The sequence below is a fragment of the Pseudophryne corroboree genome, chromosome 6 (genome assembly GCF_028390025.1).
Source record: "Pseudophryne corroboree isolate aPseCor3 chromosome 6, aPseCor3.hap2, whole genome shotgun sequence".
NCBI lineage: Eukaryota > Metazoa > Chordata > Amphibia > Anura > Myobatrachidae > Pseudophryne > Pseudophryne corroboree.
Genome location: NC_086449.1, coordinates 173,917,905 through 174,062,083, shown reverse-complemented (window position 1 = coordinate 174,062,083; position 144,179 = coordinate 173,917,905).

Here is a 144,179-nt window from a genome sequence, read left to right as displayed (position 1 = left end):
CTCACCGAATTTTTTTTGTCGGATTCGGGTGTGTTTTGGATTCGGGTGTTTTTTTCAAAAAACCCTAAAAAACAGCTTAAATCATAGAATTTGGGGGTCATTTTGATCCCAAAGTATTATTAACCTCAATAACCATAATTTCCACTCATTTTCAGTCTATTCTGAACACCTCACACCTCACAATATTATTTTTAGTCCTAAAATTTGCACCGAGGTCGCTGGATGACTAAGCTCAGCGACCCAAGTGGCCGACACAAACACCTGGCCCATCTAGGAGTGGCACTGCAGTGTCACGCAGGATGGCCCTTCCAAAAAACACTCCCCAAACAGCACATGACGCAAAGAAAAAAAGAGGCGCAATGAGGTAGCTGTGTGACTAAGCTCAGTGACCCTAGTGGCCGACACAAACACCTGGCCCATCTAGGAGTGGCACTGCAGTGTCACGCAGGATGGCCCTTCCAAAAAACACTCCCCAAACAGCACATGACGCAAAGAAAAAAAGAGGCGCAATGAGGTAGCTGTGTGACTAAGCTCAGCGACCCAAGTGGCCGACACAAACACCTGGCCCATCTAGGAGTGGCACTGCAGTGTCACGCAGGATGGCCCTTCCAAAAAACACTCCCCAAACAGCACATGACGCAAAGAAAAATGAAAGAAAAAAGAGGTGCAAGATGGAATTGTCCTTGGGCCCTCCCACCCACCCTTATGTTGTATAAACAGGACATGCACACTTTAACCAACCCATCATTTCAGTGACAGGGTCTGCCACACGACTGTGACTGAAATGACGGGTTGGTTTGGACCCCCACCAAAAAAGAAGCAATTAATCTCTCCTTGCACAAACTGGCTCTACAGAGGCAAGATGTCCACCTCATCATCATCCTCCGATTCATCACCGTGTACATCCCCCTCCTCACAGATTATCAATTCGTCCCCACTGGAATCCACCATCACAGCTCCCTGTGTACTTTGTGGAGGCAATTGCTGCTGGTGAATGTCTCCATGGAGGAATTGATTATAATTCATTTTAATGAACATCATCTTCTCCACATTTTCTGGAAGTAACCTCGTACGCCGATTGCTGACAAGGTGAGCGGCGGCACTAAACACTCTTTCGGAGTACACACTTGTGGGAGGGCAACTTAGGTAGAATAAAGCCAGTTTGTGCAAGGGCCTCCAAATTGCCTCTTTTTCCTGCCAGTATACGTACGGACTGTCTGACGTGCCTACTTGGATGCGGTCACACATATAATCGTCCACCATTCTTTCAATGGGGAGAGAATCATATGCAGTGACAGTAGACGACATGTCCGTAATCGTTGGCAGGTCCTTCAGTCCGGACCAGATGTCAGCATCAGCAGTCGCTCCAGACTGCCCTGCATCACCGCCAGTGGGTGGGCTCAGAATTCTGAGCCTTTTCCTCGCACCCCCAGTTGTGGGAGAATGTGAAGGAGGAGATGTTGACAGGTCGCGTTCCGCTTGACTTGACAATTTTCTTACCAGCAGTTCTTTGAACCCCTGCAGACTTGTGTCTGCCGGAAAGAGAGATCCAAGGTAGGTTTTAAATCTAGGATCGAGCACGGTGGCCAAAATGTAGTGCTCTGATTTCAACAGATTGACCACCCGTGAATCCTTGTTAAGCGAATTAAGGGCTCCATCCACAAGTCCCACATGCCTAGCGGAATCGCTCTGTGTTAGCTCCTCCTTCAATGTCTCCAGCTTCTTCTGCAAAAGCCTGATGAGGGGAATGACCTGACTCAGGCTGGCAGTGTCTGAACTGACTTCACGTGTGGCAAGTTCAAAAGGTTGCAGAACCTTGCACAACGTTGAAATCATTTTCCACTGCGCTTGAGACAGGTGCATTCCACCTCCTATATCGTGCTCAGTTGTATAGGCTTGAATGGCCTTTTGCTGCTCCTCCAACCTCTGAAGCATATAGAGGGTTGAATTCCACCTCGTTACCACTTCTTGCTTCAGATGATGGCAGGGCAGGTTCAGGCGTTTTTGGTGTTGCTCCAGTCTTCTGTACGTGGTGCCTGTACGCCGAAAGTGTCCCGCAATTCTTCTGGCCACAGACAGCATCTCTTGCACGCCCCTCTCGTTTTTTAAATAATTCTGCACCACCAAATTCAAGGTATGTGCAAAACATGGGACATGCTGGAATTTGCCCATATTTAATGCACACACAATATTGCTGGCGTTGTCCAATGCCACAAATCCACAGGAGAGTCCAATTGGGGTAAGCCATTCTGCGATGATCTTCCTCAGTTGCCGTAAGAGGTTTTTAGCTGTGTGCGTATTCTGGAAAGCGGTGATACAAAGCGTAGCCTGCCTAGGAAAGAGTTGGCATTTGCGAGATGCTGCTACTGGTGCCGCCGCTGCTGTTCTTGCGGCGGGAGTCCATACATCTACCCAGTGGGCTGTCACCGTCATATAGTCCTGAGTCTGCCCTGCTCCACTTGTCCACATGTCCGTGGTTAAGTGGACATTGGGTACAACTGCATTTTTTAGGACACTGGTGACTCTTTTTCTGAGGTCTGTGTACATTTTCGGTATCGCCTGCCTAGAGAAATGGAACCTAGATGGTATTTGGTACCGGGGACACAGTACCTCCAACAAGTCTCTAGTTGCCTCTGCAGTAATGATGGATACCGGAACCACGTTTCTCACCGCCCAGGATGCCAAGGCCTCAGTTATCCGCTTTGCAGCAGGATGACTGCTGTGATATTTCATCTTCCTCGCAAAGGACTGTTGGACAGTCAATTGCTTGGTGGAAGTAGTAAAAGTGGTCTTACGACTTCCTCTCTGGGATGACCATCGACTCCCAGCAGCAACAACAGCAGCGCCAGCAGCAGTAGGCGTTACACGCAAGGATGCATCGGAGGAATCCCAGGCAGGAGAGGACTCGTCAGAATTGCCAGTGACATGGCCTGCAGGACTATTGGCATTCCTGGGGAAGGAGGAAATTGACACTGAGGGAGTTGGTGGGGTGGTTTGCATGAGCTTGGTTACAAGAGGAAGGGATTTACTGGTCAGTGGACTGCTTCCGCTGTCGCCCAAAGTTTTTGAACTTGTCACTGACTTATGATGAATGCGCTGCAGGTGACATATAAGGGAGGATGTTCCGAGGTGGTTAACGTCCTTACCCCTACTTATTACAGCTTGACAAAGGCCACACACGGCTTGACAAATGTTGTCCGCATTTCTGTTGAAATACTTCCACACTGAAGAGCTGATTTTTTTTTGTATTTTCACCAGGCATGTCAATGGCCATATTCCTCCCATGGACAACAGGTGTCTCCCCGGGTGCCTGACTTAAACAAACCACCTCACCATCAGAATCCTCCTGGTCAATTTCCTCCCCAGCGCCAGCAACACCCATATCCTCCTCATCCTGGTGTACTTCAACACTGACATCTTCAATCTGACTATCAGGAACTGGACTGCGGGTGCTCCTTCCAGCACTTGCAGGGGGCGTGCAAATGGTGGAAGGCGCATGCTCTTCACGTCCAGTGTTGGGAAGGTCAGGCATCGCAACCGACACAATTGGACTCTCCTTGTGGATTTGTGATTTCGAAGAACGCACAGTTCTTTGCTGTGCTTTTGCCAGCTTAAGTCTTTTCATTTTTCTAGCGAGAGGCTGAGTGCTTCCATCCTCATGTGAAGCTGAACCACTAGCCATGAACATAGGCCAGGGCCTCAGCCGTTCCTTGCCACTCCGTGTGGTAAATGGCATATTGGCAAGTTTACACTTCTCCTCCGACGATTTTATTTTAGATTTTTGAGTCCTTTTTTTACTGATATTTGGTGTTTTGGATTTTACATGCTCTGTACTATGACATTGGGCATCGGCCTTGGCAGACGACGTTGATGGCATTTCATCATCTCGGCCATGACTAGTGGCAGCAGCTTCAGCACGAGGTGGAAGTGGATCTTGATCTTTCCCTACTTTTGGAACCTCATCATTTTTGTTCTCCATATTTTAATAGGCACAACTAAAAGGCACCTCAGGTAAACAATGGAGATGGATGGATACTAGTATACTTATGGATGGACGAGCGACTGCCGACACAGAGGTAGCTACAGCCGTGGACTACCATACTGCGTCTGCTAGTATAGACTGGATGATAATGATATAAAAAATATATATATCACTACTGCAGGACAGGTATATATTGTATAATGACGGACCTGCTGGACACTGTCAGCACTGCAGACTCCTAAACTACTAGTATGAAGAAGATAGAAAAAAAAAACCCACCACAGGTAGGTATACAATTATGGACGAGCGACTGCCGACACAGAGGTAGCTACAGCCGTGGACTACCGTACTGCGTCTGCTAGTATAGACTGGATGATAATGATATAAAAAATATATATATATCACTACTGCAGGACAGGTATATATTGTATAATGACGGACCTGCTGGACACTGTCAGCACTGCAGACTCCTAAACTACTAGTATGAAGAAGATAGAAAAAAAAAACCCACCACAGGTAGGTATACAATTATGGACGAGCGACTGCCGACACAGAGGTAGCTACAGCCGTGGACTACCGTACTGCGTCTGCTAGTATAGACTGGATGATAATGATATAAAAAATATATATATATCACTACTGCAGGACAGGTATATATTGTATAATGACGGACCTGCTGGACACTGTCAGCACTGCAGACTCCTAAACTACTAGTATGAAGAAGATAAGAAATATAATGAATGACGGACCTGCTGGACACTGTCAGCAGAATGCGTTTATAGAATAAAAAAAAAAAACACCACACGAGTGTTTAACTTTTTCAGGCAGACAATATACTGGTGGTCACTGCTGGTCAGTCACACTGGCACTCTGGCAGCAAAAGTGTGCACTGTTAAATATGTACTCCTGCTATAACTGGCATTAACTGCTCCCCAGTCTCCCCCACAATTAAGCTGTGTGAGCAGTGAGCACTACTCGGCACAGTCAGATATACATAGATGATATTATCATGCAGCACACTGAGGCTGAGCACAGATATGGTATGTGACTGTGTATCGTTTTTTTTCAGGCAGAGAACGGATTATATTAAATGATAAATAAAACTGGTGGTCACCACTAGTATAACTATCAGCAAAACTCTGCACTCTCTGAGTACTCCTAATGCTCCAGTAAATCAAGTGTCTCTGTCTCACTCTCTATCTAAACGGAGAGGACGCCAGCCACGTCCTCTCCCTATCAATCTCAATGCACGTGTGAAAATGGCGGCGACACGCGGCTCCTTATATAGAATCCGAGTCTCGCGATAGAATACGAGCCTCGCGAGAATCCGACAGCGGGATGATGACGTTCGGGCGCGCTCGGGTTAGCCGAGCAAGGCGGGAAGATCCGAGTCTGCCTCGGACCCGTGTAAAAAGCGTGAAGTTCGGGGGGGTTCGGTTTCCGAGGAACCGAACCCGCTCATCTCTAAGTAGTACTATAGAATATGTAGTCCATTGTCAATGCATTCTGCTCTGTCGTGTGCTTGCAGTAGACGTTCAGGTGGACAAACATGACACAGGGGATTGTGTGTAGCCAAACGCAGAATGATGCAAATATTCAGGGGACCAGAGTTGAACATTTTGGTCATCGCCACCTAAAGCCGTTTACTGTGATGGTGGTTCTATGTGTCCAATAAAAGCCATGGTTCATAGAAGAAGTTTACAGACCCCTGATTTTATTAGTGCTATACTGAATTGTTTTTGTTTTTACAGCGTGCATATATTATACCTTCTATATATATATAACTGTGAGCCCTGGTTGTAGTCTACAACAAACTCTTTTCTTTCCTCCAGTATCCCTGTATAACGAGCTGTCATTGTCTGGTAAATAAAGTGCTGCTGATTTTCATTCTATTCTATACAAATGTTAGTCCAGTATATACAAATATCCCATCACATACCTCTAAACAATTATAAATTCCAAATCGGGACAACATAAAACTGACTTCTGGTCAACGTCCCCCTAATCGTTATTTTCCCGGAGGTACTGTATGCCATCATGCCCTGCCATGTCAGATAGGGGTGTGCATGTTTGGAGCTTAAGAGGCACTGGGCCACCCCAATATCCCTCTCCTAATAAGACCTTTGAGATGTTTGCAGCTACTGCTCATCAAGTTATCTGAGTGGCACATACCAGCTGCAAAGGACTGAAAGGTGGCTCATATCAGGACTGCAGGACATGCCCTATATCGGAACAATTGGAATGTGTACCTCATATGTTTATAATTGTGCTCCCACATGTTCCCTGCCCACAATACCACCCTCCATGCTTAAAAATTAAATGAATACAAACCTTTTATATGTTGCCCCTGAATATTATTACTGTATGCCTGTGCATTCTGAGACAATATTGTACATTTAGCCCAGATTCTAAATAGAATACAGAATTCTAATGAAAAGTTGCAACTAGAACGGAGTGAGGTAAATGTGTGATTTTTCTACATCTGAGGCATCAAATATTCTGAATAAAAGTTCAATTGCCTGTAAGACCTGTGAGCGTTCATTCCTAAATCCTCCAGTTTCATTAGGGAAAATCCGCTGTCTCCGCAGTTTGGCGATAAACCCACACAAGTAAACAGACACAGTGAGTAATTTTCATTTGCAAGTAAACTGAATTGTTTATCATTTGTTCCATCTCTAACACTCAGCCAGCATCAACATACAATTATCGGTTCCTGTAAGCCCCATTGTTTAAAGCCCGTTAACTATACCATATTTTTGTTTGCTTCATAAACAAGGCTCTCTTCTCAGTTTATCATGCTAATTGGGTATAGGCTCAGCAGAACTTTTCAGCTGGGTAATGGCCTTATGAAAAGGCTTTAAATAGCACTCTGTGTCTGTGAGTGTTCATGCCAGTCAGTAAATGGGCAAAGTGTTTGTTAGTTTCAACGCCCAGGTGATAATATGTACTCCTAAACTGAAGTGTTTCTGGAATAGAAATTTAAGTTAATGGCAGTTAATAGTGCCTTTGGTAGCATTCATCAGGCAGTGTGCTGCTGCCATCTAGTGGATATATCGCTTGATTACAAGCAAAGAGAATGGCATAGGTGGAAACCAAACCAACAGAGATCCATTTTAGATTTTTTATTTATTTATTTTTTATTTAGGGCAATGACTGATAGCCCAACAGGTTATTATAATGTACAGAAATGAGACCTGCCACTGTATAGCATGTCAATAAAATTCTATCTGTAAGTAAGTACCTGTTGGATTTATAGATTGTTTTGTCAATGATGTGAGGTTGAAGCCACGCCAGGTTTAGCAGTGGAGAAGAGCGACATGGGGAGAGCACAGCAGAGCACGTTAAGTGTTATAATCTGAGGTGCGGCACACAATCTTGTGTTTATCTCGGTGAAACATAGCTTGTTTTAGAAAAAGGGGTCAAAGAAAAGAGCAAGCAGTTTAATGAAATGATGTGATTCATGATAAGCAAACAGGCTTCCTCATCTCATACACTCTCTGAAAAAGACAAAATAATACAGATTACTGATATACACATTGAATTGAGTTAATATGATCTATTTTCCCCCGCAGCAAACACTGAACCCTGGAAGGGATTTGTTTCCTGATATCATTTCACTGCTCCTACAAAGTGAAGCCAGAAATATTGTTTAATAGAAGTAAACGCACCATACAAGAACTCTTCTCCCATTAGGTGACATATCTGTATCATGAACAGAAGTTTTGTTTTTATTCGCTCTCTCAAGCATGGCCAGTGCAAGCCTACAATTAATTTCTATCTGAAGCCTATATACCTACAGTTCTGCTCATAAGTTTACATACCATGCAGAATTTGTGATTTACTGGCGATTTGTCAGAGAATATGAATGATAACTCACAAACTTTTCTTTCACTCATGGTTAGTGGTTGGGTGAAGCCATTTATTGACAAACAACTGTGTTTACTCTTTTTAAATCATAATGACAACAGAAACTACCCAAATGACCCTGATCAAAAGTTTACATACCCCAGTTCTTAATACCGTGTATTGCCCCCTTTAACATCAATGCTAATACCGTGTATTGCCCCCTTTAACATCAATGATAGCTTGAAGTCTTTTGTGGTAGTTGTGGATGAGGCTTGACAATGCTAAATTCCTTTGTCGTATAAACAACCCTTTATGAAGCTAAGAACACTGTACGCTGTTTACTTAAGAAGTACCGTAATGGTACGCTATCTGCGTAGCGATCGCTCAGCCGTAGGCGAGACGCTCAAGCGTCACGTTCGCTCACGGCCCAGTGATCACAGGACACGTTATTGGTTATGTCTAGGGGAATGATTCGCTGTAGCGTAGCATACGCTCGAGACCACGAGGAGGTCACCAGCGATGCAGACGCTTACAACACTATACCTTTATGTTAAAACCTTATACCAATGAAATACACTGAATACCTTAATGTGAGTACAGGGTGTAAGTGCAACCTTGTGTAACCTGACTATCTACAAAGCTGCTTGAGCGTCACCGACGCTCAAGTGAACACTTATCACTATAGAAAATACACAGATACTGGTTTAGGTTCCAAGGCCTATTAACTGTATTATGTCTAATATACTTGTAAAAGGGGATAACAGTACATATGATACACTACAATATAACAGAGACTTCCTAACCACAGATCTAAACAATAAATACAAAAAGACAATACTATACTAACCTGAATGCTATACAATACAATGCTATAATACTATGAGAGATATAAGAGTAAAGAAGAGAGAGAGAGATGGAGAGAGAGAGAGAGGAATTGGCTCACAGAAAGACAATGATTACGGAGAGAAACTTACGCACAAAGGGTAACGATCGCAAGCGCCTCTGGACAGCCAGCTTCCCGATTATCAGCAATGATAACAGTTTGAAGAGAAGTAAAGGCTGGATGTCACAGGCCCGTCTTTTATGCTACTCACACAATGCAATCTATTGGTCCCTACAGTCTCACTGTCCATTGGACGCAGGAACTCGGCTTCGCATTATAACAAAGGTCACAAGTTGATTCATATCAGTGGCCCTGGTTATGCAAAACAATGGGTGATAACTAACACATTCCTGTCTTCTGGAGGGGGTATTGTTTGGCGAATACAAAACAGAATCCTGTCTGGGTTCTGTTCTATATTCATGATGTCCACTTTCAGTTGAGACAATGACATCTCAGCCCTCATTCTCCTGTATACAAATCCAGCCCCATTTGTAAACACAGGTGTTGACCCTCCTCATTGAGTCTCAAAAGCTCAGTGTAATTAAAGACTATTGTACTCCGTCTGCGGGAAAGATACTGATTTGGAGTACAATTGATCTTCAATTACTATTCCTGTGTTTACCTTATGCATGTGTAGATATGAGGCCCTCTTAACATGCAAACTATTGTTTGGGGGATCTCTGAGGTCAAAGAGACATTTGAGACCTACTGATGCCTGTCTCCAACTGTTCAGATGCATGACTAAGTAAGGACAAATAATAATAAATAAATGGACATAACTTCTTATGTCCATAACTATTCGCACGAGCAATTAATCTGCTCCAAACCAACACCGGAATATTGCTATTTAAATACTCTTCCGATAGGTACCAAACACCACTGTCTGACTCCTGTTAGACCCTTCGCACAATACAAAGAGGGATTCCTCCGTTCAGGGACATTCTATATTAACCAAACTTTCAGAATCTATCAAAGGGACCATAATCTATAAACTACATTAATTGTGAAAATATGTAACGAATGAGTCGCACGCTACGACTACGTAAACTCTACCGTAAATACGCATACCGCGCCTGTGAGTGCACGCTATTGCGGGTATGCGCCTCCACGGGAGAGCGCACGCACGCGCAGCGCGGACCAGTGTGCGGTGCAAATATGGCAACGTGCATAGAGACATTTTTCTGACTTCGACAGTCCACCCTTTGGCAGTCAATAATAACTGCCACAAAACATTTAAGGAGAAAAATGTAAGTCAGGGGTTAATTGATTTCCATGGTGGGGTAAGGAAGAAGAGAGGAGTAGGTGTGAAAAGGGTATGACCTAGTGAGAAAGTAGAAGCATGTGTGTATGAGTCCATGTTTGGGGGGTCATGTATCATCGTGCCGTACGTGTGGTAAATCAAGCTTCGAGGTATTGCGAAGTATACATTTGAATTCCTTCTTATCCCGTACTAAGGGTCTGTGGATGGGCTGTCAAACTCTACCGAGCTCATTTCGGCTGTGGAAGTAACAAAATGGGGATGCACATTTTAATTGATGATACATGAATGGGGGAGGTATGTGGTTGCTGATATCTGTGCCTGTATTCCCTATCGTCTATGTGTGTTATTACCTGAGGGTTGTAGAGATGAAGATAAAGAACACTTATGGAGAATGCAATGATATTCTATGTCAGGGAAATGTACATCTGTCGTTGAGGTTGTGTTCGGTATCTGTTGAGAGTCGTCTTCTTTGCGCTGTATTGCTCCTTAGGCATGAGCAAATAGCTTTGTCTGAGCCATCAGATTTACAAAAAAATGTTGGGCTAGCGTGAGTTTAAAAGTACTAGGGAAACTGGGGATCCATGGCAAAGTTCATCAAGTGTCCATTTCTCAAGTGGTCAAAAGCTGCATCTTTGGTCTTGTCTGTTGTCTTGTCTGTATACCGTCTCGTCAACTTCCTCGTCCAAGGGGTCTTTGTATCTTGGAGAAAAGCAGAAAAACAGGTGAAAGAAACGGACCGCATAATCGCATTTTTCATCACATTCTGGTTTCTATCATTGGGTCATAAATCAAATCCAGGTTAATTACAGTTTCCTCACTCCTCAAGCTCATCACTTTTGTACTTTGTTTGCACCTCATTAAAGCCTGCCCGCATCTAAATATCAATCCAATCGATATAATGACACCCAAGATACATAGTAGAAACTTTCCAACATCCATTATGACTCCTTGAGCCCAGTCTCCCAAACCGGAGAACCAATTTCGCGGGTTCAACCATGACACCCAACCAGTCAGCTCATTACCTACAGCAGCAAGGGTGAGATTGTGTTTTCGACGAAATTCCCACTTTAATTGCAGAATATCATCCATCTTTTGGTCTATGACCTCTACCGGATCCTCGGTGCTATTTGTGATATACGTGCAACACTTTATGCCGTACTGTGTTGCCAATGTAACACAATATCCGCCTGTTACTGCTGTAAGGTAATTAAGAACCATCCTATGCTGAACTAGTTCTGTTTTGTAAGCTTGAAGTTCTCTTCCAGTGTATCTAAACGTGTCATCATACATTTCAGTGATATTATCTAACAAATTGGCGAGTGCGGAAATGTATTTATAATTCATCACTCCTCGAGCGGTACGAGTGAAATCTAACGCTACCAGAACCTGAATCCCGGTGGATTCATGGATAAGATCAGAGGCCGGATGCTCTAACCTTTCTGACAGTTGTCTTTTAACCCGGTGCTCGTAGTGAGTGTGAGTATAAGGAGCTTGGGCACCACGGTGTATGTCCTTCATTTTGTCATGTGTAACAGTCATCACTTCAGGCAATACTTTTCCAATATAACACAATCCTTCAGAGTTTGGGGCTAGCCACTTGTACGCCTTTCTCCCGCATATGAAATATGCGTCATCGGGGAGAACATAAGGGACGGAGAAGGACATGACCATGTTACAAACCTTCCAGGTGAAATCTCCTGACCCTAATTCTTCCATCTGCCTAATGCACGTATCAGTTTGTATGACATGTGCACAGTATCCTGGTGATACCTCTCCAACTCTAGTAATCCTATTTCCTAAGGTATATCGATACCGAAAAGATTTTCCTCTACTGGCTATGTGGCGTACCAGCTCTGTATCTGTAGGCATTCTATCTGCTCTGTGTGAAAAGGTCATGGTAAGGTTGCTCCATGACACTTCCCAATTTCCCGGTTTTCTGGGATTGGAGATGTTAAAACATATGAGGGACCTATCCACATGGTATTGGTGGAGCTTCAAACTAGGAGGGCTGGAGATATTAAACCTCCGGTCCACCGGTCTCCCACCACTTAGCTCAAGTACCTCCCCTAACGTTAAAGGAAATGGTACTAGCCCTGATTTGCTGTGTCCCTGAGGTACTTGAGAGCATACCCAACAATCGGTCTTATTTAACACATTACCCACTAAGGAGTGATAGTCACTCAATGGATGCCGGTCCATATGGATATTAAAACTGGATTGGCATTTCTTTGTTACAGAGCCTACAGATACAACTTTCTTTTTGAACTAACATTCCTTCACAGTTGTTTACAAATAACATGGTTGTTAGATCGTGCCCGGTACTCGCCTTTGCTTGGTGATTGGGTTGCTATTGGAAATTTACACCTCCGTCTCAGTCATCAGGACCTTTCTGGATCCTTTCCCGACCTCACTGGTACTCTCACCGAAACAGACTGCTCTGGTCAACATCATGGTTAACGGGAAAATCCATGTCACAGTCTCTTGGGGCAAGTCCATCTTACAGGAGGAGAAAAGAAGAAATTTGTAAAGGGGGTATAAGAAAATCAGTTTGAGGGGGAGAGAACTCGTTACGATAATAAGTTCTCTCGTTTTGTTGTTCTTTTTGTTCTGCTGTCCTCTCAAAAGGTGCTGTCTCTTCAGTCTTCCGAATGAACCTTCTGGTGATGTAATCTTTCTTCCTAACTAGCGATCTTTCTGTGTGGAGCAAAAATCTGGCATTACCATTGGTTAACACTTAGGGGTGACATACCATCTTTAAATCATGGAAACATGAGTGAGGAGAGAGAGAAAATAAAAAACAAAAGAGATAGAGAACAATTCATGTGCATATATACATTACATAACCCGACAATAACCACCAATAAGAGAAGAGAAACAAAGCATTTTTAAACGTTGTCAACATTAAGAAAACATTGTCAGACTATTAGGCTGTCGTATCTACGTGTCTAATGGTTTCCTTGAGCAGTCCCTCCCCACCAGCACTTGCATTATTCCACTGTCTGTATCTGGCCAGAATACATTGTGGTGGATAGGTCATGCTGGGGTTTGGTAGACTTCTGCAAGGACCAAGCGAATATGCAATGTTTGAATTCTTACCAATAATCGTCAGAGATGGGGATAGAGAGAGAAAGAAAAAACATTTTTCACAAATACATTTACAACGTTTAACCTGGTCATTCCTGTGTCTTCAGTGAATGACCTCCCAATTTACTAACCGTTACCTCAGGCTTACCATCAGTCCTAATGATCACCTTTCCTAACTATATATTATGGGTGTGGCCCAAAATTCTTCCTATATGATCCCTGCTTGTAATTTGGTGTGTCATAACTTTTGCTCATTTTCATGTCTAGGGGGTCTGATTTTATGTGGGCTGTTGCAGTTACTGGCATAATGCCCTTCTCTTTTGCACAGATCACAAATCCTTAAGTTCCTCCATGTGCCAATGGCCTGGGGTTTTGGTTGATTTGATGCCTCCTCAAACGCTCGGATGTTCATCATCATCAATCGTTTCCCCTGTACTTCCCTGATTCTTTGGTTTTTATGATTATGGTGTTGTTTTTCTCTTGACCTACAATCTCTTGCAATGTGTCCCTTTTTATGACAACTGTAACAGACTTTCATATCTGGATTTCTCGCAGGGGTGTGTGGCTTTTGTTGGGGTGGTCTTGTGGTTTGGGCCTGAATATTTGCTGCCATTAACTTATCTTTTAGTGACTCTCTGTACCTGGTGCTATTCTGATCATGATTAATGACGGCCTCTCTTAGTGCGGCCACCGAGATCTCTCTCCAGTTTGGGTTGGTGGTCTGTACCCTTGTTTTTAATTCATCCTTTAAACCATCCATTAATACCTTAACCGCTATTCCTTTATGTTGTGCATTTGTCTTGATGTCTGCGATCCCAGTGTTCCTAGCCATTATTTGCAGTGCTCGATTGAAATAATTAGAAACATTTTCCTTTTCGTTTTGCCTTATGGAGAAAATTTCACTCCACTTGACAGTGGTTGGGAAATATATTCCTAACTGTCGGTTAATCTGCCTAATACATTCCTGATTGTGTTCCTCCATACAGGGTACCTCCATGTTTAATTTACAATCAGCAATGAATTTTTCAGGGTCAACCCTGGAGGGCAAACATGCCCTCAGCACTGTCCGCCACTCTTTGTTGGTGGGTTCTGTGGCGTTTCCTAGTTCTTTAATAAACCTTTGGCATTTGGCTAGATTTTTCCCAGGATCAGGAAATTCGGACATAATTGATCTCAATTCGGTCCGGGACAAGAGACAGCGCATTGCACTGTCCTTGACGGGAATGATTCCCTGATCGTCAGTCTTCCCATTGGGGACTGAGATCACCCTGGCCAGATCGAGCTCAGTTACATCATCTTGTGTTGGTCTTACAATATGGGGTACCTCTGTTTGTGCGTGATATGAAACATTGTACGTACCTGTGGACACGACCTCACCTGACCCTCCGTTAGGGGGTTCGATTATTGCCTTTACCAATTTGGTCGTGTCCACCTGGATGGCTTTTGTGATGGTTGCTGGAAGAGGTGCTGACATCGTTCTGGGCTCACTGTCTTGTTTGTATTCCTGAGGGAGGTTTGACATGGGGGGCAACTTGCACAGGTTAATAGTTGTACATTCAACAGTATTACAATAATCATAGTTACATTTATTACACTTATTCTTATAATCTATATTACAGTTGCTAAGAGCGTTTTTATTGTTCCACTTTTGTGCTTTTCTCTCCGCAATCAACTCCTCTCCTGCTGCCATGTCTCTCCCCTCAAGATAAGAGTCAGAAAAGTCAATAGACTCTTTTTGTAATTCACTTTCCTGTTGCCATAACTGTAAATATTCATAATGTTTATTTTGTCTCTTCGTTGGTTCAACGAGACTTATCCTCCTCCTTAAATTTTGTAACACTACTGGACTGAAGCTACCTATTCTTGGGAATTTGTCCCTGTCTTGTACAGTCATTCTCTCCCATTCATCACATAAAACTTCAGCGTGATTTCCATATTTCTTACACATCACATATCGTGCCGACCCGATGGATCGGTTCTCTGAATCAACCCGAACCGAGGTTGATCGCCCCCTACCTGAACAAATGGCCCCCATAATCTGCAGGCGTTGCCTATTCCTCCTTGAATATCAAGGCTTTCAGCGAACCCTTACAAACAAACCAAGATGTCCTTGGGCAGGCCGGCGGTGGTGGTTTATCAAGTACCCCACTTACTTCTCGCCCACGTTGGCCTGTGCTGCAATCACTGTAGCCAGAGCTGCTGTACCCAACCTAGGGCCCCTGTGAACCTTTATTTACTGGGGCGCTTTCCCCAGCAAGTATCGGTTGTTGGATAGTTCCTGAGTGACCAGCGAACTTCCCTTCCCAAAAAATAAAAAATTACACAAATCACGTCAGAATGTACAAATAGCGTTTGTGACCACTTTACTCTGATGGTATTAGGTCAGATTACTAACTACTGCACACAATTACGTGCGGTCCAATCGTTCAGTACACGAGCACTACTTGTCATGTACTGAAAGATCAATGGAATCGATGTTTCCGGCCGCGATTCCTTCAGCGAGAGCTTGTATGGCCTATATGGGTTCTGCACCAACACCCCAGGCGTTGTGCCACTGGACTTTTATAGCGGACCTCTTTGTCTATTTTACCTGTTACCTTATGACCTCCTGGTCTGTTACCTTATGACCTCCTGGTCTTGTTACCTTATGACCTCCTGGTCTTGTTACCTTATGACCTCCTGGTCTTGTTACCTTATGGTCCGCTATACTCTAATGCTCAAATATTATTTAACCAGAGATGCCTCCCTAGCCACCGTATATGTCACTTACACGTATGTCCCTCGACGAGTACTCGGCTTTTCCTTTTGGTTCCACCTTTTAAATTGTATAAACACACTCACTCAACACATGTACACTTTGTTTCTATGTCTATTTCTGCGCAGAAATTGTCTTCAGGCCAAGAGTGTTACCAATTAGGAGCAGGATCTGTTAAACTAAATTTCAGATTTTCTAAAAATAGATTTGCGTTATTTACCGCGTCGCGTTATCTACCGCTGTGCGTTAATTATCGCCTTTGCGTTACTTCACTTTATCACAACTTGAGCTACGTGGGCGTAACCGGACGCTACGTTGCGTAATGAACGCTGCGTGCGTCTGCCTTTTGGATTGCGTACGCTAGTCTTTGTTAGCGACACGTGTACGCAATGCAAAGGATCCACCGTAACACAATATATTTATTTATCAATGTAGGTGATCCCTGATCATCTACCGCAATCCACACTGACTGCCTTGTATCTTCAGACAAACCGTGTGTTGTTCTATACTTTAACTATTACCTCTACTATTAAATAACAGCAAATCTCCTTTTAGCACTTTCTATCAACTATAAAATTTGGCAAACAGGAATAGTGATATACGAAAAATGAAATACACAAGTGAAAAGAAATGCAGGTATGTATGCGTACGCAAGACAAAAGAAAAATAAACAGTTTTAAAAAGACACAAGCGTTTTGTTCTTACTTCCGGTTACCGGGTTCCTTCAGCACTCTTTATCTAAGCGAAGCAGACGCTTATCCCGCCAGCACTATGAGACAATCTCCCACCCTTTGCTGGGGGATAATGTCTGCTGATCTACCTAGTGCAGATGTGAGAAGTATAGGACGAGTCCCCAATTGACAATGCTAAATTCCTTTGTCGTATAAACAACCCTTTATGAAGCTAAGAACACTGTACGCTGTTTACTTAAGAAGTACCGTAATGGTACGCTATCTGCGTAGCGATCGCTCAGCCGTAGGCGAGACGCTCAAGCGTCACGTTCGCTCACGGCCCAGTGATCACAGGACACGTTATTGGTTATGTCTAGGGGAATGATTCGCTGTAGCGTAGCATACGCTCGAGACCACGAGGAGGTCACCAGCGATGCAGACGCTTACAACACTATACCTTTATGTTAAAACCTTATACCAATGAAATACACTGAATACCTTAATGTGAGTACAGGGTGTAAGTGCAACCTTGTGTAACCTGACTATCTACAAAGCTGCTTGAGCGTCACCGACGCTCAAGTGAACACTTATCACTATAGAAAATACACAGATACTGGTTTAGGTTCCAAGGCCTATTAACTGTATTATGTCTAATATACTTGTAAAAGGGGATAACAGTACATATGATACACTACAATATAACAGAGACTTCCTAACCACAGATCTAAACAATAAATACAAAAAGACAATACTATACTAACCTGAATGCTATACAATACAATGCTATAATACTATGAGAGATATAAGAGTAAAGAAGAGAGAGAGAGATGGAGAGAGAGAGAGAGGAATTGGCTCACAGAAAGACAATGATTACGGAGAGAAACTTACGCACAAAGGGTAACGATCGCAAGCGCCTCTGGACAGCCAGCTTCCCGATTATCAGCAATGATAACAGTTTGAAGAGAAGTAAAGGCTGGATGTCACAGGCCCGTCTTTTATGCTACTCACACAATGCAATCTATTGGTCCCTACAGTCTCACTGTCCATTGGACGCAGGAACTCGGCTTCGCATTATAACAAAGGTCACAAGTTGATTCATATCAGTGGCCCTGGTTATGCAAAACAATGGGTGATAACTAACACATTCCTGTCTTCTGGAGGGGGTATTGTTTGGCGAATACAAAACAGAATCCTGTCTGGGTTCTGTTCTATATTCATGATGTCCACTTTCAGTTGAGACAATGACATCTCAGCCCTCATTCTCCTGTATACAAATCCAGCCCCATTTGTAAACACAGGTGTTGACCCTCCTCATTGAGTCTCAAAAGCTCAGTGTAATTAAAGACTATTGTACTCCGTCTGCGGGAAAGATACTGATTTGGAGTACAATTGATCTTCAATTACTATTCCTGTGTTTACCTTATGCATGTGTAGATATGAGGCCCTCTTAACATGCAAACTATTGTTTGGGGGATCTCTGAGGTCAAAGAGACATTTGAGACCTACTGATGCCTGTCTCCAACTGTTCAGATGCATGACTAAGTAAGGACAAATAATAATAAATAAATGGACATAACTTCTTATGTCCATAACTATTCGCACGAGCAATTAATCTGCTCCAAACCAACACCGGAATATTGCTATTTAAATACTCTTCCGATAGGTACCAAACACCACTGTCTGACTCCTGTTAGACCCTTCGCACAATACAAAGAGGGATTCCTCCGTTCAGGGACATTCTATATTAACCAAACTTTCAGAATCTATCAAAGGGACCATAATCTATAAACTACATTAATTGTGAAAATATGTAACGAATGAGTCGCACGCTACGACTACGTAAACTCTACCGTAAATACGCATACCGCGCCTGTGAGTGCACGCTATTGCGGGTATGCGCCTCCACGGGAGAGCGCACGCACGCGCAGCGCGGACCAGTGTGCGGTGCAAATATGGCAACGTGCATAGAGACATTTTTCTGACTTCGACAGGCTCTTTATTTTCTCAGATGGTAAAGCTGCCCATTCTTCCTGGCAAAAAGCCTCCAGTTCCTGTAAATTCTTGGGCTGTCTTGCATGAACTGCACGTTTGAGATCTCCCCAGAGTGGCTCAATGATATTGAGGTCAGGAGACTGAGATGGCCACTCCAGAACCTTCATTTTATTCTGCTGTAACCAATGACAGGTCGACTTGGCCTTGTGTTTTGGATCATTGTCATGTTGGAACGTCCAAGTACGTCCCATGCGCAGCTTCCGGGCTGATGAGTGCAAATTTTCCTCCAGAATTTTCTGATAACATGCTGCATTCATCTTGCCATCAATTTTGACCAAGTTTCCAGTGCCTTTGTAGCTCACACATCCCCAAAACATCAGCAATTCACCTCCGTGTCTCACAGTAGGAATGGTGTACCTTTCATCATAGGCTTTGTTGACTCCTCTCCAAATGTAACGTTTATGGTTGTGGCCAAAAAGTTCAATTTTGGTCTCATCACTCCAAATGATTTTGTTCCAGAAGTTTTGAGGCTTGTCTGTGTGCTGTCTGGAGTATTGTAAGCAGGATGCTTTGTGGCATTTGCGTAGTAATGGCTTTCTTCTGGCGACTCGACCATGCAGCCCATTTTTCTTCAAATGCCTCCTTATTGTGCATCTTGAAACAACCACTCCATTTTTTTTCAGAGAGTCCTGTATTTCAGCTGAAGTTATTTGTGGATTTTTCTTTGCATCCCGAACAATTTTCTTGGCAGTTGTGGCTGAAATTTTTGTTGGTCTACCTGACCGTGATTTGGTTTCCACAGAATCCCTCATTTTCCACTTCTTAATTAGTTTGAACACTGCTGATTGGCATTCTCAATTGATTGGATATCTTTGTATATCCCTTTTCTGTTTTATACAGTTCAATTTACCTTTTCCCCGCAGATCTTTTGACAATTCTTTTGCTTTCCCCATGACTCAGAATCCAGACACATCAGTGCAGCACTGGATGAAAGATGCTAGGGTCTTTCAGGAGTCCAGAAACTCACTGACCTTTTATACACACACACTGATTACAAGCAAACAGATCACAGGTGAGGATGGTTACCTTTAGTAGCCATTCAAACCCATTTGTGTCAACTTGTGTGCATGTTATCAAACCTAAATCTCCAGGGTATGTAAACTTTTGATCAGGGTCATTTGGGTAGTTTCTGTTGTCATTATGATTTAAAAAGAGTAAACACAGTTGATTTACAATAAATGGCTTCACCCAACCACTAACCATGAGTGAAAGAAAAGTTTGTTAGTTATCATTCATATTCTCTGACAAATGGCCAGAAAATCACAAATTCTGCTAGGGTCTGTAAACTTATAAGCACAACTGTATTTTCAAGGTCTCTTCTGCGGGAGAAGCCCGGAGACGAGATGCTACTGACTACTGTGGGGGGTGGGGCTGGGCTGTTACATCATTAGGCCCCACTCTCACCATGAGAAAATGCTGTGGTTCGCGGTTGGAAAAGAAATGGCCAAGGATAAATGACGTTTTATAACATATGGCCCTGCCCCCTCCATTCCGATCCACAAATCTCCTTATTCTGCCTGCTTCACTAGGATGTGGGCGGGATGTGGGAGACCTTGACACTCTTTCAGGGTTGCAGGCAGGAGCGGCTCTTGCCATGGGCAAGCAGGCTTTTTGCCCAGGGTGCCGCAGTCCTGAGGGTGCTGGCGCTGCCTGACCCTCCCACATGCTGCCGTGCACTGCACGGCATTGTGGGAGCGTCCGCAAATGCTAGAGGTCAACACTGACCTCTAGGGTCTGTGCAGCACTATGGGAGAGACGTCATGACGTCTCTCCAATAGATCCGAGGAGCAGCGGCCGGAGACGGAGGACAGCAGCAGCGGTCGGGAAGCAGGGGCGGGGCTGGTGAGTATTCATTTTTTTTAGCTTTTTTTTTAAGCACCGCTACTAGGGTCACATCTACAGGGGGGCACATCTACTGAGGACAAAACTACTGGGGGCACAGCTACTGAGGGCACAGCTACTGCAGGCAAAACTACTGGGGGCACAGCTACTGGGGGCAAAACTACTGAGGGCACAGCTGCAGGCGGCAAAACTACTGAGGGCACAGCTACAGGGGGCACAGCTACTGGGGGCAAAACTACTGAGGGCACAGCTACAAGGGGAAAAACTACTTGGAGCACAGCTACAGGGGGGAAAACTACTGGGGGCAAAACTTCTGGGGGCACAGCTACTGGGGGCAAAACTACTGAGGGCACAGCTACAGGGGGCACAACTACTGAGGGCACAACTACTGAGGGCACAGCTACTGACGGCACAGCTACTGGGGGTAAAACTACTGAGGGCACAGTTACAGGGGGCAAGACTACTGATGGCACAGCTACAGGGTGCAAAACTACAGGGGGCAAAATTACTGAGGTCACAGCTACAGGTGCCACAACTACTGAGGGCACAGCTACTGGGGGCAAAACTACAGGGGGCATAACCACATGGGCAAAACTACTGGGGGCATAGCTACTGGGGGCACAGCTACAGGGGGCAAAACTACTGAGGGCACAGCTACTGGGGGCAAAACTACAGGGGGCATAACCACATGGGCAAAACTACTGGGGGCACAGCTATAGGGGGCAAAACTACTGAGGGCACAGCTACAGGGGGCACAACTACTGAGGGCACAGCTACAGGCGGCAAAACTACTGGGGGCACAGCTACTGGGGGCAAAACTACTGAGGGCACAGCTACAGGGGAAAATACTACTTGGAGCACAGCTACTGGGGGCAAAACTACTGAGAGCACAGCTACAGGGGGCACAACTACTGAGGGCACAGCTACAGGGGGCACAAATACTGAGGGCACAACTACTGAGGGCACAGCTACCGCGGGCACAGCTACTGGGGGCAAAACTACTGGGGCAAGACTACTGAGGGCACAGCTACAGGGTGCAAAACTACTGGGGGCAAAACTACAGGGGGCAAAATTACTGAGGTCACAGCTACAGGTGCCACAACTACTGAGGGCACAGCTACTGGGGGCAAAACTACAGGGGGCATAACCACATGGGCAAAACTACAGGGGGCACAGCTACTGGGAGCAAAACTACAGGTGGCACAATTACTGAGGGCATAGCTACAGGGGGCACAACTCTACTGGGGGCACAACTACAGGGGGCATAACTGTGGCCATGCCCCTTCACTATGAAGCCACGCCCCTATTTTTGACACGCGCCTACGGCGCGCACAAACCCTGGTTTCTTTGGGGCGGGGGGTTGCGCCAAAGGAAACTCTCACCCTGGGCGCCACAAGGTGTAGAACCGGCCCTGGTTGCGGGGTACTACATAAAAAATCGTGAGTGTCCCTCAACTTCCGGGTGAGTAGACAAGTATTTTTTTAAGATATTGCAGGAATAGTGTAAATTAATGCATTAGAGATTCATATATATTTCAGGCTGATCATAGTCACGAGTTTGGGACTGGTTATTTTTTCAATACTACATTGCTTATCACACAATATCACTACCAACTAAACACCATGAGATCTGTGGGGGTCATTCCGACCCATTCGCACGCAGTGGTTTATCGTTGCGGTGCGAACGGGTACAGAATACGCATGTGCGGCGGCCTCAGTGCGCGACATTGCCCGGCGAGTTACATCGCGTCTACCGAAGAAGACTGACAGGAAGAAGGCGTTCCAGAGCGGATTCGGACCGTTGGCTGCCGTTTTCGGGGAGTGGTAAGGAAAACGCAGGCATGTCCAGAAGAACAGAGGGCGGATGTCTGACGTCAGAGGCGGCTTCAGCATCGCAGGGATCGTCGCGCAGGGTAAGTAGGTATAGGGCTGGTCAACTTCTGCTTGAAATTTTTTTAGCTTAGCAGGGCTGCACAAGCGATCGCAGCCCTGCTAAGCTAAAATACACTCCCCCATACAGAGCCGGCCATAGGCATAGGCAAACTAGGCAATTGCCTAGGGCATTTGATATGCCTAGGGGCATCATCAGCTTCTTTTGATTAAAATGATATGCGGCATGCCTATATTCTGTATGTAGCATTTCATATGCAGGTGCATGTGAGTGGGTTGGTTGTGCAGTAGTGTTCAGAATATGTGTAAGGAGCATTATGTGTGTCATGTAAAAATGCATTAATAATGTGCAACATATGTGTAAAGGGCCACTATGCATGTCATTATGTGTATAAGGGCATTAATAATGTGCGGCATATGTGTAACAGGGTACTACTGTATGTGTGTCATTATGTGTATAGGGGCACTAATAATGTGCAGCAAATGTGTAGGGGGCACTATGTGTGTCACTATGTGTATAAGGGCATTAATAATGTGCGGCATATGTGTAAGGGACATTATGTGTAAAAGGGCATTAATAAAGGTTGTCATAATGTGTAAGGTGCATTATGTGTCTCATATGTGTAAGGGGCATTACTGTGTGGAATTGTGTATAAATGCATTACTAATGTGTGGCATTATGTGTATAAGGTGCTCTACTATGTGGCATTGCAAATAGAAAGGGCACTACTGTGTCGTCTAATGTGAATAAAGAGCAATAAGGTGTGGTGTAATGTGAATAAGGAGCAATTCAGTGTGATGTAATGTGAATAAGGGGCTCTACTGTGAGGAGTAACATTTATAAGGTAAAGCAATACTACTGTGGGATGTAATATGAATTATGGACACTATCGCAAGATAAAATGTAAATAAAGTTGCAGTACTGTGTGGCGTAATTGGAATTGGGGTTACTATTGTGTGGCCATGCCCCTTCCCAGCAAGAAGATGCCCCTTTTTGGGCTGTGCGTCAAATGTGCAAACTGTTCCTATTTAAAATATAGGGGGTACAAGGACTGCTATGGGTGAGGGGTGATGGTGCTGGGAAAGAGGTGCAAGGTCAGAGGCAGAACCAGCGGTGGTGCTAGGGGGCATCAGCCAAAATCTTGCCTAGGGCATCATATTGGTTAGGGCCGGCTCTGCCCCCATAGGTGTGTACTAGTTGATCGCAGCAGCAGCAAAAAGTTGCTGGCTGCGATCAACTCGGAATGACCACCTGTGTCCTCACAGGATGAGATTGTGAATGAAAGATCTGTTCCCACATCTAAAATGTAAAAGTGGTGATGTAGAAATGTTACTAGCAGAACCTTATCTGTTGTTTGCCCATCCTTCTTCCTATGTCTTTTCATTGTTTGTCAAACCTCTGCCTCCTTCTTATACCTTGAAACCTGCTATGGTGCCTCTGAATTACAGCGCCTCTCTAACGTTAGTCTGCAAAGCACCTCCACTTTGTCAGTGTTGCTGGACTGACTGAGAACACTATGCTGTGTGGCTGCCTTTCTCCCCCACGTAGCTCCTCCTCCGTTGATTGACTGTTGATAGATAAATTATGCAGTATAGTGCTGTCTAATGCTGTATGAATTTAATAAAACTTTCCTGAAACAACATAAAATGTCTATCATAGACTGTTCTTCATTCATACGCATACACCAACATCCATAAAAGAAATAACTGACACTGACACCAGAATAATGTTTGCCAATAAAATTGTCAGCTTTTATTAAACAAATGATATGGTGGCAATGAGTGACGGCCTATTTAAATAAAGTCCCTATTTATTCTAACCTTTTAAAACCTTTTAACTGTGGCTGACCAAAACACAAGGGCCCAACTTCAGCCCGGCCTCCATCGCATAACAAGGGGCTTTAAGGGCCCAATTTCAGCCCAGCCCTCATCACATCACAAGGGGAGGCTTTAAAGGGCCCAATTTCAGCCCAGCCCCCCTCACATCACAAGGGGCCATAATGGGCCATTTGCCACCCCTTGTGTTACTTGCTCTTTACCGGGAATACCGTGGCCAACTCTCCACTCAAGATGTTCCCCAACTCCAAACCAAAAGGTGCTCAGGTGTGTACCAACTCCACCGGAGACCGAAGCCCACCTGGTCCGATGGAACTCCGGCCCCGTAATGTATCAAACTCCACCACCTTCACATCTCCTGAGCACCTATAAAACTCTTTAAATTACAGCCACAATTTCAGGCCGTCCCAACCCGCCACAGTTTCAACGAAACCCCCGCCACCATACCTCAACCTTAAAACTCCTACTACTCCTAAACTCCTCCTACCTATCAATAAAATTCCTGACTACATACAGCGAACAGATCCTCCATAAAAATTTTCATACCCATCAAATTCAGATGGACACCATCGGCCATGTAAAGATGAGGGGCAGAAACTAAAATTTAGGGATGTGGGACCACAAACCCCCAATTTTCACTAACAGCCCTGCCCACAACAGAATTGATCCGTCGCCGGACCAACTCTATGGCAGCCGGTCTGTCCGCATCTCTCCAAACCAAACGTGGGATAATGTCCGACCATCCCACACTCAGAAAAGACAACCTGTTCTGCAAGCTAACTAAGTCCCTGACTATAGTTTTGCGAAGATCCAGACCCGTCCTTCTGGTCAAATCATTTCCACCAGCATGGAACACCACCCTCAGCGGGTATCCTGACCACTCCGACTGTTGCCAAAATAGGGGCATGACTTGCTCCCAGCGAAGTCCCCTCATACCGATCCATCTGATAAGATTAGCTTCAGGGGACTGAAGGCACTCCACACCAGACCTCTCACCATGGTAAACATATGAGTACCCAATAATCCATATCGGACACTCATCCAAGCGCAAATCTGAAAGTACAAAAAACCATATTCACAGAACCTTAACATGCAAAAAACCCCTAACACAAAATTCTTGAAATATTACCCAAAAAACATCCCATTATAACCTTACTAAAATAGCTTTTTTTGTTTTGTTTTTTATACTACTTTAATTTGGCCTCTAAGGTGAGAAATTTTTTGAAGCGAGGATGAGAAGGGGGATGGGTATGTGGGATCAGACTTGACGAGAGGCGAAAAACACACCTGCCAAGCGGGTATGAACCCCAAGGCTTAAGGCACTTGACAGGATAAAAAATTCCTCAAAACCCCCAAATATGGCGAGTGGCTGAAACTAGAGATAAGCGGGTTCGGTTTCTCTGAATCCGAACCCGCCAGAACTTCATGTTTTTTTTCACGGGTCCGAGCGACTCGGATCTTCCCGCCTTGCTCGGTTAACCCGAGCGCGCCCGAACGTCATCATGACGCTGTCGGATTCTCGCGAGGCTCGGATTCTATCGCGAGACTCGGATTCTATATAAGGAGCCGCGCGTCGCATCCATTTTCACACGTGCATTGAGATTGATAGGGAGAGGACGTGGCTGGCGTCCTCTCCATTTAGATTATAAGAGACTGAGAGAGATTTACTGGAGCTGACTAGGAGGAGTACTGTTACTGTAGAAGTGTAGAGACTGAGTGGAGAGAGTTTACTAGTGAGGACAGTGCAGTTTACTTTATAATCCGTTCTCTGCCTGAAAAAAGCGATACACAGCACACAGTGACTCAGTCACATACCATATCTGTGTGCACTGCTCAGGCTCAGGCCAGTGTGCTGCATCATCTATTATCTATATATAATATTATATATATCTGTCTGACTGCTCAGCTCACACAGCTTATAATTGTGGGGGAGACTGGGGAGCACTACTGCAGTGCCAGTTATAGGTTATAGCAGGAGCCAGGAGTACATAATATATTATATAGTGAGTGACCACCAGACACACAGTGCAGTTTATTTAATATATCCGTTCTCTGCCTGAAAAAAGCGATACACACAGTGACTCAGTCAGTCACATACCATATCTGTGTGCACTGCTCAGGCTCAGGCCAGTGTGCTGCATCATCTATATATATTATATATCTGTCTGACTGCTCAGCTCACACAGCTTATAATTGTGGGGGAGACTGGGGAGCACTACTGCAGTGCCAGTTATAGGTTATAGCAGGAGCCAGGAGTACATAATATTATATTAAAATTAAACAGTGCACACTTTTGCTGCAGGAGTGCCACTGCCAGTGTGACTAGTGACCAGTGACCTGACCACCAGTATATATAATATTAGTAGTATACTATCTCTTTATCAACCAGTCTATATTAGCAGCAGACACAGTACAGTGCGGTAGTTCACGGCTGTGGCTACCTCTGTGTCGGCACTCGGCAGCCCGTCCATAATTGTATATACCACCTAACCGTGGTTTTTTTTTCTTTCTTTATAGTCATACTAGTTACGAGTATACTATCTCTTTATCAACCAGTCTATATTAGCAGCAGACACAGTACAGTGCGGTAGTTCACGGCTGTGGCTACCTCTGTGTCGGCACTCGGCAGCCCGTCCATAATTGTATATACCACCTAACCGTGGTTTTTTTTTCTTTCTTTATACATACATACTAGTTACGAGTATACTATCTCTTTATCAACCAGTCTATATTAGCAGCAGACACAGTACAGTGCGGTAGTTCACGGCTGTGGCTACCTCTGTGTCGGCACTCGGCAGCCCGTCCATAATTGTATATACCACCTAACCGTGGTTTTTTTTTCTTTCTTTATACATACATACTAGTTACGAGTATACTATCTCTTTATCAACCAGTCTATATATTAGCAGCAGACACAGTACAGTGCGGTAGTTCACGGCTGTGGCTACCTCTGTGTCGGCACTCGGCAGCCCGTCCATAATTGTATATACCACCTAACCGTGGTTTTTTTTTCTTTCTTTATACATACATACTAGTTACGAGTATACTATCTCTTTATCAACCAGTCTATATATTAGCAGCAGACACAGTACAGTGCGGTAGTTCACGGCTGTGGCTACCTCTGTGTCGGCACTCGGCAGCCCGTCCATAATTGTATATACCACCTAACCGTGGTTTTTTTTTCTTTCTTTATACATACATACTAGTTACGAGTATACTATCTCTTTATCAACCAGTCTATATTAGCAGCAGACACAGTACAGTGCGGTAGTTCACGGCTGTGGCTACCTCTGTGTCGGCACTCGGCAGCCCGTCCATAATTGTATATACCACCTAACCGTGGTTTTTTTTTCTTTCTTTATACATACATACTAGTTACGAGTATACTATCTCTTTATCAACCAGTCTATATATTAGCAGCAGACGCAGTACAGTGCGGTAGTTCACGGCTGTGGCTACCTCTGTGTCGGCACTCGGCAGCCCGTCCATAATTGTATATACCACCTAACCGTGGTTTTTTTTTCTTTCTTTATACATACATACTAGTTACGAGTATACTATCTCTTTATCAACCAGTCTATATATTAGCAGCAGACACAGTACAGTGCGGTAGTTCACGGCTGTGGCTACCTCTGTGTCGGCACTCGGCAGCCCGTCCATAATTGTATATACCACCTAACCGTGTTTTTTTTTCTTTCTTTATACATACATACTAGTTACGAGTATACTATCTCTTTATCAACCAGTCTATATATTAGCAGCAGACACAGTACAGTGCGGTAGTTCACGGCTGTGGCTACCTCTGTGTCGGCACTCGGCAGCCCGTCCATAATTGTATATACCACCTAACCGTGGTTTTTTTTTCTTTCTTTATACATACATACTAGTTACGAGTATACTATCTCTTTATCAACCAGTCTATATATTAGCAGCAGACACAGTACAGTGCGGTAGTTCACGGCTGTGGCTACCTCTGTGTCGGCACTCGGCAGCCCGTCCATAATTGTATACTAGTATCCAATCCATCCATCTCCATTGTTTACCTGAGGTGCCTTTTAGTTGTGCCTATTAAAATATGGAGAACAAAAATGTTGAGGTTCCAAAATTAGGGAAAGATCAAGATCCACTTCCACCTCGTGCTGAAGCTGCTGCCACTAGTCATGGCCGAGACGATGAAATGCCAGCAACGTCGTCTGCCAAGGCCGATGCCCAATGTCATAGTACAGAGCATGTCAAATCCAAAACACCAAATATCAGTAAAAAAAGGACTCCAAAACCTAAAATAAAATTGTCGTCGGAGAAGCGTAAACTTGCCAATATGCCATTTACCACACGGAGTGGCAAGGAACGGCTGAGGCCCTGGCCTATGTTCATGGCTAGTGGTTCAGCTTCACATGAGGATGGAAGCACTCAGCCTCTCGCTAGAAAAATGAAAAGACTCAAGCTGGCAAAAGCAGCACAGCAAAGAACTGTGCATTCTTCGAAATCCCAAATCCACAAGGAGAGTCCAATTGTGTCGGTTGCGATGCCTGACCTTCCCAACACTGGACGTGAAGAGCATGCGCCTTCCACCATTTGCACGCCCCCTGCAAGTGCTGGAAGGAGCACCCGCAGTCCAGTTCCTGATAGTCAGATTGAAGATGTCAGTGTTGAAGTACACCAGGATGAGGAGGATATGGGTGTTGCTGGCGCTGGGGAGGAAATTGACCAGGAGGATTCTGATGGTGAGGTGGTTTGTTTAAGTCAGGCACCCGGGGAGACACCTGTTGTCCGTGGGAGGAATATGGCCGTTGACATGCCAGGTGAAAATACCAAAAAAATCAGCTCTTCGGTGTGGAGGTATTTCACCAGAAATGCGGACAACAGGTGTCAAGCCGTGTGTTCCCTTTGTCAAGCTGTAATAAGTAGGGGTAAGGACGTTAACCACCTCGGAACATCCTCCCTTATACGTCACCTGCAGCGCATTCATAATAAGTCAGTGACAAGTTCAAAAACTTTGGGTGACAGCGGAAGCAGTCCACTGACCAGTAAATCCCTTCCTCTTGTAACCAAGCTCACGCAAACCACCCCACCAACTCCCTCAGTGTCAATTTCCTCCTTCCCCAGGAATGCCAATAGTCCTGCAGGCCATGTCACTGGCAATTCTGACGAGTCCTCTCCTGCCTGGGATTCCTCCGATGCATCCTTGCGTGTAACGCCTACTGCTGCTGGCGCTGCTGTTGTTGCCGCTGGGAGTCGATGGTCATCCCAGAGGGGAAGTCGTAAGCCCACTTGTACTACTTCCAGTAAGCAATTGACTGTTCAACAGTCCTTTGCGAGGAAGATGAAATATCACAGCAGTCATCCTACTGCAAAGCGGATAACTGAGGCCTTGGCATCCTGGGTGGTGAGAAACGTGGTTCCGGTATCCATCATTACTGCAGAGCCAACTAGAGACTTGTTGGAGGTACTGTGTCCCCGGTACCAAATACCATCTAGGTTCCATTTCTCTAGGCAGGCGATACCGAAAATGTACACAGACCTCAGAAAAAGAGTCACCAGTGTCCTAAAAAATGCAGCTGTACCCAATGTCCACTTAACCACGGACATGTGGACAAGTGGAGCAGGGCAGGGTCAGGACTATATGACTGTGACAGCCCACTGGGTAGATGTATGGACTCCCGCCGCAAGAACAGCAGCGGCGGCACCAGTAGCAGCATCTCGCAAACGCCAACTCTTTCCTAGGCAGGCTACGCTTTGTATCACCGGTTTCCAGAATACGCACACAGCTGAAAACCTCTTACGGCAACTGAGGAAGATCATCGCGGAATGGCTTACCCCAATTGGACTCTCCTGTGGATTTGTGGCATCGGACAACGCCAGCAATATTGTGTGTGCATTAAATATGGGCAAATTCCAGCACGTCCCATGTTTTGCACATACCTTGAATTTGGTGGTGCAGAATTTTTTAAAAAACGACAGGGGCGTGCAAGAGATGCTGTCGGTGGCCAGAAAAATTGCGGGACACTTTCGGCGTACAGGCACCACGTACAGAAGACTGGAGCACCACCAAAAACTACTGAACCTGCCCTGCCATCATCTGAAGCAAGAAGTGGTAACGAGGTGGAATTCAACCCTCTATATGCTTCAGAGGTTGGAGGAGCAGCAAAAGACCATTCAAGCCTATACAATTGAGCACGATATAGGAGGTGGAATGCACCTGTCTCAAGTGCAGTGGAGAATGATTTCAACGTTGTGCAAGGTTCTGATGCCCTTTGAACTTGCCACACGTGAAGTCAGTTCAGACACTGCCAGCCTGAGTCAGGTCATTCCCCTCATCAGGCTTTTGCAGAAGAAGCTGGAGGCATTGAAGAAGGAGCTAAAAGGGAGCGATTCCGCTAGGCATGTGGGACTTGTGGAAGCAGCCCTTAATTCGCTTAACAAGGATTCACGGGTGGTCAATCTGTTGAAATCAGAGCACTACATTTTGGCCACCGTGCTCGATCCTAGATTTAAAGCCTACCTTGGATCTCTCTTTCCGGCAGACACAAGTCTGCTGGGGTGCAAAGACCTGCTGGTGACAAAATTGTCAAGTCAAGCGGAACGCGACCTGTCAACATCTCCTCCTTCACATTCTCCCGCAACTGGGGGTGCGAGGAAAAGGCTCAGAATTCCGAGCCCACCCGCTGGCGGTGATGCAGGGCAGTCTGGAGCGACTGCTGATGCTGACATCTGGTCCGGACTGAAGGACCTGACAACGATTACGGACATGTCGTCTACTGTCACTGCATATGATTCTCTCAACATTGATAGAATGGTGGAGGATTATATGAGTGACCGCATCCAAGTAGGCACGTCACACAGTCCGTACTTATACTGGCAGGAAAAAGAGGCAATTTGGAGGCCCTTGCACAAACTGGCTTTATTCTACCTAAGTTGCCCTCCCACAAGTGTGCACTCCGAAAGAGTGTTTAGTGCCGCCGCTCACCTTGTCAGCAATCGGCGTACGAGGTTACATCCAGAAAATGTGGAGAAGATGATGTTCATTAAAATGAATTATAATCAATTCCTCCGCGGAGACATTGACCAGCAGCAATTGCCTCCACAAAGTACACAGGGAGCTGAGATGGTGGATTCCAGTGGGGACGAATTGATAATCTGTGAGGAGGGGGATGTACACGGTGATATATCGGAGGGTGAAGATGAGGTGGACATCTTGCCTCTGTAGAGCCAGTTTGTGCAAGGAGAGATTAATTGCTTCTTTTTTGGGGGGGGTCCAAACCAACCCGTCATATCAGTCACAGTCGTGTGGCAGACCCTGTCACTGAAATGATGGGTTGGTTAAAGTGTGCATGTCCTGTTTTGTTTATACAACATAAGGGTGGGTGGGAGGGCCCAAGGACAATTCCATCTTGCACCTCTTTTTTCTTTTCTTTTTCTTTGCATCATGTGCTGATTGGGGAGGGTTTTTTGGAAGGGACATCCTGCGTGACACTGCAGTGCCACTCCTAGATGGGCCCGGTGTTTGTGTCGGCCACTAGGGTCGCTAATCTTACTCACACAGTCAGCTACCTCATTGCGCCTCTTTTTTTCTTTGCGTCATGTGCTGTTTGGGGAGGGTTTTTTGGAAGGGACATCCTGCGTGACACTGCAGTGCCACTCCTAGATGGGCCCGGTGTTTGTGTCGGCCACTAGGGTCGCTAATCTTACTCACACAGCTACCTCATTGCGCCTCTTTTTTTCTTTGCGTCATGTGCTGTTTGGGGAGGGTTTTTTGGAAGGGCCATCCTGCGTGACACTGCAGTGCCACTCCTAGATGGGCCCGGTGTTTGTGTCGGCCACTAGGGTCGCTAATCTTACTCACACAGCTACCTCATTGCGCCTCTTTTTTTCTTTGCGTCATGTGCTGTTTGGGGAGGGTTTTTTGGAAGGGACATCCTGCGTGACACTGCAGTGCCACTCCTAGATGGGCCCGGTGTTTGTGTCGGCCACTAGGGTCGCTTATCTTACTCACACAGCGACCTCGGTGCAAATTTTAGGACTAAAAATAATATTGTGAGGTGTGAGGTATTCAGAATAGACTGAAAATGAGTGTAAATTATGGTTTTTGAGGTTAATAATACTTTGGGATCAAAATGACCCCCAAATTCTATGATTTAAGCTGTTTTTTAGTGTTTTTTGAAAAAAACACCCGAATCCAAAACACACCCGAATCCGACAAAAAAAATTCGGTGAGGTTTTGCCAAAACGCGTTCGAACCCAAAACACGGCCGCGGAACCGAACCCAAAACCAAAACACAAAACCCGAAAAATTTCAGGCGCTCATCTCTAGCTGAAACCTCAAGTCTGATTTTTATCCACCAGGTGAAAACCTGATATATTTCCGAAATACATCAGACTTCCACCTCCCCAGAGCTCTAATTTGCCCGCTCGAACAGCCTTCAGCGGCTGCTGTTGTCACCGCACCTATACAAAACGAATGGGTACCGTATCTCGATACCGGCAAACCCATCGTGCAAATACAACATTCCAGCACCCATCTAAATTGAAATTGAGTAACCGGTATACCATCCATATGCTGCAACCATGGACCTGGCATATCAGCCCTTGTTCTCAAATAAACCTTCGCCAAGGACACTGGACAAATCTCCTTGTCGTCCACACATCTCAAAACAACCCAACAACCTTTACCTAATTGGTCCGTTTTGGAACATTGTACTTTGCACCATAAGCCTCCATCTTCCAGTGACAGATGTTCACGAAGCATAGGTGACAATGCTGTTTTCGAAGCTGACACCAGTTCACTGACTCTAAAGGCCCCGAAAAGGCCATGGCGAAACACAATTTAAATAAGAGTGCTTCGTAATCAGATGCACAGACCTCATGCAACGTGACCGCCATGCGCCGCAATATTGAAATGGTTATTGGCCTTCGTGCATCTTGTACAGGGGGCATCACTCGAGCCCATCCTTTAAGAATCCTTGCTAAAAGGAAAGATTTAGTAAAATCATGCCGGCCTTCAAGTCTCAAGAAATAAGAAAGAGCAGACAGTAAACGTGTTACAAACCCTCTTGATCTGCCTGCCCTAAAACATTCCCAAACATAATTCAATAACATTGAATAATCAGTCTTACCTTGGTCCTGATGTAAACGGACAGATCTGTCCCACTCTCCCATAGCGGTTCTGTACCCTCGAAGGGTAGAAGGTGCCAAGGATCGTAAAGCTAAGCCCTCCAATCCAGGCGTATCACCTGGCAGGCATAAGACGGGCAAGGGTCACCAGATACATTCGCATCCGGAGCTAGCACCCTAAACCTGCACAACTCGAAACGCGAAAGCGCATCTGCCACACCGTTTTCAATGCCTGGAACATGCCTAGCGCGAAAACTTATATTCGATTGAAGGCAATGCAAAACAATCTGACCCAACAATCGCCGCACAGGAAGGCCAGCTATTAATCGCATGAACCACACCCAAATTGTCACACCAAAAAACTACTGACAGATTGGCCAAGACCTCATGCCATAACTCCAGAGCTACCATGATAGGGAATAATTCTAATAATAACATATTACTAGTAAGTCCCTCATCAAACCAGGTTTTAGGCCATGGGGAAGCACACCACCTACCCTCCAGGTATGCTCCAAAACCCGTGGAACCTGCCGCATCAGTGAATAATTGCAACTCTACATTGGATCTGGGTATAGACTGCCAAATGCGAACACCATTAAAAGTAGCCAAAAACTCATCCCAAATGTGCAGATCCCTACGAATTTCTTTGGATAATCTTATAAAATTACTAAGTTTTTTAACACCCGCTGTAGCTCTCTCCAACTTCCTGCTGAAGACCTTACCCATAGGTATAACTCGGCAAGCAAAATTGAGAGACCCCAAATATGATTGAGCTTGTCTCAACATCAACTTGCCATTTGCCAATGCCACGATTATCTCTCCTTTTAATTTATCTAATTTTTCCATGGGTAAACGACAGCAACCCTCAATAGTATCAATTTCGATTCCCCAAAAAGTCAACACCGATATAGGACCTACCATCTTCTCCTCAGCTACTGGGACACCCAAATTCCTTAAACAATGACAAGGCATTTGATAAAATATTGCCACACATGTCAGATCCGGCTGGACCCATGAACAAAAAATCATCTAAATAATGAACAATTCTGGACTGACCTGAATTTTCAGAAACACACCAATGCAAAAAACTGCTAAATTTTTCAAAATCTGAACAAGATATAGAGCAACCCATTGGAAGACATCTATCAACATAAAAACCGTCATTCAGGCGGAAACCTAAATAACGAAAAAATTCTGGATCAATGGGCAAAAGCCGAAAAGCCGACTCTATATCAATTTTACTCATCAACGCCCCTCTACCGAATGATCTAACTTTAGCCAACGCATCCTCAAAAGACTGATAAATTACCATGGACAAATACTCAGGAATTGTATCATTAACTGAAGACCCTTTTGGAAAGGATAAGTGCTGAATTAATCTGAATTTACCCGGAGTCTTTTTTGGAACAACCCCCACTGGGGACAAAATTAAATTAGACACTGGGGGACAACGGAAAGGCCCTACCATCCTACCCAAAGCAACCTCCTTATCGACTTTTTCTTTCAAAATTACTGGAAACTCCTCAGCGGAGCGTAAATTACAAACCGAACCACAGTTTACTTGGCCTTTAATAGGCAACGGAAAACCTTTTGAAAAACCTAACCTTATCAACTCCGCGTCATCTCTATTTGGATAATAATCCAACCAATACAATAATTTGTCCAATTTCACTGGAGTAGGGGCCCTACTTAGCTCCAGCAGCTGTCGGGACTCGTTGCTGCTGCTTGTGCAAATCCCCTCTACCACCGGCAGTCTGCTGGCAGTTTTTGATGGGGTGGGATCCCTCACAGCAGATACAAACATGCCAAAAACGAAACCTGAACCCTAGGGTACATTGACTATTATTAAAGGCATAGCATCTGCCTGATCTATTCTTAACCGCCATCCATCTGTTACTGGTATTGACTCGTTTCTCAGCCAAACCCTCTGAACCACTTTTTAGAGGTTGAGTAACATCTACAAAAATCTCTACATCTTTTTTACCAAAATCTATGATTTCCTTGCCATTCTGTTTCTACAAAATTCCTCATCATAGGACCTACATGCTGTTCCGCTCCCAGATCTGGCCAATTCGTGAAGCAAATACATATATTTAATTATATTCATGTGCTCCTGAGGTCTAGATTCCGAATAACAAGCCGCAAAGATAAGCATGCCCTTCTGCCAATTAGAGTAAGACTTATAAGCCTCCTCACCTATACCAGATTTCTTTCTAGCCGCCACTAATGCTTTTTTCGCTTTACTAGTTAAAGCAAACATATTCACAAATTTGCCCTGTCGAATACGCTCCCTAATTCTGGGCCGTACCCCTCTCAAAACAGCAGTATTAGCACATTGCAAAGAATCCTCGGGACCCTCCTCTGAGGACATGCTAGAGCTGCTGTGTCTGCGCCTTCTTTTATGTCTTTTCTTGCAACCACTGCAGCTGCTGTCAACGGAAGATGAGGACTCAGAGGAAGAAGTGGATGAACCCCTGTAACTTCTGCGCCTATGCTTACGTTTTTGCGAAGCTTTTTTCTTGCATGATTTTTCCTTAACTGGGCCCATATTGCCTGAGCTGACCACTGCATCCTTTTGACGTGCTACATGGTGCACATCCGACTCACCGTAAAGACCTCCCTCGTCCAGGGCGGACTCCACCACAGCCGCATAGTCCCCAGAATCCTCCTGTAATTCAGGGGCTACCAAGGACTCTGTTGGAGAAATGCAAGGAGAAACATCCACCAGACACTCATTAGGATTCATATTGCCCCTATTCCTTCTACTTGTTCTGGCCCGTGAAACAGCGGCTGCTAAATCACTTACGCCATCCCCATTCAAACTGGAGGAATTCTGCTCACCCAAAAAATTCCCTTCATTATGATTAGCAGTCAGCACCGGGACCAGTGCTGATATAACTGAAGTGCATATAGACGCTACCTCAGACGAGTTCCAGCCAGCGCCATTACACCCAAAACGCACAGCATCAGCGTATGACCTCCCTGTCACTGTGCCCCTCATACTATGTACCTCAGGCACCCCTTTTTTACCCCTAATATTCACACTGGCGAGCCTTCCCTGCTGCCTTTCAGCATTTCTCATGCCCGAGGTACCCACGCGCTGGCCCACTACATCCGTGTCTGCCCCGGTATCCCTTGATCTGACTAGACCCCTGTTAATTCCTCTGTTAGGTGCTCCCACTCCTTGCACCAACAATTGTTCCCTTGCTCCTCTTTCAATTTGCTCACCTCTAGAAAGAACAGTGCTACGACGACCACCTCTGGCAGCCACGGTCCCCCGCGGGCCCACGGGGCGACCGCGGCGTACCTCCGGCACATGCACTCCTGAGGTAACTCCCCGAGAGGTTACCGCTCTCCTCAACACCCTGCTCCGCGACTCCACCATAGCACCAACGCTTCGAGAAATTGCACTATCGGTAATTAGTTCCGTAGAATCAATTCCCACAGCACGAATTGAACCAACAGCTCGTGACACAGACAAGCTGCTGACCCGGCCTCTGCGTGACGCAGCTTTGCCCACCAAAAGCCTCTCAGGCGGTCGAGCCCGACCCCTGGCGGCGGCATTACCCACATTACTCCTGGCTTGACCCCGTCCTTGTACTGACAAATGCTGTCCCCTACCTGACACTAACACAGCAGCGTCCCTGTCACCGCTTTCAATCAAACGGATAGGGGGACGCACAGCACGACTGGGCCTCGGCATGTTAGAAGGTAGAAAAGATAGATAAACAAAGATCAAAGAACAAAGGGGGTGAAAAGATTAAAGATTAGTAAAGATTGAAAAGAAATAAGAAGAAAAATACCACAAAATCACAATTAATACACAGTTCAGTACAACACAAACACAGAGCACTTCACTGTTCAATTTTCTCTAAAGGAAAAGAGGGAGAACCTAGTCAGTCCTCCCCTTATAAGGGCTAAGCCCCTCCCATCACCAGATTCCTCAGTCAACTCATAGGCCCACTGTTACCATGGACACCTCCACCTGTCACAGCTGCTTCATTCAGCCTGCTATTCAGAATTTTTTGTCACTACAGCCATATAAAATGTCCTCTGTTCTCTTATGCATATAATGTATACTGGGCTGGATTAACTTTTTAGGGGGCATGGGGCATTTAAAATAGGGAGGCTTCCCCTCTTGTGAGGACCCCTCCCCTCCATCCTCTATGAGTAATTCCTCTTAGCTGCCGCTCTGGGGCCCTCTGTTCTTCTGGTCCCGCCATTATCCTTCCTCCTGTTTCCACATACTCCTCCTCTGTACCAGGCATGGTATGACCTGTGTGAGGAAGCAGGGGATGACTGGGATCTACCCATCTCAGCCTTCCTCTGCTTCCAGGGATGTGGCTTCAAAACCCCACAACCACGTTGCAAAGGAGAACGATGTCTTCCTCAGCAACTGCCCTGCACTGCTGCTGAGAGAGCTGCACCTGGCAGATGAGGCTGGGTCAGAGCAGAGGAGGAGACTGTGCAGGAACACTCTCCCATCTAACAGTATGTACTGGAGCAATGCATCAGGAGTTACAAACCCTTACAATAAAAATAAAAATAAATATGTCAGCATTAAAGCTATTTTATCTCACACTTTGTGATGCACATTTTTCTGACATACCCAGAAAACGCTGGCTTCCTGTCAGTCAAACCTGCGGCTGCATTGTGATTATGATCTGTACGCATTTTCTGTTGCTAATACCGCATGCGCAATGCGAACGCTATGCATGCGCAGTCATTCGATAATCAATCCATTTGTGGTTTCTCTATTTAGCGATCCATGCTGAATTAGGCCCCATACCACCAGAAGAAATGGCAGAAAGGCTATGGCAGGAGTTTATGCACTTTATGAAAGGGTTAATAATACTGGAGAAACTAGAGTGTTATCTAACCTTAACTTATTTACCAGCATTTAGCACTTTCCCAGTAGAGCTCTATGGGGAGTGAGGTACAGTATTAAGCAATTTGCTTTTTGCCATAAAGTAACACTGTCCCAGGAGGGATGCAGTTAAGTTCCCGACAGTCGGGATCCCGGCGGTCGAAATACCGATGCCGGAATCCTGACAGCAGTCAAAATGGGAGTTGCTTGCATCTTATGTGGGATCCAGTGCAGCCTCTTCAGCTTTGCTGGATCCTTTGCCAGTTTCCTAGCACAATACATACCTCCCAACTGTCCTGATTCCAATGGGACAGTCCTGCTAATCAGACACTGTCCCGTTGTCCCACCCGCTGGCTGCAGTGTCCAGCGTGCGATAAGGGGAAGTTGGGAGAATCTGTGATCATCCGCTACGTGCATGCGCACGGCATCTATTCAGTGCTGGTAGATGAGCAGAAGGCTGCCCTAGCTGCTCTCAGAGTTCTGGGCACGCCCCAAAAATGCTCAACACAGGGTCGTGCCACGAGGGCATGTCCACTCAGCTAAGGGGGGTCATTCCGAGTTGATCGCTCGCTAGCTGTTTTTAGCAGCCGTGCAAACGCTATGCCGCCTCCCACTGGGAGTGTATTTTAGCTTAGCAGAAGTGCCAATGAAAAGATCGCAGAGCGGCAGCATCATTTTTTTGTGCAGTTTTAGAGTAGGTCAATACCTACTCAGCGCTTGCGATCACTTCAGACTGTTCAGTTCCTGTTTTTATGTCATGAACACGCCCTGCGTTCGCCTCGCCACGCCTGCGTTTTTCCTGGCACACCTGCATTTTTTTGAACACTCCCTGAAAACGGTCAGTTGACACCCAGAAACGCCCACTTTCTGTCAATCACTCTGCGGCCAGCAGTGCGACTGAAAAGCTTTGCTAGACCTTGTGTTAAACTACATTGTTCGTTGTAATAGTACGTCGCACGTCCACATTGCGCCGCATGCGCAGAAGTGCCGTTTTTTTGACAGATCGCTGCACAGCGAACGAATGCAGCTAGCGATCAACTTGGAATGACCACCTAAACCATGCTGCTTCAACTTGAGATCACGAGCATTTTTCTGACTACAGCACGCGGGGGTCCCGATCCAAGAAAACAATAACAATAATAATTTATACGCAATGGCCGATGTTCACGCAATGAAGCGATTATCAGCTGACTGCACATGTGCTGCGATCGATATGCGTGTGTATCAACCTGCGGCTGCGATCTTGCTTGCAATGAGGATTTCACAGTGAAGTGATTGACAGGAATTGGCCATTTGGAGGTGTTAATGGGGAGTGGTTGGAAAAACGCAGGTGTGTAATGGCCATTTTCAGGGCATGTGTCTGCCTTTAATCTGCGAGCTTGTACTGTACTTGCAAAAACATGGTGCATGTGTCACTACTGCTGTGTCCAGTCTGCATAGCCATAGGCATACCCTTACCTAGGGGTCACAGATCATTATAATTTTATGCCACACGTTTGTGCATACAGTACTAGCCATTTCTGTAAGTGAGCAGATAGTTGTTAATGTAAACTGAAATATGACTTTGCGGTCAGAGGGGATTTTTGGTGCCCAGGGTAAGATGAAAAACAGTGCTCCGCCCTCCCCCAAAATAAATAAAATAATACAAAAAATCTATAAAAGCATGTTAGCAGTCTTATATAGATTCATAAACTAGTATTCCCACTAGAATGGGGGTCAGGCAGGGCGCCTAGGTGTGGGCAGGGCTCCTGAAAAAGGGGGAGTGGCCAACCTGCCCCCTTCTTCATTCTAGGGGCATGCCCAGCACTTACGGACATGCTGGGTTGCCCCTATGCTCTCCCCTCACCCCCCATAAGTGATTGGTAATGGTAACCACAACTTTTCCCACCCATGGGACACTGCGACCCGCAAGTGGAGAAAGCACAGGACAGGCTGCTTTAGCTAGGTGCCGTGATAAGGGGAATGCACATTTTGCAATTTTAAAATCAGGCAGGGCGCCGCAGGCAGCTAAAACAGCCTAGTGAGAACACTACATAAACGGTTTTAATTGCTGTAAAAATGAATACAGAATGAAATAGAAAAAAAAAGATTTACAAATATAAAACATTGTTGCCTGGGGCTCTTATTTAATAAATAAGCAAGGGCTTGGGCTATAAGCAAGGCAGCGCCCACTTCTGAACAAGGCCTGTCACATGTCACCTCTTCTACTAAGTTTACAATAGTCAGTGAAAAATGTCTGTAGTAGAAATCAAAGCAGAAATAAAAAATGCAGGCCCATCCTAGCCTGGGGGTATATGAAACTGCATGGCTATATGGAGGCATATTGATTATTTGTTGGAATGTAAGCAAGTCAGCCATATGGACATCAGCCAGGGGCGGAACTACTGGCGGGGCAGGCAGTGCAGTGCACTGGGGCCCCGCCGCACTAAAGGGCCCACAGCCGCCGGCCGGCATTTAGAACAGATTGACATGCGGACGAACGTCCGCATGTCAATCTGCGGTCTCCTCTCCCTCCCTGCTGTGGTGCCTGCTCCCCCGGCCCCCCCCCCTCCTATGTGTTGGAGTGACACGAGCGCATCGCGTGTCTCTCCTGTGTCCCTCCTGGCTCTCCCCCGGCCGATCTAAGGAAGCATGTGCCGTTCGTGAGCTCTGATTGGCTCACGAACGGCACTTCCTTCATTAGACCGGCCGGGGGGAGAGCCAGGAGGGACACAGGAGAGACGCGCGATGCGCTCGTGTCCCTCCAACACATAGAGGGGGGAGGGGGGGCCGGGGGAGCAGGCACTGCGGCATATACCTGGCACTGGGGGGACAGATCTGGCACTGGGGACATATACCTGGCACTGGGGACATATACCTGGCACTGGGGGGGCATATACCCGGCACTGGGGGGGGGCATATACCTGGCACTGGGGGCATGTACCTGGCACTGGGGGCATATACCTGGCACTGGGGGGGGGGCATATACCTGGCACTGGGGGGGAGGCATATACCCAGCACTAGAGGCATATACCTGGCACTGGGGGGGGAAGCAGGCACTGGGGGCATATATCTGGCACTGGGGGCATATACCCGGCATTAGGGGGGCATATACCCGGCACTGGGGGCATATACCCGGCACTGGGGGGGGGAAGCAGGCACTGGGGGGGAATATCTGGCACTGGGGGCATATACCTGGCACTGGGAGCATATAACTGGCACTGGGGGGGCATGTACCTGGCACTGGGGGCATATACCTGGCACTGGGGGCATATACCTGGCACTGGGGGGGAATATCTGGCACTGTGGGAGAATATCTGGCACTGGGGGGGCATATACCCGGCACTGGGGGCATATACCCGGCACTGGGAACATATACCTGGCACTGGGGGGGAAGCAGGCACTGGGGGGGAATATCTGGCACTGGGGGCATATACCTGGCACTGGGGGCATATAACTGGCACTGGGGGGTATGTACCTGGCACTGGGGGCATATACCTGGCACTGGGGGCATATACCTGGCACTGGGGGGGAATATCTGGCACTGTGGGAGAATATCTGGCACTGGGTGCATATACCTGGCACTGTGGGGGAATATCTGGCACTGGGAGCATATGTGGCACTGGGAGCACGGCCCTAGCAACAAGCACTACCCACTAGCAACGAGTATGACACCCAGTGCATGAAACCCCTGGCAACGAGCATGACATCCTGGCACCGTGCATGGAACCAAGTGCATGAAACCCCTGGCAACAAGCAGGTAATTTAAAAGTAATTGGAAGCCTTACTGTAGAACTTAATGTGTAATGGGCATTACGGTGTGTGGCATAATGTATCACGGACATTGCGGTGTGTGTCATAATGTTTCAGGCATTACGGTGTGTTGTATACTATATCACGGGCATTGTGGTATGTGGTATAATGTCTCAGGATCATTGTGGTGTGTGTCATACCGTGTCACAGACATTGTATGTGCTATAATGTATCAGGGGCATTGCAGTGTGTAGCATAATGTATAACGGGCAATGCGGCGCACGCATTTTTCTACCTTTGCTAATGCCAATTACGGGGTGTATGGGGGGGGGGGCGAAGGATTTTTTGGCTTGGGGGAGAAAAATTTCTAGTTACGCCACTGGTCACAATGACTCATTGTATGTCATGCCGCAGCCGCACACCAGCGCTCCCGTGACCCGCCCGTCATAAGGAACGATTCTGGCCACCCGCACACGAAGGAGGGAGGTGGGTCCGTCCCTCCCTCCCTCATATACAAACAGGTCACAGTCTCTCAGTGAAGGAGAGAGCCGCAGCAGCGCTTTGTTACTGGTGGAGGCGCTGCTGCTGCTGCTCCTCTGCTTCACTATAGGCTGTCTCTGAGAACAGCCTATAGGGAAGCAGAGGGGCAGCAGCAGCAGCGCTTCCACCAGTAACACAGCGCTGCTGCGGCTCCCTCCTTCACCTCCCTCCTCCTTCTTCTCTACTGCCCGGGAAGCTGCACCGAGGAGCCTGAGCCAACAGAGAGGGTAAGTATAATTCTTCTTTCTTTCTTTCTTTCTTTCTTTCTTTCTTTCTTTCTTTCTTTCTTTCTTTCTTTCGACTGCCTGCCGCAATGTGTAAAAAGGGGGGACTGCCTGCCGCAATGTGTAAAAAGGGGGGACTGCCTGCCGCTATGTATAAATGGGGAATCTGCATGCCGCAATGTAGAAATGGGGAATCTGCCTGCCGCAATGTAAAAATGGGGAATCTGCCTGCCGCAATGTAAAAATGGGGAATCTGCCTGCCGCAGTGTGTAAAAATGGGGAATCTGCCTGCCGCAATGTAAAAATGGGGAGCCTGCCGCAATGTGTAAAAATGGGGAATCTGCCTGCCGCTATGTATAAAAATGGGGAATCTGCCTGCCGCTATGTATAAAAATGGGGAATCTGCCTGCCGCTATGTATAAAAATGGGGAATCTGCCTGCCGCTATGTGTAAAAAGGTAGAATCTGCCTGCCGTAATGTGTAAAAAGGGCACGCTATCTGCCGTTATGTGTAAAAGTGTATGGTGTCTGCCGTAATGTGTAAAATGGGGACGCTGTCTGCCGTAATGTGTAAAATAAGACGCTTTCTGCCGTAATGTGTAAAAAGTGCACGCTGTCTGCCGCTATGTGTAACGAGGGCACGCTGTCTGCCGCTATGTGTAACGAGGGCACGCTGTCTGCCATTGTGTAAAAAGTGTATGCTGTCTGCCGCTATGTGTAACGAGGGCACGCTGTCTGCCGTTATGTGTAAAAAGTGCACGCTGTCTGTCGTAATGTGTAAGAAGGGGAATCTGTTCGCTGTAAGGTGTAAAAGGGTCTCTACCTGGTGTAGTGGTGCTACTGTGCGGCGTAATTTGAAGAATGGAGACTACTGTGCACCGTTTTATGAATTGGTATTATTTTGTGGACACACCCCTTCCCCACGAAGCCACGCCACTATGTATTTTTGCGCGCGCCTACGGCGCGCACTGCCCATGGGGTGGACTTGGATGGGATAGGGGGGGGCCCAAAGCATTTTGTTGCACCTGGGCCCACCGCTTGCTTGTTCCGCCACTGACATCAGCTGTACTGTAAAATAGGTTTAGGGGCATAGAAATGCTCAAGCGGCCCACTAATACACCCTTGGAAATATGGCTTCATCTAGGGGTACTCGGGGTGCAGGGTGTGTGGTGTTGGGCCCCACTGGACTCAGAGGCCCATGTGCACTGCACACCATGCACCCACAAATACGCCTATAAATGGGTTACAAAGTACAATATGAGACTACATAATGGTTTTTCTGGTCATGTACCTCCCAACTTCAGGAGATAGCAATGTGGGACTTGGCGTGCCTCCTGCGTGCCCGCATCTGAAAAGGAGTGAGGCATCGTGTGGAAGGGGTGAGGCATCGCATGGATGGGACGGGGCTTCCATACACAACCCTGATATTGTCATTTTTGGGGCATGCCCAGCGCTTCCTGATCAGTTGGGTAGCCCCCGGCTCACCTCCAGACACTGTTAGATATCGTGCACATGCGCACCCATCTACTCAGTGATCACCGGCTGCTTTGCGTGGTGATCACAAGCTCTCCCACCTGCCCCCGGGACACTGCGGCCCGCGGGTGAGACAGCAAGACAGTGACTGAATAGCAGGACTGTCCGGCTGGAATCAGGACAGTTGGGAACAGAGGAGGATTTACCACAAGGCAACCAAGGGGGCTGCTTAGGGCCCTATGGGTCTCAGGGGGCCCGCCGATAAGGCTGTATGGAGGGCATTTTTGGCGGACTGCGACGTCCGTCAAAAATGTAGGAGAGCTGCGATGGCTGAACACTGGCCCTCATTCCGAGTTGTTCGCTCGCTAGCTACTTTTAGCAGCATTGCACACGCTAAGCCGCCGCCCTCTGGGAGTGTATCTTAGCATAGCAGAATTGCTAACGAAAGATTAGCAATTCTGCTATTAAGTATTTCCTTGCAGTTTCTGAGTAGCTCCAGACCTACTCCTAGATTGCGATCACCTCAGTCCGTTTAGTTCCTGGTTTGACGTCACAAACACGCCCTGCGTCCGGCCAGCCACTCCTCCGTTTCTCCAGCCACTCCTGCGTTTTTACCTGGCACGCCTGCATTTTTTAGCACACTCCCTCAAAATGGCCAGTTTCCGCCCAGAAACACCCACTTCATGTCAAGAAAAGGTTAGTTCGCCCGTGAGTAAAATAGCATAGTTTTGTGTAAAATTGCTTAGCGCGTGCGCCCTGTTGTGCATACGCATGCGCAGAACTGCCGGATTTTAGCGTATTAGCAATTCTGATAAAATTAGCAGCGAGCGAACAACTCGGAATGATGGCCACTACCAGCAGGCTGTCAGTGATTAGACAGCTGTTGGCTGCCGGCTCCAGCACATGCCTGTTTCTCCAGCCCTGCAGTGTTATAAGCCTCGATCACTCATATACAATGCGGTTAGTGAGGGTGTAATAATGGGGTACGGCAGTGGTTTACAAACTTTTTTGAATCACGGCGCCCTAGAATATCAGAATTTTTTTCACGGCACCCCTAGGCCAAATATTTCTTATTGAGAAATTTAGAAAGAAATATTACATTAAGTAGATCGCGTTTAGGGTCAGTTGTGTGGTGAGGGACAAGATTTGCTTCTGTTTGGCCACATATTTTATGAATAGCAGCCGCCAGCACTGGTTCTGCCTATTATATTGACCATGAATAATTTGAATTGGTCCTGGACCACCAACCCAGGGCACCCCTGCAAGTGTCCCGAGGCACCTCAGGGAGCCACAGCACACAGTTTGGGAACCTCTGGGGTACGGGGACCTGCTACATTCAGTGAGGGGAGCACAAATCTAAATACAGTGACTGAGTAGTGTAATAATGTAAGTTAGAGATGAGGTGACATGGTGCAATCAGTGAAGGGGGAAGTAATATACTGTAATAGAATATAAGGAGGAAAAACAACAAATAATGTAAGGGGCATAAATCAGGAATGAAAATATAGTGCTATTTATTGTTTGAGGAGGGGGCCCCTCAATCAGTATCTTGCTTAGGGCCCCGTGAGGTCTAAATCCACCTCTGGTTGGGAGGTACAGTATGTGGTTGTGTGCAGGGCTATAAGGAGGTATTATGGCAATATGATGGCATAATATGTAGGTGTTTGAGGCTATATGTAAGCACATGAAGAGGCAGTTGTGTCAGCTGCACAGGGCATTTTGCCATACTGGACACACTAAATATTTACATTAAAGGTATAGAATTTTTGCCATGCTTATTATTCTATATCTGTGTTGCAAGAAAAATATATTTTTTCACCAAGATGTCCATCAGTGCATGTCTGCGCACTGAAACTGGAAGCCGGCCTTCAAGTTCCACTACAGTTATGTCATTAAAAAAAAGAAGTAAATAAATAAACATTTGTTTTCATTTGAATTTTTTTTTTTTTTTTAAATGTAAAAGTGATTTTTAAACAATGGAAAAAATATGTTAACAGTCAGGAGACAGATATAGAACTTATGCAGAATACGTCGAGTGAAGGAATTGCTTCACCATCTTATTTATACAGGATATAGGGCTTTATGCATCAGTTACTGTAGTGTAAACTGTAAATAGACCCCTATGTCTATTATACCAGTGGCCGATTCTTCTGAAGTTTGAACTAACCAGTGTTCAGTCCTGGCTTACATCTTAAACATCAACCATCCATTATTCTTACCAGATTCTTCAGCCTGTCCACATCAAACAACTGCTACAGCTACAGAACAGCGTCCAGCTACAGAACATGACAGCGATACAAACCGTTTTTCTATTTCAAGCAGAGTAAAATCCACAACTGCATGGAATGAGTCAAACTACAGACTCAAGGATAGCAATCAGAGGATTAAATCTTTCATTTTAATTTCCGATACAATCTTACCTCTGTTTAGCTGATTTCTTCTATAATGCATCACAGCTGTGGTTTTGAATCATATCCATATGACTTGAAAGAAAATATGAATTCAGTGATAGAGATTCAGTCCAGGTATGTGACATCTTGCTTACTCATTCATACCTACCTCAATGGAGATAAGACACTGAACTGCTGATAAGACCATCAAGCGAGCTGTGAAAAAATTGTATTAACTGCCAAGGAAGGCAAGCTTAATGCCCCTCATAGGGCAAGCAGCAGGGATACCCGCTGCCATACTGACTACTAAGCTTTGAAGATTTGTCTTGGTTGCTGTGTTTGGAATGAAAGATGCCACCTAGAGACACAGCCTTAAGGTTTGGTAGTTTGCAAGGCAAATGTGTTTCATCTGAGAAGTGCCTACACTGAAAGTCTGTAACTTTCAGGAGATTCAGCTACACAGTGGACATGTGATAAAGAGATGGCTGAGCTGCAAAATATTGTAAAAATGGCACTCCAGATTCCAAACACCAGAAGTGTTTATTTAGTCATACAGCATATTCAATAAATAGGTGTTTCAGGCAGCTGTGTGCCCTTTGTCAAGCTACCAATATAACTGACAAGTAGAGGTCTATATAGGTACCAATTCATTTGAAATATGGCTCAAGAACAAAGGTTAAGCAAAATCACTGTGATGTCATCATATGCAAATAAACATCACCCAATCAGTGACCAATAAATAGAGACAGTCACCTAAACAAGTTATCCACCAGTATTCATGTACAATATAGAGAATTTTTGTGGTGCAGGGGTAGTCGCGATGGGAGGGATCCCGGTGGCGGCAGTAACGGCGGGTGGCGGCACATGTGCAGCAGGACATCGGGGTATTTTTTTTTTTTTTAAATACCCTGATGATGCTGTGGAGAGGCATTGCAGGGACAGAGCTTTCTCTCAAGCTCTGTCCCTGCATGCAATAATTGATACATCCATTCAATGTACTCAATTATCGCATTGCAAGTTTGACCGATATGCGGATAGTGATAAATCTGCCCCCATGTCTCTGAGATGCCTTGTAGTCACGCCTGAGGGTTGGGTTTGGTTTGGACAGGTGTTTGTGGATGGGGCTGACACAGAGGAATTATACATGAATTGAGGAGACTTTAACCAGGTATGGTGCATAGACTTGAAAGAATCGCTGATGTTTTAGTGGTGACAAGCCCAGAGGCAATTATAATACAGAATAAAACTTTTATTAAAGAACAACATCCATGATTCACTGCAGTTACTATATGCTGACAGAAGATACCAGGTTAGCCACAGAAATGATGACTGGAATGAAACTGGATTGGACTGAAGAAGACAAAGTTCAAATAACAATAATATCCAAAATGAAACTGGATTGGACTGTAATGCTGACCTGGCTAGATCCGGAATCTTGACATTTGACAGTATTAAAGTAAGACACAGTTCAAATGACAATAGTATCCGGAATGGAACCAGAACGGACTGGAGCATACAAAGTCACTGGAATGAAAGATAAAGGTTGTAACTAAGCGCGCTCGCGCTCCAGAAAAGGGGCGTGGGCACTCAAAATGGGGCGTGTCCTTCAGTGTAGTTTACCACACCATATACCCCTTATACACATTATGCATCACAATAGTAGGACCCCTTATACTATCTAGTACTGGTGCCCCTTTCACATTATACCACAAAGTATGAGCCGAAATTCAATCAAAGTATGAGCCGAAGACCAATCAGATAGAGAGTGCCCCATAGAGGTACTGTGTGCGCACAAAAAATGGGACGTGATACACAAACATATGCCCCCAATAGTGCAGTGCCAGATCCACAATTGCCCCCACAGTGCCAGGTATACAAATGTCCCCACAGTGCCAGGTATACAAATGCCCCCACAGTGCCAGATCCACAAATGCCCCCACAGTGCCAGATCCACAAATGCCTCCACAGTGCCAGATCCACAATTGCCCCCACAGTGCCAGGTATACAAATGCCCCCACAGTGCCAGGTATACAAATGCCCCCACAGTGCCAGATCCACAAATGCCCCCACAGTGCCAAATCCACAAATGCCTCCACAGTGCCAGATCCACAAATGCCCCCACAGTGCCAGATCCACAAATGCCCCCACAGTGCCAGATCCACAAATGCCCCCACAGTGCCAGATCCACAATTGCCTCCACAGTGGCAGGTAATACCTGACACTGTGGGGGCAATTGTGGATCTGGCAATGTGGGGGCAATTGTATACCTGACAGGTATACAAATTCCCACACAGTGCCAGGTATACAAATGCCCCCACAGTGACAGGTAAACAATTGCCCCCACAGTGGCAGGTATACAAATGCCCCCACAGTGCCAGATCCACAAATGCCCCCACAGTGCCAGGTATACAAATGCCCCCACAGTGCCAAATCCACAATTGCCCCCAGTGTCAGGTATGCAAATGCCCCCACAGTGCCAGATCCACAACTGCCCCCACAGTGGCAAGTAATACCTGATACTGTGGGGGCAATTATGGATCTGGCACTGTGGGGGCAATTGTATACCTGACAGGTATACAAATGCCCACACAGTGCCAGGTATACAAATGCCCCCACAGTGGCAGGTAAACAATTGCCCCCACAGTGCCAGGTATACAAATGCCCCCACAGTGCCAGATCCACAAATGCCCCCACAGTGCCAGGTATACAAATGCCCCCACAGTGCCAGATCCACAATTGCCCCCAGTGTCAGGTATGCAAATGCCCCCACAGTGCCAGATCCACAACTGCCCAAACAGTGGCAAGTAATACCTGATACTGTGGGGGCAATTATGGATCTGGCACTGTGGGGGCAATTGTATACCTGACAGGTATACAAATGCCCACACAGTGCCATGTAAACAATTGCCCCCACAGTGCCAGGTATACAAATGCCCCCACAGTGCCAGCCAATTGCCCCCACAGTGCCAGGTATACAACTGCTCCCACAGCAGTGCTGAAGCTGCTTACCGCTGCTGCGCTGCTGCTACTGCTCCTCCGGCTGTGATGCGAGGGTGTCAGGAGGAGAGCTTAGAGAGCGGGCGCGCGGCTATGTCTGGCCCGGCGTGTATGACTTCAAACTAGACACCGGTTCGTGAGCCAATCAGAGCTCGCAGATCGGCAGCGGCGGCTCCTGATTGGCTGCCGGTCCGCGAGCTCTGATTGGCTCATGAACCGGCGGGTGGTTTGAAGTCCGCTACACGCCTCCAGACATAGGCGCGCTCTCCTCTCCTGACAGCTGAGACACGCTGCCGCTGGACTGAGCGGCAGCGTGTCTCAGTGACACAAGCAGGGGGGGGCCTCGGAAGCAAACTGCTGCTGCTCGGCTGGACCGGCCCACATGGCCAGAAGTGCCAGATGGCCAGTCCGGCCCTGTACTCTAGCAGAATTTGTGATTTTCTGGCCATTTGTCAGAGAATATGAATGATAACTCACAAACTTTTCTTTCACTCATGGTTAGTGGTTGGGTGAAGGCATTTATTGTCAAACAACTATGTTTACTCTTTTTAAATCATAATGACATGAAAGTCACAAATTCTGCTAGGGTATGTAAACTTATGAGCTCAACTGTATATATATATATATATATATATATATATAAAGAAGAAACCAGGGGTGCACTCACCAGTCTTCATTGATCAGCCTTTTATTCAATCCATGGACAAGTGATGAGTAACATCAATATTTTGGTCCTACATCTGAACGTTTGACAAAGGTCTAAATAATGGGGTTTTAGTTCATGAATTGTACAATGCATTTAAGCTTGCAGCCCACAACATGGGACCCCAGTGGACTGCAAGTCGTACTCTATCACATACATTTTTCACATAGATTTATTGGAAACCTGGCAACTGCTATCCAATAGGAGAAAATGTGTTTACCTGGTTTAACACTCACCTGCCAACAAACTTTTGTCTTTTAAAGGTAAGACAATCACCAACACAACTCTATTCATGTGTTTACCTGGTTTAAAGCTCACCTGCCAACTGACTACTGGCTTTTAAAAGTGAGACCAGCACACCAATGAAACAGCTGACACAGGTTTAAAAGTAAAGTGAGTGCGGTGGTTATCTGTATGTGTAAAATATGGTTCATTTTTAGTTAGCCCTTTAGTGGTCATAGCTCTCCCATGCAGCCCTTGCTAATCTTATTTAATTTAAACCTGTGTCAGCTGTTTCATAGGTGTGCTAAACCAGGTAAACACATGAGTGGAGTTGGTGATTGTCTTACCTTTAAAAGCCAAAAGTTTGTTGGCAGGTGAGCGTTAAACCAGGTAAGCACATATTCTCCTACAGGATAGCAATTCTAGGTTTCCAATATATCTATGTGAAAAATGTATGTGATAGAGTACGACTTGCAGTGAAATGGGGTCCCGAGCTTAAATGCATTGTATAATTCATGAACTAAAACTCCATTATTAATATTTATCCAGTTATTTATTAAAGTTTTGAAGTGAATGAGGTTACTGAGGATAGTGCTGGGTTCTCTGTATATGTGTGTGTGTGTGTGTGTGTGTGTGTGTGTGTGTGTGTGTGTGTGTGTGTGTGTGTGTGTGTGTATACCATCACTGTTACATAAATCCTTGGGATCTGGGAGTGTCGTGGACTTTGCTTATCTATCTATATATATATATATATATATATATATATATATATATATTAGTGATGTGCACCGGACATTTTTCGGGTTTTGTGTTTTGGTTTTGGATTCGGTTCCGCGGCCGTGTTTTGGATTCGGACGCGTTTTGGCAAAACCTCACCGAAAATTTTTTGTCGGATTCGGGTGTGTTTTGGATTCGGGTGTTTTTAAAAAAAAACAGCTTAAATCATAGAATTTGGGGGTCATTTTGATCCCATAGTATTATTAGCCTCAATTACCATAATTTCCACTCATTTCCAGTCTATTCTGAACACCTCACACCTCACAATATTATTTTTAGTCCTACAATTTGCACCGAGGTCGCTGGATGGCTAAGCTAAGCGACACAAGTGGCCGACACAAACACCTGGCCCATCTAGGAGTGGCACTGCAGTATCAGGCAGGGTGGCACTTCAAAAAAATTGTCCCCAAACAGCACATGATGCAAAGAAAAAAAGAGGCGCACCACAGGTATAGAATGTAGATGGATAGTATACTTAATGACGACACAGAGGTAGGCACAGCAGTGGCCTTCCGTATCGTACTGCTATATATAGTATACTGGTGGTCACTGTGTCAGCAAACTGCAAAACTAAAATGCACCACAGGTATAGAATGTAGATGGATAGTATACTTAATGACGACACAGAGGTAGGCACAGCAGTGGCCTTCCGTATCGTACTGCTATATATAGTATACTGGTGGTCACTGTGTCAGCAAACTGCAAAACTAAAATGCACCACAGGTATAGAATGTAGATGGATAGTATACTTAATGACGACACAGAGGTAGGCACAGCAGTGGCCTTCCGTATCGTACTGCTATATATAGTATACTGGTGGTCACTGTGTCAGCAAACTGCAAAACTAAAATGCACCACAGGTATAGAATGTAGATGGATAGTATACTTAATGACGACACAGAGGTAGGCACAGCAGTGGCCTTCCGTACCGTACTGCTATATATAGTATACTGGTGGTCACTGTGTCAGCAAACTGCAAAACTAAAATGCACCACAGGTATAGAATGTAGATGAATAGTATACTTAATGACGACACAGAGGTAGGCACAGCAGTGGCCTTCCGTATCGTACTGCTATATATAGTATACTGGTGGTCACTGTGTCAGCAAACTGCAAAACTAAAATGCACCACAGGTATAGAATGTAGATGGATAGCATACTTAATGACGACACAGAGGTAGGCACAGCAATGGCCTTCCGTATCGTACTGCTATATATAGTATACTGGTGGTCACTGTGTCAGCAAACTGCAAAACTAAAATGCACCACAGGTATAGAATGTAGATGGATAGTATACTTAATGACGACACAGAGGTAGGCACAGCAGTGGCCTTCCGTATCGTACTGCTATATATAGTATACTGGTGGTCACTGGTCAGCAAAACTCTGCACTGTACTCCTCCTATATAATATTAATTATACTGGTGGTCCCCAGTCCCCACAATAAAGCAGCACACTGAGCACAGATATGGAGTGTTTTTCAGGCAGACAACGTATACTGGTGGTCACTGTCAGCAAAACTCTGCACTGTACTCCTGCTATATAATACAGCTGCTCCCCAGTCCCCACAATTAAGCAGTGTGAGCACAGATATATTATGCAGCACACTGAGCACAGATATGGAGCGTTTTTTTCAGGCAGAGAACGGATAAAACTGGTGGTCACTGATCAGCAAAACTCTGCACTGTACTCCTCCTAACAGCTGCTCCCCAGTCCTCCCCACAATTAAGCAATAAATCAATCAAGTTCAACAATAAACGGAGAGGACGCCAGCCACGTCCTCTCCCTATCATCTCCAATGCACGAGTGAAAATGGCGGCGACGCGCGGCTGCTTATATAGAATCCGAATCTCGCGAGAATCCGACAGCGGGATGATGACGTTCGGGCGCGCTCGGGTTAGCCGAGCAAGGCGGGAAGGCTCGAACCTGCCTCGGACCCGTGTAAAATGGGTGAAGTTCGGGGGGGTTCGGTTTCCGAGAAACCGAACCCTCTCATCACTAATATATATATATATATATATATATATACAGGTTGAGTATCCCTTATCCAAAATGCTTGGGACCAGAGGTATTTTGGATATGGGATTTTTCCGTATTTTGGAATAATTGCATACCATAATGAGATATCATGGTGATGGGACCTAAGTCTAAACACAGAATGCATTTATGTTACATATACACCTTATACACACAGCCTGAAGGTCATTTTTAGCCAATATTTTTTATAACTTTGTGCATTAAACAAAGTGTGTCTACATTCACACAATTCATTTATGTTTCATATACACCTTATACACACAGCCTGAAGGTCATTTAATATAATATTTTTTAATAACTTTGTGTATTAAACAAAGTTTGTGTACATTGAGCCATCAGAAAACAAAGGTTTCACTATCTCACTCTCACTCAAAAAAGTCCATATTTCGGAATATTTGGATATGGGATACTCAACGTGTGTGTGTGTGTGTGTGTGTATATATATATATATATATATATATATATATATATATATATTTATTTATTTATTGTATGGCTCCGGTGCCCTCCTTAGGAACTGCATCCCAATAATGCAGAGAAAGGTTTTGGGGCGGCACTCACGAGACTTGTTACTGCTCACAAAGTTTTTATTCAGCAAAATGTATTTTGCTGAATAAAACTTTGTGAGCAGTAACAAGTCTCGTGAGTGCCGCCCCAAAACCTTTTCTCTGTGTGTGTGTGTATATATATATATATATATATATACATACGTATATATACAGATGTAACTGAGATCAGCTTGCTCGCGATGCGTAAAGTATGCATAGGCACATGCATTGCAGGTGCGACTAGCTGTGCCCGGGTCCGAGTCGCACCAGCAATTGCATAATATAAAGTCTATGGCTCAAGGTGCAAAGATACGCATTTGCCCTTAAACATGAGTCTGCAAACGAGTCTCAGCAGTGCCTACCTGCAGTCAAGCTGTGTGTGGCTATATATATATATATATATATATATATTAGTGATGAGCGGGTTCGGTTTCTCCGAAACCGAACCCCCCCGAACTTCTCCCTTTTTACACGGGTCCGAGGCAGGTTCGAACCTTCCCGCCTTGCTCGGCTAACCCGAGCGCGCCCGAACGTCATCATCCCGCTGTCGGATTCTCGCGAGATTCGGATTCTATATAAGCAGCCGCGCGTCGCCGCCATTTTCACTCGTACATTGGAGATGATAGGGAGAGGACGTGGCTGGCGTCCTCTCCGTTTTTTGTTGAAGTTGATTGGTTTATTGCTTAATTGTGGGGAGGACTGGGGAGCAGCTGTTAGGAGGAGTACAGTGCAGAGTTTTGCTGATAAGTGACCACCAGTTTTTTATCCGTTCTCTGCCTGAAAAAAACGCTCCATACCATATCTGTGCTCAGTGTGCTGCATAATATATCTGTGCTGAGTGCTCACACTGCTTAATTGTGGGGACTGGGGAGCAGCTATAGCAGGAGTACAGTGCAGAGTTTTGCTGACAGTGACCACCAGTATACGTTGTCTGCCTGAAAAACACTCCATATCTGTGCTCAGTGTGCTGCTTTATTGTGGGGACTGGGGACCACCAGTATAATTAATATTATATATGAGGAGTACAGTGCAGTGCATTAAGTATACTATCCATCTACATTCTATACCTGTGGTGCATTTTAGTTTTGCAGTTTGCTGACAGTGTCCACCAGTATACTATATATAGCAGTACGGTAAGCCACTGCTGTACCTACCTCTGTGTCGTCACTCGTCATCCATTAAGTATACTATCCATCTACATTCTATACCTGTGGTGCATTTTAGTTTTGCAGTTTGCTGACAGTGTCCACCAGTATACTATATATAGCAGTACGGTAGGCCACTGCTGTACCTACCTCTGTGTCGTCACTCGTCATCCATTAAGTATACTATCCATTTACATTCTATACCTGTGGTGCATTTTAGTTTTGCAGTTTGCTGACAGTGTCCACCAGTATACTATATATAGCAGTACGGTAGGCCACTGCTGTACCTACCTCTGTGTCGTCATCCATTAAGTATACTATCCATCTACATTCTATACCTGTGGTGCACTTTAGTTTTGCAGTTTGCTGACAGTGTCCACCAGTATACTATATATAGCAGTACGGTAGGCCACTGCTGTACCTACCTCTGTGTCGTCATCCATTAAGTATACTATCCATCTACATTCTATACCTGTGGTGCATTTTAGTTTTGCAGTTTGCTGACAGTGTCCACAAGTATACTATATATAGCAGTATGGTAGGCCACTGCTGTACCTACATCTGTGTCGTCATCCATTAAGTATACTATCCATCTACATTCTATACCTGTGGTGCATTTTAGTTTTGCAGTTTGCTGACAGTGTCCACCAGTATACTATATATAGCAGTACGGTAGGCCACTGCTGTACCTACCTCTGTGTCGTCATCCATTAAGTATACTATCCATCTACATTCTATACCTGTGGTGCATTTTAGTTTTGCAGTTTGCTGACAGTGTCCAGCAGTATACTATATATAGCAGTACGGTAGGCCACTGCTGTACCTACCTCTGTGTCGTCATCCATTAAGTATACAATCCATCTACATTCTATATCTGTGGTGCATTTTAGTTTTGCAGTTTGCTGACAGTGTCCAGCAGTATACTATATATAGCAGTACGGTAGGCCACTGCTGTACCTACCTCTGTGTCGTCATCCATTAAGTATACTATCCATCTACATTCTATACCTGTGGTGCATTTTAGTTTTGCAGTTTGCTGACAGTGTCCACCAGTATACTATATATAGCAGTACGGTAGGCCACTGCTGTACCTACCTCTGTGTCGTCATCCATTAAGTATACTATCCATCTACATTCTATACCTGTGGTGCATTTTAGTTTTGCAGTTTGCTGACAGTGTCCACCAGTATACTATATATAGCAGTACGGTAGGCCACTGCTGTACCTACCTCTGTGTCGTCATCCATTAAGTATACTATCCATCTACATTCTATACCTGTGGTGAATTTTAGTTTTGCAGTTTGCTGACAGTGTCCACCAGTATACTATATATAGCAGTACTGTAGGCCACTGCTGTACCTACCTCTGTGTTGTCATCCATTAAGTATACTATCCATCTACATTCTATACCTGTGGTGCATTTTAGTTTTGCAGTTTGCTGACAGTGTCCACCAGTATACTATATATAGCAGTACGGTAGGCCACTGCTGTACCTACCTCCGTGTCGTCATCCATTAAGTATACTATCCATCTACATTCTATACCTGTGGTGCATTTTAGTTTTGCAGTTTGCTGACAGTGTCCACCAGTATACTATATATAGCAGTACGGTAGGCCACTGCTGTACCTACCTCTGTGTCATCACTCGTCATCCATTAAGTATACTATCCATCTACATTCTATACCTGTGGTGCATTTCAGTTGTGCACAGTAAATATAGTAGTAGGCCATTGCTATTGATACTGGCATATAATTCCACACATTAAAAAATGGAGAACAAAAATGTGGAGGTTAAAATAGGGAAAGATCAAGATCCACTTCCACCTCGTGCTGAAGCTGCTGCCACTAGTCATGGCCGAGACGATGAAATGCCATCAACATCGTCTGCCAAGGCCGATGCCCAATGTCATAGTAGAGAGCATGTAAAATCCAAAACACAAAAGTTCAGTAAAATGACCCAAAAATCAAAATTAAAAGCGTCTGAGGAGAAGCGTAAACTTGCCAATATGCCATTTACGACACGGAGTGGCAAGGAACGGCTGAGGCCCTGGCCTATGTTCATGGCTAGTAGTTCAGCTTCACATGAGGATGGAAGCACTCATCCTCTCGCTAGAAAAAAGAAAAGACTTAAGCTGGCAAAAGCACAGCAAAGAACTGTGCGTTCTTCTAAATCACAAATACCCAAGGAGAGTCCAATTGTGTCGGTTGCGATGCCTGACCTTCCCAACACTGGACGGGAAGAGCTTGCGCCTTCCACCATTTGCACGCCCCCTGCAAGTGCTGGAAGGAGCACCCGCAGTCCAGTTCCTGATAGTCAAATTGAAGATGTCACTGTTGATGTACACCAGGATGAGGATATGGGTGTTGCTGGCGCTGGGGAGGAAATTGACAAGGAGGATTCTGATGGTGAGGTGGTTTGTTTAAGTCAAGCACCCAGGGAGACACCTGTTGTCCGTGGGAGAAATATGGCCATTGACATGCCTGGTCAAAATACTAAAAAAATCAGCTCTTTGGTGTGGAATTATTTCAACACAAATGCGGACAACAGGTGTCAAGCCGTGTGTTGCCTTTGTCAAGCTGTAATAAGTAGGGGTAAGGACGTTAACCACCTCAGAACATCCTTTCTTATACGTCACCTGCAGCGCATTCATCATAAGTCAGTGACAAGTTCAAAAACTTTGGGTGACAGCGGAAGCAGTCCACTGACCACTAAATCCCTTCCTCTTGTAACCAAGCTCCTGCAAACCACACCACCAACTCCCTCAGTGTCAATTTCCTCCTTACCCAGGAAAGCCAATAGTCCTGCAGGCCATGTCACTGTCAAGTCTGATGAGTCCTCTCCTGCCTGGGATTCCTCCGATGCATCCTTGAGTGTAACGCCTACTGCTGCTGGCGCTGCTGTTGTTGCTGCTGGGAGTCGATCGTCATCCAAGAGGGGAAGTCGGAAGACCACTTGTACTACTTCCAGTAAGCAATTGACTGTCCAACAGTCCTTTGCGAGGAAGATGAAATATCACAGCAGTCATCCTGCTGCAAAGCAGATAACTCAGGCCTTGGCAGCCTGGGCGGTGAGAAACGTGGTTCCGGTATCCATCGTTAATTCAGAGGCAACTATAGACTTGATTGAGGTACTGTGTCCCCGGTACCAAATACCATCTAGGTACCATTTCTCTAGGCAGGCGATACCGAAAATGTACACAGACCTCAGAAAAAGACTCACCAGTGTCCTAAAAAATGCAGTTGTACCCAATGTCCACTTAACCACGGACATGTGGACAAGTGGAGCAGGGCAGACTCAGGACTATATGACTGTGACAGCCCACTGGGTAGATGTATTGCCTCCCGCAGCAAGAACAGCAGCGGCGGCACCAGTAGCAGCATCTCGCAAACGCCAACTCGTTCCTAGGCAGGCTACGCTTTGTATCACCGCTTTCCAGAATAGGCACACAGCTGACAACCTCTTACCGCAACTGAGGAAGATCATCGCAGAATGGCTTACCCCAATTAGACTCTCCTGGGGATTTGTGACATCGGGCAACGCCAGCAATATTGTGCGTGCATTACATCTGGGTAAATTCCAGCACGTCCCATGTTTTGCACATACATTGAATTTGGTGGTGCAGAATTATTTAAAAAACGACAGGGGCGTGCAAGAGATGCTGTCGGTGGCCCGGAGAATTGCGGGCCACTTTCGGCATTCAGGCACCGCGTACAGAAGACTGGAGCACCACCAAACATTCCTGAACCTGCCCTGCCATCATCTGAAGCAAGAGGTGGTAAGTAACGAGGTGGAATTCAACCCTCTATATGCTTCAGAGGATGGAGGAGCAGCAAAAGGCCATTCAAGCCTATACATCTGCCCACGATATAGGCAAAGGAGGGGGAATGCACCTGACTCAAGCGCAGTGGAGAATGATTTCAACGTTGTGCAAGGTTCTGCAACCCTTTGAACTTGCCACACGTGAAGTCAGTTCAGACACTGCCAGCCTGAGTCAGGTCATTCCCCTCATCAGGCTTTTGCAGAAGAAGCTGGAGACATTGAAGGAGGAGCTAAAACAGAGCGATTCCGCTAGGCATGTGGGACTTGTGGATGGAGCCCTTAATTCGCTTAACCAGGATTCACGGGTGGTCAATCTTTTGAAATCAGAGCACTACATTTTGGCCACCGTGCTCGATCCTAGATTTAAAACCTACGTTGTATCTCTCTTTCCGGCAGACACAAGTCTGCAGAGGTTCAAAGACCTGCTGGTGAGAAAATTGTCAAATCAAGCGGAACGTGACCCGTCAACATCTCCTTCTTCACATTCTCCCGCAACTGGGGGTGCGAGGAAAAGGCTAAGAATTCCGAGCCCACCCGCTGGCGGTGATGCAGGGCAGTCTGGAGCGAGTGCTGACATCTGGTCCGGACTGAAGGACCTGTCAATGATTACTGACATGTCGTCTACTGTCACTGCATATGATTCTCTCACCATGGAAAGAATGGTGGAGGATTATATGAGTAACCGCATCCAAGTAGGCACGTCAGACAGTCCGTACGTATAACTGGCAGGAAAAAGAGGCAATTCGGAGGCCCTTGCACAAACTGGCTTTATTCTACCTAAGTTGCCCTCCCTCCAGTGTGTACTCCGAAAGAGTGTTTAGTGCAGCCGCTCACCTTGTCAGCAATCGGCGTACGAGGTTACTTCCAGAAAATGTGGAGAAGATGATGTTCATCAAAATGAATTATAATCAATTCCTCCGTGGAGACATTCACCAGCAGCAATTGCCTCCAGAAAGTACACGGGGACCTGAGATGGTGGATTCCAGTGGGGACAAATTAATAATCTGTGAGGAGGGGGATGTACACAGTGAAAGGGGTGAGGAATCGGAGGATGATGATGAGGTGGACATCTTGCCTCTGTAGAGCCAGTTTGTGCAAGGAGAGATTGATTGCTTCTTTTTTGGTGGGGGCCCAAACCAACCATTCATTTCAGTCACAGTCATGTGGCAGACCCTGTCGCTGAAATGATGGGTTCGTTAAAGTGTGCATGTCCTGTTTATACAACATAAGGGTGGGTGGGAGGGCCCAAGGACAATTCCATCTTGCACCTCTTTTTTCTTTCATTTTTCTTTGCATCATGTGCTGTTTGGGGACAATTATTTTGAAGTGCCATCCTGCCTGACACTGCAGTGCCACTCCTAGATGGGCCAGGTGTTTGTGTCGGCCACTTGTGTCGCTTAGCTTAGCCATCCAGCGACCTTGGTGCGCCTCTTTTTTTCTTTGCATCATGTGCTGTTTGGGGACAATTTTTTGGAAGTGCCATCTGCCTGACACTGCAGTGCCACTCCTAGATGGGCCAGGTGTTTGTGTCGGCCACTTGTGTCGCTTAGCTTAGTCACACAGCGACCTTGGTGCGCCTCTTTTTTTCTTTGCATCATGTGCTGTTTGGGGACAATTTTTTTGAAGTGCCATCCTGCCTGACACTGCAGTGCCACTCCTAGATGGGCCAGGTGTTTGTGTCGGCCACTTGTGTCGCTTAGCTTAGTCACACAGCGACCTTGGTGCGCCTCTTTTTTTCTTTGCATCATGTGCTGTTTGGGGACAATTTTTTGGAAGTGCCATCCTGCCTGACACTGCAGTGCCACTCCTAGATGGGCCAGGTGTTTGTGTCGGCCACTTGTGTCGCTTAGCTTAGTCACACAGCGACCTTGGTGCGCCTCTTTTTTTCTTTGCATCATGTGCTGTTTGGGGACAATTTTTTGGAAGTGCCATCCTGTCTTGATTGACACTGCAGTGCCACTCCTAGATGGGCCAGGTGTTTGTGTCGGACACTTGTGTCGCTTAGCTTAGTCACACAGCCACCTTGGTGCGCCTCTTTTTTTCTTTGCATCATGTGCTGTTTGGGGACAATTTTTTGGAAGTGCCATCCTGTCTTGATTGACACTGCAGTGCCACTCCTAGATGGGCCAGGTGTTTGTGTCGGACACTTGTGTCGCTTAGTTTAGTCACACAGCCACCTTGGTGCGCCTCTTTTTTTCTTTGCATCATGTGCTGTTTGGGGACAATTTTTTGGAAGTGCCATCCTGCCTGACACTGCAGTGCCACTCCTAGATTGGCCAGGTGTTTGTGTCGGCCACTTGTGTCGCTTAGCTTAGTCACACAGCGACCTTGGTGCGCCTCTTTTTTTCTTTGCATCATGTGCTGTTTGGGGACTATTTTTTTGAAGTGCCATCCTGCCTGACACTGCAGTGCCACTCCTAGATTGGCCAGGTGTTTGTGTCGGCCACTTGTGTCGCTTAGCTTAGTCACACAGCGACCTTGGTGCGCCTCTTTTTTTCTTTGCATCATGTGCTGTTTGGGGACTATTTTTTTGAAGTGCCATCGTGCCTGACACTGCAGTGCCACTCCTAGATGGGCCAGGTGTTTGTGTCGGCCACTTGTGTCGCTTAGCTTAGCCATCCAGCGACCTCGGTGCAAATTTTAGGACTAAAAATAATATTGTGAGGTGTTCAGAATAGACTGGAAATGAGTGGAAATTATGGTTATTGAGGTTAATGATACTATGGGATCAAAATGACCCCCAAATTCTATGATTTAAGCTGTTTTTTAGGGTTTTTTTGAAAAAAACACCCGAATCCAAAACACACCCGAATCCGACAAAAAAATTTCGGTGAGGTTTTGCCAAAACGCGTCCGAATCCAAAACACGGCCGCGGAACCGTATCCAAAACCAAAACACAAAACCATAAAAATTTCCGGTGCACATCACTAATATATATACACTGTATATCTTCTAAAATTATCCTTTTCCTATGCTTCAACTTTATATATAATCCAATGAATTGGGATATTGTAATGAACATTCAATAAAATGTCTGAGCTTCTCGTGGATTCTTTAAGGGCTCTACAAATACATCTTCCCTTCAATAAGAATCACCCAAGAAAACAAGGCCAATGGCCAAAGTTAATAGAATGGTATACAAAAAGTTTTTTTTAGGGGTTATCTGTTAACCAACTATAAGGAGAAGGAGGAGACTGTTGTCAATCACCTACAATTGTATGCAACGCTAAGAGTCACACTGCTTAAAGTGTGGAATAACACATCTCCTCAGTATCAATATTGATTTTGAAGTTATCATGTCTTTTAATAAATTTTATATGTTGGAACATGTTATTACTTTGTTTTAAACATCGTTAACCATTCAAGGGTTAAAAAATTGGGTGTTGATATGACCCCCTGGCGCCGATTCTCCTATTGTTGTATATTTCTATTTCTAGTTCCGTCTAACAGGGGACTTACCGTATATACTCAAGTATAAGCCGACTTTTTCAGCACTTTTTTTTGTGCTGAAAAAGCCACCTCGGCTTACACTCGAGTCAGTGCAGTGACAGGGAGTGCAGTGTGAAGGAGGAACACGGAGGGCACAGCGCGCGGCTCTCCTGTGTCCCTCCTGCATCTCCGGCGGCAGCGGCGGGTCTATTAAAGGAAGTACCCGTTCGTGATCTCTGATCACGAACCGGCACTTCCTTTAATAGACCCGCCACGGCCGCCGGAGATGCAGGAGGGACACAGGAGAGGCGCGCGCTGCGCGCTCCGTGTCCCTCCTTCAGAAGACAGCGCGGGATCGACGGAGGGGTAAGTAACAGCACTGGGGCAGCATATCTGGCAGCAGCATGAGGGGCATATCTGGCAGCAGCATGAGGGGCATATCTGGCAGCAGCATGAGGGGCATATCTGGCAGCAGCATGAGGGCATAACTGGCAGCAGCATGAGGGCATATCTGGCAGCAGCATGAGGGGCATATCTGGCAGCAGCATGAGGGCATATCTTGCACATCTGGCACTGTGGGGCATATTTGGCAGCATGAGGGCATATCTGGCACATCAGGCACTGTGGGGCATATCTGGCAGTATGAGGGCATATCTGGCACTGAGGGCATATCTGGCACTGTGGGGGCATATCTGGCAGTATGAAGGCATATCTGGCACTGTGGGGCATATCTGGCAGTATGAGGGCATATCTGGCACTGTGGGGCATATCTGGCAGTATGAGGGCATATCTGGCACTGTGGGGGCATATCTGGCAGTATGAGGGCATATCTGGCACTGAGGGCTGTGTACGGCTAGAGCTGCATTTCCCACCCTAGGCTTATACTCGAGTCAATAAGTTTTCCCAGGTTTTTGTGGTAAAATTAGGTGCCTCGGCTTATATTCGGGTCGACTTATACTCAAGTATATACGGTAGTTGAATCAGGCTGCCTTCATTAAATTTCCCCTGGTTTTATTTAAGGTGACAGTCCTTACTAAGTATACCAGTTAGCGCAGAGGGAGAGTATTTGTTTGAGATATATATATATATATATATATATATACACACACACACACACACACACTGTATATCTTCTAAAAGTATCCTTTTCCTATGCTTCAACTTTATATATAATCCAATGAATTGGGAAATTGTAATGGACATTCAATAAAATGTCTGAGCTTCTCGTGGATTCTTTAGGGGCTCTACAAATACATCTTCCTTTCAATAAGAATCACACAAGAAAACAAGGCCAATGGCCAAAGTTAATAGAAAGGTATACAAAAAGTTTTTTTATTAAAGCCAATATGCTCCCAGGCAAGACATAACAATTGCTTACCCAGTGTTCTACAATGCTGTTAGAGTCCACACGAGAGTGAAGTCAGTAAAAATTCCCAAACCTCTCGTTCTAGACGGTAAGAGAACACAATGATGTGTCTTCTCAGCTTGAACCCAATGCGTTTCATCTTTTACCAAGACTTCTCAGGGGTATATCATTAATAGGTGCATTGAATGAAACCAAGAACAATAAAAATGTGTCAGAAAGTAATGTTCCACTGTATAGATGCTGCACGGTAGCAACCTTAAACTGTTGTGCTGCTGCACCTTATAAAGGTTCACAGACGTAATAATAATGGGTGTGGTTCATCAAATCGACAGTATCTAGGTCGACAATGTTTAGGTCAACCACTATAGGTCGACAGTCACTAGGTAGACATGGATGGAAGGTCGAGATGGTTTCTAGGTCGACATGTGCTAGGTCGACAGGTCTAAAGGTCGACATGAGGATTTATTTATTTTTGTGTCGTTTTCTTCGTAGAGTGACCGGGATCCCAAATTAGTGCACCGCGTCCCCTCGCATGGCTCGCCATGCTTCGAGCATGGTGCCTTCGCTCCGCTACCGCTGCGCTCACCACAGATTATCGTTCCAATCGTAGTCCACGTGGATCGTTAAGTATGAAAAAATTCAAAAAAAGAAAAAATTTTGAAAAACTCATGTCGACCTTTAGACCTGTCGACCTAGCACATGTCGACCTAGAAACCCTGTCGACCTTCCATCCATGTCGACCTAGTGACTGTCGACCTATAGTGGTCGACCTAAACATTGTCGACCTAGATACTGTCGATCTTCAGACCGGATCACATAATAATATGGTTCATAACAAATGAGTAACATACAGGAGAATCAAAAAGGAATCCAACCTTAAATCATGAGCTATGTATCTCATGTGTCTTTCTATAGCTGTGTACACGGGTGGTCTTCAGTATGCCGAATGTCGGGATCCCGGCGCACATTATACCGGCGCCGGAATCCCGACACCCGGCATACAGACAGCTATTCTCCCTCGTGGGGGTCCACGACCCCCCTGGAGGGAGAATAAAATAGTGTGGCACGCATAGCGCACCACCGTGCCCGCAGCGTGGCGAGCGCAGCAAGCCTGCAAGGGGCTCCTTAGCGCTCGCCATGCTGTCGGTATGCCGGCGGTCGAGATACCGTACTACAGCCGTGTACACTGTTCACATTTGTTATACAGTAATTCAGAAATAACTATATGTCAGTTATGTCTATACATAAGCTATATGTTGACTAAAGGTTAACTAGTTGGAAATGTTTTTATTGAATATAATTTAGAGTATAATAAGTGTAAAGGTTATTATCTAATGCGATATATGGTTGATGGTATTGTGATATTTAACCAGACAATGAGTAGGAGTATAGAACTGCATGCTTAAACCAGTGATGTTACTTGTCAGTGTGCTAAATGCTAATGACAACACGTACTTGTAAGAGTATACGTTGTAGCCGTCCAGAGGAGACAAGTGCCTGGAAAATGTTTTTTTACAATCTGGTTTGCGAATATAATTATTCTACATTGTAATTATATTGTATTGTGGAAGCTGCTTATTGTGTTGCTAAAGATTGGGTATTACTAATTTGCAACACATTTTAAACAGATACTGTATACATGCCACGTGTTTGTGCCGGTTACGGTATGAATGGTCGACCATGTTATGGTCTACAGTCATTAGGTCGACCACTATTGATCGACATTGACATGGTCGACATGGACACATGGTCGACACGTGAAAGGTCGACACGTGAACAGGTCGACATGAGTTTTTTTTTTTTGTTTTTTTTTTAAATGGTGTCGTTTTTTGCGTAAAGTGACTGGGAACCCCAATTAGCGCACCGCGGCCCCTCGCATGGCTCGCTTCGCTCGCCATGCTTCGGGCATGGTACCTTCGCTTCGCTCGGCAAAGATTACCGTTCCAATCGTAGTCCACATGGATCGTAAAGTATGGAAAAGTTCCCCAAAAGAAAAAAAAGTTAAAAAACTCATGTCGACCTTTCATGTGTCGACCATTTTCATGTGTCGACCATGTGTCCATGTCGACCATGTCAATGTCGACCAAATAGTGGTCGACCTAATGACTGTCGACTATAACATGGTCGACCATGTGAACGGATACCGTTTGTGCCGCTGCTCTGTTGCTTAGTTTAGCCAGCCAGACTTTGGCCAATATTGGTAAAGAATATTGAGAGCTGTAAGATAGTCAAAATTAACTGGAAATTAATGTTATTGAGGTTACTAAAACTGTAGGAATAAAAACAGGTCCAAATTAGATTATTTTAGCTGTTTTTAGCATTTAGGGTATACCCAAGCAGGCCTTCGTTATACCCAAGGGAAGCATATCGTGGGTGGATGGATTTGTTATTATTGTACCCAACCAAAAAAAGAAGCTTAAGGATGGGTTACATACTGTATACTGTAGTATACAAATGGTTCATTCTGTTCTTGACACAAAACACTATAAAGAAGTAGATAATCTGGCTCAAATTAAATGATGCTGGCAGCTTTGAATGACCTTCGACACACACAAAATACATGTTATATTGTTTGTTAAAAAGACAGCGACTGAGGCTGAGCATATCCTGAATATATTCATATATCAGTATAACAAATGTTTTGGGTTTTATCCAGACATATTTGTTTTGCTACATAATAACAGTTCATAGCCATTTCTTCTGGTCAACAATAAACATAAAGCAATAGACTGCATGAATCTTTCTCATTTCCCCTTCCCTACAAATAGATCTCTGCCTCTCCATATCTCTCTCTCTGCCCCTTCATAGATCTCTGCCTCTCAATATCTCTCTCTGCCCCTTCATAGATCTCTGCCTCTCCATATCTCTCTCTGCCCCTTCATAGATCTCTGCCTCTCCATATCTCTCTCTGCCCCTTCATAGATCTCTGCCTCTCCATATCTCTCTCTGCCCCTTCATAGATCTCTGCCTCTCCATATCTCTCTCTGCCCCTTCATAGATCTCTGCCTCTCCATATCTCTCTCTGCCCCTTCATAGATCTCTGCCTCTCCATATCTCTCTCTGCCCCTTCATAGATCTCTGACTCTCCATATCTCTCTCTGCCCCTTCATAGATCTCTGCCTCTCCATATCTCTCTCTGCCCCTTCATAGATCTCTGCCTCTCCATATCTCTCTCTGCCCCTTCATAGATCTCTGCCTCTCCATATCTCTCTCTGCCCCTTCATAGATCTCTGCCTCTCCATATCTCTCTCTGCCCCTTCATAGATCTCTGCCTCTCCATATCTCTCTCTGTCCCTTCATAGATCTCTGCCCCTCCATATCTCTCTCTGCCCCTTCATAGATCTCTGCCTCTCCATATTTCTCTCTGCCCCTTCATAGATCTCTGCCTCTCCATATCTCTCTCTGCCCCTTCATAGATCTCTGCCTCTCCATATCTCTCTCTGCCCCTTCATAGATCTCTGCCTCTCCATATCTTTCTCTGCCCCTTCATAGATCTCTGCCTCTCCATATTTCTCTCTGCCCCTTCATAGATCTCTGCGTCTCCATATCTCTCTCTGCCCCTTCATAGATCTCTGCCCCTCCATATCTCTCTCTGCCCCTTCATAGATCTCTGCCTCTCCATATCTCTCTCTGCCCCTTCATAGATCTCTGCCTCTCCATATCTCTCTCTGCCCCTTCATAGATCTCTGCCTCTCCATATCTCTCTCTGCCCCTTCATAGATCTCTGCCTCTCCATATCTTTCTCTGCCCCTTCATAGATCTCTGCCCCTCCATATCTCTCTCTGCCCCTTCATAGATCTCTGCCTCTCCATATCTTTCTCTGTCCCTTCATAGATCTCTGCCTCTCCATATCTCTCTCTGCCCCTTCATAGATCTCTGCCTCTCCATATCTCTCTCTGCCCCTTCATAGATCTCTGCCTCTCCATATCTCTCTCTGCCCCTTCATAGATCTCTGCCTCTCCATATCTTTCTCTGCTCCTTCATAGATCTCTGCCCCTCCATATCTCTCTCTGCCCCTTCATAGATCTCTGCCTCTCCATATCTCTCTCTGCCCCTTCATAGATCTCTGCCTCTCCATATCTCTCTCTGCCCCTTCATAGATCTCTGCCTCTCCATATCTCTCTCTGCCCCTTCATAGATCTCTGCCTCTCCATATCTTTCTCTGCCCCTTCATTAGATCTCTGCCTCTCCATATCTCTCTCTGTCCCTTCATAGATCTCTGCGTCTCCATATCTCTCTCTGCCCCTTCAAAGATCTCTGCCCCTCCATATCTCTCTCTGCCCCTTCATAGATCTCTGCCTCTCCATATCTCTCTCTGCCCCTTCATAGATCTCTGCCTCTCCATATCTCTCTCTGCCCCTTCATAGATCTCTGCCTCTCCATATCTCTCTCTGCCCCTTCATAGATCTCTGCCTCTCCATATCTCTCTCTGCCCCTTCATAGATCTCTGCCTCTCCATATCTTTCTCTGCCCCTTCATAGATCTCTGCCTCTCCATATTTCTATCTGCCCCTTCATAGTTCTCTGTGTCTCCATATCTCTCTCTGACCCTTCATAGATCTCTGCCCCTCCATATCTCTCTCTGCCCCTTCATAGATCTCTGCCTCTCCATATCTCTCTCTGCCCCTTCATAGATCTCTGCCTCTCCATATCTCTCTCTGCCCCTTCATAGATCTCTGCCTCTCCATATCTCTCTCTGCCCCTTCATAGATCTCTGCCTCTCCATATCTTTCTCTGCCCCTTCATAGATCTCTGCCCCTCCATATCTCTCTCTGCCCCTTCATAGATCTCTGCCTCTCCATATCTTTCTCTGTCCCTTCATAGATCTCTGCCTCTCCATATCTCTCTCTCTGCCTCTTCATAGATCTCTGCCTCTCCATATCTCTCTCTGCCCCTTCATAGATCTCTGCCTCTCCATATCTCTCTCTGCCCCTTCATAGATCTCTGCCTCTCCATATCTTTCTCTGCCCCTTCATAGATCTCTGCCCCTCCATATCTCTCTCTGCCCCTTCATAGATCTCTGCCTCTCCATATCTCTCTCTGCCCCTTCATAGATCTCTGCCCCTTCATAGATCTCTGCCTCTCCATATCTATCTCTGCCCCTTCATAGATCTCTGCCTCTCCATATCTTTCTCTGCCCCTTCATTAGATCTCTGCCTCTCCATATCTCTCTCTGTCCCTTAATAGATCTCTGCCTCTCCATATCTCTCTCTGCCCCTTCATAGATCTCTGCCCCTCCATATCTCTCTCTGCCCCTTCATAGATCTCTGCCTCTCCATATCTCTCTCTGCCCCTTCATAGATCTCTGCCTCTCCATATCTCTCTCTGCCCCTTCATAGATCTCTGCCTCTCCATATCTCTCTCTGCCCCTTCATAGATCTCTGCCTCTCCATATCTTTCTCTGCCCCTTCATAGATCTCTGCCCCTCCATATCTCTCTCTGCCCCTTCAAAGATCTCTGCCTCTCCATATCTTTCTCTGCCCCTTCATAGATCTCTGCCTCTCCATATCTCTCTGCCCCTTCATAGATCTCTGCCTCTCCATATCTTTCTCTGCCCCTTCATAGATCTCTGCCTCTCCATATCTTTCTCTGCCCCTTCATAGATCTCTGCCTCTCCATATCTTTCTCTGCCCCTTCATAGATCTCTGCCTCTCCATATCTTTCTCTGCCCCTTCATAGATCTCTGCCTCTCCATATCTCTCTCTGCCCCTTCATAGATCTCTGCCTCTCCATATCTCTCTCTGCCCCTTCATAGATCTCTGCCTCTCCATATCTCTCTCTGCCCCTTCATAGATCTCTGCCTCTCCATATCTCTCTCTGCCCCTTCATAGATCTCTGCCCCTCCATATCTCTCTCTGCCCCTTCATAGATCTCTGCCTCTCCATATCTTTCTCTGCCCCTTCATAGATCTCTGCCCCTCCATATTTCTCTGCCTCTACATATCTCTCTCTGTCCCTCCATATCTCTTTCTTCCCCTACATAATTCTTTACCCCTCCAAATTTATCTTCTCCTCCATACAGAGGCATAACTAGCACGGGGCAAGCAGGGCCCGTGCCCTGGGCGCCGTGGCAGCCCCAGCAGAAGGGGGCGCCACCGGCACCTGCACGGCCCACTCGCCCCATGCTGCCTGCCGCTGCTACTCGTGCCCAGTCCGCCAGCGCCGCTACTCTGCCCGCCGCTGTGAGCGCCAGCGTGCGCACTGTATACTGGAGACACTTTGTCGGGTGATGGACACAAGCAGCTGTAGCGGCAGCTGAGATTTTGGGGGCGGAGCTACGTCGTGTCTCCCTGTGAAGCAGCCAGTCAGTGCCTGGCATTGCTGTGCAGGGAGGGGCGGGGGGAGACAGCATGGCGTTGCCGCGGTAACCAGGCGGCGCTGATCCCAGTCACTCATCAGTGCTGGGGCAGCAGCTGGAGCCGGAGCGATGAGGTGGGAGCAGCGCCGGAGACTGGCCGCCCTGACCCTGCTGCTGCTGGCAGCCTTCCTGCTCAGGTGATGCGTGCTACTGACTCATATACAGTATATACTGTAACTACACATGTGCTAATAACTACTAACTCCTATATATATATATATATATATATACTGTGTATGTGTATGTGTGTATATATATATATATATATATATATATATAAATATATATAATATATATATATATTTATATCAAACAACAAAAATACCCTTCCTGCGCTGAAGTTCAGCAGCACTACTGAAAGATCCCCTGTCGGTAGGATCTTGGAAATAGAAACAGACGACAAGTAAATACAGAGTGCGCTAATATTCCAACTGGTTGAGAATTGATCAATTCCAGATTCAGGGGCGGGACTTCTCTTGAGTTCTTATCCCCTCGGGGCCTATAGAGAAATCCTCTCACCAAAGAAATCACCCGACAAAAATTCACAGTTTAATTGCAGGAATTCTTTATGTAAAATGATTTTTAATCCATAGTCATAAAATTTACATAATGGACACACACCGAAATGCTTTAGATGTTACAAGATAATCCCCCTCACCTTAACGGTGTGAGCTCTCGGAGGAATAATCATAGCAAAGGGATAGTGTACAATAATTGATAAACCCTACGTGTTTCGTCCGCTCGGACTTCTTCAGGGGTAAAAATATGTCTAAAATTGTAATATGATAAATTCCACAAGGAATGCTTTGTAATGCGAACGTAATCTAATGAAATCCAGTGTATCGCATATGAATCCAGAAGTTTTAAGATATGATGAATCCCACTAGGAATATTTGTGATATAAGCGTGATCTGCTGGAATTCAATATATCTCACAGGGATTTTTGGATCTAAGAAATGGATACAATTCGCATTAAAGACAATAGGGAAATTGGCTGACTAAAACCCTGGGAAATAGAATGGACAGTTCGCCACCATTTAAGGCAATAGAAGATCCATAATGGCTGACAGCGACCAGGATCAAAAGATTAAAACCGAAAAAATAAGGTCTGAAACCTCTTCCTGACACGGCTTGATTAAACTGAATTGCATACAGGACGAGTGGTATATGATAACAGTCCAGTGATTAACACTTGGATATAGTATTAATTCAGCACACCGACTGAGGCCAATATTTACTAAGAATTCGAGTTTGTCCGATTTGTGTTTTTTTTTTCTAAGTCCCAATCCGGGAATTCACTAAGCACCAATCTCGGCAGTGTTTGGACTATTCGTAATGGATTGAATGACAACGTTCAGAAATACGAATGAATAGACCATCGGTCAAACGCGGCTGTTATTTCATAGAATACGGGAATTCACTATTAATTTGTATTTGGGTGTTATTTTCTGAGTGCTCAAGTGCGGGTCTGTTTTTTTTTCGATTAGTTAAAAAAAGCAGCAAAAAAATAGACCTGCTTTTTCCAGTCGAGTTTGGATAACCATGCACGGATCAGTGAGATCTGTGCATGGTTATCTATGGGGAAGGATCTGTTTAGTGTAAAAACTAAAAAAAAAATTGTGTGGGGTCCCCCCTCCTAAGCACAACCAGCCTCGGGCTCTGCGCCTGGTCCTGGTTCCAAAAATATGGAGGACAAATAGCGTAGGGGTCTCCCATATTTTTGAAACCAGCACCGGGCTCCACTAGCTGGGGAGATAATGCCACAGCCGGGGGACACTTTTATACTGGTCCCTGTGGCCCTGGCATTACATACCCAACTAGTCACCCCTGGCCGGGGTACCCTGGAGGAGTGGGAACCCCTTAAATCAAAGGGTCCCCCCCCTCCAGCCACCCAAGGGCCAGGGGTGAAACCCGAGGCTGTCCCCCCCATCCAAGGGCGGCGGATGGGGGGCTGAAAGCCTTGTGAAAAAATTTGAATATTGTTTTTAGTAGCAGTACTACAAGTCCCAGCAAGCCTCCCCCGCAAGCTGGTACTTGGAGAACCACAAGTACCAGCATGCGGTGGAAAACCGGGCCCACTGGTACCTGTAGTACTACTACTAAAAAAATACCCCCAAAAAAACAGGACACACACACCGTGAAAGTATAAGTTTATTACATACATGCACACCTCCATACACACATACTTACCTATGTTCCCACGAGGCTCAGTCCTCTTCTCCATGTAGAATCCTCGGGGTACCTGTGAAAAAAATTATACTCACATAATCCAGTGTAGAATCAGACCTTTGTATAATCCACGTACTTGGCAAAAGAATAAAACGGAAACCCGACCACGCACTGAAAGGGGTCCCATGTTTACACATGGGACCCCTTTCCCCGACTGCCAGGACCCCCCCTGACTCCTGTCAAAGAGGGTCCCTTCAGCCAATCAGGGAGCGCCACGTCGTGGCACTCTCCTGATTGGCTGTGTGCTCCTGTAGTGTCTGTCAGGCAGCACAGATACAATGTAGCGCCTATGCGCTCCATTGTAGCCAATGGTGGGAACTTTGCGGTCAGCGGTTGACCGAAAGTAACCTCACCGTTGACCGCAAAGTTCCCACCATTGGCTACAATGGAGTGCATGTGTGTGTATATGTATGTATGTATGTATGTATATATATATATATATGTATGGCACGTGCGTGTGTATATGTATGTATGTATGTATGTATATATATATATATATATATATATGTATGGCACTTTTCCACAGACGCGGAGGTTTTTTTTTAATTAGCAGCATGTAGGAAGGAGCCCTGGAGGACTCGCCGAAGGCCTGAGGAGGAGCGGAGACGTGCACACCAGCTGAAGAGATGCGAGGGAGCAAGCCACAGGACCAGGAGAGGACCAACGCCAAGGATGAGCTACCTGTCACCAGAGCGACCAGAGCCATCCGCGCTGAGTGGAGAAGATGCTGCAGAAGAGGAGGAGTCCAGCCAGCCGCAGAGCGGGGAAGGACATCCAACCTTCAGTGGACCGGGACCCTGCAGCAAGGGAGGAGACTGACCAGCGACGGGAGCACCGGCATCGCGGAGGACACCCATTTACCGGAGCAAGGACCCGCTGAAGACCCTGGCTTGCTTAAAGAAGACAGCGTGGAACAGCAGGTAGGACGGCGCACATCAGGATCCTGCAGCAGGAGAGAAGATCCCCCTTCGGAGTGCAGCAGACCACACTGAAAAGGGTGCATCCCCGGTGCGGTGCTCTGTATTCCGAGTGCGGTGCTCTGTATCCCGGGTGGTGCTGAAGACGCGGCGTGCCGGAGGTGGCAGAAGCGCCGCAGCTTTGGGTGAGAAACCGCTGCAACCCTTCCGCTGCTAAACTCTGCAATTAGTCAATTAAGGGGTTAGGCTTCCCTCACCACAGTGCCCCACAGGCCTTGTTAATTAAGGGGGTAGGATTCCATCACTCTATAATGTGAATTTTGGCTCATACCATGTGCTATAATGTGAATTTTGGCTCATACCGTGTGCTATAATGTGAAAGGGGCACCAGTACTAGATAGTATAAGGGGACCTACTACACTGAAGGACACGCCCCTTTTGAGTGGTCACGCCCCCTTTTCCCAGCACGCGCGCACATAATTTGAACCTTCACTCTTTCATTCCCTCTTCAAAAATTCCACTTTGACCACTGCACCTACATCTATACATACACACCTTGACATCTTTATATACAGTGACACTGGTGGTGTGCACGCACACTTTCCTTTTTTCTTTTTTTCTTTTTTTGGGGGGAGCCATTATTGATCTTGCCCTGGGCTCCAAAAACCCTATTTACGCCTCTGCCTCCATAGCTCTCTCTGCCCCACCATGTCTCTCTGTCCCTCTATAGCCCCGTACCCACGGGGGAGATGTGTGTTGAGCGAGGGGGGGGGCCTCACTTCACACAGCAGTGAAGTGAGCAATCTACTAGATTTGGCATGCATGTATGCCAAATCTAGAGTCAGCGATAGCGCAGCGCATCGCTATTGCTATGGGCATACACACATAGAGATCCATGCTTAATTTCTAAGCAATCTGGTAAGATTGCTTAGAATTTAAGCACGGATCTCTCCATGTATCCCTCTTTAATTTCTCTGTGCCCCTCCATATCTCTCTGCCCCTCCATATCTCTCTGTCCCTCCATATCTCTCTCTGTCCCTCCATATCTCTCTCTGTCCCTCCATATCTCTCTGCCCCTCCATATCTCTCTGTCCCTCCATATCTCTCTCTGTCCCTCCATATCTCTCTCTGTCCCTCCATATCTCTCTGTCCCTCCATATCTCCCTGCCCCTCCATATCTCTCTGTCCCTCCATATCTCTCTCTGTCCCTCCATATCTCCCTGCCCCTCCATATCTCTCTGTCCCTCCATATCTCTCTGTCCCTCCATATCTCTCTCTGTCCCTCCATATCTCTCTCTGTCCCTCCATATCTCTCTCTTTCCCTCCATATATCTCTCTGCCTCTCCATATCTCTCTCTGTCCCTCCATATCTCTCTGCCCCTCCATATCTCTCTGTCCCTCCATATCTCTCTCTGTCCCTCCATATCTCTCTCTTCCTCTCAATATCTCTCTCTGTCCCTCCATATCTCTCTGCCCCTCCATATCTCTCTCTGTCCCTCCATATCTCTCTCTGCCTCTCCATATCTCTCTCTGTCCCTCCATATCTCTCTCTGTCCCTCTCTCTCTGTCCCTCCATATCTCTCTCTGTCCCTCCATATCTCTCTCTTCCTCTCCATATCTCTCTCTGTCCCTCCATATCTCTCTGCCCCTCCATATCTCTCTCTGTCCCTCCATATCTCTCTCTGCCTCTCCATATCTCTCTCTGTCCCTCCATATCTTTCTGCCCCTCCATATCTCTCTCTGTCCCTCCATATCTCTCTCTTCCTCTCCATATCTTTCTCTTCCTCTCCATATCTCTCTCTTCCATTCCATATCTCTCTGCACCCTCCCCCACATATATCTCTCTGCCCCTTCATATCTTTTTCTGCCCGTCCATATCGCTCTCTGCCCCTCCGTATCTCTCTACCCCTCTGTATCACTCTCTGCTCCTCCGTATCTCAGTCTGCCCCTCCATACCTCTCTGTCTCTCTTTCCCTCCATATCTCTCTCGGCCCCTCCATATCTCTCTCGGCCCCTCCATATCTCTCTCGGCCCCTTCATATCTCTCTGCCCCTCCATATCTCTCTCTGACCATCTATATCTCTTTCTGCCCCTCCATATCTCTCTGCCCCTCCATATCTCTATGCTCCCCCATATCTCTCTCTGACCATCTATATCTCTTTCTGCCCCTCCATATCTCTCTGACCCTCCATATCTCTCTCTGACCATCTATATCTCTTTCTGCCCCTCCATATCTCTCTGACCCTCCATATCTCTCTTTGCCCCTCCATATCTCTCTCTTCCTCTCCATATCTCTATGCTCCGCCATATCTCTCTCTGCACCTCCATATCTCTTGCTTCCTCTCAGAATCTCTCTGTGCCCCCCCCATATCTCTCTTTGTCCCTCCATATCTTTTTCTTCCCATCCATATCTCACTCTGCCCATTCATATCTCTCTGCCCGTCCATATCTCTCTACCCCTTTATATATCTCTCTGCCCCTCCATATCTCTCTCTATCCCTCCATATCTCTCTGTGCCCCTTCATATTTCTCTGCCCCCTCTATATCTCTCTCTGCTCCTCCATATCTCTCTGCTCCTCCGTATCGTTCTCTGCCCCTCTATTCCTCTCTCTGCCCATCCATATCTCCCTGCCCCTCTATATCTCTCTGCCCCTCTATATCGCTCTGCCCCTCTATATATCTCTCTGCCCCTCCATATCTCTCTGCCCATTCATATCTCTCTGTCCCTCTATATCTCTGTCCATCTATATCTCTCTGCCCCTCTATATATCTCTGCCCCTCTATATATCTCTGCACCTCTATATCTCTCTCTGCCCCTCTATATATCTCTCTGCTCCTCCATATCTCTCTGCCTCTCCATATCTCTCTGCCTCTCCATATCTCTCTGCCCATTCATATCTCTCTGTCCCTCTATATCTCTCTGTCCATCTATATATCTCTGCCCCTCTATATATCTCTGCGCCTCTATATCTATCTCTGCCCCTCTATATCTCTCTCTGCCCCTCCATATCTCTCTGCCCATTCATATCTCTCTGTCCCTCTATATCTCTCTGTCCCTCTATATCTCTCTGTCCCTCTATATCTCTCTGTCCATCTATATATCTCTGCCCCTCTATATCTCTCTGCGCCTCTATATCTCTCTCTGCCCCTCTATATCTCTCTCTGCCCCTCCATATCTCTCTGCCCATCGATATCTCTCTATGCCCCTCCATATCACTCTGCCCCTCCATATCTCTTTATGCTCCTCCATATCTCTTTCATGGTGCAGGGATCTCCGTGCTTATCGTGCGCTTGGGTTTTTTCTTCTTTCTGCGCTCGCGCCCCCTATGTTCCAGAATCTCTTGTTTCTCTTGTTCTCAGTGCATGTGCCACAAGCTGGGAGTCAGTAGAGGGCAGCGGGTAGACAGTAGGGAAGGGAGTAGGCAGCGGATTGAATGAGTGGAGGGAAATAAGGAGTCAGTAGGGGAGGGAGCAGACAAATGGCAGAGAGGAGTCAGTAGTCTGAAGTGACCTGGTATATGCTGGGTCACGTCACTGATATATGTGCAGGATAGAGCGACGGCAGAGGTGGGGCAGAGCAAGCTGACAGTCCCTAATATAAACTGGACTGTATATACTACAGTAAGACTGCTCAGTGTACTGGCGGTTACACAGGAAGACCACCTGGTACACCTGATTGGCCAGCATTAGAGAAGGGGGCAGGGAGTATGGTTAGGAGGCAGGGAGACTGCAGTGATCACTGTTCTTGTGCTCTCTGCAGCCTCCTTACGCCAACCTCAGCTGTCTATTTTTTTTTAAGAAGCGGAACAGAAAGCAGAGCTTTCAGAGCTAATATGAATTGCTCGCCCCATACTAATTTATAGGTAAGTGATCCTGGGCCTTATTCAGACTTGGCCGCTGATGCAGCCCGCAGTGCATTTTGCTTGCGCGACCTTACACACAATGTGATTGACAGCAGCGGGTGTTCACAGGGCGGCAACGTGGTGTTGAGGAGGTGTGGCAGGCCAAACGGGGGCCAGGAGCATTTTCGGGGCGGCTGTGTGACATCATACACATCGCTACGCTTAAAAAAAATGGTTCAACATTAGTTTGATGCATCCACAATGTAATTGCGGACGCATTATGAGGCGGCACCAGGGCCGGACTGGGCCATAGGGGTACCAGGGAAACCACCGGTAGGCCCCACTGCCTGAGTGCCCACTTCTTCCTCTAAAGATCAGGTTCCAAACTGTGCACTTGTATTATACATGGTAGATATGTTGCATTACACTGCACTAGACTATTGTGTAATTCAAGCCTCTGTGGAGGCTGGCCACACACCCTTTGTAGGCTAGCCACACCCTTAAGTATGGGCCTTTATTACTGCATCTCCCCGGTGGGCCCTTCATGCCCAGTCCAACACTGGGCGGCACCACACAAGCTGGGCAGCCATGCCATGTGCTGGGTGGCCCCAAGCATTTGAGAAGATGGATGCAGATCTTGCTGCATATAATGTCCCTGATACGGAGCAAGGGCACCTGTGGAGAATTCAGTCATTTTCTCTGTGGTGACTTCTTCTATGAATAGGAAGAAGCGGTGAAAAGCCCTGTTACAGTATCACTGATAAATGGCTTTTCACTGCTCCATGAATAGACCCCATATAGTGGTAAGTAGTGATAGCCATTCAGTTTCTACATGAATAGACCCTTAATACCCTTTCTTTTCAGACAGAAATGTCTGAAAATCCCGGCTTTTACCCAACATTTCAGTACCATGTCGTTTTGCCGACCCTTGCCTTTCACACAGACAAGCAAATTACCGGGTCAAGAATTTCTATCCGGTAATTTGCGGATCAACACGGGTATTTCGTCTGTGTGAAAGGGTCAGCCCGGGTCGAAATTCCCAGGTCTCCGACCCTTATAAAATCCTGGGTCGAAGTCCCGGGAATCTCAACCCAGGTTTACCCTTTCACGCAGAAAATGGACCTGTGTTTATTGGTAAATTACCGGGTAGAACTTCTTCACCTGGTAATTTCACTTTCTGTCTGAAAAGGTATTAGAGTTTATACTGCTCTGGGAAAACTTAAGTAATGATGCCCCATACCACAGTACAGTACTAAATCATTAGCTTGATCCATTTACAGCCAAGCCAAAGTGTATCACTGTTTGCAGTTCTCCCATCCTCTACCTAGAATCCCATAGTGAGCTACTCCCATAGTATGTCTGACTGGCGGTCAGGAGAACACCGGTCAGCATACCAACGCCGGGATCCCGGCAGCATACCGACGCCGGGATCCCGGCGGGAAGGGGCGAGTGCAGCTAGCCCCTTGCGGGCTCGGTGGCGACCTGTGGTCACCATGGGATCTATTCCCACTCTATGGGTGTCATGGACACCCACGAGTGGAAATAGTCCCTGTTGGTTGGCATGCCGACCATCGGGATAGTGAGGGTGCGGGATGTCGGTGGAGGTCATGTGACCGTCGGTCTCCCAACTGCCGGTCACATGAATAGCACCCGAGCTACCTGCTACATTGTACATTGGGGGTCATTCCGAGTTGTTCGCTCGTTGCCGATTTTCGCAATGGAGCGATTAAGGCAAAAATGCGCATGTGCATGGTACGCAGTGCGCATGCGCTAAGTATTTTAGCACAAAACTTAGTAGATTTACTCACGTGCGAACGAAGAATTTTCATCGTTGAAGTGATCGGAGTGTGATTGACAGGAAGTGGGTGTTTCTGGACGGAAACTGACCGTTTTCTGGGAGTGTGCGGAAAAACGCAGGCGCACCAGGATAAAACGCAGGAGTGTCTGGAGAAACGGGGGAGTGGCTGGCCGAAAGCAGGGCATGTTTGTGACGTCAAACCAGGAACGAAATGGGCTGAGCTGATCGCAGTGTAGGAGTAGGTCTGGAGATACTCAGAAACTGCTAAGAATTGTTTATTTGCAATTCTGCTAATCTTTCGTTCGCAATTCTGCTATGCTAAGATACACTCCCAGAGGGCGGCGGCCTAGCGTGTGCAATGCTGCTAAAATCTGCTAGCGAGCGAACAACTCGGAATGAGGGCCATTGTATTGAACTAATAAATGATGCAGCAGGCAACCTCTACTTAGCAACAATCGCCAATTATATATGCTGCGTATCTAGTATACAGTATCAGTATGTCATTGTGGTACCCAGTGATACATTTCTTAAAAAGAAAATGCTCTCCAACAAATCGTTTTTTCCTTTCAAATAAGACAAGCTAATAAATATTCAGGAACATTAGGAGGCAATATGTTTTAGAAAGTGCACAAAAATATATCTGTGACAGGCTTTAACAAAAATGATATTACCCCATTAAAAGTCAATGATATTTGTGAAAAAAAAACCAATTATTATTCTTAGTAATATCTGAAGAAAAGGTGGTAAAAGGTGCTATCTGGTGATATTTGTGGACTTTTTAAAACTATGATAAAGTTGAGAATAATATCTTATGATAAGATAATGTATCCCTATTTGTAAACAAACATTCATCAGATAAGTTATATTGAAGGCGACTTTGGGTCAGAGCGGATATAGGGGCACATTTACTAAACAGTGATAAGAGTGGAGAAGTGAGCCAGTGGAGAAGTGCCCATGGCAACCAATCAACACTGAAGTAACATCTATAATTTGCATACTATAAAATTATACAGAGCTGCTGATTGGTTGATGGGGAAACTTCACTGGTTCACTTCTCCGCTCTTATCACTGCTTAGTAAATGTCCCCCATAGTAACCAGTAGTTATTAAGATGTTATCTCCGATGTTGCCAGTCACTAGTAAATAGAGGCAGTTTAGTTAAGCATCACTTAGCATGTAGTCGTCAAGTACGTTTCAAGGTAAAACATAATGTTTCATAAGTGTAAGTCCTTTATACATAACTATGGATGGTCACTGACCTCAATTTCTGCTTGGTGGTTGTAAACTAGAATATTTACTACACCAGAGGAATTTCCTTGCACTCTGAAATACTTTTGGTGACACTTTCTGTCTCCCACATGAAGGTCTCAAGACAAAGCGGCTTTGCTATTGCAATTAAAATTCTAATTATTCTCAGTCCAGCACTTCTCATATCCTTGCAGAGCATCGAAAACTGATTATGGTTAGGTTGACCCTGGGATGCATAAATAACTCTACACAATGCTTTGTGAACGTAAAACTTCTGTCTGCTATACAAGAGAAAGGGTTAAACATTCACTCAGGGGTGTCTAGAGAAGATTGTATTGTCTGGTATCTCCTTGTCTCTGCATCCTGTGGATTTCATATTAATCTTTTAACACAGCAACAGTTTAGTTGCCATTAGATAATTTTTTCAAATTAAGACTCTCCATGAGGTATTTAAATTATCCTCCAATCCTATTATGCCAGTCTTAGCGTCATACATTATTAAAAGAAAATAAATACATAGATGAATGATTTGCCCCTTAAGTAATTCTGTTTCTTCAAGGATCAATCTGCAAAAATTGTCAAGGAATGACATTATAATGGAATAATTGTTACTAGCATGAATAAGAATTACACTTAATCTGTCTTTTAGTATGTCTGCCAGTTGCAAATGCAGAAATAATGGGGCTAATTCAGACCTGATCTCTGCTGTGCGTTCTTGCACAGCGGCCGATCAGGTCTGAACTGCGTATGCAGCGCCGCTGCATGCCAGAGATGCGATCGGCATCTCAACCCAGCGATCGCCTCTGCCTGATTGACAGCAGAGGCATTCGCTGGGCGGGAGGGGAGGGGCGCCATTTTCGGGGCACGGTCCGGGCAATGCAGGTGGCATCACACGCAGCCGCTGCGACCCGGAGAGCGATGGGTAGCTCCCTGCCAGCGCGCAGGAGCTGCTCTTGTAGGGAGCTACTTTTCAGGTACAAAGGCATCGCCGCCGTGTGATGCTTTGTACCTATGCCAGGGGGGTCAGAGCCAGACATGCGGGCGGACTAGTCCTGTGCTAAATTTAGCACATCTACGATCTACGATCAAGTCTGAATTACCCCCAATGTCTAAGTAATTAATAATACTACTAAGTGGAGTCTCCTCGCTGCCTAGGAATATAGGGGGTCAATCCGAGTTGATCACTCGCTGCCGTTTTTCGCAATGCTGCGATCAGGTCACTACTGAGCATGCGTAAGCACCGCAATGCGCAGGCACGTCGTACGGGTAGAAAGCGTATCGTTGCTGGGCGATGGATTTAACAAGGAAATCCATTTGCACAGTCGATCGCAAGGAGATTGACAGGAAGAGGGTGTTTATGGTTGTCAACTGACCATTTTCAGGGAGTGTTTGGAAAAACGCAGGCGTGTCCCCCCCCCCCTCCCCCAGTCTAATATTAAAAAAAAAAATGGGGCTCCCCATATTTAAGAAAAACTAGCACCAGCACCAGGCAGGGGGAGTAATGCCATAGCAGGAGAGACACTTGGTATGGGGTCCCCCTGCCATAGCATTAAACACGCCCCCAAGCCAGTCAGCCTCGGGCTGGAATGCCTTGGAAAGTGGGGACCCCAGAGAATTGAATGGGGTCCCGCCTCCTGAGCAACAACCAGCACTGGGCTGAAAGTCCAGTGCTATGTCCCGCACCCCTGGTGGCGGTGGGTGCGGGGTTCATGCCATGCTAATATTGTTCTTTACAGGGGGCCTACAGGTCCCAGCATGCCTTCCCCAGGATCCCGGCACTTGGGGAACCACAAGTGCCAGCAGCCAGGACATAAAGTGCCTGCTGGCACCTGTAGTCCTCCTGTAACGAAAATATTAAATAAACACACAACACATTTAAAAAAAAAAGTTTATTGTACAGGTTCTTCACCTGGGGGGCGGCGCCCTTTGGGCAGCTCTTTTGCATGACCGCCACCTCCCCAGGGCTTCCTTGGCATCTTCTGGCTTCACCTGGTGGGCAGCGGCCGTTCAGCTCGTTTACATGGCCGCCACTTATCCAGGACTGGTTAAAATAATAAAAGAAGATATTTATCACAGACTTTGTGTTTAAAATTTCTTCTTATTATTATTTTAATCATTATGACAGGGGAGGCACTGACTCCTCTGACTGCACGTCCCTGCCTGTCACAGATGTTACGAATAAATACTTTGTGTGTCCGCAATCGCTAATAATTCACTGCGCATGTGCAGTGAAGCTTTGACGCATGACCAGTGGCAAAAATTGCTCCACTGCATGCAGCTTCAACATTGCATGCATCTGTGGATCGGGCCATATGTGTCCACATCCACAGCCTACTCTGGATCAGGCCTTGGGAGTCATTCCGAGTTGATCATAGCTGTGCTAAATTTAGCACAGCTACGATCATCTTCCCTGACATGCAGGGGGACGTCCAGCCAGGGCCGGTGCTAGGGTGTTCGGTGCCCTCCCATACTTTACATGCAGGGCCGGGGATTTACCATTGATAAAGCTAACTATTTATCTTATTACATTCACTATAAAATGGGTAAGAGACTCAGTACGCAATTGGCGTATGGGGTACCGTAAGGGTACGCACTTAGCGTAGCGTACGCTTAGCCGTGGTCGAGACGCACATGCGACACGCTCGCTCACAACTTAACGCGTGGTGTCGAGCACGCTATAGGCGGCCGACTACCGTAATGCTACGCTACTATCGTAGCGTACGCTCGTGACCACGAGGAGAACACGAGCGGCGCAGACGCTCATGGGATGACACTCAGTAAACATTGTATGCAACACAGTGAAAGATTGAGTTTGTACTGTAAACCTTGGTTTTGTAATGTGAGCACAATGCAATGCTAATTAACCTCTATTGTATGAAAGCCTCTTGAGCGATTGAGCCACTCTGAATACTCTCAGCAATGTAATAAACACACAATACCTTGCTAAGGTTCCAACACCTTTACTAACAATATCTAGCTATGTAAAAAAGAAATAAACAGTTAACAGTTCATACACTACAGGCTAACATCAATATCTAAGCAGAATAACTACACATAAATATACAATATCGTCACAATCTTATACAATAACAGAGAGAGAGAATATGGCAAATACAAACAGGGAATAAGTTGGTCACAGAGAATAACTTACACACACTGGGGAATGATCGCTGCGCAGTCCTGGTACCAGCTCCGAGTTAGTCAAGATGAAAACCGTTTGTGGAGAGAAGACTGAGCTGGCCAGGCTGGCTGTCCTTATATACACTGCGTACAGTATACTACAAAGGGACCTACAATCTCATTGTTCATTGGACACAGGAATGTCTCCTCGCATCATAACAAAAGGTCATAGGTTAGTTTGAACAGGTGGGCTGTGACTATATCAAACTGCTCAGGTGGGAGGGAATCTCAGAATTCCCACCGCATGGATAATGAACCGCAAATATAGTAAATGTCCAGAAACTACTAATAGACATAACTATACTCAGGAGCGATTAATCTTTACCTAACCAGCACCAGATTGTTTCTAATAAAATGTTCTTTAGTTAGGTACCAAACACCACTGCTCAAACCCTGTCTGACCCTTCGTACCATGCAAAGAGGAATTCCTCTGTTCAGCGACCAGTTACATTAAACAAACTTACAGTCATTATTAAGGGGAACATTATCTATAAAACATACTATTTGGTTTTATTATTTAATGATTGAGTCGCCCGCTAGACGCACACAAACCCTACCGTAAATGCACATACTACGCGCTCAAGCGCATGGCCGAGGAGGCGCCATCACGCAGCTGCGAGTATCCGCACGCACGGGAGAGAATGTGCACGTGCAGCGGGCAAGCGCATGAGGTGAATATATGGCAACGTGTAGCATGATATTTACCGACTTTGACAGTCCACCCTTTGGCAGTCATCAATAACTGCCACTTCCTAAAACAGTTCAAAAAGAAAAATATATGTCATAATGTAAATACAATTTTATGATTGGGTAAAGGGAGGAGAGGAGCAGGTGGGAAAAAGGTATGACCTAGTGGGATAGTAGAAGCATGTGTGTATGAATCCATGTTTGAGGGGTCATGTATCATCGTGCCGTACGTGTTTTAAATCAAGCTTCGAGGTATTGCGAAGTATACATTTGAATTCCTTCTTATCCCGTATTACGGGTCTGTGGATGGGCTGTCAAACTTTACCGAGCTCTTTTCGGCTTTTGGTTGCAACAAATGGGGAGCACATTTAGTTGATGATACATGAATGGGGGGATATGTGAGTGCTGATATCTGTATCTATATTCCCTATCGACTATGTGTATTATTACCTGAAGGTTGTAGAGGTGAAGATAAGAAGCAATTATTATAACTGCAGTTGTAAACTATGTGAGTTTAATATGCATTTGCTGATTGAAGTCTTGTCTGATGTCTTGTCTTGATGTACATGTTGTCCGATGTCTCTCGGTGCTTTTGCTATAAATAACGAGCAAAAATTGTTCCATTGTCCATAAAGTTACAGTCTCTAAAGTGTTGGGCTATCGTAAAAGTTAAAGTCACTAGGGAAATTGGGGGCTTGTAGCATAGTTCATCAATGGTCTGTATAAAAGAGGTTGTCAAATTCTTCTTCCAAGCGGATGTCTTTGTACCTTGGAGGAAAACAAAGGAGAAACGGGTGAAAGAGACGGACCGTGGAATCACATTTTCATCACAACATTGTCTCTATCGTTGGGTCATAAATCAGATTAGTAGTTGTTAGTACAGTGTCCTCGCTCCTTAGACTCATCACCCTGGTATTACTTTTACGCTTCGCTAAAACCCGAACGCATCTAAATATCAGGCCAACCAATATGACGACTCCCAGAATACACAAAAGAAATTTCCCTACATCCATAATAATATCTTGGGCCCATTCTCCTAAACCCGAGAACCAATTTCGTGGGTTCAACCATGACACCCAACTGGTCAGCTCATTACCCACAGCAGCGAGTGTGAGATTGTGTTTCCTTCGAAACTCCCACTTTAATTGTAAAATGTCATCCATTTTTTGGTCTATGACCTCGGCTGGGTCCTCCGTGCTGTTTGTAATGTACGTGCAGCACTTTATTCCATATTGAGTTGCTAGGGTAACACAATACCCGCCTGTCACAGCTGTGAGGTAATTAAGAATCATCCTATGCTGAACCAGTTCTGTTTTGTAGGCTTGTAACTCTTTCCCAGTGTACCTGAATGTGTCGTCATACATTTCGATGATATTGTCTAATAAATTTGCAAGCGCAGATATATATTTATAATTTATCACTCCTCTGGCGGTACGAGTGATATCTAACGCGAGTAGGAATTGAATCCCGGTGGATTCATGGATCAGATCAGAGGCTGAATGCTCTGTCCTCTCTATCAGGTGCCGTTTAACGATGTGCTCGTAATGAGTGTGAGTATAAGGAGCTTGGGCACTGCGGTGAATATCTTTCATTTTGTTATGGGTTACAGTCATTACTTCAGGCAGTACTTTTCCAATATAGCACAATCCCTCTGAGTTTGGGGCAAGCCACTTATACGCCTTCCTCCCGCATATGAAATATGCATCATCGGGGAGAACATATGGGACGGAGTATGACATTATCATGTTACAAATTTTCCATGTGAAATCTCCTAACCCTAATTCTCCCATCTGTTTAGTACACGTATCAGGTTGTATGATATGTGCACAGTATCCTGGTGATACTTCTCCAACTCGCATGGTCCTACTTCCTAGAGTGTATAAAAGAGGTTGTCAAATTCTTCTTCCAAGCGGATGTCTTTGTACCTTGGAGGAAAACAAAGGAGAAACGGGTGAAAGAGACGGACCGTGGAATCACATTTTCATCACAACATTGTCTCTATCGTTGGGTCATAAATCAGATTAGTAGTTGTTAGTACAGTGTCCTCGCTCCTTAGACTCATCACCCTGGTATTACTTTTACGCTTCGCTAAAACCCGAACGCATCTAAATATCAGGCCAACCAATATGACGACTCCCAGAATACACAAAAGAAATTTCCCTACATCCATAATAATATCTTGGGCCCATTCTCCTAAACCCGAGAACCAATTTCGTGGGTTCAACCATGACACCCAACTGGTCAGCTCATTACCCATAGCAGCGAGTGTGAGATTGTGTTTCCTTCGAAACTCCCACTTTAATTGTAAAATGTCATCCATTTTTTGGTCTATGACCTCGGCTGGGTCCTCCGTGCTGTTTGTAATGTACGTGCAGCACTTTATTCCATATTGAGTTGCTAGGGTAACACAATACCCGCCTGTCACAGCTGTGAGGTAATTAAGAATCATCCTATGCTGAACCAGTTCTGTTTTGTAGGCTTGTAACTCTTTCCCAGTGTACCTGAATGTGTCGTCATACATTTCGATGATATTGTCTAATAAATTTGCAAGCGCAGATATATATTTATAATTTATCACTCCTCTGGCGGTACGAGTGATATCTAACGCGAGTAGGAATTGAATCCCGGTGGATTCATGGATCAGATCAGAGGCTGAATGCTCTGTCCTCTCTATCAGGTGCCGTTTAACGATGTGCTCGTAATGAGTGTGAGTATAAGGAGCTTGGGCACTGCGGTGAATATCTTTCATTTTGTTATAGGTTACAGTCATTACTTCAGGCAGTACTTTTCCAATATAGCACAATCCCTCTGAGTTTGGGGCAAGCCACTTATACGCCTTCCTCCCACATATGAAATATGCATCATCGGGGAGAACATATGGGACGGAGTATGACATTATCATGTTACAAATTTTCCATGTGAAATCTCCTAACCCTAATTCTCCCATCTGTTTAGTACACGTATCAGGTTGTATGATATGTGCACAGTATCCGGGTGATACTTCTCCAACTCGCATGGTCCTACTTCCTAGAGTGTACCTATACCGGAAATATTTTCCATGGTCGGCTATCTGGCGTATAAGTTCTGTGTCTATGGGCATTCTGTCGGGTCTGTATGAAAAGGTCATGGTTTGATTACTCCATGACACTTCCCAATTTCCCGGCTTTCGGGGATTGGAAATGTTAAAGCACACTAAGGACCTATCCACATGATATTGGTGGAGCTTCAAACTAGGAGGACTAGAGATATTAAACCTCTTGTCCACCGGCCTCCCACCACTTAGCTCAAGTACCTCTCCTACAGTTAAAGGGAATGGTACTAGTCCTGATTTGCTATGACCTTGAGGTACTTGAAAGCATACCCAACAGTCTGTCTGATTTAACACTTTACCCACTAAGGAGTGATAGTCACTCAATGGATGCCGGTCCATGTGAACATTAAAACTGGACTGACATTTCTTTATGCACCCATCCTCAACTATATTGTCACAATGCCTACAGATGCAGTTCTCTTCAGCCAACAATCCTTCACAATTCCTTCTATTGTCAATGCTACCAGATCGTTTTCTGATACTCGCCTTTACTCGGTGATTATGTTGCTCTTGGAAATTTACGCCTGCATCCTGGTCATCAGAACCCATTCCCGATCCTTTCTCGACCTCCATGGTACTCTCACCGAAACAGACTGCTCTGGTCAACATCATGGTCAACAGGAAAATCCGGATCACAGTCTCTTGGGGCAAGTCCATCTTAGAGGAGTAAAAGGAGAAAAATAAGAAAAAGGGAAAGGAAATAGGAGGGAGGTGGGAACTGGAGAAAATAACAAATGGGAAAAAGAAATCTGGCTCGACAAGCTTCCGGTCTTATTATTCTCAGCGCTCAGGTGTCGTCTCAATCCTCCCTGAACAGACACTCTAGTGATACAATCTCTACCATCTGTTCTTTATCACGGGACCTCTCTGGGTCAGTGACCTTTTTACAATGAGACGAATGGACCCAAGTCTCTCTCTCGGCAACCTTCAATGCTGTTGTGCTGGTCAATAAGACTTGATATGGTCCTTCCCATCTGTCAATAAGGCAACCTGAGCGTAGAAAATTCTGCATCATTACATAATCCCCAGGTTCAATGTCATGACAATTACTGTCTGGCAGATCAGGAATCACCAACTTTAGATTATCATTCTGATTCCTCAATTGCTTACTCATCTTAACCAAGTACTTTACGGTTACTTCATTGTTACATTTCAAATCATCCTGGGGGTTAATCATAACATGGGGTTGTCGACCAAACAGAATTTCAAAAGGAGACAGATTAAGAGGGGACCTGGGAGTGGTTCTGATGCTGTATAATACAATTGGCAAAGCTTCGGGCCATAACAGTCCTGTTTCAGTCATTACCTTGCTCAATTTATTTTTAATAGTGCTGTTTACTCTTTCCACCTTCGCACTCGCCTGGGGGCGGTACGGAGTGTGCAGCTTACTATTAATTCCCATTAACTTACACATTGTTTGAAAGACTTCACCTGTAAAATGGGTACCCCTATCACTTTCAATGATTCTAGGGATACCATACCTACACACAAATTCCTGCACAATTTTCTTTGCAGTAAATACAGCAGTATTTGTGGCCGCGGGAAATGCTTCAACCCAATTTGAGAACACATCAACATAGACCAATACATATTTTAAATTTCTACAAGGTGGCAATTGTATGAAACCAATTTGTATTACCTGAAAAGGGCCATCTGTCGGAGGGATATGGGATGGCTCTGTCGGTATTGCCTTTCCGATATTCTTCCTCAAGCAGGTGAGACATGTCATCGCTCTTTTACCCGCATGGGAAGAAAATCCTGGGGCGCACCAATAAGCTCTTACCAACTTACACATTCCTTCTTGCCTAGATGAGTCAGCCCATGTGCCGCTTCCGCTAGACTTGGAAGGTATGCTCTGGGTGCCACTGGCTTACCCTGTCCATCTGTCCAGAGTCCTGAGGACTCCTGGCCATATCCTTTTGACCTCCAAACTGCCTTTTCCTGTGGGGAACACAAATTTTGCATTTTACACAATTTCTGTGTGTTTACAGTATTAAATACCATCAGTTGTGTACTGTCTGTTTGTATGGGGTTACTAGCTGCTGATTTAGCAGCTTCGTCTGCTTGGCTGTTACCAAGTGATACCGGGTCTTGGCTATATGTGTGAGCTTTACACTTGATAACAGCCACTCTGTCGGGTTCCTGTATCGCTGTTAGAAGTCTTTTGATGTGGGCTGCATGCGCTACGGGTGTGCCAGCTGCCGTCATGAAATTTCTGAGGCGCCATAGGGCCCCGAAATCATGGACTACTCCGAAGGCGTACCTAGAATCGGTGTAAATATTGGCTGATTTGCCCTTAGCCAATTCACATGCTCTGGTTAGGGCAACCAGTTCAGCAACTTGTGCTGAGTGTGGTGGGCCTAGCGGTTCCGCTTCTATGGTACCTTGGTCATCTACGACTGCGTATCCAGTACACAAGTCTCCCGAGTCCGTCTGTCTGTGACAACTACCGTCAGTGTAGAAAGTAAAATCTACATCTTCCAGTGGGTTGTCACTGATGTCGGGCCTTGCCGTGAAATTTTGGGTCAAATATTCCATACAATCATGCGTGTCATCCCCCCTGTATTAAATCCTCCTTCACCATCACTCTCATCCTCCACCCTTTGTGCCTGTCCAGGCACACCTGTGAGATACGTTGCAGGATTTAATGTGCTGCATCTCCTTATGGTGATGTTTACGGGGGCCATCAATGCCAATTCCCATCTTGTAAACCGCGCTGATGAGACGTGTCTGGTTTGGGCCGAATTCAGTAAGGCTGACACTGCATGTGGTGTATGAATTGTGAGGTTGTGTCCTAGCACTACATCTTCGCTTTTTGTGACTAGCAATGCTATTGCTGCAACACTTCGCAAGCATGTGGGGAGGGATCGCGCTACCGTATCTAGCTGAGCGCTATAGTAGGCTACCGGCCTGCTGGCATCACCATGCTTCTGGGTTAAGACACCTGCTGCGCACCCAGCACTCTCTGTTCCGTACAACTCAAAGGGTTTCCCATAGTCAGGCATACCTAATGCTGATGCCTGCGTTAGGCACTGTTTAAGTCTCTCAAATGCCATCTCAGATTCGTCTGTGTGCGAAATCCGATCAGGTTTGTTTGAGGAGACCATCTCCTGCAAAGGTAGAGCTAGTATGGAAAAACCTGGGATCCAGTTACAGCAATACCCACACATTCCTAAAAATGTTCTAATCTGTTGCTGGGTTTGTGGCAGGGTCATGTCACGAATTGTTTGAATTCTATCAGCGGTAAGGTGTCTCAGTCCTTGTGTTAGACAGTGTCCTAAATACTTCACACGGGTTTGGCATAATTGTAACTTGTCCTTGGAAACCTTGTGTCCTGTGTCTGAAAGATGAAACAGGAGTTGTTTCGTATCTCTCAGGGACGCTTCCAGTGAATCTGAACACAGCAGTAAATCATCCACATACTGTATCAATATTGATCCACTCTCTGGTTGGAAAGACTGTAAACAATCATGCAGGGCCTGTGAGAAAATACTTGGACTGTCTATGAAACCTTGTGGTAATCGAGTCCAAGTGTACTGAACTCCTCTGTATGTGAATGCAAATAAGTATTGACTGTCAGGGTGCAGAGGTACAGAGAAGAAAGTGGAGCAGAGGTCAATCACAGTGAAAAATTTGGCAGTGGGAGGGATTTGCATAAGGATGACAGCTGGATTTGGCACTAAGGGGAATTGACTCTCAACTATTTTGTTGATCCCTCTTAGATCCTGCACTAATCTGTAACCCCTTCCCCCACTCTTTTTAACAGGGAAGATGGGACTATTGGCAGTGCTGGACGTTCTTACCAGAATGCCCTGTTGTAGCAAGCGCTCTATTACAGGGTAAACTCTTAACTCCACCTCTGGCTTCAGAGGGTATTGTGGGATTTTTGGAGCTATCCTACCATCTTTTACTTGCACAACTACTGGGGCTACGTTTGCCATCAATCCAGTGTCTTGTCCATCCTTGGTCCAAAGTGATTCCGGTATCTGGGAAATCATTTCCTCTACCTTGGACGGACACCTATTTACAACAACAGTGTGTGACATTAATCTTGTTGGGGAGTCTAGCATATCCTGCGCTTCCTGAGCGTGGTTTTCGGGTATGTCCAAGAACACACCTTCAGGAGTACAGTATATGACGCATCCCATTTTGCACAGTAAATCTCTCCCTAGGAGATTAGTCGGAGCCGATGCAGCCAGCAGAAAAGAATGCTTGGTATGCAAAGGCCCTATCGTAATCTCTGCAGGTTTGCTTAAAGGGTAGTGCTGTACTACTCCCGTTACTCCCATGGCTGGAATGGTTTTACCAGTGGTTCTCATGCCCACGGTCGAATTTATCACTGACTTGGCCGCCCCCGTATCTACAAGGAAATTTAGAGATTTACCAGCTACATCAATTGTGACCTCGGGTTCACTTCCAAGGCTCGCAATTAATTTCACTGGCTGCAGATTACAGGTGTGGCCCCGCCCCTATGGTGCGTGGTGACCTCCCTGCATTGCGCTGGCAGCTATTACCTGTGAAGGGGGTAAATGGGAGCTATCAGTGACTTGCCAGTCTCTTTTTGGGGGATACCTTTTTGTTTCCCCTGCGTGTGGCTCATAACTCCGTCTCTGCGGTCCTTGATCCCAATTTCGTGTGTCATGTCGTTGTCTAGGGGGTTGATATGATTTTTGTGCATTTTTCGATCTACAGTCTCGTGCAAAATGTCCCTCTTTATGACAGTAATAACAAGTTACCACATTTGACTTACCCACAGGGGTCGGAGATTTATACTGAGGTGGCCTTGTGGTCAGGGCCTGTATACTTACGGCCATTAACTTATCACTTTGTGACTCCCTGTGTCTGGTGATATTCCGATCATGATCAATAGCGGCCTCTCTCAAAGTAGCCACCGACAGACCTCGCCAACATGGTTGGGTGGTCTGTACCCTCGTCCTCAATACTTCCTTTAAACCATCCATTAACACAGACACTGCTACTTCTCTATGATTCACATTTGTCTTAATGTCTTCTATGCCTGTATACTTAGCCATATCCTGTAGTGCCCGATGAAAATAATCAGCAGCTGTTTCTCCCTCTTTTTGTTTGATGGAGAAAATTTTGTTCCATTTGGCAACAGCTGGAAAATACTCTTTTAACTGTAAATTTATTCTCTTTACATTATCTTGGTTGTACACGTCCGTAAGGGGTACCTCTTCATCTAATTTACAGTCAGCTATAAATCTCGCTGAGTCGACATTGGAGGGTAAACATGCCCTCAGCAATATCTGCCAGTCTTTGTTATTGGGCTCCACAGTATTTCCTAGCTCTCTAATGTATTCCTGGCTTGCAACTAGATCTTTCCTAGGATCAGGGAATTCAGACACCATTGATCTTAATTCCATTCGGGAAAAGGGGCAGTGCATGGCGATGTGTCTGAGAGGAGTGACTCCTGAAGTGTCAGTTTTTCCATTTGGCACTGCAATTACCCTAACGGGATTAAGTTCAATAACATCATTCTGAGTAGATTCTACAACATGTGGTGAAATGGTTTCAGCATAGTGTATGGTGCCGTACTTACCAGTTGATACGACCTCACCTGTCCCTCCACTAGGGGCCTTTGATACTGCTCTTACTGGTTGGGACGTGCCCACTGTTGTTTCTGCTATGGTGGCTGCTAGAGAGAGTGCCGATATTGTTGTTGGCTCATCCTCTTGGTCACAATCCTGGGGAAAGTTTAAAACAGGGTACAGCTTACACGGGTTAATATTAGCATCAACAATCTTGGTTACATTATTCTTAACATTTATACAGTTACTAAGTGCATGTTTATCATTCACCAGTGTGCCATTCTCTGTAACCACCTTCTCTCCCGTTATGTATGGTGGTGGTGGCGCGGTGGCTATCAGTTTTCTGATAGGGTTAGATCCAGCCGCTTGAGCCAATCCTCTTTGTATTTCACCTTCCTGTTGCCATAACTGTAAATAATCATAATGTTTGATCCGTCTCTTTGCAGATTTAATGAGACATATCCTTCTCCTTAGATTTTGTAACACCTCGGGACTAAAACTGCCTACCCGTGGGAACTTATCCCCATCATGCACAGTCATTCTTTCCCATTCATCGCACAAAACCTCTGTGTGTGAACCGTATTTTTCACACATGACATACCTTGCCGACCCGATTGGTCGGTTTACTAAGTCAACCCGAACCGAGGTTGATCGCCCCCTACCTGAACAACTTGCCCCCATCTTTGCAGGTGTTGCTTTCACTACCTCTGACCTTCAAATCAGGGTCTTCAGCGAACCCTTACAAAAACCAAGATGTCCGGGGTAGGCCGGTGGCGGAAGTTTACCGAGTACCTCCACTCACTCGCCCACGTCGACCAATACGCCCACACAATGCCTTAGCGCTGGCGTACTCAACCTAGGGCCCCTGCGACCTGAACCTCTATTTACTGGAACATGTGGGTGTGATCCGAAGAGCACTTAACCCTTCCCAGTAACTATTGGTTGTTAGAGAATTCCCGAGTGACCAGCGAACCTCCCTTAAAATAAAAAAAAATACACAAATCACGTTAGAATGTACAAATAGCGTTTATGACCCCTCTACGTACGCAAATGGTACTGGGTCAAGTTACTAACTAATGCACACAATTACGTGCGGTACAATCATTCTGCACATAAGCAACTAATCTTATGTGCGGAGCGACCAGTGGAATCGAAAATTGTGGCTGCGAATTCCTTCAGCCAGAGCTTAATGGCCTATATGGTGTTAATGGCCTTCCTGGTGTTGTGCTCCTTTACTCTTTATAGCGGACTTCTTAGTCTGCTGTACCTAGACCTCCTGGTCTGTCTGGACCTCCTGGTCTGTGCTACAGTAGACCTCCTGGTCTGCTATACTCTAATGCTCTTATTAATATGTTTAACAAGGGATGCCTCCCAAGCCACCGTGCCGTCACTTACACGTATGTACCTCACGAGAACTCGATGATTTCCTGTGGTTCAACCCCAAAATTTAGAAACTTATATATATATATATATATATATATATATACACACACACACTCTTTAACCTCATATACTCTTTACTTTCGTTTCTGCGCAGAAATCCCTTTCATTCAGTATCGCAGGCTAATCCCGAGGAGTTGCAACTAGAGAAGGATCTATTAGCTTAAAATTTTGGACACTGAGATTGATTTGCGCTATTATCGCGTTGCCTCCATATCGCCTAACTAAAACAATACTATCATGTGATTTGTATTATGTGGGCGTACCCAGATGCTCCGTTGCGTAATATACGCTCCGTGTGTCGGCCCTTGCGTCGCGTACGCTAGTCCCGCCCTTTGTTAGAGACACATGTACGCAAGCCAGGTACATCCACAGAAATACAATTAACACGTTTATATCAATGTAGATGATCTTTAACTGTAATCATCTACTGAACACCACACCGAACTTCCTTGTATCTTAGGCAAGCCGTGCGCGTGTTTTACAAATTACTCCTTAACGTATTAATATTACTTTTAACTACCAATAGCAACAAATCTTTCTTAGCACGTTATCAATTGTGAAATGGCAAACAGGAAAGTGAGGTGTGAAAATACACAAATGAAAAAAAGAAATACAGGTGTGTGCATGCGCGCGTACGCAAAACAGAAATAAACAGTTTTAAAAGACAATAGCGTACTGTTCTTACCTTCCGGTTCCGGATTCCACCAGCACTCCTACAGCGTAGCGAAACAGACGCTTATCTAGCCAGCACTACTGTATCCCGATGCGAAGGGATACTGCCTTCCCGCCCTTGCTGACAGATAAAGTCTGTGTTCGCTGGTGCGGATATGTGGAGGACGGACGAACCGCCAATTGATAAAGCTAACTATTTATCTTATTACATTCACTATAAAATAGGTAAGAGACTCCGTACGCAATTGGGGTATGGGGTACCGTAAGGGTACGCACTTAGCGTAGCGTACGCTTAGCCGTGGTCGAGACGCACATGCGACACGCTCGCTCACAACTTAACGCGTGGTGTCGAGCACGCTATAGGCGGCCGACTACCATAATGCTACGCTACTAGCATAGCGTACGCTCGTGACCACGAGGAGAACACGAGCGGCGCAGACGCTCACGGGATGACACTCAGTAAACCTTGTATGCAACACAGTGAAAGATTGAGTTTGTACTGTAAACCTTGGTTTTGTAATGTGAGCACAATGCAATGCTAATTAACCTCTATTGCAGAGGTTCCCAAACTTTTTTGAATCACGGCACCCTAGAGTATTCGATTTTTTTTCACCGCACCCCCAGGCCAAAAGTTTCTCTTTGAGATATTTCGAAAGAAATATTGACTGAAGTAAATTTTGTTTATGTGTCATCCATAGGTTCAGTTATGTGGTGAGGGACAAGATTTGCTTCTGTTTGTCCACATATATTATTACTGACAGCCACCAGCAGTTGTTTTTACCTATTACATTGACAATTAATAGTTAGAATTGGTCCTAGACCACCAACCCAGGGCACCCCTGCAAGGGTCCAGAGGCACCCCAGGGTGCCACGGCACACAGTTTGGGAACCACTGCTCTATTGTATGAAAGCCTCTTGAGCGATTGAGACACTCTGAATACTCTCAGCAATGTAATAAACACACAATACCTTGCTAAGGTTCCAACACCTTTACTAACAATATCTAGCTATGTAAAAAAGAAATAAACAGTTAACAGTTCATACACTACAGGCTAACATCAATATTTAAGCAGAATAACTACACATAAATATACAATATCGTCACAATCTTATACAATAACAGAGAGAGAGAATATGGCAAATACAAACAGGGAATAAGTTGGTCACAGAGAATAACTTACACACACTGGGGAATGATCGCTGCGCAGTCCTGGTACCAGCTCCGAGTTAGTCAAGATGAAAACCGTTTGTGGAGAGAAGACTGAGCTGGCCAGGCTGGCTGTCCTTATATACACTGCGTACAGTATACTACAAAGGGACCTACAATCTCATTGTTCATTGGACACAGGAATGTCTCCTCGCATCATAACAAAAGGTCATAGGTTAGTTTGAACAGGTGGGCTGTGACTATATCAAACTGCTCAGGTGGGAGGAAATCTCAGAATTCCTGCCGCATGGATAATGAACCGCAAATATAGTAAATGTCCAGAAACTACTAATAGACATAACTATACGCAGGAGCGATTAATCTACCTAACCAGCACCGGATTGTTTCTAATAAAATGTTCTTTAGTTAGGTACCAAACACCACTGCTCAAACCCTGTCTGACCCTTCGTACCATGCAAAGAGGAATTCCTCTGTCCAGCGACCAGTTACATTAAACAAACTTACAGTCATTATTAAGGGGAACATTATCTATAAAACATACTATTTGGTTTTATTATTTAACGATTGAGTCGCCCGCTAGACGCACACAAACTCTACCGTAAATGCACATACCACGCGCTCAAGCGCATGGCCGAGGAGGCGCCATCACGCAGCTGCGAGTATCCGCACGCACGGGAGAGAATGTGCACGTGCAGCGGGCAAGCGCATGAGGTGAATATATGGCAACGTGTAGCATGATATTTTTCCGACTTTGACACCATGGCCTCTTGGGCCCCTGAGCTGCAGGAGATCCGTGCAAGCCTATGGATGTGAACTCTCTGCCCACACACACACTCTGTGCAGTGCTAGTTATGGCCCTGCACACAGACAGTACCGACACTAGACATTTTAGCGCTGTGTGCAAGAGAGGGCATTGGCGCCCCCCCCCCACCACCACCTGTATGTAAAATAGGGGAGTGCGCGCCTCAGGCGCGCGCAAATAATATAGGGGCGTGGCTTCATGGGGAAGGGGTGTGGTCACAAAATAACACCAATTCATATTACATATTATAGTAGTCTCCATTTTTCAAACTACGCCGCACAGTAGCACCACTACACCAGGTAGAGACCCTTTTACACATTACGGCAGACAGCGCCCCCTTTTTACACATTACGGCAGACAGCGTCCCCCCTTTGTACACATTATTTACGACAGACAGCGTCCCCTTTTTACACATAACGGCGGACAGTGTCCCCCTTTTTACACATTACGGCAGACATTATCCCCTTTTTACACATTACGGCGGACACAGTCCCCTTTTTACACATTACGGCGGACAGCGACCCCCTTTTTACACATTACGGCGGACAGCGACCCCATTTTTACATACTACGGCAGACAGCGTCCCCCTTTTTACACATTATGGCAGATATAATCCCCTTTTTACACATTACGGCGGACAGAGTCTTTTTTTTACACATTGCGGCGGACAGTGTCCCCCTTTTTACACATTACGGCAGCCATATACACCACAGCCCTCCACCAAGCACACATATAGTACACCACAGCCACCTCTCACACATTCATGTACACCAGCCCTGACACACTACCTGGCACACGTAGTTACGGCTCTGCACACAGATGCACACATACATACATACAAACACATACATGCATATACACACACACACACACACACATATACACTTTCTCTCTCACACTCTTTTTACATCCACTTACCACAATCTTGCTGGCCAGATCTTCAGTCTGCTAGCCTGGTCCGATGTAGCCACGCCCCCTTGGTCCGTGTAGCTCCGCACCCTTTCGTCAGAACGAACAGTGACACTCCTCTCACTGGGCCAGATGTACTAAGCCTGAAAAGTGATAAATATCACAGTGATAACGTACCAGCCAATCGGATCCTAACTATCATTTTTCATACACAGCCTGTAACATGGCAGTTAGGAGCTGATTGGCTGGTGCTGGATATTTATCACTTTTCAGGCTTAGTACATCTCCCCCACTGTCACAGGGGAGAGAGGAGAAGGAGTCATGCTGCCGGCGCTGCTGCGGCTGCCTGTCAGTGTGACAGGGCAGGCACAGCAGCCAGCAGCAGCAGCAGGGGAAACAGAACGGCGCTTCAGCAGAGATGCAGAGCAGTGAAGGCGCCTCTCCTGCCCGCCGCCTATCTGCACTGCATCCCTTTGCTGAGCGGGTAGTGCCGGGCCTGCGTCCAGCACAGGGCTAGTCCGCCCCGCATGTCAGTGCCGGCCACTCCCGCACAAATACAAAAGCATCGCAAAGCGGCGATGCCGTTGTATTTGAGGAGTAACTCCCGGCCAGCGCAGCTCCTGCGGCTGGCCGGGAGTTAATTGTCGCTGCCACTGGCCGCAGTGACTGCGTGAGATGTCAAGCAGCCGCCGCGGTCCGCCCCCCCCCCCCCCCCAACGGCCCAACGGTCTGGCCACGCCTGCGCTGGCCGGACCGCTCCCCCTAAACGGGGCTTAACGCCGCCATTCAGCCCTCTCCCGCCCAGCGACCGCCTCTGTCTCAGAGGCGATCGCTAGGCAATAAAAGCTGCCATGCGCCGGCGCATGTGCAGTTCCGACCCGAACGCTGTGCTGCGACAAACTGTAGCGAGCAATCGGGTCGGAATTACCCCCCTTGTGCTTACAGAATTGTCTAGTAACACCGGTGGCCATTCCGAGTTGATCGCAGCCAGCAACTTTTCTGCTGGTGCGATCAACTAATCCCTGCCTATGGGGAAGTGTATTGTAGCTTAGCAGGGCTGCGTTGGCTTGTGCAGCCCTGCTTAGCTAAATAATTTTTGTATAAAACAAGATCAGCCCTGGACATAATTACGGCTTTGACGTCACACCTCCACCCTTCGTTCGCTTGGACACGCCTGCATTTTACTTACCACTCCCCGAAAACGGCAGGAAACGGTAAGGTGACGCCCAGGAATGCCCTCTTGCTGTCCATCTTCTTGCGGTCGCCGCTGCGACCGCTTTCTTCATTGTTAGCATCATTGCCCGGAGACCTCTGTCGCCGGGCAATGACGCGCGTGCGCAATGCGCACGCCGTACATGCGCATTCCAGACCCGTTCGCTACGCAGCGAAGAACCGCTGCGAGCGAATGGTTCGGAATGACCCCCACTGTGCAGGTGATCATTTATATAGGGCAAATTGAATCTTCCAGAATACAGCTCTAGACCCAAGGTGAGCCTTTTCTTGTGCAAATGCTCATAGCTTTCCTAAGTGGCACCAAAATAGGCATATTTGTGGAGGAGCAGTAGTTTGCACAGGGAGATGCAGAGCCGGATTAAGGGGAGGGGGGGGCTCGGGGTGTAAGTACCCCTGGCCCCCCTTCCAAAAAGGGCCCCCAGCCACAGATCGGAGCTCTTACCGATCTGCGGCACTGAGCTGCGCTTCCAACTTCATATAGTGAAAAGATAGTGGCAGCCATCAACTAACTTACTTCAATGGTGTCACAGAATGGGGGGAGAAGAGCCCCCCTTCAGAGCAGGAGCCCGGCGGCAGATGACTCCGTTGCCTCCCAGAGTTCTGCCTCTGCTGGAACAGTATCATGTAATGTTGCTTTATCAATGTGGTTTTGCTTTTTTGCTTTACTGAGTTATTTTTTCATATCTATATGTGCTTTATCTGCTATGTATAGTGTATCAGCAGGCATGCTTTAATACTCTGGAGTATGTGTATATTAAATTGTGTATATGTATATTTTCACTAAGGTATCTGTAACATTACTTCTGTTGTGGATATCTACGTTAAATGTTTTCATGTTGCATATTTATATTATTATTTTGTTATTACAGTGCTGCCCGCCTGCATGTACAGGACGCCTACAGCCGTGTCTCCATGGTGACCCCAGGGCTGGAGCGCAAGCCGGCTGCTGCTATAGCAACGGGCGGAAGTCACGGCCAGGAAATGCGTCACCGTGCAGGGAATCGGACTGTGAGTGCGCCCAGGTGCGGGTGAGCGGCGCTGATGAGGGAGAGTTAAGAGGGGGTAAGTTTCTTTCTGTGTTTGTTCTGTCTGGTGTCTGGAAGAAGGAGCAGCAGTTCGGAAACTTTACACTATTAAATGTACCAGCGTTTTTTCTTAATTTATCAAACCCTGTGAGTGCCATTCATACCGCGTTTGGAGAGCTACTTTCTAAAGGAATCAGGCACTGGGGGAAGCTGTTCATTTAGAGCCTGAGTGCCGACTGACTTGGAGGATTGTGCTCCTTGTGCAGCTTGTGGTATGGCACCTAAAACTTTTTAATATTTACCAGTCTTTTAACATCTCTGACACCCCATAAGGAGTTCCTGTGCCTATTTGCTTTATACTGTCTATAACCCAGGACAGCACTGTGTACTATAACTATTAAAAATGGAGGCACTTAGGGGAATGCCGGCTTCTCAGGAGGTAGCGGGTTGTCATAATTTTATCTTTCCACCTGGTTAGGTGTTTGGATTTACTCCAGAGCAAATTGAAGGAATCCTGCTGCAGGAAACCACAGGTGGTACGGATACCATACAAAATATGGAAGATATCTATTTTCAGCTTTTTAAGCTAAAACGACATGAAACAGATTATTTACTACATGCCTCTTCCCTCTCTGAATGTTACAGAGAGAGAAAAATTCTGCGAGGTTTCTGCTCCAGAAACACTCCAACAATTGGCCGCAACAATCCTGAATTTGTACGCAAATGGGTCGGCATCTTAAATAGATGCACATTGGACTTGATGGTCCTAGTAATCGAGGAGTCTCGTCGCGAATTGGACATGACTCGGTTGAAGATTGACAAATTACAACAAGATGCCAAACTACTACTTGAGGATCCAACAAATGCCAGTTGGATCACTAAATTAGACCAAAAATGCAAGCAGTACAAACGCGACCTACTTAAATTTAAGAGGAATAAGAAATATGCGGTAGACAACGATTATGAGGACAACAAGGTCTACCGTTGGTTGTCTGGAGGAGAGACTGTTATTCGCGGTAATGAGAAAGGACGCAGACGTAGACCATGGCATAAAGATGCATCACGAACCCGGAACCAAACGGACACTTCTGTAAGTCACAGTGACAGCGACTTTAGTATATCAGAATCGGATGATCCAAGTGCATCGGCTGGTGTCACTTTAGGGAACCCGCCAGAGCCCACAAAATCTGTAAAAGAACGACCACCCGTAGGGGTGGACAAAACAAAAGGAACTACCACAAGGAAAGCAGAAAAGAACAAACTGCAATAGTTAATCTTTCAACGATGGTGCTGACAGAAATAGAAGTTGGGGTATTACAAAAGGGTCTCTCCTTTGTACCGACGAACCTCCATGATGAGTTTGAATGGAGGAGAGAACATCATAAATTTGCGCGTAAATTATGCCTAAAAGAACATTTCCAGCATAAATCTATAACAACTGAAGGAACATCGGTTGAGAAATTTATAAAATCGGCTGCCAGGTTGACATATGACCCCCCCTCAGTTAATCCCTCGTTGAAGACATTTAACCGACTCTTGGACAATTCTGTGACCAGATATATATCAGCGTCAGGCAAAGTTAAAAAAAATCTATCAAGGGCAGAAACTACGGCATTACAAAATCTTGCTAAGTATGAAGATATAACTATTCGGCCCGCCGACAAAGGCGGAGCCATAGTTATTCAAGGAATTAGTGAATACCGACAAGAAATTGAGAGACAACTGGCGGAAACAGAGGTATAAAAAAAACTCTCTTGTGATCCAACTAAAGGATTTCAATTACAACTGCGGACACTACTGAATGGGGCAGTCCAAGATGGACTCATTTCTTCAGCTCTTCAGAAAGTTCTGTGTAAAGAGTTTCCTAGGGTCTTGTTTACATTGCCTAATCTACATAAGAAAACTGCTAATCCGCTGGGCCGGCCGATAATCTCTGCTCGTGATTCACTCTTTCAAACTACTGCACAACTACTGGACTTTATACTACAGCCGCTGTTACCTTTAAAAAAATCCTTTCTCAAGGATATTACTGGTTTCATTAAGTTATTGATGGGGATTTACACAGTACCAGAAGGGACGTTGATATGTTGTCTTGATGTGACCAGCTTACACACGTCGATTCCCCATGCTGGGGGGCTGGCGTCTATGAAGCAATTTTTAGCTAATTATTTAGATGCCTCTGTCTTTAATCATGATCTGTTTCTACGCCTTCTTGAGCTAACATTGCTGAATAATTACTTTTTACATGATAGTCAGTACATTTTACAACTCCGTGGCTGCGCAATGGGGTCAGCAGTGGTCCCAGCGTATGCAAATGTTTACATGTTTGATATAGAAGAACAAATGTTCCTAAATAGACCGGAAGTTAATTGTAATATACTTACATATACCCGGTATATAGATGATATTTTCATGTTGTGGACCGGGGGTGCCAATGCTTTTGAACAACTAATGTTGGAGGTAAACCAGATGGATACCACCATCAAGTTTACTCATTCATATAGTGAAGATGATACATTTTTTGGATGTGAATGTTCGTGTCAGTGAGGGCAGGGTTGTGACCAGTGTCCATTTTAAGGACGTTGAGCGCAATTCATTCCTCCTGGCAGGAAGTCATCATCCAGCTCCACTAAAACGAGGATTACCATTGTCTCAGATGATGAGGTGGCCAGGATCACTAGTGACGTATCTAGGACTCCAGAGCAGTTGGATTTGTTAATTAACAAATTCAAAGCTCGAGGTTATGATCATGAAATACTTCAGCAACAAAAGAGACAGATCTTAGGGATGTCCAGGGCTCAACTGCATGAACTACCGAGTCGCAGTGACAAACATGTAATCCCGTGGGTCAGTAGCAAATCCCGTCATCAATCGAGTCACGAAGGCGCTATGGCCGACTGTAAAATCAGATAAAGAATTGGGTTGCTTTAATGAATGTAGACCCATGTCCGCATTCAGACGGGGCCGTAACTTAAGGGATAGACTTGTAAAAACAGATATCTCTGGAAGAGGGATCCCTAGACCTCCTAATGTATTCTTTAAGAAACCTGGATGTTATAGCTGCTATTATTGCGTCACCTGCCAATACATGTCTCCCTGCAAAAGTTTTAAGCATCTTCACACTGACATGACGTTTGACATTCGTCACGTGCTCACTTGTAAAAGCACGCACGTGGTGTATGTAGTGTACTGTCCCTGTGGTTTATACTACGTGGGACAGACTACCCGTAGTTTCAGAGAACGGATGGCCCTCCATAGGTCCAACATTGATTTATCATTGGCGGGTAGAAGTATCGATCCACCTGTAGCAAGGCATTTTAAAATGAAGGGACATCTGTTATCTCAATTACGTTATTTCATAATCGATCATGTCCCGGAATCCTTACGTGGGGGTGATCGTAGTAGAGCATTATTGTTGTCTGAAGCCAGGTGGATGTTCAGGTTAAATACTATGGCTCCACTGGGCTTAAATGAGAAGATCAACTGAAACAGTATCATGTAATGTTGCTTTATCAATGTGGTTTTTCTTTTTTGCTTTACTGAGTTATTTTTTCATATCTATATGTGCTTTATCTGCTATGTATAATGTATCAGCAGGTATGCTTTAATACTCTGGAGTATGTGTATATGATATTGTGTATATGTATATTTTCACTAAGGTATCTGTAACATTACTTCTGTTGTGGATATCTACGTTAAATGTTTTGATGTTGCATATTTATATTATTATTTTGTTATTACAGCGCTGCCCGCCTGCGTGTACAGGGCGCCTACAGCCGTGTCTCCATGGTGACCCCGGGGCTGGAGTGCAAGCCGGATGCTGCTATAGCAACGGCCGGAAGTCACGGCCAGGAAGTGCGTCACCGTGCAGGGAATCGGACTGTGAGTACGCCCAGGTGCGGGTGAGCGGCGCTGATGAGGGAGAGTAAAGAGGGGGTAAGTTTCTTTCTGTGTTTGTTCTGTCTGGAAGAAGGAGCAGCAGATCCGAAACGTTACACTATTAAATGTACCAGCGTTTTTCTTCATTTATCAAACCCTGTGAGTGCCGTTCATACCGCGTTTGGAGAGCTACTTTCTAAAGGAATCGGGCACCGGGGAAGCTGTTCATTTAGGACCTGAGTGCCGACTGACTTGGAGGATTATATATATATATATATATATATATATATCTAGCAAAAGAACGGGTAGTACTCACGGGACTGTCGATGGCGGAAATCAATGGACACGGGAGTCACACCTGTATTGTGTCCATTGATTTCCGCCATTGACAGTCCCGTGAGTGGCGCCCGATCTTGTGCTATGTATCTGGCGGGAGATCACCTTGGAGGGCACCTGGGCACTTAGTGTGACAAGTGGGTGGCATATATATATATATATATATATATATATACACACTGTGTATATATATACACATACATACACATACACACTGTGTATATATATGTGTGTGTGTGTGTGTGTGTGTGTGTGTGTGTGTGTGTGTGTGTGTATAGATAGATAGATAGATAGATAGATAGATAGATAGATAGATAGATAGATAGAAAGCCAATATAAAGGGGCACTCACCAGAAAATTTTGCACTTGAAAAAGCATTGTGTTTATTTCATACTAAGCAGCATGATAACGACGTTTCGATCCCTCCAGATCAGCATCAGGATATACAGCAAATGCAGCTTATACAGCATATCTCAGCTGTCCGTGTTCACCAGTGTCAAACAGTTAATGCCTAACAGGCCCCTTAAAATACATTCAGGCAACTCAGAAAGAGCGGAAATCTCCCTAAACCAATAGTAATCCCCGGGATAACCCATTATCATGCATAGGGCAATGTGAAAAGATGATACCTGTTGAGTATCCCATATCCAAATATTCCAAAATACGGAATATTCCGAAATACTGACTTTTTTCAGTGAGACTGAGATAGTGAAACCTTTGTTTTCTGATGGCTCAATGTACACAATCTTTGCTAAATATACAAAGTTATTAAAAATATTGTATTAAATGACCTACAGGCTGTGTGTATAAGGTGTATATCGAACATAAATGAATTGTGTGTATGTACACAAACTTTGTTTAATGCACAAAGTATATTATAACATTGGCTAAAATTACCTTCAGGCTGTGTGTATAAGGTGTATATGAAACATAAATGCATTCTGTGCTTAGACTTAGGTCCCATCGCCATGGTATCTCATTATGGTATGCAATTATTCCAAAATACGGAAAAATCAGATATCCAAAATACTTCTGGTCCCAAGCATTTTGGATAAGGGATACTCAACCTGTATATATTATATAAAGGCTGGATACTACAGCCAAGCCCCTTACTAGTGGTACTTACTACGAGAGAGCTGTGCACATGCACTTAGTAACAGTCAACATCGGCGTTGGTAGAACGCACGGTACTTCCTGCACCATGCGTGAGTACAAACCCACGTCACTTCCGGGTCGTGGCTCGTCAACGGCATAGCGTGCAGGGGCTGTGGCCGGCGCGCGTTCCCACAGTAACTGCTGGAACGCATACCACATCCTCTGGCTGGCGCACACGTCATACCTAGCAACCAGAGAGTCCATTGCATCCACAGCACCCAAGCAACCACCTAAGCCAGAGAGCTTGCTAGGGAACAGAATAAAAACATAAACAAAACTCACGGGACCTACTAACAAAAAAATATATAATAAAGCAAAAAGGCGCTTACAATACAAACGCCATTCTTGCTGATAACATCAGATTAAAAAAACCTTCTCTGTCACAATCAGAGGTATCCTGTCAGTATCAAGGGGCCTGTTCAGTAGAAGTCTCCACACACTTGACTACAAGAACATTAAATACCACAACCTGCAGCACACTCATGTGTGACGCACATTGTGTAACAACATTTCAGAAACAAATAAAATTACCAAATACAAAGACATATATAGAGAAAAATTCCAAGAAAAAAATCATAAAAAAGAAAAAGAGTGTGTTGGCAGAAAATAAAAATACTATATTTTTTTTTTTTATTCAAAAAGGTCTGAAAGTAATCACAGGGATGTCTTCATACCCAGATGAAAAAATGAATAAGGGTCAGGATCCAATAAATAGTGTGATCCATATTCAACGTAGAAAAACACTAAGAGAGTTGCTTTCAGTAAGACCGTTTGGGGAAATCGTTCCCAGGCGGTAAATCCATCTTGCTTCCAGCTTTTTAAGAACAAGTCCTCTTTCCCTGCCCCTCGGCAGAGGCGGTACCCAATCAATAATACAGCATTGGAGGGTAGACATCTGGTGTCCAGCTGTCAAAAAGTGCTGTGCAACCAGCTTGTCGGTTGCACCCGTGGATAGAGCTTGTCAAATTGTCATCCTATGGTTGGCCATTCGCTCCCGGAAAGTGCATGTGGTCATCCCCATGTAGGACAATCCATATGGGCAGGTAAGTAAGTAGACCACATGGTCCATACGGCAGTGTAATTTGTACCAAATCCGGATTGGCCTTCCAGTCTGTGGATGCGGAAAACTCATCCCAGGAACCATCGAGCGGCAGATAGTGGAGATATATATATATATATATATATATATATATATATATATATAATGCAGGGTGTCCTTCTAGCTTAATATAAGCAATAGGCGGCACTCTACAGGCTTTTAAATTAGTGTAACTCTGTCCCCTAAGGAAAAACCCACGTCTGTAACTATTAGTACAGATTTACACTAATTTAAAAGTCTGCAGAGTGCTGACTCTTCATTTCTACTGGATACCTATATACAGTATACTTATAATTCTTCATATGGCACGGGAAACGAGAGCCACATGCTTTATTCGAAATATTGTTTTGTATTTAAAATTTTAATAACATTATATTAAATGTCATCATTGTCATTTATCTTTCATCAAATGAGATGGTTACCAATGTACTAGGCGACTAGGTAAAATATTATTTAGCATTTTCGTTCATAATACTAGCATCTACATCTTGTGCAATCCGTTCCCACATTGTATAGTATTCTTTTGTAATATCTAATTATACGTCATTATGGTAATTTCCTTCTATTTAAATGTGATAGTTCACAATGTACTATATCATTGGAAAAGAATTACAATGTATTTTGGTAACTGATGCTTGCAAATAACTTTTATACAAATCGCTTTTACATTGTATATTCTGTCCTGTCCTGCTTTAAAAAAAATAAATAAATAAATATTTATATATATATATGTATGTATGTATGCATACATATATATATATATATATATATATTTATTTATTTGTAATGACGTCCAAGATCACTGGAGGTGCGGGATGTCGGGCCGAACTCGGATGTTATTTTAAATGGGCAATCATTTTCAAGACTAAACCATGGCTTGTAAATGATTTCCCCTGTAAAAAAAAGTTAGAGTTCGTTCGATCATTATATTCCAGCCATAGACTAAGAAGTAGGCCTTCATTACATCCAAGCCATAGACTGAGATGTAGGAGGAGTGTATGCCAGGAGTTAAATGCTGACGCCTGTGTGCTTTAAATGCTAGGGCCTATTTTTAGTCCTAGTCCGCATAGGTACTGTTATGTAGATGGTCAGTGAAATCTGAAATATACAGAGTGGAAACAATGAGCTTCTAGCACCTTAGCCTCTTCTTGACACTTTGTTATACACCTTTTTGTTCCATTGTTTTCATGTATTACAAGTAAGTTGTGCGGTTTTGTTAATCTTGTGTATAATGAATACAGCAGGGGTCTTATTACCCAAATGTGCCCATCAGCCCTCATTTAGTGGCATATTTACTAATTAATGGAGTCCAGACCCAATAATTATAACTTCTAATTACAAACTGTTTGTGGCAATAAGAAATTATTGATTGATGGAGTGTATTAAAATATACCTGCAAAGGACAAGGAGAAAATGAGGGACCACAACAGATACTGTATCTCCATAGCTTAGATAGAATGGTGGAGTTACAGGGGAAGGACACTGGTAGATGATGACAACCAGGTAGGCAGCTGGGTCACAGTTAGAGGGAAAAAGAAAAAGAGGGGGAGGCAGGACTACCAAACCCCAATAAATTTGCCCGATTGGATGAAGATTCTGTGGATGGCAGTGAAGAAATGACGGAGCTGGAGGAGACTGTTCCCTCTAAAACCGGAGGAACTGTCCCTCCGGCACAGATGGGATTAAAGAAAGCAAGGAACCTAGTCAGATTGTGGTGGTAGGGGATTGTATTGTCAGGAAGACAGACAGGGCAATCTGCTACCAGGTCCGTGATTGGCTTACAGTCTGTTGTCCCTCGGGTGCTTGGGTATGACACATTGCAGACCGGGTAGAAAGATTGTTGGGAGGGGACAGAAACAACCTGGTGGTCTTGGTGCACGTTGGCACCAACGACAAAGTTAGTGGTAGGTGGGATGTCCTTAAGAAAGATTATAGGGATTTAGGTCAGAACTAAAGGCAAGGACATCTAGGATAATATTCTCTAAAATATTACCTGTACCAGAGGGAGATTAGGGAGGTAAATGTGTGGCTTAGAGACTGGTGTAGGAAAGAGGGGTTTGTGTTCCTGGAACACTGGGCGGACTTCTCAGTCAGCGCCATCTTTTTTGTCGCATTGTATTGCACCTGAATGATGAGGGGTCAGCAGTGCTGGGAGGAAGGATGGTTAGAAGGTTGGAGCAGATTTTAAACTAGGTTTCTGGGGGGAGAGGGCTTACTTAGAAACTACGGGTCAAGCAGAGAGAATAGTAAGTGTGGTATCCCTGTCCCAGCAGGGATCCCTGCAAGATTGCTCTAGAGCCATCAGAGATTCTATCAGACTATTCAAGATCCTGACAACACAGGGTTAATGGAACAAGAGGGGCACTAGGACCCAGGGAAGGCAGACTCAGCTCTGAAGCAGGAAGGGAAAAGCCCGCTATTTTGATAAACCCCTGAACTGAGCTGAGAAGTTGCAACATTACATGTGTGCAGAGGAGGAAATAGGAGCTGCAGTGTGGAGAGCGTGCAGGAGAGCCAGTGTGTGGACACACGTGGCGAGGAGCAGGAGTGATGCAGAGGCGGTGTTCCCAGTGCAGGACAAGGGGTCAGAGTTGAGTGCGGCAACGCATAGCGTCCACACTAGTGTGACCCAGGTTTAGAGACAGCAAGGCAGCGATCGCTTCCACAGAGGCCTGCTACACACATGCAGCTGCCGAGCTGGCAAGACTACAGTGACCAAGGGGTACTGTGTGTCAGGGATCGCAACATCCAGCTGGAGCTGGCAACTGTGGAAGGTACTGGGCATCAGCACTGTCACCACAGAACTGAGCCAGGGACACTGGGCATCAGCATTGTCACCACAGAACTGAGCCAGGGCTATTACAAAGACACGTCTCCCCTTCTCTCCTTCCATATCTCATATTAATACTGGGTTACCTGCCCAGAGGCAGATTCTGCTACCCAGCAACGGTGAATGGAACAGTGACTGTGGGTATAAAAACCCTATTTATAGAAATAGACTTAAATCCCTGTGCACAGGTCAGGTTTGGTTTACCACACACTTGCAAGTGTTAGTAATAAGAGGTATACCATTGCTAGCCTAAAATAGTGATTGGGTCATACTAGTATTAATAGCACTGCTGTGATAGGTTATATAAGCTATAGATAAAGTAACTCAACTTACTGTTGATGAGACCACTGTACTGAAAGTGTTGTGTTTGTTATAAGTGCAGAAGCATTATTGAGGTGACCTGTTTATTAACCAGGTGTCTGACAGCATAGAGAAATGTAAGGGTTCTCGCCCCAGTGACATAGTACACATGCAGATTGTAACAATTGTGGAATAATAAAAGACCCTGATTGCATAGCCCTATTGTTACTTGCTCCTTGAGTCCCCAGCAGGTGTCTCTGAACTGCCGGATAACAAGAACTGGGGTTTCCCCGCACCGATAAGGTAATCGCACTCACACTCGGGCCGGGTGTGTCACATAACAATGGAGTTGTTGAGCTGAATGGGGGTGGAGATGGAGGGGTGAAAGAGCAGCCAGCAAGGGTATTACCAAGGGTATTAAAAAACACAAATTAACAATGAATATGGATCACCAATGATGCATACAGAAAATTATGTTCCGAGCATAAAAGGAAATACTTATCTTAATTGTATGTATGTAAATGCTAGAAACCTTACAGGGAAAAAGGGGGAACTAGAAGTCCTTGTAGCAAATAAACAGTATGATATTATAGGTATTACTGAAACTTGGTGGGACGACTCTCATAATTGGGCAGTTAATTTGGAGGGTTATACACTGTTCAGGAGAGACATATTAAATAAACTGGTTGGAGGGGTATAGCTTTATGTAAAGCCTTTTTTAAAACCTGATATAAAAGAAGATTGGACTGAAAATAATAAGACTTTATGGGTAGAAATTGCAAGTGGGGGAAAGGGAACCAAAAAGCTACTAATGGGGATTTGCTACAAGACGCCTGATATTAATGTGTCTGATGAGGAATTGCTACTGAAGCAAATCAAAAAAGCATCAGGATTAGGAAATGTAATGGGAGATTTTAACTACAAGGAGATTAACTGGACAAATGATTCATGTGATACTGCTAGGGTTATTAGGTTTGTAAACACACTAAATGATCACTACTTACTTCAACAAATCGAGGAACCAACTAGATACAATGCAATCTTAGACCTGGTATTAACAAACAATGGGGAATTGATATCAGATATAACAGTAGGCGAACCCATGAGAAACAGCGACCACAATATGATCACATTCAATCTCAGTTTTCACAAGCAGCCCTATCTAGGCCCAACTAAGACTCTAAGCTTTAGCAAAGCCAACTTTTGCATGATGAAGGAACCTCTAAATGACATTGACTGGGAAATGTTGTTCCAAGGCAAGAATACTACAGAGAAATGGGATGTATTAAAAACGTTGCTCGCTAGTTATACTCGTATGGGCAGCAAGTGAAGGAGTAATAACTCCAAACCAATGTGGCTTAAAAAAAAGATTAAGGAACTAATGGCCAAAAAGAGGCAAGCTTTCAAAAAGTACAAATCGGACGAGAAGGCGGAGTCATTCCAGTACTATAGGGATTGTAACAAATATGCAAAAAAGAAATAAGAGCATCTAAAGTTGAAACTGAAAAGCAAATAGAAAAGGAAAGTAAATCAAACCCCAAAAAGTTTTTTAAATACATCAACAGCAAAAGATTAAAGCAGGAGAGTATAGGCCCTTTAAAAGGCAAGTTGGGAGTCCTAATCAAATACAACAATGACATATCAGAAGAATTCAATTAGTTTTTCTCATCTGTTTTCAAAAGTGAGGACCAGATGGCGGGATTAACGCATAACCCCAGCAATGATAATGTACCACTGCTAAACGCTTAGTTAAGTGAGGAAGTAGTCTGGGACTGACTAAAAAGAATAAAGATGAATAAATCACCTGGTCCCCACGGAATTCACCCAGGGGTTCTCATGGAGCTAGACTCTGTATTACCAAGACCCCTATATTTGATTTTCAGTGACTCACTTACATCAGGAATGGTTTACAAAGACTGGTTTATAGTGGAGGTAGTGCCAATATTTAAAAAGGGATGTAAATCTGAACCAGGTAATTATAGACCACTAAGTCTTACATCTATAGTGGGGAAAGTAGATCAGGTGCGAACCTAGATCAGGGTAAAGTGGTGGATGTAATCTTTTCAGACTTTTCTAAAGCTTTTGATACAGTACCTCACATGAGACTTATCTACAAATTAAGAAAACTTGGGCTAGGGAGCACAATATGCACTGGGGTTAGTAATTGGTTGGATAATAGGGAGAAACATGTGGTGGTAAATGGAAACTTTTCGAAATGGACTGAAGTACTAAGTGGTGTGCCACAAGGGTCCATACTTGGACCACTACTGTTCAACATTTTCATAAATGATCTGGAAGTAGGTCTAGAGAGCATGTTGTCAATTTCTGCAGACGATACAAAACTGTGTAAGGTTATAAATTCAGAGGGGGATGCTGAGTCTCTTCAGAATGATTTATTTAAACTGGAAGCATGGGCAGCAAATTGTAGAATGAGGTTCAATATAGACAAATGTAAGTTAGTACACTTTGATAGCAAGAACAAATATACTACCTACATACTAAATGGGGAAAAACTAGGGGATTCTGTATTGTAAAAAGATTTAGGTGTTCACATAGATAACAAACTTAGCAGTAGTACCCAAAGTAGGAATGCAGCAAATAAGGCAAACAAGGTATTAGCATGCATAGAGCAGAGAAATGATGCAAGGGATGAGAGTGTTATAATCCCATTATATAAATTACTAGTGAGGCCACATCTTGAATACTGTGCACAATTATGGGCACCATACTACAAAAAGGATATCCTGGAACTAGAAAAGGCTCAGAGAAGGGTAACCAAATTGATTAAGGGGATGGAGACGCTAGAATACGAGGAAAGGCTTGCTAGGCATGTTTACACTGGAAAAAAGAAGATTAAGAGGGGACATGATTAACATTTACAAATATATAAGGGGACAATACACAGAGCTAGCGGGGGACTTGTTTTTAGTAAGATCAACACAAATGACACGCAGACACCCGCTTAGGTTAGAGGAGAGGAGATTTCGCACACAGAGATGAAAAGGTTTCCTTACAGTAAGGACAATACGTATTTGGATCTCCCTGCCAGAGAGAGTAGTAATGGCGGACTTGGTCACTACTTTTAGGACTGGGCTAGATAAATTCCTAATGGATAAGGATATACAGGGTTATGGTGGGTAAATCTGACACTATGGTTAAAGAAACAAAAACAAAAAAGGAATAAACATAACGGTTAAACATTCACCACAATTAAAATTAGTTTTAAAAATATTACAGTGTAGGAGATCACTAAAAGGTTGAACTCAATGGACAAATTGTCTTTTTTCAACCTCAGAAACTATGGGGGTAATTCAGAGTTGATCGCAGCAGCAAATTTGTTAGCAGTTGGGCAAAACCATGTGCACTGCAGGTGTGGCAGATGTAACATTTGCAGAGAGAGTTAGATTTGGGTGGGTTATTTTGTTTCTGTGCAAGGGAAATACTGGCTGCTTAATTTTTACACTGCAATTTAGATTTCAGTTTGAACATACCCCACCCAAATCTAACTCTCTCTGCACATGTTATATCTGCCCCCCCCCCCCCCCCCCCTGCAGTGCACATGGGGCCTAATTCAGAGTTGATCGCAGCAGCAAATTTGTTATCAGTTGGGCAAAACCATGGCCCTCATTCCGAGTTGATCGCTCGCTTGCTGATTTTAGCAGCAGTGCAAACGCTAGGCCGCCACGCTCTGGGAGTGTATCTAAGCTTAGCAGAAGTGCGAACGAAAGGTTAGCAGAACAGTGCTGAAATTTTTTCAAGCAGTTTCATAGTAGCTGCAGACCTACTCCTTCCTTGCGATCACTTCAGTCTGTTTAGTTCCTGTTTTGACGTCACAAACATGCCCTGCGTTCGGCCAACCACTCCCCCATTTCCCCAGGCATGCCTGCGTTTTTTTAGCACACTCCTGGAAAACGGTCAGTTACCACCCAGAAACACCCACTTCCTGTCAATCGCTCACCGATCAACACTGCAACGGAAAAGAGTCGCTCGACCTTGTGTGAAACTGCATAGTTTTTTGTGAAAGGGCGTCACGCGTGCACACTGCGGCCCGTACGCATGCGCAGAAATGCCGATTTTTAGCCTGATCGCTGCACTGCGAACAACGGCAGCTAGCGATCAACTCGGAATGACCCCCATGTGTACTGCAGTTGTGGCAGAAATAACATGTGCAGAGAGAGTTAGATTTGGTTTAGCCCATCTGCTAACAAATTTGCTGCGCCTGCTACGATCAGGTCTGAATTAGGGCCCTCATTCCGAGTTGATCGCTCGCTAGCTACTTTTAGCAGCCGTGCAAATGCATTGTCGCCGCCCAAGGGGGAGTGTATTTTAGCTTTGCAAGTGTGCGATTGCATGTGCAGCCGAGCAGTACAAAAATATTTTGTGAAAAACAAGACCAGCCCTGTAGTTACTTATCCTGTGCAATGATTCCAACAACGAAGGTCCCGGAATTGACGTCAGATACCCGCCCTGCAAACGCCTGGTCACGCCTGCTTTTCCCTACTACCTACAAAAAACGGTCAGTTGACACCCATAAATGCCCTCTTCCTGTCAATCGTCGCTAGAAGCAGTGCACAGCAACAATGCGCTTTGTACCCGTATGACGCGCGTGCGCATTGCGGTGCATACGCATGCACATTTTTTTACCTGATCGCTGCGCTGCGAAAATCGGCAGTGTGCGATCAACTCAGAATGACCCCCTAGGCCCATTGCTAAGAGGAGAATTACGATCAGGCAGAGGTGACCTTTTTTTAGTAGAGTTAAGAGCCCCATACACTTATACAACATGACGGTCCGTATAAGTGTATTTATTGATAAATAGGCCACTTACATTGAGCCTGTATTTTACAGATCTGTATTGTTATTTTTTCCCAAACAGTTGCTAATTTGACCCTAATTTCTACACAATTCAGTTAAACTAAGGGGCCATTCAAGATTTTAAACACATTTGGTTTACTTACATGCACAGATGTAAGACTCATCCTATACTATACCAATAGCTGGTATACAGGAAGTCATTAAGATCAGTCGATAAGTAGAAAATATTGGAACCTTTTATATACATATTGGGCCTAATTCAGACCTGATCGTTGCAGCAACTTTGTTAGCAGGTGGGCAAAACCATGGGGGTAATTCAGAGTTGATTGCAGAAGCAAATTTGTTAGCAGTTGGGCGAAACCATGGCCCTCATTCCGAGTTGATCGCTCGCTTGCTGCTTTTAGCAGCAGTGCACACGCTAAGCCGCTGCCCTCTGGGAGTGTATCTTAGCTTAGCAGAAGTGTGACCGAAAGGTTAGCAAAACAGTGCTGAAATTTTTTCAAGCAGTTTCAGAGTAGCTGCAGACCTACTCCTTCCTTGCGATCACTTCAGTCTGTTTAGTTCCTACTTTGACATCACAAACACGCCCTGCGTTCGGCCAGCCACTCCCCCATTTCCCCAGGCACGCCTGCGTTTTTATCTGACACGCCTGCGTTTTTTAGCACACTCTCGGAAAATGGTCAGTTACCACCCAGAAACACCCACTTCCTGTCAATCACTCACCGATCAACAGAACGACGGAAAAGAGTCACTCGACCTTGTGTGAAACTGCATAGTTTTTTGTGAAAGTACGTCACGCGTGCGCACTGCGGCCCGTACGCATGCGCAGAAATGCCGATTTTTAGCCTGACCGCTGCGCTGCGAACAACGGCAGCTAGCGATCAACTCACATGTGCACTGCAGGGGGGGCAGAAATAAAATGTGCAGAGAGAGTTAGATTTGGGTGGGGTGTGTTAAAACTGAAATCTAAATTGCAGTGTAAAAATTAAGCAGCCAGTATTTACCCTGCACAGAAACAATATAACCCATCCAAATCTAATGCACACCTGCAGTGCACATTGGGGGTAATTCCAAGTTGATCGCAGCAGGAATTTTTTTAGCAGTTGGGCAAAACCATGTGCACTGCAGGGAGGGCAGATATAACATTTGCAGAGAGAGTTAGATTTGGGTGGGTTATTTTATTTCTGTGCAGGGTAAATACTGGCTGCTTTATTTTTACACTGCAAATTAGATTGCAGATTGAACACACCACACCCAAATCTAACTCTCTCTGCACATGTTATATCTGCCTCCCCTGCAGTGCACATGGTTTTGCCCAATTGCTAACAGAATTCCTGCTGCGATCAACTTGGAATTACCCCCATGGTTTTGCCCAACTGCTAACAAATTTGCTACTACATTAGAGCCATTGCTAAGAGGAGAATTATAATCAGGCAGCGGTGACCTTTTTTTTAGTAGCACATGCTCATAATTTACTTCTGGGGATTGACCTCAAGGTGAAAATGTGCCATTAAAAGTCCCACTTACTCAATAATTGCCTGTCTTCCAACATTTCTGGGAGATTCCTGGATGCAGTTCTCCAAGGCTCCTGGGAGAGTAGATCGTCTCCAGTGAAGTGGGTATGATGAAGGCTGTTACGGAGGGATTTGCATCATCATGGATGCCCCACACTACATAATGCTTCATATTGCAGCACTATGATTCAGGGATGACACAATGTGTGGAGAAACATTCCTGCCTATCATCACACCTGGACCTCCTTAGATCTCCCAGTGCAGAAGGAAAAAGTAGGTATGACTTTACTCTCACTTTAAAACCACCGTCTTTAAATATTAAAAAACTTTATTTGTTAAATACTGCGCAGTCACACATTAGTGAGTTGATATCAAACTTGTCTAGTACATGTCACTGTCTTCCATTACAGTATTTTACTACAGTGGCAGAATTGTGCCAATAAATGTACTTTTCTGAAAAGATGAAGATGCTCCACTGAAAGGATAGGACACGTCCATCCCCTGCCACCTCCTTGCAGAGGTTATTTAACCCCCTGTCATTCCGAGGATTCACAAGAAATGTCCAAGCTCCATCCTGCAAAAATAATTTACATTTTATTCCGCAGCACTAAACATTACATTTACAATGGAACACTGGCTCTGATTCAGAAATCGCAAAACTACAACTCTGTTCTCTAGCTTGCCGGGTCCTCCCTCTCACTGAAATGTGAATGCATCGCTAAACAGCGATGCGCTTGCATCTTAAGGGTAGTCCCCTGTAGTCACCAGGCTGCCATGTTTTGGGTGGTAGCGGCTGCGTGAGAGCTGGAGGCGGCTGCAGCCCGCCCCACAAATGTTCTTGCCATGCCTTCGTTGTCCGGACCACGCACCCCAATGCTGTGTCGTGGCCTCCAAAACGCCAAGATGCTGCCCCCCAACTGGCTCTTAAACTGCGATTGCAGTTTATGTCCTTGCACATGCACGCAGCGGCATGCGCACATTTGCAGAAGTGTGGAAATCGCCAAGTAGCGATTTCCGCACTAATGCGATTCATACTGAATAGGGCCCACAATACGAATCACTCTCCTCCCAAAATACTAGTCACTCTCCTCTCAAGAATACGATTCTTCTCTCTTCTTCCAACAATACGAGTCACTCTCCTACCAACAACATGAGTCACTCTTCTCCCAACAATACAAATCACTCTCCTTCCAACAATATGAGTCACTTTCCTCCCAACAATATAAGTAACTTTCCTCCCAAACAATTTGAGTCACTCTTCTCCCAACAAAACTAGTCACTCTGCTCCCAACAATGAGTCACTCTGCTCCCAACAATGAGTCACTTTCCTCCCAACAATATGAGTCACTCTCCTCCCAACAATATGAGTCACTCTCCTCCCAGCAATATGAGTCACTCTCCTCCCCACATTAAGAGTTACTCTCCTCCCAACAACACAAGTCACTTTCCTCCCAACAACACAAATCACTCTCCTCCCAACAATACAAGTCACTCTCCTCCCAGCAAAATGAGTCACTCTTCTCCCAACAATGAGTCACTTTCCTACCAACAATATGAGTCACTCTCCTCCCAACAAAACGAGTCACTCTCCCAACAAAATGAGTCTCTCTTCTCCCAACAATGAGTCACTTTCCTCCCAACAATGAGTCACTTTCCTCCCAACAATACGAGTCACTCTCCTCCCAACAATATGAGTCACTCTCCTCCCAACAATATGAATCACTTTCCTCCCCACAATACAAGTCACTCTCCTCCTAACAGTAAAGGGGGGTACTCACGGGAGAGATGTGTGCTGTGCGATCTTAACACAGACCGCTCAGCACACATCTCTCACCCCGCTCAGCACAGCGCGATGTGCTGAGCGAGGGGGAAAGCCGACGGGGGGCCGCTCACTTCACACAACAGTGAAGTGAGCGACCCGTTAGATTGAGCCTGCATGCAGCTCAATCTAGCATCGGCGATAGCGATGCGCGGGGCCGCGCATCGCTATCGCTGGAGGGCATACACACGGCAGATCCATGCTTAAAATCTAAGCAATCTAGCAAGATTGCTTAGATTTTAAGCACGGATCTCTCCGTGTGTACCCCCCTTTAGAGTTAGTCTTCTCCCAACAACACAAGTCACTCTCCTCCCAACAATGTGAATCACTTTCCTCCCAACAAAACAAGTCACTCTCCTCCTAACAGTAAGTTAGTCTTCTCCCAACAACACAAGTCACTCTCCTCCCAACAATACAAGCCACTCTCCTCCCAAACAATACAAGTCACTCTTCTCCTAACAATACAAGTCACTCTTCTCCTAACAATACAAGTCACTCTCCTCCTAACAATACAAGTCACTCTCCTCCCAACAATACAAGTCACTCTCCTCCCAACAATACAAGTCACTCTCCTCCCAACAATACAAGTCCCTCTCCTCCCAACAACACAAGTCACTCTCCTCCCAACAACACAAGTCACTCTCCTCCCAACAATACAAGTCACTCTCCTCCCAACAATACAAGTCACTCTCCTCCCAACAATACAAGTCACTCTCCTCCCAACAAAAGAGGTATACACACCACCCCACCCCCCACAAATGATACCAACTTTGCATGGTTAGCAATGTCTGTCCTATATAACTGGTTCAGGTCCCGACAGAAAAAAACACCCACACAAAGTACCAATGTTCAGACTTTGCGTTTGGGCATGCGTCAGACTCGTACTGCGCATGATGGACACTGGGCCTTATTCAGTAAAGATCACATCAGTGATGCAATCGCATTTGCCAATTTTAAGGCCAGTGTGCATGCGCATGCACCAGCGTTCTGCGCATGTGCGGACCTGGCAATGAGATCACATCGAAGTGATGCAAATGCCTCTACCTGATTAAAAGATGTGGCATTGCGGGGGCATGGCAGTGAAAATTGGGGCAGGTCTGGCCATTTTCGGGGCAGCCACATGACATCACACGTGGCCATTGTGACGGGTAAGATGGCGGCGCAGGCAGGAGGCTACCCTTATTTTGCCTTATAATTACATTCAGAACGCATCTCTGGTGGCAATTAGCATGCTGGGCGTCCGTGCCCTGCGCTGGGTGGCCTCCAGCATGGGAGTGCTAGCAGTTGCAGTTTTGCTTTTTTAGTAAAACTGCAACTGAAGCTGAATAAGGTCCACAGTACGGCTGCAGACAGTAAGTGATTGACAGTTTACAACCGTTTAGGGGTTGGGGAGGTGAAAATGACAGCAGCTGTTTCACAAAATGGAGGCACGCTGCTTCCATTTTGTTTGAGTGCTAAGTCTTTGGCTTCCCAAGGAGATTTCATGGCCTTCTGAACGAAGCTGCAGCAGCTTGACTGCGTGACATATGGGTCACTCAGCCAGCTGATGCTGTCGCAAGTGATCTGATGCTGCGTCCTTGGATGCAACATTGGATACTACATGCATGAGGAGGTGTCTACTTATACCAGATACCTTCTGCTACATTAGCATATCTATGCATCGCTGCTGCTTCCATCCACATGGGAAGTTGTTAAAATACCGCTAGTCGGGATCCCGGTGGTCACAGTGCCGACCTCGGAATCCCGACTAGTGGTGACATGCCACCACCGGAATACACAGAAAGGAAAGACACAGACTATTCTCTGTCTGTGGATGTCCACAACACCCATAGAGGGAGAATATAACCAGTGGGGAGTGCAGTGTGGCGAGCGCAGCATGGCAAGCACAGCGAGCCCGCAAGGGCCTTTCTAGCACTTGCCCCACTGCTGGCATTCTGGTGGATAGGATCCTGCTGTCGGGATCATAACAGTCGGGATCCCGTTGTTATGTGGACTACAGTGTGCTATGGGCTATCTGATGGTTCTTGGTGACGCTCATGCAATTACCCTTGCCCAGCAGTCTTTAAGCCTCCTGCAGCCAAAGACTTTGTCTACAGCAGTCGCCTTTCCAGAGCAGAATAGGTCCGCCCCATACTCATATGCCCCCAGGTTTTATGTATAGACAAGGCAGCTATTGGAGGCTAGGCAAGAGTAGGTTGCAGTACGGTGAGATGTACACAGAATCCTAGCTAGAAGCTGCTGCACTATTTGTGGACAGAGAGAGAAGATAACCTAATGCATGTGAGTGAAACAATGCACAGGTTGGAATATAGTATTAACACAAAAACTATGTACATGCAACAATGCACAGGGTGTCATGAACAACAAGACTGTAAATACTAATGATTTGTATATGCAACAATGCACAGGATGAATACAGTAAAGAAATGTAGGCAAGATAGTGCCTGTGTGGAAATTCCATACCAAAACCTGAGTTCACGGCAAACTGGATCAGAATAGGTATCAATCAGGCAAGGTCTCGGAAACACGGGTGTTACACAGACTAATAGGTTCTCACACGAGCTGACAGGTTCTCACAAAAGCAGGAACTATCACCAGCGATTTGGGAGAGGTCAGGAAAGGAATATAAATGGTGCTGCACCAAACACTGCTGAGAACCCTAATTAATAATGAAGTGCAGCTGCCCTGCTGCATGTACTAAAGAACTTAAGCAACGGGGAACGCCTTCTGCTTCCGGCATCCCCATTGCCTAGGAGTGCGGCAGCCCCCAGTGGCCGGCGTCAGCCTGTTGCTAGGCGCCGGACAGGGACCAGGAGACCTTGTGCCCGGCGTCCGCCTGTTGCTAGGCGCTGGGCGGGGGTCAGTGGGAAGTGCGGCATCCTGGTTCCTAAGCAACGGCCGGGACACGCGCCTCCCAGCGCTAACAGTACCTTCCCCTTAAAGAGGGGTTAAGAAACCCCTAGATCCAGGTTTCTGGTGATATTTCTTGAAGAAATCTTTCTTTAATTCAGGAGCATGATGGAACTTCCCAGGCACCCAGGCTCTCTCTTTAGGAATGTAGCCTTTCCAATGAACTAAATAATGTACTTGATCCCGCACAAGCTTGGAGTCCAGGATTCTCTCAACAACAAATCCCCGAATCATGACTGAAGAAGGTCTCCTGAAACATCTTACTTTAAATTTTTTAGAAACAAATGCTGGTTTAAACAGCGAACAACGGAAGGTATTATTGATTCTGAAAGATCTGGGTAATTGAAGACGGAAAGCAACAGGATTGATTTTCTGGATGATTTCAAATGGACCAATGTAACGGGGACCCAGTTTCTGAGATGTCTGGCGGAACTTGATGTTTCGGGCAGACAACCACACCATGGGGGTCATTCCAACCTGATCGCAGCGTGATTTCATTCACACAGCTGCGACCGGGTCACTACTGTGCACGCACGGGGGCATAATGCACACATGCGTTGTTGCCCAGCGCCGGGCGACACCGGGCAATGACGCTGACTACGAAGAAAGCAGTCGCAGTGGCAACTGCAAAAAATTGACTGCAGGAAGGCGTTCCAGGGCGGCAACTCACCATTTGGAGCCATTTTCGGGGAGTGGTAAGGAAAACGCAGGCATGTCCAGGCGAACGGAGGGCGGATGTCTGATGTCAAAGCTGTGCCCATCATCGCTGGATCAGTCTCACAGGGTAATTATGTCCAGGGCTGGACTTGTTTTGCAGGAAACTTTTTTAGCATAGCAGGGCTGCACAAGCAATCGCAGCCCTGCTATGCTAAAATACACTCCCCTATGGGTGGAGATTAGTTGATCGCACCAGCAGCAAAAAGTTGCTTGGTGCAATAAACTCGGAATGAGGGCCCATGTCTCCTTCTTTGAAAGAACAAGGTTTCTGAAATCTGTCAGCAAATCTCTTAGACCGGGCTGCCACATCCTTCAAGGCTTGATGTACTTCCTTCCAAATCCTCCTGAGGCGAGACATGGGAGAAAAAGAAGAACTAGACTGTTGTGATGGAGTGAAAGTATTAAACTTAGGATGAATACCGGACACACAAAAGAAAGGAGACATGGAAGTTTAAGAATGTTCAGAATTATTATACGCAAATTCTACAAAGGATAGGTGGTCAACCCAAACATCCTGGTATTTAGAGATATAACATCGTAGATATTGCATGAACAATAGATTAACCCGTTCTGTCTTGCCATTGGACCGTGGATGATACCCTGACGAGAGACTGATATTGATCCCCAGTTCCGCACAAAAAGACCTCCAAAAATGGGCTAAGAATTGAGAGCCTCTATCTTAGACAATGTCTTGTTGTAGGCCATGAATACGGAATATGTGTTGAATGAACAATCAGGCAAGGTCCTTAGCCGTAGGCAGTTTAGACAGGGCAATGAAATGAGCCATTTTACTGAAACAACCAACTACTACCCAGATGACCGAGCATTTGGAAGATCTTGGCAGGTCCACATTAAAATCCATTGACAAATGGGTCCATGGCTTGGAGGGTACACACAGAGGAAGTAATTGTCCAGAAGGAAGAATACAAGGAGACTTGTTTTTGGCACAGACATGACAGGCCCTAACAAACTCCTGAACATCTGTCTTGATAGTTGGCCACCATACTGAGTGAGAGAGAAGGTGTAAAGTCTTATTAACCCCTGGATGTCCTGAGGTCTTGTTGAAATGAAACTCAGATAACACGGCTGCTCCTAGTTTCCATGGAACGAACAGAAGTCCTGAATGAGTCTCAGATGGGGCCTGCGTCTGTACTGACTGGACTTGTGAGGCAAGATTCTAGGTTAGACCAGCAAGAATACATCCCGGAAGCTTAACGACTTCATAGCTAGACAGAAAACTCCTGGATAAAGCGTCAGCTTTGATGTTTTTGGAGTCGGGCCTATAGGTAATTATGAAATTGAACCTAGCAAAGAACAACACCCATCTGGCTTGCCGAGAGTTCAATATTTTAGCAGATCCAAGATAGACTAGATTTTTGTGGTCTGTGAATACGGTTACTGTATATCTTGCTCCCTCCAGCCATTGCCTCCATTCCTACAAAGCACATTTGACTGCTAAGAGCTCTCGAATTCCTATGTCATAGTTGACTTCAGCAGGGGAAAATTTCCGAGAGAAAAAGGCACAGGGGTGGAGCTTATGACTGACTGGATCCTTTTGTGAAAGAATAGCTCCAACGCCTACTTCGGAGGCATCCACTTCTACAATGAAAGGCAGATCTGGATCGGGATGCTGGAGAACAGGAGTAGAGATAAATGCTTTTTTAAGGTCCTCAAAGGCCATTACCGCCTGTGGTGACCAATGAGCAGGATCCACACCTTTCTTGGTTAGACTCACAATTGGGGCTACAATTGAAGAAAATTAATCGATAAATCTTCTGTAGTAGTTTGCAAAACAGAGGAACTGTTGTGTAGCTTTTAGATAGAGGGACAAACCCATTCCACAATTGCCAGTAGTTTCTTAGGATCCATAGAAAATCCCTTGGAGGTGATGATGTATCCTAGGAAGGCCACCTTCACAACCGCAAATTCACATTTTTCCAATTTTGCATAGAGATGATCTTCCCTGAGCTTGGTGAGGACTGCTTTTACATGAGCTCTGTGTTCTTTGAGTAAGGTAGAGTAGATCAATATGTCATCAAGATAGACGACCACAAATCTTCCATGGAATTCTCGAAGAACGTCATTTATAAGATCCTGGAAGATGGCAGGGGCATTGGAGAGTCGTAAAGGCATTACCAAATACTCGTAGTGGCCTGAGTGGGTATTGAATGCGGTTTTCCACTCGTACCCTTGTCGAATCCGAATGAGACTGTATGCTCCTCGCAAATAAATCTTAGAGAAAACTGCAGCATTTCAGAGCTGATCAAATAAGACGGAGATCAGACACAAGGTCTATTAATTTTTTATTGTCATTTTATTCAGTCCCCTGTAATCGATGCATGGCCGTAATGAACCGTCCTTTTTCCCAACAAAGAAAAATCTGTCTCCCACTGGTGACTTAGAAGGCTGATAAAGCCTTTTTCTAAACTCTACCGGATGTATTCCTCCATAGTTACATAGTTAAACAGTTTGTGAGGTTGAAAAAAGACATCCATCCATCGAGTTCAACCTATTTGTGTTCTCCTACTCTGTATTATTTTCAGGATTAATTTTATCTGTTGATAAAGTCGCCCGTTGTGTTGTATTTCCTCATTTTATTATAACTATGGTACGTGATCTATCCACCATAACCCTGTATATCCTTATCCATTAGGAATTTATCTAGGCCATTCTTAAAAGTATAGACTGAGTCTGCCATTACTACTTTCTCAGGCAGGGAATTCCAAACTCGTACTGTCTTTACTGTGAAAAAACCTTTCCGCCTCTGTGTGTTGCATCTCCTCTCCTCTAACCTAAATAGGTGTCCACGTGTTTTCTGTGCTGGTCCTAACAAAAACAGGTCTCCCGAAAGCTCTGTGTATTGTCCCCTTAAATATTTATAAATGTTGATCATGTCCCCTCTTAATCTCCTCTTTTCTAGTGTGAACATGTCAAGCCTTGCAAGTCTTTCCTGGTATTCCAGCATCTCTACCCCCCTAATTAGTTTGGTCGCCCGCCTCTGAACCTTTTTTAGTTCCAGGATATCCTTTTTGTAGTAGGGTGCCCAAAATTGTGCGCAGTATTCCAGATGGGGCCTCACTAAGGCTTTATATAATGGGAGTATAACACTCTCATCCCTTGCATCAATACCCCTCTTTATGCATGCTACTTTGTTTGCCTTTTTTGACGCTATCCTGCATTGGGTGCTGCTGCCAAGTTTGTTATCTATATGAACACCTAAATCTTTTTCCAGTACAGAGTCCCCTAAAAATACCCCATTAAGTATGTAGGTGTAATTTTTGTTCTTGCTACCCAGGTGCATTACCTTACACTTGTCTGTATTAAACCTCATTCTCCATTTTGCTACCCAAGATTCCAGTTTAAATAGGTCGTTCTGGAGAGACTCAGCGCCACCATGCTCTCTAGACCTTCCGCTAGATCGTTAATGAAAATGTTCAACAATAGCGGTCCGAGAACACACCCTTGTGGCACCCCACTTAGAACTTTAGTCCAATTTGAAAAAGTTCCATTTACCACAACTCGCTGCTCCCTATTATCTAACCAGTTACTAACCCAAGTGCATATTGTGCTCCCTAGCCCTAGTTCTTGTAACTTATAAATACGTCTCATGTGTGGCACTGTGTCAAAAGCTTTAGCAAAGTCTAAAAAGATTACATCCACCGCCTTTCCATGATCAAGGATCACACTAACTGTTTCATAAAAGCCTAGTAAGTTTGTTTGACATGATCTATCCTTCATAAATCCGTGTTGGTTCATAATAATAATCTTTTTGGCTTTGAGGATCTTCTGTACACTATCCCTCAGAATGCTTTCTAGGACTTTCCCCACTATAGATGTAAGACTAACTGGTCTATAATTGCCTGGTTCAGCTTTACTTCCCTTCTTGAAGATTGGCACTACTTCCGCTATACGCCAGTCTTTGAGAACCCTTGGATGAATACCGTCTAGACCAGGTGATTTATTAATCTTAATTTTTTTCAATCGGTCGCGGACTTCCTCCTCACTTAAATAAGCACTAAGTAGTGGGACATTATCCTTATTGGGGTTGGGTGTTAGTTCGTGCATCTGGTCGTCTATTGTAAATACAGATGACAAAAAATTGTTTAATGTATCCGCTATGTCGTTATCATTTTTTATTAAGTCTCCCAGTTTGTCCTTCAAAGGGCCTATACTCTCCTTCTTTAATCTTTTGCTGTTCATATATTTAAATATTTTTTTTGGGTTTCATTTACTTTCCTTTGCTACTAGCTTTTCAGTTTCTACTTTAGCCATTCTTATTTATTTTTGCATATCTTGTTGCAAACCTTATAGTACTCGAATGACTCTGCCTTTCAGTCTGATTTGTATTTTCTGAATGCTCGCATTTTTCTGCCCATTGCTTCCTTAATATTTTTATTACACCACATTGGTTTGGAGTTTTTAAGTGGTCATTCCGAGTTGATCACTAGCTGCATTCATTCGCTGTGCAACGATGAGCCAAAAAAAGGCACTACTGTGCATGCGTATGCAGCGCAATGCGCACGCGTGACGTACTATTATAACGAACTTTCACACAGGGTCAAGCGAAGCTTTTCAGTCGCACTGCTGACCGCAGAGTGATTGACATGAAGTGGGCGTTTCTGGGTGTCAACTGACCATTTTCAGGGAGTGTTCGTAAAAACACAGGCGTGCAGGAAAAATGCAGGCGTGGCTGGGCGAACGCAGGGCGTGTTTGTGACGTCAAAACAGGAACTGAATAGTCTGAAGTGAACGCAAGCGCTGAGTAGGTTTTGAGCTACTCAGAAACTGCACAAAAAAACTTTGTAGCTGCTCTGCGATCCTTTCGTTTGCACTTCTGCTAAGCTAAAATACACTCCCAGTGGGCGGTGGCATAGCGTTTGCACGGCTGCTAAAAACTGCTAGCGAGCGATCAGCTCAGAATGACCACCTTAGTCCTTTGTTTGCTGCCCATGGGAATACATTTACAAGTAATCTTATCGAGCAGTGATTTTAATGCCTCCCATTTTTCTGTAGTGTTTTTTCCTTGAAATTAAATTTCCCATTCAGTATCCCTTAAAGCTTCTCTCATCATGTCAAAGTTGGCTGTGCTGAAGTTCAGAGTCCTAGTTGAACCCAGTGTATATTAGAGATGTGCACCGGAAATTTTTCGGGTTTTGTGTTTAGGTTTTGGATTCGGTTCCGCTGCCGTGTTTTGGATTCGGACGCGTTTTGGCAAAACTTCCCTTAAATTTTTTTGTCGGATTCGGGTGTGTTTTGGATTCGGGCGGGGTTTTTTTTTTCAAAAACCCCTCAAAAACAGCTTAAATCATAGAATTGAGGGTAATTTTGATCCCATAGTATTATTAACCTCAATAACCATAATTTCCACTCATTTCCAGTCTATTCTGAACACCTCACACCTCACAATATTATGTTTAGTCCTAAAATTTGCACCGAGGTCGCTGGATGACTAAGCTAAGCGACCCAAGTGGCCGGCACAAACACCTGGCCCATCTAGAAGTGGCACTGCAGTGTCAGACAGGATGGCACTTAAAAAAATTGGCCCCAAACAGCACATGATGCAAAGAAAAGAGAAAAAGAGGTGCACTGTGGTCGCTGGATGGCTAAGCTAAGCGACACAAACACCTCAATATCACAGGAATTATTCGTTCTAATCAATGGTATTATTGGTCCAAATCACTGAAAGAAAATGGCAAGATCACTGTAATTAATAATTATAAATCACTGATATTAATTGGTAAAATCTCACTATCGCCTGCCTAGTGAAGTGGAATCTAGATGGGATTTTGTACCGGGGACACAATAATTTCATCAATTGTCTAAATCCCATTGCACTAATGGCGGAAAATGGGCGCACGTCTAACAGCGCACTGATTATACTGAGAACTGATTATACTGATCACTGATGATACTACGGAGAACTGACACTGAGCAGCGAGAACAGCACTGGACTATTGTATTGTAGTATACTGGTCCCCACAATGCAGCAAAGATATTGAGCACTGATCCAGAGAATATAAACTGAGTCTGACACGGAGCTGCAAGATACAGCAATGGACAACTGTACTGTACTACTATATACTGGTGGTCACCACAATGCTGCACTGTACTACTATATACTGGTCACAACAATGCAGCACAGATATGGATACTAGAAGTGACACAGAGCTGCAAGAAACAGCAATGGCCTACTGTACTGTACTACTATATACTGGTGATCACCACAATGCTGCACTGTACTACTATATACTGGTCACAACAATGCAGCACAGATATGGATACTAGAAGTTACACAGAGCTGCAAGATACAGCAATGGCCTACTGTACTGTACTGTACTGTACTACTATATACTGGTGGTCACCACAATGCTGCACTGTACTACTATATACTGGTCACAACAATGCAGCACAGATATGGATACTAGAACTGACACAGAGCAGCAAGAAACAGCAATGGCCTACTGTACTGTACTACTATATACTGGTGGTCACCACAATGCTGCACTGTACTACTATCTACTGGTCACAACAATGCAGCACTGATCAGGATACTAGAAGTGACACAGAGCAGCAAGAAACAGCAATGGCCTACTGTACTGTACTACTATATACTGGTGGTCACCACAATGCTGCACTATACTACTATATACTGGTCACAACATTGCAGCACAGATATGGATACTAGAAGTGACACAGAGCAGCAAGAAACAGCAATGGCATACTGTACTGTACTACAATATATTGGTGGTCACCACAATGCAGCACTGTACTACTACATACTGGTCACAAGAATGCAGCAGATATTGAGCACTGATCAGGATACTAGAACTGAGTCTGACACAGAGCTGCAAGATACAGCGATGGCCTACTGTACTGTACTACTATAATATACTGGTGGTCACCACAATGCAGCCCACTGAGCACAGATAAAGAGCTTTTCAGGCAGAGAACGTAGCCACGTCCTCTCCGCTCAATCTACAATGCACGAGTGAAAATGGCGGCGACACGCGGTTCTTTATATGGAATACGAATTACGTGAGAATCCGGCAGCGGGATGATGACATTCACCCTCATTTGGGTTAACCGAGCAAGGCGGGAAGATCCGAGGCTGCCTCTGAACCGTGTACTGTATGCAGTAATGGTAACCCATAGGCATCACTAGTCAGTGATTTGGCAATATCCTAATAAAGAATTGTTCGGAAGATGGAACAGAGACCCAAAATAACTCTCCCTGAATTTCTCAGGTCTATTAGTTTTCCGTCTTCTGCGGACAAGTGTTCGCTAGATGCCTCCCGCTGGCAATTCATACTGAACCCTTCCACATATGGATCATGCACTATGGGCCTGATTCAGATGTGGTTGTTCTTGCTTCTGCTGTTGCTATCTTTTGATGTACGCAAGTGCAATTATATACTAATATGGGAAGAAGATAACCTGAGCATAGGGACGCCCACTGCTTTTTCATCATTTCTGTCTGATAGCATGTAATTGCTGATACAGTACATCGATTCCATCGTCACAAATCAGGTCATGTCGCAGAGTCTGTAGATGCACAGCCTGAGCTGCTCTTCAGGGATGCAGTAACAAGTAAGATAGCAGCTGTTTCATTTTTAATTATGTTCACCTAGAAAATTCCATCTAAATGCCATGACACACCTGCGTTTACCCGACCAATCCCTGTAACCAACCCCAAACACTGTCTTCCTCTCACTCACTAATTCCTCGGGTGTGCACTGCAGCTCAGACGCATGTACAGTAAGAAAACATCGACCAATATGCGTACAAAAGCCTCTTTACATTTTAATTAGGCCCTATGGGCATTGATATAGAAATAGACACGTGAAATACCAAAAAATGCTTTCCATATGGGGACTTATTTCTCAGTTTCAGAAATTATCCTTTTTACCTCTTCTGGATTGGAAGCTGGCATCCCGCAATCAATCAAATCAGAATCTCTATTAACTGTGGATGCATTTTCCACCAGCTTACAGCGCTACAAAAAAATCTTGGCACAGAGAAAAAAAAATCTGAGAATAAATAATATAAAAGTTCTTTCTTTATTGTTTTTCAAACTAGGATTCTCAGAGTTTGTAATGAGAACACCTACAACGTACAACAGGTTGGCTTTCCTCCAAACTCATTTCCCACAGTTCTCGGAGACATGTCTCAGCTGAGAGTGACTTTTTCCCCTCATTACCAACTAGTGCTTATGACCGAAGGCTGTTGTTTGTTTCTTCTGAATTGCAAGAATTCTCTCAAAACCCGTGAACTGAATCATATTGCGTAGAGCAGACGATAAGCAGCACCGGTTGATCTAAAAATACTAGAAAAACAAATAGCTTTATGGCTTGAATGAAGTGCATTCACATTGATCACAGTAATTTCATGACTATTCTGCAATATGTTTATTTGTTACCCCCATTTATTGCAGAAGGTAAGTACAAGCAATCAGAGGTTCATTTCTGCAGGGTGTTTTAGAACTGTGCCACATCTATCTGAATCATTTGATAACTAGATAGCAGTAGCGGCTCTTGCCACGGGCAAGCAGGACTTTTCCCCGGGGCGCCACTGTCCCAAGGGCGCCGCCGCCGTGGCAAGAGCCGCTACTGTGTCCAGACAGGGATGGCGGCGGCAGTGGTTAGAAAAAGGTCCTCTCTGCGAAGGGAAACTAAACACGCAGCGAGGTAGCGTCTAGTTTCCCTTCGCAGAGAGGACCTTTCCCTGCTACTGGAGCCTGCTGTGCGGTGCGCCTGACGTCATTGCGCACCGCACGGCAGTTTAGGACAGTCATAGATGCTAGGGGTCATAATTGACCTCTAGTGTCTATGTGCTCCTATGGATCCGAGGAGCGGCGCCGGCGGCGGAAGACGGACGGCAGCAGTGGTCGGGAAACAGGAACGGGGCTGGTGAGTATTCTTGATTTTTTTTTTTTTACTAGGGGCACAGCTACTGGTGGGTAGAGAGAGTAATGGTTGCAAAACTAATGGGGGCACAACAGCTACTGGGGGCAAAACTAATGAGGGTGCAGTACTGTTGGCACAGCTGCAGGGAGCACAACAACTAATGGGGGCACAACTAATGAGGGCACAGTACTGGGGGCACAGCTGCAGGGGTCACAACAACTACTGGGGATACAACTACTGAGGGTGCAGTACTGGGGGCACAACAGGGAGCAAAACTGACCACGCCCCTTCCATATGAAGCCACGCCCCTATTTTTGGTGCGCACCTGTGGCGCACACTAACTCTGTTTTACCTGAGGGGGGCGCGAAAAGAAACTTTCGCCCTGGGAGCCACAAGGTCTAGAACCGGCCCTGCTAGATAGCAGTCTGTAAAATAATTCTGCTAATCAGATCAGTGAATGCGATGTACACCCCAAATTTTTACCTACTCAATTGTAGAATATCCAGTAGGGAAAAATAATTATTTGAAGTTGTAGTCTTCTTAAAAAATATACATAGGCGAGTCACATTATTATAACCACCAGCTAATAGCCAGAGTATCCGTCGTCTGCAGTATGGACAGCAGCTAGACCAGCTGAACTGTCATTTTAGACACACGTCTGGCAGCCCCCAGGCTCATTTTGACGGTGAGCTGGTCCGCTTTAGCGTGTCGAACGGCCTTCATACACCTTCGTAGCCAATGTTCACCTCTCACGTCAATGGCACGTAGTGTGCCGCAGTTTCCACATTGGTTATTCACAATGGTGCAGTTTGTCCAGTCACGATACACCTTCACCACAGTAGCACGTGAACAGTCGATAATCATCCCTTTTTGCTACTCGGATAAATCACCCCTTGTACCCATGACAGCAACAAGTGATATGTGTGCTACGTGATACCGACGTCAAATGTAGGAGGTTGTCAGAATACTGTGACTTACCCATAATATATATATATATATATACACATACACTGTTAAAAAAAATAAAGGGAACACTTAAACAACACATCCTAGATCTGAATGAATGAAATATTCTTATTAAACCCTTTGTTCTTTACATAGTTGAATGTGCTGACAACAAAATCACACAAAAATTATCAATGGAAATCAAATTTATTAACCCATGGAGGTCTGGATTTGGAGTCACACTCAAAACTAAAGTGGAAAAACACACTACAGGCTGATCCAATTTTGATGTAATGTCCTTAAAACAAGTCAAAATGAGGCTCAGTAGTGTGTGTGGCCTCCAAGTGCCTGTATGACCTCCCTACAACGCCTAGGCATGCTCCTGATGAGGTGGCGGATGGTCTCCTGAGGGATCTCCTCTTAGACCTGGACTAAAGCATCCACCAACTCCTGGACAGTCTGTGGTGCAGGATGGTGGATGGAGCGAGACATGATGTCCCAGATGTGCTCAATTGGATTCAGGTCTGGGGAACAGGTGGGCCAGTCCATAGCATCAATGCCTTTCGTCTTGCAGGAACTGCTGACACACTCCAGCAACATGAGGTCTAGCAATGTCTTGCATTAGGAGGAACCCAGGGCCAACCGCACCAGCCTATGGTCTCACAAGGGGTCTGAGGATCTCATCTCGGTACCTAATGGCAGTCAGGCTACCTCTGGCGAGCACATGGAGGGCTGTGCGGCCCCCCAAAGAAATGCCACCCCACACCATTACTGACCCACTGCCAAACCGGTCATGCTGGAGGATGTTGCAGGCAGCAGAACGTTCTCCTTGGCGTCTCCAGACGATCTAGGGTGTGTTGTTTAAGTGTTCCCTTTATTTTTTTGAGCAGTGTGTGTGTATATATATATATATATATATATATATATATATACACATGGTTGAGTCACAGTATTCTGACAACCTCCTACATTTGACGTCTGTCACATGTGCTCAGTGAGAACCTGCTTTCATCTGTGAAGAGCACAGGGCGCCAGTGGCGAATTTGCCAATCTTGGTGTTCTCTAGCAAATGCCAAACGTCCTGCACGGTGTTGGGCTGTAAGCACAACCCCCACCTGTGGACGTCGGGCCCTCATACCACCCTCATGGATTCTGTTTCTGATCATTTGAGTAGACACATGCAGATTTGTGGCTTGCTGGAGGTCATTTTGCAGGGCTCTGGCAGTGCTCCTCCTGTTCCTTCTTGCACAAAGGCGGAGGTAGCGGTCCTGCTGCTGGGTTATTGCCCTCCTACGGCCTCCTTCACATCTCCTGATGTACTGGCCTGTCTCCTGGTAGCGCCTCCATGCTCTGGACACTATGCTGACAGACACAGCAAATCTTCTTTCCACAGGTCGCATTGATGTGTCATCCTGGATGAGCTGCACTACCTAAGCCACTTGTGTGGGTTGTAAACTCCGTCTCATGCTACCACTAGAGTGAAAGCACCGCCAGCTTTCAAAAGTGACCAAAACATCAGCCAGAAAGCATAGGGGCTGAGAAGTGGTCTGTGGTCACCACCTGCAGAACAACTCCTTTATTGGGGGTGTCTTGCTAATTGCCTATAATTTCCACCTGTTGTCTATTCCATTTGCACAACAGCATGTGAAATTGATTTTCAATCAGTGTTGCTTCCAAAGTGGACAGTTTGATTTCACAGAAGTGTGATTGACTTGGAGTTACATTGTGTTGTTTAAGTGTTCCCTTTATTTTTTTGAGCAGTGTATATAAAGGTTGGGTATTTGTTACCACCGCTTGGGATCCCGGCAGTCAGTATACCTACCGCGGGATCCTGGTGGTGAAATGCGACAAGCCTCAGTATCAAGCTGCGCTTGCAACAGTTTCTATTCCCACTCTACGGGTGTCGTGGACACCCACGAGTGGGAATAGTCCCTGCTAGTCCGCAGTCGGGAATTAAAGGGGGGCGGGAAGTAGCCGTCGGTAATGTTACCGGCGGTCACATAACTACATTTTATATATAAATATATATACATAGAGAGAGAGAGATACACACACACACACACACACACACACATATATATATATATATATATACATTTATATATCTGTATATATATATATATATATACACACACATTTATATATCTGTATATATGTATATTAGTACAAATGGGAGATTTTAAAAAATCGTCCTCTAAATCACCAATCAATACATCATCACTGCTTCCTGTTTCTAAGTCTATTTTACCTATTCAGCACATACAAAAGCCAGTCAGATGCCACCAAATGTACACTGCCCCCAGAAGACTTCCTGTCTTCATGCAGAGAGGTTGTCTCTGTGACTTGTCTTGACAAAGGCCCCAGTTGGGGTCAAAACATTGACTGATCTGTATGCTGAATACTGATGGCTGATTAAATTCTATTTGCAATTTTTCTGCGATTGGTGAGTGCCCTCTTCTGACCTCAACGGTCTGAATCTCTATATTAGTGGTACATCTGTATGTTACCATTGTGGAGCACCCCACTGATGAATAATTCTGGATGTGAGTGCGGATTCTAGTGTGTGTGTGTGTGTGTGTGTGTGTGTGTGTGTGTGTGTGTGTGTGTGTGTGTGTGTGTAAAGATATACACACACATATATATACTAGTGCAAGTGGGAGATTAAGGAAATCATCCTCTAAATCAGCACTCAATACATTACCACTGCTTCCCATTTCTAAGACTACTTTACCCATTCAGCACATACAAAAGCCAGTCACATGCCACCAAGTGTACACTGCCCCCAGATTACGCGTTCCATCTGAATACAAATGCTACATTGGATCAGTTGGTACCACATGTCAAGTACATAGAACAGTTTTGGGTAAATTAAGTGGAGGCATTCAGTTTTTAAGCCAGGTGACAACCTAATGAATAATGACAGAAACATTTTATGCCCCCTTTCGGTCTAGAAGGACACTGGCAACTTTTTGCTTATCGTGAAAGCAAAACATCCAATAAAACATGATGGCCACAAAGTGCCAATCTATGGGAAGCAGCATCTGCGCTAAGGTGCACAGGAAATCTAGCAACGTTGTACAGTATATGGTAGATACAGTATGTGATTAGCTGAGTTTTCTGCTAAACTGAATTGCCCCCTTATAATCTGTTTATTTTCTCATTGTATTGTAGAATCATTTCATATAATTAAACAGTGACTTTCAAGTTAGTGATGTCTGTTTATTGACTGTTCAGTCAGATGCAATAAAAGGTGATTGTTAATAGTTTTATAAAGAATTTTAAATATTCTGCAGAACCCCAGGTTCAATTTTTTCTTTTCTTGAAAAAGGTGGAACTAGCATCCTGCTGTACATCATAGTTCTATTTCTGGCAGAACATCCTTAGCTTTCAATACCTTGAAAAAATATTTTTTTTTTGTTTGATTTTTCTTTTTAACATTTTCCTTTTTAACCCCCTTTTATAATGTAGCAAATTACACATTGTTAGAGCTTACAAGAAAAGCCAGAATCAGGAAAAATCTGTAAGTATGGTATAACATCTCAATGCTAGAGATGTGCGACGGGCACTTTTTCGTGTTTTGTGTTTTGGTTTTGGATCTGGATCCCCGCTCGTGTCTTGGATCTGGTTGGTTTTGCCAAAACCACCCTTTCGGGTTTTGATTTTGGTTTTTGATCTGGATGATTTTTTTTTTATAACATAAAAACAGCTAAAATCACAGAATGTGGGGGTAATTTTAATCCTATGGTATTATTATCTTCAATAACATTCATTTCCACTCATTTCCAGTCTACTCGGAACACCTCACACTATTGTTTTTAGGCCAAACATTGCACCGAGGTCGCTGGATGACTAACTTAAGCGACCCAAGTGGGCGGCACAAACACCTGGCCCATCTAGGAGTGGCACTGCAGTGGCAGACAGGATAGCAGTTTTAAAAATTAGGCCCCAAAGAGCAAATAATGCAATGAATAAAAAGAGGTGCAATGAGGTAGCTGGATGACTACGCTAAGCGACCTAAGTGGGCGGCAAAAACACCTGGCCCATCTAGGAGAGGCACTGCAGTGTCAGACAGGACGGCAGTTTTAAAAACTAGGCCCCAAAGAGCGCATAATGCAAAGAAGAAAAATAGGTGCAATGAGGTAGCTGGATGACTAAGCTAAGCAACCAAAGTGGGCGGCACAAACACCTGGCCCATCTAGGAGTGGCACTGCAGTGGCAGACATGATAGCAGTTTTAAAAATTAGGCCCCAAAGAGAAAATAATGCAATGAATAAAAAGAGGTGCAATGAGGTAGCTGGATGACTAAGCTAAGCGACCTAAGTGGGCGGCAAAAACACCTGGCCCATCTAGGAGAGGCACTGCAGTATCAGACAGGACGGCAGTTTTAAAAACTAGGCCCCAAAGAGCGCATAATGCAAAGAAGAAAAATAGGTGCAATGAGGTAGCTGGATGACTAAGCTAAGCAACCAAAGTGGGCAGCACAAACACCTGGCCCATCTAGGAGTGGCACTGCAGTGTCAGACAGGATGGCAGTTTTAAAACTAGGCCCCAAAGAGCACATAAAGCAAAGAAGAAAAAGAGGTGTAAGATGGAATTGTCCTTGGGCCCTTCCTCCCACCCTTATGTTGTATAAACAGGACATGTACACTTTAACAAACCAGTCATTTCAGCAACAGGGTCTGCCACATGACTGTGGCTGAAATGATTGGTTTGTTTGGGCCCCCACCAAAAATGAAGCAATTAATCTCTCCTTGCACAAACTGGCTCTACAGTGGAAAGATGTTGTTCTTATCCTCAGATCCCCCCCTTTCAGTGTTTACACCCTCATTTTCACAGAGAAATAATGTTAAAACAAACATAACCTCATCATTTAGGTGTCAGTGGACTGCTTACTTAATTGCCCAAAGTTTCTGAACTTGACAATGACTTATGATGAATGCGCTGCAGGTGACATATAAGGGAGGATGTTTCAAGGTGGTTAACGTCCTTACCCCTACTTATTATGGATTGACAAAGGCAACAGATGGCTTGACACCAGATTTGTGGAGAAATAATTCCACACCAAAGAGGTGGCTTTTTTGGTATTTTGCCCAGGCATGACAATGGGCTTATTCATCCCATGGACAACAACTGTCTCCCCTGGTGCCTGATCACAAACCACATCACCATCAGAATCCTCATCGTCAATTTCCTCCTCAGTGCCAGCAACACCCATATCCTCATCCTGGTGTACTTCAACAGTGACATCTTCAATTTGAATATCAGAAACTGGACTGTGGCTGCTCATTCCAGCACTTGCAGAGGGCGTGCAAATGGTGGAAGGAGCCACCTCTTCCCGTCCAGTGTTGGTAAGGTCAGGCATCACAACCGCCTACACACTTATAATCTCCTTGGGGATTTGTGATACCATCTTAGAACGCACAGTTATTTGCTGTACTTTTGCCAGCTTAACGCTTTTAATTTTTCCAGCGGGAGGATGAGGGCTTCCGTCATCATGTGAAGCTGAACTACTAGTCATGAACATAGGCCAGGGCCTTAGCCGTTCCTTGCCACTCCGTGTCATAAATGGCACATTGGCAAGTTTACATTTCTCCCCAGATGATTTAAATTTATTTTTTTGGGTCATTTTACTGAACTTTGGCTTTTTGGATTTGACATGCCCTCTACTATGACCCTGGGCATCGGCCTTGTCAGACAACATTGATGGCATTTCATTATCTATGTCATGACTAGTGGCAGCAGCTTCAGCACTAGGAGGAAGTGGTTCTTAATCTTTCCCTATTTTATACTCCAAATTTTTGTTCTTCATTATTTTTCTGGAGTTATATAACACAATATGCGGCACTGGAGTGCGTACCCCTACACCACACAGGGCAAACCCTGTAAAAATGATTTGGATAATAACCCTTTTATTTGGAGTTATTATAACAATATGCAGCAAAGGAGAGCAGACCCCTAAATCACACACACGCGGCAAAGCCTGTAAAATTGTTTGGATAATAACCCTTTTATTTGGAGGTATTTTAATAATATTCAGCACAGAAGAGCGTACCCCTAAACCACACATACACTGCATAGCCTGTAAAAATGATTTGGATAATTACTTTTTTATTTGGAGTTATTATAATAATATACAGCACAGGCGAGCATACCCCTACACCAGACAGGGCAAACCCTGTAAAAATGATTTGGATATTAACCCTTTTATTTGGAGTTATTATAATAATATGCAACACAGGAGAGCGTATCCCTAAACCACACACACACGGCAAAGCCTGTAAAAATAATTTGGATAATATCCCTTTTATTCAGTTATTATAATAATATGCAGCACAGGAGAGCATACCCCTACACCACACAGGGCAAACCCTGTAAAAAAATATTTGGATAATAACCCTTTTATTTGGAGATATTATAAAAAATATGCAGCACGTGAGAGTGTACCCCTAAACCACACACACACACGGCAAAGCCGGTAAAAATTATTTGGATAGTAACCCTTTTATTTTGAGTTATTATAATATTATGCAGCACAGGAGAGTGTACCCCTAAACCACACACACACACACACACACACACACACACACACACACACACACACCAAAGCCTGTAAAAATTATTTGAATAATAACCCTTTTATTTGGAGTTATTATAATAATATGCAGCACAGGAGAGCGTACCCCTAAACCACACACACATGGCAAACCCTGTAAAAATTATTTGGATAATACCACTTTTATTTGGAGGTATTATAATAATATGCAGCACAGGGGAGCATACCCTTACACCACACACGGCAAACACTGTAAAAATTATTTGGATAATAACCCTTTTATTTGGAGTTATTATAATAATATGCAGCACAGGAGAGTGTACCCCTAAACCACACACACACAGCAAAGCTTTAAAATTATTTTGATAATAACCCTTTTATTTGGAGTTATTATCATAATATGCAGCCCAGGAGTGCGTACCCCTAAACCACACAGGACAAACCCTGTAAAAATAATTTGGATAATAACCCTTTTATTTGGAGTTAGTATAATAATATGCAGTACAGGATAGCGTACCCCTAAACCACACACACACTGAAAAGCCTGTAAAAATTATTTGGATAATAACCCTTTTATTTGGAGTTATTATAATAATATGCAGCACAGGAGAGCATACCCCTACACCACACAGGGCAAATTCTGTAAAAATTATTTGGATTAAATATTAAAAACCCCTTTATTTGGAGTAAATAATATACAGCACAGGACAGCACCACTGGACTTATACAGCAGTAGCCGCTGGAGTTATACGGCAGTACCCCTGGACTTATACGGCAGTACCGCTGGACTTATGCGGCAGTACCGCTGGACTTATGCGGCAGTACCGCTGGACTTATGCGGCAGTACCGCTGGACTTATGCGGCAGTACCGCTGGACTTATGCGGCAGCACCGCTGGACTGGACTTATACAGAGACACCACCACTGGACTGATGCAGCACAAGACAGCACCACTGGACTGGACTTATACAGCAGCACTGGACTTATGGCAGCACAGGACACCACCGCTGTGACTGGACGGATGCAACACAAGTCACCACCACTGGACTGATGCAGCACAAGACAGCACCACTGGAATGATACAAAAGAGCAGGTCGCCACACCACTCTCCCGCACAGACACTGAGGAGACACATCCTCTCACTACACCCTCCAGGACTGGAGTGAAGATGGCGAGGCGGGAGGCTCAAAATATAGAAAGTCCGGATCTCGCGAGAATCCGAAAGTGGGATGATGACGTTTTGCCTCGTTCTGGTTTCAGAGCCTGGCGGGAAAACCCGAGCCAGACTTGGATCTGGACTCGGAGCGTGAAGTTAGGGGGGATCGGTGGTCAGGGAACCAAACCCGCTCATCTCTACTTAAAACCATAACTTTATAGCACGGGTGAATAGGGGTATTGGGGCAGGTACCAGGGTTGGTGACAGGAGGGGTCAAAGGGGACACCTGTACCGGGTTTCAAGGAACAGAGGGGCCACCAAGCATATGATGCTTAGTGCCCAGCAGGGATGTGAGTCATTTTGAGGAGCCTCTCACACACAGTGACTGTGGCGTGAGTGTGTGCCCGCTCTTCCGGGTCCAGCTCTGTTGCAAGCAGTTACAGGACATGGCAGCACCTCCGCTGGCCAGGATTCCTGTGCTCTGCACCGGCCTCTTCTGGTGGGGTGTGAGGGCCGCATGTTACCTGCTGTAAGGTGTTTGGGTCTGGATACTGGGGAGTGCAGCACAGTTGAGTCTCTCCCCGGGGTAAAAGTGGATTGGTGAGGGGATACAGGGCTTTGGAATAGGGTAGGGGAGCTGGGAATGCTGCATGGAGTCATTAGGCTAGACAAACTGTGGGGTGTGTGGAAGGAAGGAGAGAGGGAGATTGATAATTTATTATCAATCTGACTGCAGGACAGGAGAGACTAGGAAAGAGAATTCTCCATCAAGGTCTTCAATTGGAAGCCAGTCAGGTGGACTACTGCAAGTTTTATACTATTTAATAGGAATACGGACTAACATCATGTGCTGCTGTCAGTGAGGCAGGGATGTGCTGCTATCAGGCAGTGATGTGCTGCTGTCAGTGAGGTAGTTATGTGCTGCTGTCAGTGAGGCAGGGATGTGCTGCAGTCAGTGAGGCAGGTATTTGCTGCTGTCAGTGAGGCAGGGATGTGCTGCTGTCAGTGAGGCAGGGATGTGCTGCTGTCAGTGAGGCTGTGACGTGCTGCAGGCAGTGAGGAATGGATGTGCTGCTGTCAGTGAGGCAGGGATGTGCTGCTGTCAGTGAGGCAGGGATGTGCTGCTGTCATGCAGGCATGGATGTGCTGCTGTCAGGGAGGCAGGGATGTTCCACTGTCAGGGAGGCAGGGATGTGCTGCTGTCAGTGAGGCAGTGATATACTGCTGTCAGGGTGGCGGAGATGTGCTGTTGTCAGTGAGGCAGGGATGTGTCGCTGTCAGGGAGGCAGGGATGTGCTGCTGTCAGTGAGAAAGGGATGTGCTGCTGTCAGTGTAGCAGGGATGTGCTGCTGTCAGTGAGGCAGTGATATACTGCTGTCAGTGAGGCAGGGATGTGCTGCTATCAGTGAGGCAGGGATGCGCTGCGGTCAGTGAGGCAGGGATGTGCTGCTGTCAGTGAGGCAGGGATGTACTGCCATCAGTGAGGCAGGGATGTGCTGCTGTCAGTGAGGCAGGGTTGTGCTGCTGTCAGTGAGGCAGGGTTGTGCTGCTGTCAGTGAGGCAGGGATGTGCTGCTGTCAGGGTGGCAGAGATGTGCTGCAGTCAGGAAGGCGGGGATGTGCTGTGGTCAGAACATGTTGTTACAGGATCAGTACGAGATCCCGCCGGATGAGATCCCGCCGGTTGGAATACTGACACCGGGATCCCGATCAGCACAATTCCAACAGGGGGGCGAGCACAACGCAGCCCCTTGCGGGCTCGCTGCGGGCATGGTGCCTCGCTACGCTCGGCACACTAATTTATTCTCCCTCTGTGGGTGTCGTGGACACCCACAGAGGGAGAATATGTCGCGATTGCGCTGGTCGGGATCCCGGTGTCGAGATTCCAACCGCTGGGATCCCGTACGGCGGGATCTTGACTGCATCCCATTGTTACACCAGGGTCCACCATTCACTAGTTCTGCCACTGGGTGTGGTTCATAGGATCGACCACACTGAGGTCGACAGTGATATTACGTCCCTTTGTATTTGGACACGGACACTCTTATGATAAATCCTCTCGCAGTAATGGAAATCCAGGTGGTTAATTCCAATATGAAAGATAAAAACAAAGAAAAACAACCACTGTGTAGTACGTTCTGTATACAAGGTGAGTATTGGTGATGGTGGAACAGATGTTAATACTGCAGCATACCCCACTCACACAAATAAAAGTGGGTATGTGCACATCAAGGTATCTTTATCACAATCTCAAATGACCAGTCCTATGTCTCTCATTCCACACACTTCAGAAGGGAAAGGGAGATCACAGGAAAGCTGATGGTTAACTATATGGAAAGGAGTACCACAACACTCACAGGAAACAAATGGGTGGCAAACACATCAAGGAATCTTTGTGGTGTAGGTAATTTATTCACATAGCGTACCCCAACTCACAATCAGAGATGCAATGCTGCTCCTATCAAGGTATCTTTTATGTAGTGCGACTTTCTTTGAATCCCGATCCAATTATCACTTATGTCCACAGTTCATCATAAGGCGGTAACAAAATTTATTGGATCACACAGAGATCCTCACACATCAAAAAATATCAAAGTGACATCCAAAAATGAGCAGCTAAAAAAAATCCAATTTCCAAAGAATTAAAAAATACAGTCCAAATAGTTGTAAACAGCTACTCACACTCCCAATGTCCTTATCAACTCATTTTGCTCATCTGACCTTTATCAAGATATAATGGAGTGTGTAGGAGCTGGATAGTTATAGTACAAGTAGCCAATTGCAGTGAGTCAGGAAATGACCTCACATCGCATTTACATAACTTCACACATATTCTATTGTAACTAATCCTTTTCAAGTTATACATATGCAATAAAAAAACACAACCACATTGAACATTCAGATAAAAGCTAGTGTGCTTAAATAAAACATCAATAAAGAGTCAGAAATACAAGTGATCCCGCTGCTGGCCAGAAGTGCCCGTTCCCCCGGGACTGATGGGAAATGTAGTCTTCTTATCCCACTGTGTATGCCACGCGTCACATGGTACACATCATGTGATCGCATTATGTGGACGGCAGTGAATGCTAGCGGCGATTCCTCTCTGTGTGTCCACGCTACTGGAAGTTTCCGCTCTTATTGATGGGAAATGTAGTTCGTTATTATTCAGAGCCCGGAAGTCCAATTAGTCCCGCTGTTCAGATAAAATTTAACTCAAGGAATCCAGGGAATTGCAGTTTTTATTTGAGGAAATTCTGGAATAGAACACAGTATCAGTCCCCAAATCATTTTATCAGAAACCAATATAATAATAACTGTGCAATTACATCCATCCACGGAATTAATGAATACATAGGCACCAGTGGCGCAAGTTCGTCCCAGTTGCCCGGAGGCAAGATAAATATTGGTGCCCCCCTATTTCCTATATTAAGATAAATATGTGTGTGTGTGTGTGTGTGTGTGTGTGTGTGTGTGTGTGTGTGTGTGTGTAGTGTTCTGAAAAAATGTATATACTGTATTTATACATTTAATTGTCTTTTATTTTAAATCACACATTTCTTAGCAGTCATACCCAGGATTAGAACCCATGACCTGTTACACTAACAGCAGACACTTTACTGATGGAGTTATTTGCTCCTGTAGAGGAAGCATGAGAATTCTAACTATATGAAGTTATGTGTAATTGTCAGAGAAGTATCTTCATATAGTTAAAATTCTCATATTTCCTATACAGGAGCAAACAGCTTCATCAGTAAGGCGTCTGCTTCCAGTGTAATAGGTTGTGGTTTCTAATCCTGGGTGTGACACTTGTAAAATTTGTATATTCAGTATAATAAAGAGGGTGTGATTTGTAAGGTGCAGGAACCAGTGAGGAAGTCGGCCACAGAAAAGACAGCGGCAGCCATCAATTAACTTAATTCAATGGTGTCACAGAATGGGCGGAGAGGTGCCCCCCTTCAGAGCAGGAGCCGGCGGCAGATGACTCAGTTGCCTCCCAGAGTTCTGCCTCTGATAGGCACGTAAAATAGTAGATTTCTAACAACCTTGCACTTGAATACATAGGGGTATATTACAGGAACCATTTAAGCTCAAAGTCGCAATTGAGTCCGTGTGGACTCAGGGTATTATATTTATCTATGTAACTCATCTTTGTCTTTGCTATAATGCTAGCTATATTCTAGTTCTCATGGAACTTTTAATGTGTCTTAATCCAAAAAAAACCTGCAATGTCAGGAACCTGACAATTATGTTTTTCTTTTAAATGTGTTGACAAAGAGCGGGTTTCCAACCCTTTTTTAACATTACTAATGTTTTCTCCCATTCTAGTCTTGAGAGGACGTGATGTTCGACCAATATAGAACAGATTGCATTTGCATCTAGTCACATGCAATAAAATCTCTAATGTCAATATCCACATTGTTTATAGAGACATTAGTAGTTTTGCTTTTACCTTCACTTTTTATGTTTCGGCACCCCATGCAGCTTCCACATCTATGAAAGCCCTTAGAAACAACTTTTAAAGGCGGTGATTGGGGTTTGTGGGCACTTGACACCAATTTGTTTTTTGTGTTGGGGGCCCTACGATAGATGTGGACCGGTCTCTCGGGTACAAGAGTCCCAATCACTGGATCCTTCTTAGGATCCCCCCAATGCTTTCTTAAAATACGTTCAATCGATTTATTTTGAGTATTAAACTCAGTACTAAAGGCCCACTCAAACTTCACATCTTTCTTTATTATTTATTATTTGTTAAGAGGTTTTTCCGCTCTACTTCATCGTTCTCAATTCTAGCCTAATTCACTTTTTCTTTGCTGTAACCCAGAGGTTCCCAAACTGTGTGCCGTGGCTCCCTGGGGTGCCTCGGGACACTTGCAGGAGTGCCCTGGGTTGGTGGTCCAGGACAAATTCAAATTATTCATGGTCAATATAATAGGCTAAACCAGTGCTGGTGGCTGCCAGTCATCAAATATGTGGTCAAACAGAAGCAAATCTTGTCCCTCACCACACAACTGACCATAAGGATGACATATAAACGCGATCTACTTAATGTAATATTTATTTCTACATTTCTCAATAAGAAATTTTGGGCCTAGGGGTGCCGTGAAAAAAATTATAATGTTCTAGGGCGCCGTGATTCAAAAAAGTTTGGAAACCACTGCTGTAACCACATAGTTCGAATTTATTGGCCAGTACTGTAGCCTGTGATTGAAAAACCCTATCATCACTGCAATTCCTTTTAAGTCTCTTAAATTGGCTAACCGGTATTTAATTAAGCCAATTTTCATGGTGGCAAATCGTAGATGTAATATAAGTGCCATATTCGGTTGGCTTCAAAAAAGTTTTAGTGTTAATCTTTTGATCTTGAATGTAAACTGTTGTATCTAAAAAATGTATTGTTTGTTTGTCCATAGTGATGTAGAGTTTGATGTTCCGATCATTCGAATTAAGGAGGGAACAAAACGTTTTTAGTGTATCTTCCTCTCCAAATAAAGAAAATATCATCAATATATCACGCTTAGGACACCAGATTCACTCCGAGCACGTCATTGGACCAGATGGTCTCAGTCTCCCACAATCCCATAAAGAGATTGGCGTACCTCAGAGCCGAACTGGTGCCCATA